This window comes from Tasmannia lanceolata, unplaced genomic scaffold (assembly GCF_043159265.1).
Source record: "Tasmannia lanceolata isolate RefF3 unplaced genomic scaffold, GAP_Taslan_0.1 ptg000008l, whole genome shotgun sequence".
Classification (NCBI taxonomy): domain Eukaryota; kingdom Viridiplantae; phylum Streptophyta; class Magnoliopsida; order Canellales; family Winteraceae; genus Tasmannia; species Tasmannia lanceolata.
Window position 1 is genome coordinate 20,120,415 of NW_027518685.1, and position 117,463 is coordinate 20,237,877.

General features: G+C 39.0%; 4 protein-coding genes and 1 long non-coding RNA gene across 8 annotated transcripts; all 5 read left to right on the forward strand.

Moving 5' to 3' along the window:
* The first annotated feature begins 18,298 nt into the window (after positions 1-18,298).
* On the forward strand, positions 18,299-37,322 carry LOC143884722 (WD repeat-containing protein 26 homolog). 2 transcript variants are annotated; one of them, XM_077388465.1, is made up of 5 exons: positions 18,299-18,454; positions 19,701-20,614; positions 30,411-30,512; positions 35,061-35,690; positions 36,873-37,322. In XM_077388465.1, the coding sequence occupies exons 2-5, from the start codon at positions 19,820-19,822 to the stop codon at positions 37,092-37,094; spliced, it is 1,749 nt and encodes a 582-aa protein (XP_077244580.1). In that variant the 5' UTR covers positions 18,299-18,454; positions 19,701-19,819; the 3' UTR covers positions 37,095-37,322. The 2 variants fall into 2 exon arrangements, with proteins under 2 accessions (XP_077244580.1, XP_077244579.1); XM_077388464.1 differs by having other exon boundaries at positions 18,303-18,690.
* Positions 37,323-50,367: 13,045 nt separating this feature from the next.
* Positions 50,368-58,399, forward strand: LOC143884723 (putative F-box/LRR-repeat protein At5g54820). Of its 3 annotated transcripts, none has more exons than XM_077388466.1 (5): positions 50,368-50,804; positions 55,543-55,710; positions 55,887-56,840; positions 56,920-57,069; positions 57,826-58,399. In XM_077388466.1, exons 2-5 carry the CDS (start codon positions 55,573-55,575, stop codon positions 58,150-58,152), a joined length of 1,569 nt encoding a protein of 522 aa, XP_077244581.1. In that variant the 5' UTR covers positions 50,368-50,804; positions 55,543-55,572; the 3' UTR covers positions 58,153-58,399. The 3 variants fall into 3 exon arrangements, with proteins under 3 accessions (XP_077244581.1, XP_077244582.1, XP_077244583.1); XM_077388467.1 differs by having other exon boundaries at positions 55,896-56,840; XM_077388468.1 differs by having other exon boundaries at positions 55,905-56,840.
* Positions 58,400-60,291: 1,892 nt separating this feature from the next.
* LOC143883396 (uncharacterized) lies at positions 60,292-79,097 on the forward strand. Its single transcript, XR_013252374.1, has 3 exons — positions 60,292-60,678; positions 60,808-60,961; positions 78,743-79,097. It is a non-coding gene; the product is annotated as an uncharacterized LOC143883396 (long non-coding RNA).
* Positions 79,098-81,757: 2,660 nt separating this feature from the next.
* On the forward strand, positions 81,758-101,353 carry LOC143884726 (3-isopropylmalate dehydrogenase, chloroplastic-like). Its single transcript, XM_077388469.1, has 11 exons — positions 81,758-81,993; positions 82,117-82,246; positions 85,305-85,416; positions 91,473-91,548; positions 91,664-91,752; positions 92,987-93,073; positions 94,682-94,798; positions 95,055-95,162; positions 95,298-95,351; positions 95,439-95,591; positions 100,828-101,353. Exons 1-11 carry the CDS (start codon positions 81,786-81,788, stop codon positions 100,906-100,908), a joined length of 1,215 nt encoding a protein of 404 aa, XP_077244584.1. The 5' UTR covers positions 81,758-81,785; the 3' UTR covers positions 100,909-101,353.
* Positions 101,354-106,034: 4,681 nt separating this feature from the next.
* LOC143884727 (FACT complex subunit SPT16-like) lies at positions 106,035-112,775 on the forward strand. Its single transcript, XM_077388470.1, has 2 exons — positions 106,035-106,319; positions 109,316-112,775. The coding sequence occupies exon 2, from the start codon at positions 109,340-109,342 to the stop codon at positions 112,550-112,552; it is 3,213 nt and encodes a 1,070-aa protein (XP_077244585.1). The 5' UTR covers positions 106,035-106,319; positions 109,316-109,339; the 3' UTR covers positions 112,553-112,775.
* Positions 112,776-117,463: the final 4,688 nt, after the last annotated feature.

A 117,463-nucleotide genomic window follows, 5' to 3' on the forward strand; every position in this document is an offset into this window, starting at 1 on the left:
TTTTTATAAGATGCGTGAAAGCATCTTATCGTTTAGTATTTAGAGGGCTTGTAAAAGTTTTTTGAGAAAGGTTATATTCTACTGGCAGCCTTTAAATACTACACGACAAGATGCATCACTCGTCTCATAAAAACATAGCGGTGTTGATATCATTTCCCATTATATTATTTCCCTCTTAAATGTGGAAAGAACTCTTTTCTGAAAATTCTATTAAAAATGTTTTTAATGCAATCCAAACATGGCCTTATCAGGCTACATTTCTTTGTTTTGTGAATTCTGGCTTGGATGTTACAGGGACTGGACAAGAATGGCACATGTAGGGCGTGTTCTTTAACCCGTCTCCCGAGCATGCTTTTGTGCCTTTTTCTTTGGGACACCCATCTGCATTGTATGTGGCAATCAGGTCACTTCATTCCTTCAAATGTGAACTACATCAGCACCTTTGCAGTCATATATACACTGTAGCTGGTTGTCCCAAGTAATGAAAAGGGGCGCATTTATCATTTCCCCACGAATATATAACTATTAGAAGCACATGAGACGATGGGATCCCTCTAGTTGACCCACATAATGATGTCAGCATGATCTATGTCCTTTATCTGTAGAAACTCATCAGGGAGTTGATCAAACCCAAGAATCACTATAATAGCATTCTTACCCGTCCGATTAGAGAAATCAATGCGATTGATTGCTTATTTTTCTTAATAGTTCATTTCTCAGATTCTACGATTGAATGGTTAGAAATGTTCAATCAAGGTGATTAAAGACTCAATTTGCTTTCATGGTGGGGCATCTGGATGAATCACCATCAGGGTCCAATTCTAGCGCCCAACCGTGGGTCCTACATGATGCCTTTGTGCTTGATATGGACTGCTGATTTGGTTTCCCACAATGAGAATGACAAACCATTGGTAAGACTCATGGTCATTCACCAAATCAAGGATTTAACTGTGAAAACAATGGTTAAAAACTTGGACTCATATGAGAACTCTATTAAAATAAAAAGAGTTGACTCGGGGAAGAGTCAATGAATGACTCGGGCGCACCACTCTAATGCATAGGTTTGGGTAGAAATGGTGGGCCCCACGTCGTAAAAAACATTAGGGGTAAATGATGGGCACCGCCGTATTCACAGGTGCACAAATAGTTGAACACAGCCCATCAAAGTTTTGATGTGTAAATTGGTACACCGATCCCATAAAAACAGAGGTGGAGAAAGGATTCTTCTCAGCAAGGCATTAACAATAAAAACATATACTAATTCCCAACAAATAATAACAATCAGAAAAAGAAGAAGAAGGAAATATGTATTGAATGAATGTTTCAACATATACTGATTCTCAACAAACTTACACAAGATAGAGTAATTCTTACATGAATGAATGTTTCAACAGATAGAAGATATAGTAATTCTTACATGAATGAATGTTTCAACACATACTAATTCTCAACAAAATCTAATTCTCAACATATACTACTAATCTGTTACGTGAATGAACCGGTAGAGTGAGAAATGAATGACAAGGGCATAGGAAGCGAATGAAGGAATGATGGTTTCTCAACACATACTACTAATGGCTACATCAATCAAGAGTAAGGTGACAAATCAATGACTAGGGCCAAATGAATGAATGAGTGGCTAGGAGAAGGAGAAGTGAGGAATCAAAGAGTAATGAAAGAATTTTCCAAATAAGGGAAAGGTACCAATGTCATCAAATCAAGGCTGATCTCTTTGCCTTGTCCTCATTGCAATGGGCTGATCTCTTTCTTTATGATCATGACCCATTTGAACCATTTTCTGTGCAGTGGGCCGTTGGATTGGAGACCTCGTATTCTGGCCATGCCTTGTCCTCATTACAATGGGCTGACCTCTTTCTTGATGATCATCACCAGAAATCTTTAGGCTTCCTCCTCTGTTTCTTTTTGAAATTGGTTTATCATCATCATCAGAACCTTGGTCACCTGAGCCGGAAGGAGGAAGTTTATAAGAAGGGTCAGAGTTATGGTCAGAAGAAGCAGAGTCAGGAAGTTCATCTGAAGGGTCAGACTCAGGATCAGAAGCAAGAACTTTATCTTGTTTATTTTCTTTAGAAATCCTGCTTTTCTTCTTCACTGGACCTGAAATTACAGCCTTGCCTTTCCCTTTCTCTTTGATATTATCCCTACCAACTTCATTTCTTTCCCCCTCACCACCCTCACTGATGTGAATTCCAGCCCGAGATGGGCTTTTCTCTTTCTTCTTGGAAGAAGACCGTTCCGTCATCACCCTCAATTTCATGATTACAAAGAAAAACAGGACGATGCTGTGTAATTTCCCACACAAAGTTCCTCTTTTGAATTATATTTATGTGTAATCTTTAAATATATCAATCCCTCGTATTTTTTAACTTGACCACAATGCCCTCCCAAGCTTGTGGGCAACACCTATAAATGAACGGTTTGGATCAGCTTAAAAAGTGGGCCCCATCCTTTCTGAAAAAAGAAGAAGAAGGATTCACATGGATGCACCCATTATATAATAATTAATGCATTTTTATTACGTGAATCCAATGGGGTGCCTTGGGTCTAATTTTTGCAAGGGTGCCTTAAGTTTAGCACTCCCTTAAGTTTTTGGAAGGCGAAATATCGCGATAAAACGCTAGAAAACAAGGTTTTAAATTTCAGTTTCGGGGTAATTTCGGACCCAGCCGAAACCGAAATCTCTCATGCAACTGCCGGCCTGTTAAATGTCTTCTGCAATAAACCCTAGCAAATCCCATATAGAAGGGTTGCATATACTGATAAGACATATGAGTAACAAGTTGCTCATTCTCTAGATGACTCAAGTCAACCCACTTTGTAAATTAGATTAGTGTTTTCAAGTTTTCAAACTATGCCACCACCATCACCAACCACAAACCTTAGTCTCTGGGCCAGCTTCTTCTTCCCTCGCTACCCTAACCCTAATTATCGTCCCTTACCCTAACCCTAGCAAATCCCTGATTATAATTAGGGTACATTTGGATTATCGGAATCAGGAATCGGAATTTGCATCTTATTCCGATCCTTCCGTCCAAATGGAACGAACACTAGTTCCAATAAATATTTGACCCCGACCAAGGCCGAATTAGAATACCATCTCTTCGGAAGGAAATAAATTTCAGCATTCCCCTTATCAATTCCGCTCTGATTTTAATTGGACAACCCTTATTCTGTTCATTTATTTGAATAAAAGATCGCAATTAGAACAGGATGCCGATTCTAGTGCCTAATTTCTGCAATCCAAACACACCTCCCTAGAACTAGGCGCTGAATTGGCATCCTATTCCGATTCTAGTGTTTAATAAAAATAAAAACATGAACAAATGAGGAGAACAAAAGTGTCCCGAGGCGGAATACAATTGCTAAAATTTATTCCCCCAACCCCACACCCACACCCACACCTAATCTTAGCCTATCATGTGGCTGCTCTCTCAGGCAACAGCCATCCTGCGAAATGCCTTCTGTGATGGTCCCTAGCAAATCTCATCTTTATTTGGTCCCTATTGTAGATAGGTCGCCCCCATTTTAGTATAACAAGGCAAAGGAAAACTCCACAAATTGGAGGGTTAGGATCTAGCTTCCTATGATCACCCATTTTGGGGCATGACTTATCTACAGCTGGGACCAAAAAAATGAATTGTCTAGATCATTCATTCATTGGGCCCACCCCTTAAATCATCTCCATAAGATTACCTGTACCTGTACTCTCCGATCTTTATGGGTAAGATGATCCTAACCCTCCGATCTATAGAGCAGAGGGTTGGATCATCCTGGATCATGAGAAGAATTACGGGGTGCAGTATATTTACGTTGGTTTGGATCATCCTATGAAGTGGGCCACCATACTTTTTTTTAAAATATTGGACTTCCCCACCCTTACTTTACGAAAATAACGGCAATGAAACCAATCCAATAAAAAATTCCTAATTTTCCGAGGGGGATGATGATAGAGGGATTTTAAGAGCATGAGACCTGCAATGAGAACATGCCATGATGTGAGAAGTTGGTTAAGGAAGAAACAGACTCGGGTTTGGGAGAAGGAGTGTGATTGGTAAAGAAGATATTGAGACTTGAGTGTTTCTCCTTTATCATTGAATTTTCTAGTCAGACAAACATCATACTCTCCATCTTTTGGCTTGTTAGAGGTTATAGTTCCGCGGTATACCTAGGGTTTGGGAGACTTAGAGGAGGGGGTGTGATTGGGAGAATTAGAGGAGGAGGAAGAGGATATTGCCATGATGTTGTGATGGAGAGAATTAGAGGGCCAAGAAGAAGAGTAAGGATAGTTTAGTTGGAATTCCAAAGGCCACTTCCTAAAAATCTGCAAGTCTTATCCTAATAAATATATGTTTCCTTTCTCATGCCAGATAATTGCTCATGTTCCTTCTATTTTCTGTACACCCACATCTATTGATTCTAGACCTTTGATCGAGCATGATCTTTAAGCTATTGATTTTTGCTTGTCTCGATCTTGCAAATAAGATCGACGTCTCCCATTAGACTGGACCCATTTATTTTCCTTTGTGATAGCCTATCTCCATCACAAAGCACATATGCCATGGCATCCACTAGATCATGGTCCTTATCTTGCTGTTGTGGCCATTTCATCAATATATGGCTGATAATGAAAAATATCAGCTTAACCGACACTAACAAGTAATGCTAGGGAAACCGAGAGTAGGACCTAAAAGAGGGCCGAACAAATTGTTTCATGCCACAACATCACTAATGACGTGAGCAATCCCTTAAGCTTAGGGAAATCACCAAAAATTAAATTTGTCTTTAACACGTGGCATATTCTCATTGCAGGTCCTGATTTAGATCGTACTCTAGGTCTCCAACCATATCATTTTCCAATCTATTATAATGATATTAGTTTAATAAAACGAGTAAAAATCACAAAATAAATCAGCAATGCTTTTTGAAACGGTATCTCTCTATTATTACCTATTAGGATACAACACTAACCCAATATTTGGTGATATTGGCCAAAATTCACTCCCTAAAATAATGTAAAATCTTAGTTTTTCTCCCTAAAATCACTCCCTCTATTCCAATCTCTACCCAAAACACTCCCTCTCTCTCCCTAAAATCTCTCCCATCTCTCACCCCCTAAAATCTCTCCCATATCTTCCTAAACCGCATCTCCTAAGTCCTACCTACCCCATTAGTTCCAGTTTTGATCACCAGGGACACCCATTGACAGTGTACGTTGCAGTCAAAGCCCCTGGATTTTTCTGACATCAAGTACATTATTCCCCTTTTTGTCATTGATACATTGTCAATGGGCATCCCTGGTGATCAAAAGGGGCGTAAATATCACTTCCCATGTCACAGGATACTCGTGGTGATACCTTCATCAATCAAAAATTGAGAAGAAGTTAGCGTCGATTGAGCAAGTAGGCCCTCATCAATCCCAATCCAGCTTCCTTATTTTTCTCCCTAAAAAGGAAAGGATTTCGTTTCCTATTCCCACAAGCAGAAAGTATTTCAAATGCCATTTGCAGATGTTAGTGGATATTAATCACGAAATGATTATTTTCCAAAAAACATTCGCTACAAACCAACTTGGAACGTTTCACGTTAAATTGTTAAATTTTGAACGCCTCCAATAATTCCAAAACGCCCCCATTAAATCCTCCTCCTCTTTTGCTTCATTATTTAGGGATTTAACATGGCCTAAGAGATGCCAAAGGTAATGCTATCTTCTCCGCTGGCTTATTCGAATAAGCTAGCTAATTCTTCTCCTATTCGATCTTGCCCCACCTATCATATCCTCTACTCTAGCGGCTCTGCTTCCTACGCCTCCATCCACCAAGAAGACCTTCGGGGCTGATTGACCACCGGCTCAATGAGTCTCCAAATTCCAGATTTCTTTAGCTGTTGCTGGAAATTTTGAATTTCTTTTTCTTTATTTTGGTTTTTTCCTTTTACATTTTTTCCAAATTACTGTTACATTATTCATGACCCTGTCAACATCCAATCAGAAAAGCGTAGCACAAACATAGTGGTGCCATTATGGTATACGAGCATGGGCGATGCTTTCTTAGTTGGTTGTTGGTTTTTGGAGAAGATCAATGTCGTAATTTTATCAGTGGTACTGACCCTTTGAATTGTAGGACCTTCCTATATGGTGCTGTCCAAAAATTGTGCCCACAAATCAAAGTGTTAGGATCATCCTATGGCCCTCATTTTTGTGCACTGCCATCTACATTGGGACCCAAAATGAATGGTTTATATTAGGGGTGCAAGTTTGGCCCTGTCAGCGCTGACCCGCCCTGAGCCCGAACAGGGTCAGGGCTGGATTTTCCAACTTGAGGTCGGGTCAGGGTTCATTTTTTTAGACCCTGACTCAGGTCGGGTTAGGTTCTGGGTTAATGGCTTGGGTACCCCGACCCGGCCCGACTCTAAGTTTTCTATTATAGAATTGAACCATCTGTGCATGTTTCTTTTGCTAATGTTTTCTATTATCTTGGATTGATGTTTCTTTTGATTATTATTATTAATTGTCTCTGTTGCCCGTCATGTTGTTGAATTCATATTGTCTTATATTGTTCCCTTTCTCTGTTTATTGATCATTTTGTTCTATATGATACGTGGTTGCTTTATTTTTGGCACTCTTAACAGGTATTTGCACTAGGGTCAATTAGGGCCGGTCCGGCCCAATCAGGGCTAATCAGGGCGGGCCAGGGCCAACACTGAGCCCTGTAGGGCGGGCAATGGGTTGAGGTTTTTTCGGCCCTGACTCAAGGTCAGGGCGGGTCAGGGCCGAGATAATGGGTTTCAGGGTTGGGCTAGGGTTTTGAAAAACCCGACCCAACCCGACCCTGTTGCAGCCCTCGTTTATATCATCCATTCCTATAGGCTGGTCCCAAAATGAATGGTTTATATCATCCATTCCTATAGGCTGTTATGTACATTTTATCTTGGACATACGACACCATATAAAAACTCTCATTTATTTGCCATATATTAGGAGATTTCAGTCATCCAATAGATGCAGATTTTGGTGCACAACATATGACTGGTTATATCAAAAGCCTCTATGTTGATACATTATCCACCATAAATACTGATCAAAACAACTTAGTATTCCAAAGCCATTCAAAAAAAAGAAAAAGAATTAGTATTCCAAGAATGATTGGAGATTAATTTTCAGAGCTTCTCCACACAATAATTATTTAGGGCAAAGGGATTTACCCTCTACCCTTTTTTGTTGAATACATGAACATGGAGCGCTTTGAGGGCAGCGAATCAACTGCAAATTCTCAATCGTCGAGATTTTCATCACATTTGTTTGTCTTTTCCTGACTATCCAAACGAATGGGGAGTACACATGCAATTGTTTTTATAAATTTATAAGCAAACAGGGGTGGAAATATCAATTTCCTAATCTTATATACAAATTGTTTTGAAGTTAATAAACAAAAGATTAAATTACAATATTCTTATATGCAAATAAGAATGGTGCCAATAAAGGTCCTAAGGTGTAAGTTATGTTTGCTTGACAAACCCTTAACAAGGTGCCTTCTTGATCACTCTATCAAGGGCACATGGTGCACCACCATACCAAGATTCAAGGGTTTTAATTTTTCAACTAAAAATATTTAAATTGAATAGAATTTGTTCCATAATGTATGGAAGATCTTGGAGGGAATCGTTATTGCCCTTGAATTGTTACATACCATCTCAAGTACATCTTGCATTCTTTAGCTAAATTTCAATTTTTTCAGATAAAAACATTATGAAAACTCACATGGAAGAATGACCTATGTTCTATAAATGTTACCATTGATACCTTAGAAAAGTTTTTTTAAAAATAAAGAGAGAGTGCCATTATCAAAAGAAGGAGATTTTATATGGTGTAAGCCCTTATAGTCCCGTATTTTTTAAAGGTATTGTATGGTCCGATGATCTAAACCGTCCAAGCGGTAGAACACAACGTAAATAGGTTGTGCCCCAAAAATCATTTCCATAGGATGGTCCTAGCCCTCCGATCTATAAGGAACTGCATATTAGTCTTGCACCCAAGTTCAATCTTTGTCTCGCATATGAAATAGGGAATGAATACAATGAGACTTGCTCGTTGTCAAAAGCTCATAAGAAGCTTTATCAGGACCTCCCTAATGATGCAATCAAGATCTGAGCCCTTCATTGGGAGGGCCCACATTATACATAGAGACCTAAACGTAATGCTTAACCATCAATTGGAGTGAAATGGTCCCTTTTTTCTTTAAGTCTTTTATCAGACCTCCGATTGGATGGCTAAGATTTAAGGCCGCAACATCCATTTTGCTGGGCCCTGAAGATTGAAAGGTCCAGATCATTACAAAATTATACAAGTGGGCCCGATGAAGTTTCTCGTACATTTCTCACATGAAAAGCCTCTTACGGTACCATTCTTCTCAAAATACCGCGATAAAACGCTAGAAAACGGTTTATTATCGCGTACTCTGAGAGTGTGAAAGACCAGCTTAGGAAAGCGAGATAAAGAACTAAAATAAGGGAACAAATTAAAAAAAAATCACCCCTGTAGGATAATTTGCACCCCTTGAACGTGAAAATAGCATTAAAGAACCTCCTCCAAAGGGTGCGAGTTATCCTACAAGGGCTGTGAATTTATCATCTCCCCAAAAAAAAGTTATAAATGAAAACGAGCGAAAAGAAATGAGAACCGACGACTTACTCTTCTTCTACTCCTAACAAAATATCTGAAGAAAGTAAATGATATTTACAGTGCCATATTTGGTGATTGCACTACATATTCAATTTAAGCATTCCAGATCTAGTCAGGCTCGGTGGCCTGGGTGAAATATCCGTAAGGACCCACCGGCCTTACGTTTTAAATTTATGATATGTAAATTGTATAAGGAAAGTGAACTTTGAGACGTGCACGAAACACTTTCCTTGAGGCTTTATTCGCTCTCACTTGTTTTCACAAATTTGCTACGAGATTATGCGAATATCCTCTAGGATACAACCAAGTCTCGGTGGAATCTACAAGTAGCAAATCTTGGAGAATTCCCAAATTAATTTCTAAAACGAATAATTCAAATATATGGCAAATGCTTTCATAAGAGAGAATGTTAAAGAGAGAAAGAAAGTCAAATTTTGAGTTCGTTAGTTTTTTTTAATTTTAGGAGACTACACCCTCTATTTATAAGAGTGAAAACATCTATTTGGAAAGGATACATCCTTCAAGAATGGTTACACCCTTTCAAGGATGGACACCATTTCAAATTGATGCCGTTCCAAATTAATGCCTCTTTTGAAAAAGATGCCTTTTCAAACAAACCTTTTCAAAAATTCCACCAATCCCCCACTTTTGTTTGAAAACAATTTATTTAAAAATACTTGTCAAACATTTGCCATAATTCATAGTCTTGTATGCTTAAAGATGGTATCTTACGATTTAAAACCACCTCTTAGTTTAAATATCTCAAAGTTGTATCAAAATGAATGGTGTCCGCAGATTAAACCAACATTTTAAGCAATACAACTGGAAGTACTAAACACATACAATTCCCTTATTCCTAATAAGAAAATCATTTACACTTTGCACTATTATGGCCATGTGCTATATCCTTATTCATGAACCTCTCGAGAATAAACCATAATTCTCTAAAGAAGCGGCACCACTTCCTTGTTCATAAAGGTGAAGTTTTCTTGTGTCTCCGTTACTATAACACATTTAAAACTTCATTAAGAAGTTAATTTAACCTCAAATTCGTAACGGAAAGTATTGTCCCAAGTTAGTTAGGGCTGATAGATGGACAATACCTATCAGTCACTCACAGTAACTTGTTTTTACCCATTAAAACCTGAGAACTAGAAGTTTTCTAGAACTAGGTTGGGTTGCCATTACTGCTGACTATAAATGGTTTTAAGCCCCATATCAATAGTAGTACTCTTTACTAAGTCTCCAGACAAAGCCTTAGTAAATGGATCAGCCAAGTTTTTACTTGTCTTTACATAGACAATTGTAATGACACCATCTTGTATCAATTGTCTCACAAACTCATGTCTAAGACTTATATGTCTAGACTTACCATTATAAGCATTATTATAAGCCCTTGATAAAGTAGCTTGACTATCACAACAAATTCTAACTGGAGGCATAGAATTAGACCACAATTTAATGTCTAGCAATAAATTTCTAATCCATTCGGCTTCCTTTCCAGTTGCCGCTAAGGCAATAAATTCGGATTCCATCGTGGAGTGTGAGATACAAGTTTGTTTCTTGCTTGCCCAATAAATGGCACCCTCACCAAGGGTGAAAATCCATCCACAGTTGGATTTATTATCTCTCACATTTGTAATCCAACTCGCGTCAGTATAGCCTTCTAGTACAGCAGGAAAAATATTATAATAAAGTCCCAGTCCAATAGTCTTCTTTAGATATCCCAAAACCCTACCAATGGCTTGCCAATGTGATGTACTAGGGTTACTAGTGTACCTACTAAGTTTACACACCGAATAAGAAATATCTGGCCTCGTGGAGTGCATAGCATACATTAAACTACCAATAGCACTTGCATATTCAATTTGTGCAACAACCCTGCCAGTATTATTTTCTAACTTAATACTCGCATCAAAAGGAGTATGAAATTCCTTCAACCCAAGGTGTTTAAACTTTGTCAACACTCTCTCTATATAGTGTGATTGGTTTAAAACATAACCCCCATTATGTTTCTTTATTTTAATACCTAAGATAGTATCTACTTCTCCCATGTCTTTCATTTTAAAAGCTGAAGATAAATATTTCTTAGTATCATTTATAGCATGCATATTAGTACCAATAATCAACATGTCATCTACATATAAACAAACTATAACACCATAGTCTTTAGTAAATTTAGAATAAATGCATCTATCACCAGAATTATGAATAAAACCAAACTTTAATATAGCACTATCAAACTTTTCATGCCATTGTTTAGGTGCCTATTTTAATCCATAAAGCGATTTAATCAATTTACAAACTTTATGATATGTAAATTTAAAGCCTTAAAATTGTTTTAAATTTATGATATGTAATTGTATAAGGAAAGTGGACTTTGAGGCGTGCACGAAACACTTTCCTTAAGGCTTTATTCGCTCTCACTTGTTTTCACAAATTTGCTACGAGATAATGCGAATATCCTCTAGGATACAACCAAGTCTCGGTGGAACCTATAAGTAGCAAATCTTGGAGAATTCCCAAATTAATTTATAAATGGAATAATTCAAATACATGGCAAATGCTTTCATAAGAGAGAGAATGTTAAAGAGAGCAAGAAAGTCAAATTCTGAGTTCGTTAGTTTTTTTTTTAATCTTTTTGATTTCTACTTCCGTTTTAAATATTTTAAATATACTACATGCCTCGTCTTTATTTCTAAGTAAATAAACATAAGTATATCTACTAGCATCATCAATAAATGTGATAAAATAACGTTTTCCTTCTCTAGTTAAAATTCCATTCAATTCACATATATCATAATGGATTGAATTTAAGATTTCGGAATCCCTATCCACACCGGGAAATGGTTTTCTTACTATCTTAGATTTAACACATATTTCACATTTTTTTAGATCATCATTATTGATATTAATTATTCCTAGTTTATGCATATTTTTCAAATATTTATGATTAACATGGGCTAAATGGCTATGCCATAAAGAAGAGGACTCAAGAATATAAGCAGAAGATGATGTATTATTATTAATACTTAACTTATACATCCCATTACAAGAATATCTCTTTCCGACAAAATTGCCTTTTCTAGTAATAATGGCATTCCCAGATTCTATAGTAACCCGAAACCCTTTTTTTATCCAAAAGGTCTACAGAAATTAAATTCTTTCGAATTTCGGGTACATAAAAAACATTAAGAAGAGTGAGGCGCTTTCCCGAAGTAAAGTCAATCTCGATTGTTTCTTTTCCAGAAACTTTGGCACGAGCGTTGTTGCCCATTTGCACCTCTTGTCCATCACTATTCACCTTGAATGTTTTAAACATTCCTTTGTGTTTGCAGACATGAACGGTAGCACCCGAATCTAACCACCAACCGGATAGTTCGGTTGTCATGTTGATTTCCGAGATCATTGCCACAAGATTTTCTTCTACCATATTTGCGGTATCATTTGCAGATTTTCAAAATCTGCACTCTTTAGCATAATGCCCAAATTTTCCACAAACATGGCAAGCTCCCTTTTTCTTTGGATATTTCTTGTAATTATTATGCTTCTTAAACTTCTGTCCATCATTCTTTACTTGCAAAGCCTTATTTTTAGAATGTGATCCACTCGCCTCTAAATTAAGTACTTTAGACTCACTTTGAACCGGAAAATGGTCACGTAAACGCGATTCTTCTTCTATACGAAAATGCTTTTGAATTTGTTCTAAAGTAAAGTCCTCGGACTTATGTAACAATTTCTTCCCATAGTCTTTCCAAGATGGCGGAAGTTTAGCGATAATAGCACCAACTTGGAAAGGTTGAGGTAGAATTATTTTCAGTGAGTGAATCTTGTTGACAATAACTTGTAATTCATGAATCTGTTCTAAAACTGGTTTATTGTCAACCATTCTAAAATCAAAGTACTTAGCAATTAAATATTTATTCGTACCTTCTTCTTCCGCTTTGTACTTGAATTCTAGTGCATTCAATATGTCACTTGCAGACTTGATACCGGTGAAAAGACCTTACAAACGATCCGAAAGTGTGTTCAAAATGTGTCCTCCACATAGCAATTCATCATCCTCACGTTTTTTCCTTGCTTGCTTGAGTTGTTCAATTTGATCCTCTTGGGGCAATTCTCCTTCTTCGGTGGGTTGTGGGTCATTGGGAATTCGCTCCAAACTAGGATCAAGAATATATGAGATTTTGAGCGCCGTAAGCAAGAACATCATCTTGTCTTGCCATCGCTTGAAATTGTTTCCATCGAATCTGTCTAGTTTGACAAAGTCTTGGTTCATTACTTTCAATGATTCCGTATCCATCTAGTTTGACAAAGTCTTGGTTCATTACTTTCAATGATTCCGTATCCATCTTGGATAAAGCCTTAAGATTGTTTTAAATTTATGATATGTAAATTGTATAAGGAAAGTGGACTTTGAGGTGTGCACGAAACACTTTCCTTAAGGCTTTATTCGCTCTCACTTGTTTTCACAAATTTGCTACGAGATTATGCGAATATCCTCTAGGATACAACCAAGTCTCGGTGGAATCTACAAGTAGCAAATCTTGGAGAATTCCCAAATTAATTTCTAAAAGGAATAATTCAAATATATGGCAAATGCTTTCATAAGAGAGAGAATGTTAAAGAGAGCAAGAAAGTCAAATTCTGAGTTCGTTAGTTTTTATTTTATTTTAGGAGACTACACCCTCTATTTATAGGAGTGAAAACATCTATTTGGAAAGGACACATCCTTCAAGAATGGTTACACCCTTTCAAGAATTGACACACCCACCCTTTCAAGGATGGACACCATTTCAAACTGATGTCGTTCCAAATTAATGCCTCATTTGAAAAAGATGCCTTTTCAAAAAGATGCCTTTTCAAACAAACCTTTTCAAAATTTCCAACAATTTAGTCATTCAAGATCCAGTTCAAGCTCAAGGCTGTCAGTGGGGTGGACCTTAGTTATTCCAGATCCAGGCACACTGAAGGTAGTCGGTGGCATGGGTAAAATATCCCATAGAGATTGTTACCCTAAGGGTTCAAAAAGTACTCTGTAAATATGTGTTTTGATGATCAACAAGCCAAATTTGATTTACTATATTATTACCAGACTAATAGCTTTTGATATGCAAGTAAATCTATTTGAGTCATGAATCCGACTTCTGCGGCGTTCGTATTTGAGAAACGTCGAAGTCAAGCAGGGAGTAGATCAAGCAAAGATTATCATTTGGGTAATCAAGTCATCATTTTTATCTATCCCTATTGTATTTTATTTTTTATCACAGGCGAAATCTAGTAAGTAGGTATCCTGGATTTCAATCAAGGGAAGAATTTTTTGTTATTTGCATGGGCATTCCGTTGCGTCTTGATCGAACCATATTTAACTAAGAACAACTCCAACAACATGGGGTGCAAGACTCTAATTTAGGCTTGACGGCAACAAAGAGGATGGTAGAGTTCACCAACAGGGAGGTGAGGGAGGAGTCTTCCGATAAAACCGAGGCCCTCAACGAGAAAAGTAGAGAGATAAGAGGTTCAACGATATGGAAGAACCAAGGAAAATGCTAAAAATATAGGAGAGATCTCAAGTCTTATGTGAATACATTGTGTTGCTTTATACACTATGGGAAAGGATTCCCTAAGCAGGCTTTTGATGTGATTAGGTTCAATTGCAAGAAGAGCAAAGCATCTAGTGAGAGTGACAAGGAGGAATGCTAGGTTGTTGCCATGCAACACCTTAATGGAATCAAAGGTTAAGCAACGATCGCTAAAACCTTGAAGAGAAAGTCGATGCATGTGGACTTTCAAATCAATGGCAAGGCCATGAGGGACACTGTGGATACAAGCGCCAGTCAAAAACCTTGGGACAAAGGAGGAGGCAACATGGCTAGACCTTCCACTAGCAAAGGAGACTAAATCAGTAACGATTCTTAACTTGGAGTACAAGCCAATCAACGGAATTAACTAAAGGTCTGAAGCATAGAGGACTAATGGCTACAATAGACCTCAACAAAGGTAGCTCCCATGCCTCATCTTGCAGAATCAAGCATTGTCAATGAGAGGTTCCCACTCATGGTTCTCCTTGTACAAGTGAAAAAGATAATGTTGGTGTTACGTTCTAAACTCAAAACAAGCATTAACAATCAAAAGATGGATTAATGGTCCACTTCGAGGGGGAACCGGCCTCCTAATCTTCTAAGAAAGACGACTGCAAATAATTTTTGTCATTATTCTCTAAAATGTCTAGTTACAAGCTTTTAAAAGAAGAAGAAAATAACATATGATCAGGACTCTTAAGAGACCCATCTAACATAGACTCCTAACAGATAAGACTCACTTCCAACATGGACTCTAACTCAAACCCATCTAACCAACTAACACTTATCCCTAGACTCCTTGACTAACCTGCTAATACTTATCTCCTACGACACCTAACTCACTCAAACTAACCAACATCTCAAATAAGCCATATTGTCAAAAGATAATATAAGTTAAGAAATAAGATACGTATCATTCCACCATCCTTAAAGAGGAACCTTGTCCGCAAGGTAGCCATCTGGAAATTTGGTCGAATAATACCTTGGGGCTTGGTTAGAACTATCTTCTTTACCTTATTCCTTGGAGACTCAGGGTACCAAAAAGGAAGTAGAAATATTGGCTTGTTGTCTTGGCAAAGTGGGATGTGATGATCCTGTGACCGATTGAGCAAGCTCTTCATCCTTGGCTCCATCAAAGGTTCTTCATGGGCTCTCTCAATAACCCCTTCGACACGTATGGTTTGGAGTGCTTCCGCTCCAGCAAAGACGTGCATAGAAATCTCTGACGTTGGGTCACCGCCATCTTTGATCAAGTTAGGCTCGTCAACCCCAAGCTTGCCGTCTGATTCATCTTCGCTTGCTCGAAGATTCCGAGTTTGGTTGAGGGAGCTCTCCCTTTGGTCAAATAGTTGGCTATTGGATATTTGATCAAAGCGAGCATTCATGGTCGAAAACATCTCATTTATCATCTTGAGTATCATTTCCTGACCGTTAGTTAAAGAGCTCACCTTCTTCTCCAAACGAGCCAAACATTGCTCCTCCATGCCCGGCTTTGATACCACTTTGTTACGTTCTAAACTCAAAACAAGCATTAACAATCAAAGGATGGATTAATGGTCCACTTCGAGGGGGAACCGGCCTCCTAATCTTCTAAGAAAGACTACTGCAATTAACTTTTTCTCATTATTCTCTAAAATGTCTAGTTACAAGCTTTTAAAAGAAGAAGAGAATAACATATGATCAGGACTCTTAAGAAACCCATCTAACATGGACTCCTAACAGATAAGACTCACTTCCAACATGGGCTCTAACTAAAACCCATCTAACCAACAAACACTTATCCCTAAACTCCTTGACTAACCTGCTAATACTTATCTCCTACGACACCTAACTCACTCAAACTAACCAACATCGCAAATAAGCCATCTTGTTAAAAGATAATATAAGTTAAAAAATAAGATACGTATCAGTTGGGTGGACCTCAGCCTTATAGTTGGTTCTTGACCCTTTAAAGGAAGGAGTAGGCAGAGCTACTACGTTTGTATGGATTTTAGAATATTCGTGTACCTTCTCTGTAGATAAGTATATGTCTGATTCTAGAAAGCCAAAAAGGTTACATGCAGGATGTCCACAGACCATTAGATGCTTGTCAAAATGTAAGATCTAGACCGTTGGTATAAGTGGCGCCATAAATAGATGAGACCTCCCCATTTCAAGCTTCTAAAAATGAGAACTTCAAGTTTCTAAAGCTCATAAGTGATACAACAATTCTTCCATTCTCTCTTGTCTGCTTCATTACTTGCCTTAGAAACATGGGTAAGCCAGTTGTGGAAGGCTAACTCCGGGCAAATGTTGAGGCATTACACAGGTGCCGCTCCGACATTAAGCTAAGGCTCCGTTTCTTTCAATCGAAGTAAAATGAGCGTAAAACAAATTTGATGCACATTTCTCCGCTTAAAATGACCGTAAAATTACAACCATTTTATGTCCAACGAAACAAAGCCTGAGGGGCTGTTTGGATGCATCGATTTTAGAATCCAGATTTTAGTTTGAAAGCAGTGTAAAATTCTGGATTTTACAATTCATTATCCTGGATTTTAAGAAATCTCTTCCCAATCTTGAGATTCCTAGAACCTGGAAATATGGGACGATCTTCTACTCTCTCGCTCGACGGAAAGAAGGGTGTGAAATCAGAAAACGACGGACGGTATCCTTCTTCTCTCGTCTCTCATCCAGGATTTTGAGGAAATCCAAGATTCTAAAGTCCGCATATCCAAACAGCCATGCCCATGAAAGATCTCCCAAGGTTTGGTTGGTTGAGTTCGGCTTAACCGTCTCTCATTCAGGATTTTCAGGAGATCCAAAATTCTAAAGTCCACATATCCAAACAGCCATGCCCATGAAAGATCTCCTAAGGTTTGGTTGGTTGAGTTCGGCTTAACCAACCAAAGCTCAATTTTTTGAAATTAGTGCAACCCATCAAAGGTGACCCTAGGACCAACTTAAAGCCCAAGAAATTGAGCAAAATTTGTGCACAATAAGTACAAAAGAAAATTAACACAAAATCTAACGTAAGTAATCGCATATATTCCAATTAAAGTTGTACTTGTTTATTCTTTCAAAATGTTCAAAAGACCCTTATTCATGGCAATCTGAATTATGAAATAAAAGTCCCCAAGTCTCAAGGCTTCCCAGACAATTTGTGGTGGATCACATCATTTACAAAGAGGGCATTGAGCAATATCAATAATTCAACGGGCTAGTAATGCTTTATATCTTTACCTAATTAGTACATCGGGATTATTTGCTAGGTTAAAAAAAGACCACTGACATTGACTACCATGTTTTTATAATTGCACTAAATCACCTTGTTTTTTATTGTTTAATCAGATGTAAAAGTTTATTACAATTCCCAGAAAGCTGTCGGCGTCCAATTTAGAAAGAAAAGACAAGGTGAGTCAGTGCAATTATCAAAATATTGTAGTGCCGATATCAGTTGCCTAAAAATTCAAAATTTCTGACACAACCCCAATTAGAAAGAACAACACCTACACGAAGATGTGAACTTATAGCAATAATTTCGGGCTAGTTATTCTTTGCATCTTTACATAATTAATACAATGGAATTATTTGCTAAGTTAAGAAACCATTGATATTGGCACTACCGTGTTTTATAAGAGGAATGGCACCCTTGCAAAAAAGGGGCGAAATTCACCCCTATTTGTCAAATTCCATCAATGACGGTCATGATCTTAATTTCCTGTGCTTCTTAAATGGAATTTGACCAATGGGGGCACCCTTTGCCCCTCCTTTTTCCAAGGGTGCCTGTGAGTCTAGCATTCCTCGTTTTACAATTACACTAAATCTCCTTGTCTTTTATTGATGTCAGACGCCAATTAAAAAGAAAAGACAAGGTGAGTTAGTGCAGTTTATCAAAACATTGTAGTGCCAATATCAATTTCGTAAACAATATTCAAAATTTCTCACATTACCCCACTTAAAAAGAACAACACCTACATGAAGACATGAATTTGCACATAAATATACTTAGCTACCTCCACTCCTTTATTTTGTGAGTTGGTTTCCTACACGCCAAGACATCTCATTCTCGAAAACACCCTTCCCTGTACCTGCAAAAAACAATCCAATTTAAAAGCCTAACACCTGCTCATGGGCTTTTTACTTTCAATGCAAAAGAACCCAATGAGAAAATATTAATGTAAAGACAAAGAAGGTGAGGAGAGACCTTTTGAGGGTTTTTGGTCTATTCGTCTACCTGTATGCATTATCTTTGAGATTTTCCCACGGATTTCTCTATTGGGTTTGGCCCATTTTGACCCTAAAAAGACTCCTATAGAAAAACCACCATCTGGGTTTCTTGCAATCGTCCTTGTTTTTCATTTTTTTTTGGGGTGAGGGTTTTTTATTGTGTTAGATCGGAGGGATCTCCATAGTCGGATATCCTTTCAGGTTAGAAATCTGCTCTTGGGGTCATATTATTTATTTTGTCATATTATTTATTTTGTTGGTCTGATGGCTGATTATTGTGTGTTCTCTTAAAGTATTGATTGTTTCTGACGTGGGTTCTTATTGATATGTGGCCTTTTTTTGTAGTCAGAAAGATTTTATAATTTGAAGTTAAAATGGGTTTATCTTTGGGTGTGTTTGTGTTGTTCATATGTTGGGGAATTTGCATATGTTTATGTGGGCAATGTCTTTTTCAGTCTTTCTATTATGCACAAATAATTTATTGAATTAAACTTCTGGTTTTGTAATGGATGCTGTTTGTGAGATGGGGTATTTCAGTATTTGCATTTCCTACTTTTTATATTAAATTTTGTAGCAAAAATTTGCCGCGACTACTTAAACATATAGAAACTGTATGTTACAGTGTTTTTTGTCAGAAGATGAACAGAATTCTGATGTATTTTTATCCATTTTTTCGCACGTTCTTATCTTTAATGTGTCGCATATGGGTACATTTGTTTCTGCTATTCAGATGGTGATAAGTTTGTTTGGTAGATGATGAAGTGCAACCAAAACTTTGCCTCAACTGCTTATACATTACCATAGTTTCTGATAACATATAGAGACTGCATGTTACACTGTTATTTTATCGGAAGATGAACATAACTCTGGTGGATTTTTATCCATTTGTGGGCACATTCTTATCTTTATTGTGTCATATCTGTTCATTTGGGTTCATTCGTTTCTGCTATTCAGATGGTGATGAGTTTGTTTGCTATATTAGTTGTGATAAGTTTGTTTGGTATATTAGTCGTGATGAAGTGCTTTGCTTGTTTCGTTCTAGTTTTTTTATATTTCAAATTATGGTTAGAATTGATTAGTGGTAGGAAAAATCCTCTCTAGAGATGTATCCACTATGAGATATTGTAATTTAGGCTAATAAAGTGCGGTCTTGTTGCTAATCAAGTACTCATAAATTTTTGGGGATCATAACGTTTGATTTCCTTATGCAGGGAAGTTGGTTAACTTCTGATCCACCGGGAAGCATCCGAAATAAATTGCTTTGCCCATTAGCTAGAGTTCCCCTTTGCTGGAGCTGATACTGATATATATGGGCTGATTTGGGCATTTCATGGGAGGTGTAGAGGACGATGAACCACCCTCGAAACGCGTGAAATTGCCCTCAGGAAAATTGAGGAGCCTCTCGTGCAACTTGTCTCTTACAGAGCCCATCGTCTGTCTGGGAGACACAATGGCCAGACCTCTACCTTCCCAAGGAGATGAAGAGATGCTTGGTTCTAAAGGAGTTATCAAACGGGTGGAATTCGTTAGGATCATAACAAAAGCCCTTTATTCTCTCGGGTTCGAGAAAAGCGGTGCACTTCTTGAAGAAGAGTCCGGGATACCCTTACATTCGTCCGTGGTTAACTTATTTAGGAAACAAGTGCTAGATGGGAATTGGGATGAAAGTGTGGCTACATTGCAAAAAATTGGTCTCCGAGATGAAAAAATTCTTAAGTCTGCATCTTTTTTGATATTAGAGCAGAAATTCGTTGAACTTTTAGAAAAGGAAAGAGTCATGGAGGCTTTGAAGACGCTAAGATCTGAGATTGCTCCTCTTGGAATAAACACAAAGCAAGTGCATGAGCTATCTGGATGTATTGTATCTCCTTTGCAGCGTGTATTAATTGGGTCTACCAGTCAGGATATTGCGATTTCAAACTTACGATTAAAGCTTATGGAGAAATTGCAAAAATTGCTTCCTCCCACAGTTATGATACCCGAAAAGAGGTTAGAGCATCTGGTTGAACAGGCTCTCAATGTGCAAAGAGAGGCTTGTTTCTTTCACAACTCTTTGGATAGTGCACTCTCATTATACTCGGATCATCAATGTGGACGAGACCAGATTCCTTCTCGAACTCTACAGGTTATAACTTTGCCTTTGTACTTTGTTTCTTGCTTTCCATGTGTTTACTGTCTTTATATTTGTCTTCTTCATTTGTTTCGACTCAGTTGGTCTCTGCACTACACTCCACAATCTAGTCATTGTTTCCTTATTTGGATAGTAATTACCATAAATATTGGCTCATACTTACTCAACTCCACAACTCAGCAAAGCCTTTGTCCCAAACTAGTTGGGGTCGGCTAAATGAATCCTTTAGAAAAAATTCATGAAGAAGGTAAAAGGAATCTACCCGGCTCTAATCCTGGTTCTAGTTGGATTCTTCTACGTGGCTCATACTTAATTGATGCAAAATAAAATATTCTAATTAGAAAAATGAGTCCACATGGAAATACATACTTGTATGGGTTGACAGTGGCATTTAAAATTTTTAAGTGCTACTGTTTGTTGAAATGATGGGTATCCAGCATGCTTTTCCTGGCTCAATAAAAGTTGAAGTTGAACTGTTATCTTACATACTTTAATATTCTTTTTGGAACTGAGTGCCATCAGTTCAATTGAGAAACAATCATGGGCATTTTTTTGATTGATTGATTATTGGCATTTCCAAGCTACCAGATTTATTTGTTCAATTATCGCATAGTTTAGCTTCTCCTGTTATCAATATATCAAACACAAGTGGAATCTTGATTTATCAGTTGTACTTACAAAGCTGAGTGTTTGATTCCTCCAATCCCCCTCTCCTTATCTGTCATTTCATTTTGATATCTATAAAGGTGATTGCTTTTTGGAGTATGAGGAAAACTGGATGCAGTCTGGAGTTATTTTACTAAACTATGATAATTGGTCATTGTGGGTCGGCATGGGCTCATTGGTCTTCCAAAGTGGGGTGCTTCTTGTTTGTGGATGAATAATGAGGATAATTCGACCATGATATCTTGATCATTTCTCATTTTTTGGGAATATGTGGTTCACTTCTTCGAGGTGCTGCAAAGGGCTTATCACGCCTATTCATATCATTTTCTCTTTTGTATTGGACTCTGAGCTGAGATCTTGGGGACCTTGTTCCTATGTATCTGTTTTCTTCTGAGGTAAAAGGATTTGGTGGGGCATAGGTTTGTATAGGAACTCTTGAAGATGACCAGGACTTGGGTTAGGATTATTTTTTAGTCAATTTGCGGGAACGAGAGGTTTGTCTCCTCTGGGCAATATTTGATTTTAGACAGTAAGAAAAAAGATTTTAGATGGTAAGAAAGATCAAAATACGTTGCCGATTGAGGAAAAGGAAAGAGAATTGTTGTAAGAAAATATGCTTAAGAAGATAAGAGAGGAAGAAATCTGTTAGAGACAAAAGAATAAATTTAGTGGTTGAAGGGAATCATATACTGAGTTCTCCACAATGCCATAAATGCCAAAAGTGTGCATTTAAGTGCCATTCAATATTGATGCATTCACCCAATGTGTATTGGTTTTTAGAGAGATGACATGACAATAAAAATATATGCATGTTGGATGCATATATCAATCATACAAAAGTTAGAACATATCATATTTTGAGTTGTGAACTGTGATGCATCATATTTTACAAATCTTAAATGCTTGGATAGTGGGGGTAATATTATCCAAAGTCTACTAGTTGATGGCATGAAAGTAGACTCCCTGGTAGAACATCAGGTGATTATTGACTGCTTTTGGCACCTTTACGTATGAGTGAAGATAACCTTTTTTTTTTAAATGTTAACTGAAAGTGCATTAAAAAAGAAATGAAAAAACTACAAATGAGGTAGAGGTTACCCCCATATAAAGATGGTCTCTATGTACCCTAGATTTAGCCAGCGAATCAACAAGATCATTCGCTGATCTGGGGATATAATAAAAAGTAACATTTAATGGCCTACAAGCGCCTACAAGCTTCTTTGATTTTGTCTGTAAAGAAGCCAATCTCCAAGGTCCCAAATCTTTCTGCCTTTTCATTATGAAACAACGAACTTTGAGAGCTGCTTTCAGAAGAGGAGGTATGAAGGTGGTTTTTGTTATTGACTTGAATCATACCCTTGGGCCAAATGGTTTAATTGGGAATTTTAGTTCTTTTTTAGATAGTTAAAGAGACTTGATGGAAGTTACTTGCAAATTCCTTTGGCGAGCCTATATAAGTGCATATCTAAATTCTAACTTTTTCATTATAGAAAAATGGTACTAGGAGCTTCACGATTGCAACCTCATAAATATGCCAGCTGTGATAAAATTTTACTCTCAGTTCGTTTCTGTTTTCCTTCACAAGCTTATCAAATGCCTCAAATCCCCTTCGGCCTTTGCTTTCTCGAGTGTAAGAAATATTTCAGATGATGTCATGGTTGTGTCAAAGTTCATGTATGCGAGGCAGAAGGAAGATGTTTCAGGTGTTGCATCATATGTAAGGTGGACTTGAAGAAAGCATTTCACAATGTGGCTTCCTAGACTATATTCTTGGGAGGATAGGGTTTGAAGATTAGTGAAGTGACTGTTGCTGGTGTATCGAAATGGTTTTTATTTTGGTGATTGATTCCGCTGTAGATTCATCTTCTATATCAAAAGGTTTGGGGCAGGAGAGAACACCTTGTGTTCTTTCGTGTTCACAATTATTTTTTAGGATGCTAAGTACAACAATTAGTGGGCTTCAAACTTGGGGATTGTAGAAGGCTATGAGACTTGGAATCCTTCCGAGCAAACACTAGAATATACGAGTATCTAATTAGGATCAGTGTTTAAAAACGCGGATTTGACGCGGAACGCGGCCAAGAAAAATCCTTGTTGACTCGGCGCGGACGCGGCCAAGAACGCGGTTAACACGGTTGACAAGGTCATAACTCGGGAGAGTCAAAGGAGTTTATTGACTCTGTAAGGCAAAACGCGGAACGCGGATGTGGTGAAACGCGGAATGCGGCCGAGGTAAAAAGGAGTCGACTCGGGCGAGTTCCTTGCCGAGTCAAGGAGTTTTTAAACACTGATTAGGATAGTTGGTTGAGGATACTTTGATTGGATTTTTCAAAATAATGTATGGCACGATTAAAATTAGATTATCCCCGTTCCCGATGCTTGCCATATTAGATACCCTTGCCCACATTCAAGTGCCATGTGTCACGAGAAAACCGGTTCGCTTCTCATGATAGGTGCAAGAGGGTGTCGTTGTATCATGGAGAATCATGCTAGGCCCTAGGATGGGAGCGTTGCATGAGCTAACCGGCTATTGATGGGGTGTCAAAGGCACTTGGTCAGGGGCATTTGGGACTTGAGTGACTGCTTCATCCCCTTAGGCCCAGCAGATTGTGGGTCAGAACTCAGAACCTTGTTGGTGGCTGAAGTGCCATGCTGGACCTGGCATGTGCATGAGGCACAACGGAAAACCACGATGCAGCTTGTAGGTATCCTAAGGGAGCTTTGGGTGCGAGCTGTGAGTTATCTTGAGAGATGTTCTACTTTCTTTGGTCGAGGATGTGGGCAAAAGACAGTGTAGGTGGGTTGTGTTCCTACCTGCACTGGGCATACAGACCTGTGCTGAGGCTAATATTGTGAAAGCCTCAACACCGTGGTACGTCTTGTGGGTAGTACTAATCGAGTTGGCTTGCCATGAGTCCATGTCAGGGTGGTTTCGGTCACCCCCACGAGATGAAGATCTTGTGGAATGGTCCATGGTAGATGCCTGTGCCTTGGATGATCGAGCCTTCGGGTTTGGTGGATTGGGATGTAGCACACGGCATGCTTCGTAAGCTTGGTGGTTTTCACCTATCCGAGTGGGACGTGTGGACTTGTGTTGCAATTTTCTGAATTGTCTCTTGGTGCGGCCATTTACCTTGAGCACCCAAGTCAAAGGACTTGGTAGAGCTGAGTGTGGCTAGACATGGCCTTGTCTTCAGTTAGCTTTATCTGCTAAGTGGTACTTTCTATCTCGCAGATTGATACATGGCATGGGTCATGCCTTGGACAGCCAGGTTGACGACATTTAGCAGACTCGTGTGACATGAACATGCCTCTCACTTTGACATTTTTGCAGCGGGCTAGTGGGCCTTGTGTTCGGTTACTCATGGTACAGGCGGATCACAAGAAGTGGACTTGAAGTGGTGCACAACGAGGGCAAGCTAGTATCATGGGTGGGCTTGAGTGGCTTGTAGTTCGTGAGTATGTATGGAAACACAAGAGGTGCCAGACATGTAGGACCTTCAAGGCCTTGCACTAGAGCAGACTGGCCTTACCATACATATGTTAGGGAACCTGATGGGTTTGTTTCCAAGGAAAAAGTTGAAGACACTTGACACATGGATACAAGCTTGCTGTCGCATGGATAGGTAAGGCTTAAGATTTCATCGTTTTCTTATTTTATGGTGCTTGCCCCTCTCAGGTACAACATCTAGGAACAATTCTTATTTGGTGTGAGGTGGTGTCGGGCAACACATGAATATTGAAACAGGATGGATGTGGGGGGAGCATGTGGGTGGGTGTGTGGGACTTGGCGCGTGGGGGGTGTTCGGAGGGAGATTTCCTTTGTCAAGGTGGGTAGATGTCTCTAAGAATGGATCTGCAGGAATCAAGCACCATAGGGTGGTTAATAGGGTTCGATTGTGCAAATGGTTTTATAGGTTCAGGGAGGAGGATGTCGTGGGGTTGTAGCATAGTCACAAATGTCTCCAACTTTTTCAAAATATCGCAATTTTATTGCGCCATTTTGATCAAATGACAAAAAACCTGAAATAATTCCTATATTTGATGAACTAGATAATGATATTTCAAAACCATGCATGTACTTCTATTTATTTAGCCACAGAAAAACACATTCGGGTATCAATGTTTAGAGGAGCGGTCACTTTCCCATTACAATATAAGCGAGAATTCATTCGACTTATCGCATGCTTATGAATGGAGGACATTTCTTTTCATAACTATGCCATATCTATTCTGCTGCATTATGAGCCTCAAATGTTCCATGATTCTATTTGCATGAACATTTTAGACTTGAGCTGTTTGAATGATTGGTATCTTTCAGGTCCATTCACATCTGACTACGTAGGTTCCTCCTGTTAAAAGAACACACCCTTGTTTTATAAGAAAGGCTTCACATGATGAGGAGATATATGAGAAATAGGCATGTCATTGAAATAGATTCATAATAAACAAACCCTTGAAAGGGATACTATTAATTCCATGTAGTCCACATTAGGAGTGCAACTCTGGTTGGGTTCAACCTGGAAAAAGTTGGGTTGGGTTGGGTTTTCCTAAGCCGGGTTGAGGGCTTGGGCAACTCGTCCCGAGTGAAACCTGACATTTTCTATTTTATTTTTAGTAAGCTTAAAAACTCGGGTTGGGTCAGGTTGGAACTCGGGTCAGGTCGGATTTAAAAAAAAAGGTTCCTCGAGTTGGGTCGGGTTGAACCAAAACGGGTTGGAACTCAGGTCGGATCGGGTTCAGGTTGAGTAAATGGTTCCTCGGGTTGGCCTCAACCCGGCGCAACCTGACCCGTGTTGCACCCCTAGTCCACATGTACGGTCTGAATCCAAGAATGAAATAAATTGATCTTCCAAAACTGGAAGATTCTTATTAATTTGGCACCAGTTGAGGTCAAAGAATGTTTATAGAACTGTCTATCTGAATGTGATGAAAAGCACGGTGAGAATCTTTTCTAAACATTGAGTAGCAATTGCAGTCACTTAGACATCTCTTAAATTTGTGTAGACTTTTTGATCTGAGGTGGTGTCGAGCAACAAATGAATATTGGAACGGGGTCAATTATGGATTTGGGGGGGTGGGGTGGCGGGGAGCAGGCGTGTGTGCATGCGTGCGCGTGTGCACACACAAATGTCTAGAGCAATGGCCATCTTTGGCTGGGTAGACTTTATGGATGGTTCATGTAGTGATATACGTCCGGTGCAAGCCGTGATGGTCAAACCTTTTGAGTTACGTATCACCATTTCAGAATTTAATGATCCTGAGGCATTGCGTTAGCCACCCCTGCCCTTTTCAGTGACTTTTGAAATAGAACAGGCTTTTGGGGCTTCTGGCTACGGAGCTCTGGTGGGAGGTGATAGGAGTCTCGATGCACGCCTGAACAAAAAGCACATTTTAGGTAGTTGTAAATTGATTAGGAGTGATTCTCTCCATGGATTGTTCCTGCCATAGGTACTTCGGTCGTGAGATTGCTAGATTCTATTGTCATGTCTCCGAGTTCTATCAAAGAAAACATAAGATCTAGATTTCAATTGCTGGAACCACCCCTTATTGGTTCTCGTTGGTGGATGAGAAGCAAATTAATCAGAGGATACTTCCATACTTTTAGATTTCCACCTAAACCAACACGAAATGACCGAAATGATTCTGTTTTCATCCTAATCGAAATCGAAATGCGTAAGCCAAAATCTTAAGTGTAATAGTGGCATATTATATCAGTATGTTTTACATAATTATATTTATATAAATTGTTTTAGGTAGTTGTAAATTGATTAGGAGTGATTCTCTCCATGTATTGTTCCTGCCATAGGGAGATTCGAATTAGCTCCCCCCGATCGTATTTCTCCCGAGATGAAAGAAAAGATAGGCAATCTGTCTTTTCAGAGTTATCGCCCCACTAAAAAAAATATTCTTGTGATAGGTCCTGTTCCTGGTTATGATATTTGCGACTTTAGAACATATATTAACTCACATATCTTTTTCGATCATTTCAATTGTTATTACGATTCATTTGATGGATTTATTAGTCCATCAAATCGTAGGAATATGTGATTCATCAGAAAAAGGCATTATAGCTACGATTTTTGTTGAAGAATGAAATCTTATTGGAGCTGTCCATATCCGGTTCATCCTTCGGAACCATAGCACATCCCGGATCACGAGATTGCTAGATTCTATTGTCATGTCTCCGAGTTCTATCAAAGCAAACATAAGATGTAGATTTCAATTGCTGGAACCACGCCTTATTGGTTCTCGTTGGTGGATGAGAAGCAAATTAATTAGAGGATACTTCCATACTTCTAGATTTCTACCTAAACCAACACGAAACGACCGAAATGATTCCGTTTTCATCCTAATCGAAACCTAAATGCCTAAGCCAAAATCTTAAGTGTAATAGTGGTATATTATATCAGTATGTGTTGTATAATTATATTTATATAAATTGCATGCCAAATGTGGTACATGTATTATTATAAATTTTTATATGAATTACATGTGAAATTTGGTACGTACTAAATCACTAATTTGTCAGATATGTGTGACAGTGTATGCCACTGGTGTTCGATATGTTTTAAACCATTATGGATAGTTTTCTTGCTTATGTGATGGTTTCCAAGTATGTATTTGTGCTTATTTTAGCAGAGTTTTTATATGGTGCCCGACCGTCAAGTACAGTGAAAGTGATACCACCCTTGATATTTGATCCAACAGCAGCGCACTTTTTAAGAGGCTGCTGTTGGATTTGTGCTTATTTTAGCAGAGTTTTTATATGGTGCCCGACCGTCAAGTACAGTGAAAGTGATACCACCCTTGATATTTGATCCAACAGCAGCGCACTTTTTAAGAGGCTGCTGTTGGATCAAATATCAAGGGTGGTACGTCTGACGTACCGCCTTCACGGGACTTGACGGCCACCATATAATTTCTCTATTTTAGCATCTGAGGTTTCATATTTACATTCTATCATTTGCATATGTTTATGTGACTTACATGATTTCTGCCGAAATTACCAGTCGAAACAACGTTTCTGATTCTATGGCGACTGACACAGAAATCCGAATTTAAAACCTTGGATACTTCTAATAGGTAGTGGCCCTGGTTATGGGACTACCAGTTTGGCCCCCACTTCAAGACATTAGTAGGGTTTTGCTGGTGATTTCATAGTCCCTATTTCTAGGAGTAGTTCAGGCTAGTGTAGCTTACGGGAATGATGATGACATGGGTTTACGAGGGAACGGGTGTTGCTTATCTCTCTAATAGAGCAGGGACACATGTCTCCTTCAAGTAGGGGTGCAACTCGGGTCGGGTTCAACCTGAACCCGAAAAAAGGTTGGGTTGAGTTCGGTTCGGGTTGAGGGTTTGGCAACCCGACCCGAGTGAAACCCGACATTTTTTATAATTTTTATTTTTTTAAGCTTAAAAACTCGGGTTGGGTCGGGTTGAAGTCGGGTCGGTTCGGGTTTTGGTTGGAAAAGTGGGTTCCTCGGGTCAGGTCGGGGGTCGGGTTGGAAAAATGGGTTCCTCGGGTCGGGCTGGGTTGACCGCAACCCGACCCGAGTTGCACCCCTACCTTCAAGAGGTGAGCTGGCATTTATTGAATCAGATCTGGGTGGCAATCGGGAACTTCATATTCTTCAAACGCGACAATCTAGACCAGTAGGCCCTAGAGCAGTTGGCAGGTAGAGGTTTGACTGTTCAAGTGAGCAGGGTGGAGTTGCAGCCTGCAATAGCTAGCGGTGAACAGACTAATGCATTTCAAATTCTTTATCCTTGACCATAGGACCTGGTGGGCCCCAAATGTTGCTACCGGGCAGTGTTTGAATCAAAGGAGGGAGGAGCATGTGTACTCAACAGATGGGAGCAATGGGTCCGTTTCAGCTGATCTTGAGAACTCTAGTGGTGCGACTCCCGAGTTGAGGTAGTCATGTCATGGATGTCTTTTGACTGACCCTAGAAATACATGCGGTTCGACAGTTGATGCAGGCCTTTGGTACATAAGGAGTCTTTCAGTTTGCAGAATGTCTCTCTGCTTGGCTAGTGGGGTCGAGGTATCTCTGGCTCCTAAAACTGCTATCTCCGCTTGGACCAGCCAATAAGCCCATGAAATATACGTCTTTTTAAAGGAGTCATAGCATGAGAACTCTAGGAGGTCCACCAGTGACTCGTTGCATGTGCTCCATCATGACGTGTGGGATGGTGGGCCATCATCTGGAGTCTGGATTGATGTCACTCCCTTTGGATCTAACAGGTACATAATGTTTCTATATTTTTTTGTTGCGAGTGCCATCTCTCTGGTTTTATGATCCTTTGGTAATCCTAAATGGATTCCTTTCTGTAATCAACTGCATTCCAAGGAATTCTTGATATTTCTTTTCCCTTTTGTCCCTTAGCAATAAAAATGTGGGACCTGAAGATAGACATGAAAGATATCGGCCAATTAGTTTGCAAGGCCTGTATATCCCGGTTTGCACAGAAAATAAAGAATAGAGACCAGCCACACGAGTGCACGTGGACAACTGGGGTAATCAATGTCTTTAGTTCATTGTTAGAAAAGAAAAGTGAATATCCTGAATTGTGGATTAAGAGGTAGAAAAATGTTCAGCACATGCCAGAAGGCCCAGAACCTTTTTGAATAGTTTATGGGAGCATAAGAATCTGAATACTCTTCTAATTGCAATGACACACATGGGCATACACATGGGTAATCTTAAGTAGGATATAATTGTCTAACTTCCATCAATCACGGTTCCTCAAAGATTGCTACAATTGACCTCAGGTTACTGGAAATCTATCACTTTATTAAATTCTCTTGTTGAAAATATTTTAAAATACTAGATTCCATTAATTTGTATCTCGAGACATCATTAACTTTAGTCCTCACTAATTGTGCATTATTTTTGTATCATGTTATACTTCGAATAAAATTTTGTCAGTGTCACAAATCCCAGTTCATCTATCTTATAGGATTGTAGAAAAATTGCGTTGTCCACCACCCCACCCACCCCCCCCACAAAAAAACTGTCCATGAATGTATATAAACTCTTCAACATTATTACATTTAGCATTTGTAATCTGGAAAGTCTAGTTGCATCTATCTTCTAATCTTGTTTCGCTTATGGTGCAGGTATTTCAGGCACACCTTGACGAAGTATGGTTTTTGCAATTCTCGAACAATGGGAAATACTTAGCCTCATCATCCAATGATCGCTCTGCAATTATTTGGGATGTAATATTTTTACTTTGTTATATTGCTTAATTTTCTTTCTACAAGCTTAGGATCAACCATATTACTTTTCCTTTGCAATTGAAACACATTGTTGCATGGCAGATAAGTACTTTTTTTTTCATTTGTTGTTTTATTGTGCTTGGTGTTGAGTGGTACTTGTTTATTTTTATTTGATTTTAATGGTTGAATTTATTAAGAAGCATGAAGCTAGGCCCTCGACCGAGCTGGTCTAGAACAACAAACAAAGAATAGATGAAAATACAAGATCCCAGGGGAAATGGTTGAACAGCTTGAAATCAGCTCTCCCAACCCCACTTAAGGCTAGAGTGTCTTCCTCACTCTTGGCAGAGTGATAAACATGCTGGAAGGAAGTCGTGTGACCCTTGATCAAAACCAAGATTTCCTCTTATGTCATCTGCAAAATGCCGCAAAAGCTTATTTGGAGTATTTAAATGCCACGTTTTATGGTCCTGGCCTTCATTAAGGATGGTTTAGTCATTTGTTCCATGAATATGTCACATAAGACAATGAAAGGGTTTCTCTCCCCCAAGAATTCTGTTCTTTCTCTTCCTTTCACTATTTGATTCAAGCAGTTCCACTAAAAGAGGTACTTTTTTTCCTTTGTCCTTGCTTTCTAAATTCTTCATCCCTTCCAACTTTTTAAGTATTTATCTCTCTTCTGCATCTCTTCCTATTTCAAATGCATGCATCTTCTCCTTCCTTTTTGTCTTTCACATCATCTTTGAAAGGATATTGCTTTTCCTTCTCATCTTTCTCTTTCTCTTTCTCTTTCTCCATCTCACTTTCGATAATTACTTCTCCTTTTCCCATCCTCCTCAGTTTATGCTTTAGGTGTTTCTTCACCCCTTTAATATATCCATCTTATTATTCAAAAAATTATACATTTTCCCTCTCTAATTATTTTCATAAATCTCACCTCTATTCCTTTTCTCTTTATTTCTTCCATTCTCACTTCATATAGCTTCCTCTTCTCTTTACATCCTCATATTTTCCTCTTCTCACCCGACTAGTAACAATCAAGCTATCGCATGACAATTTCCTCCTCTTGAAGGGTCAAATTCTATCCATTGCCTGTGATCAAAGAATGCTTAGACATTTCATTTGCCTGGACTTCCTCCCACTGAGTATATTAAAAATGAAGGTGGTGATTGCATCATTGGAGAAGAGAAAGCTCCGTTTGGGGAAAAGAACTTAGAATATGATACTTGGATGGAAAATGATCAACTTATCATCGCACTGTTCAATTCCACTCTCATGTCTGAGGCTTAGTTTTAAAACTCCCCCACATCATCGTGGACTCCCCTGAGTTGACTCCCTTTTACCTTAGCAGTGTTCCGTGTTTTGCCGCCGTGTTTCGCGTTTTGACCTACTGAGTCAATAAATTAAAAATTCATTTAACTCTCCCAAATTATGACCACGTCAACTGAGTACTCAGCTGCGTCAACCGAATACTCGACCGCGTCGTACCGAGTTAACTATGATTTTCTTTGGCCACGTTCTGCGCCGCATATGCGTTTTTAAACACTGGTTTCAGGTTCTTGCTCCAATTACGGACATCTCTCGTGATCTCTGGAAAGCCTTATATTATTTTTATTCCTAGCAGCCCGTGCCTCTCATACTTACGAATGAATCTTCAATGCTTTCATAAAGTAAATCTCTACCTTGGAGTTTCCCTAAAAACTTAGTTAGTTTTTAGACCAGTTTGTTGTGATACAACAGCCTTTGGACGAGAAGTTCAAGGCTCATTCAGTTGGGACACCCAGCTCTAGTGTATCTATGACTGCAAAGGGCCTGATGTACTTCACATTTGAAGGAATGAAGTGACCTGATTGCCACATACAATGTAGCTGGGTGTCCCAAGTGATGAAAAGGGCGCATTTATCATTTTCCCATTCATGACCCTCATAAATGTAATAGGTGCATTGGACAGTCTAAGAAGCATGACCATCCACTCATACAATCCTTCTCTCTTCTTGAAAGTTGTTTTCCATTCATCTTCAGCCGAATACGAATTTGGTGATATCCACTCATGAGATCAATCTTAGAGAACGGTGGGGCTCTGCTAAGTTCCAACCTGAGAATAATAAAGCTATATTTGATCGTAATCCTATGGATAGTTTCGTTGTCGATAACACTAAGGCTCAACGAAGTTCCAACCTGATAATAAGAAAACTATATTTGATCATAATCTTATTGATAGTTTTGTTGTCAATACACATATGTCGTGACCATAGTAGCCGGAAACTACTTAGGCAGGTGGGAAACTTGTTTCCTCTAAAACGCATTTTGGAAATGTGGGAAACTCGTTTCTGAAATGCATGGGAAACATAATCTCATATGAAACATGTGAGAAACGTATGGAAAGCCTGTGGAAAACATATTTGAAACTTGTGAGAAATATGTGTGACACGTGTGGGAAATGTGTGTGAAACTTACTAAAATCATTTTAAAAACACAAACACACACAAAATTGTGGAATTTATATTAAAAAGGAAAACAACAGCGTATACCATAATAAAAACTAAAAGTAAGAAATATCCAATAGAAATTTGAACTTAACAAAATTCAAACGAATGCAAAAACCACTCGGTCGTCCTTCAACTCATTCTCGAATTTGTTACTAGAAAGGTAAGAATTCCTCTCCCATGAATCTCTTCATCTCCTCCCAAGTAGTAACTACTAGTTGGAGTAACTGAGCCCATTGAATTTTACCGCTGCACGACCTCTGAGCCTCAAAGCAGCGAACGATATTATTTTCGCATTGGTACCTCATTGTAATAGAGAACTTTCATCGTGGTTCCCCAGTCAAGATACTTTTCAGCTTCCAATCCATCGCAAAACTCGAGAATTTCGATCGTTATCCCTTGCGCCCATTGATTATTCTCTTGTGGAATACAGTTCATTGGCTGAAATTGTTTTCAAGGGGTATATTGATTTGGTGGGGGTTGATATGTAGAGTTTACCTCCTTCTTCAATTCCACCCATAATGATCTCCACATGTGAGGGCGCCCCCAGATTTTGTTGCATCTCTTGATTACGCATTAGTTGAGTTAGAGAAGAACCAAATTGTGCAAAATGCTCTCTCATCTCCTTTATCTCCCCCTTCAGGCTTCTCTCATTGTTGTCATTTTTTTCGACAATTCCTTACTTTTGCGGAATTAGTTCCCTAACCTCCTTGTTTTCTTGAATCTCTTCACTAGAATAAAAACCGAATGGCTTTCTAGAAGCCATCTTTGCTCTGATATCAATTTATGATGAGACTTCCAAAACAATATGACCAAAAGTCAGTGATTAGCTTTTGGTTACCCGTATCTAGATTCAATACGTGTATAAATCTCATGCTCTCAGTATAAAATAGATCACATCACTCACCTTTTGTTGTAAGCACTTCCAAACGATGGAGAACTGTTGTAAACAGATCAGGGATTAGCTTGACTACAACCATAATCAGATCTGGAAAAAAAAAAATCCTGCAAAAACACCAAGAATCTTCGAGTGAAATTTCTTTCCTTCAAGAAAAACCACGAACAAATAGAACAGCAACAAAACTGGCCTCAAACGTCTACTTTTCTCCTCTTTACTCAATACATAAAGAAAACTGTTTTAAGCCAGACCCAATACACGCAGGCTCGCGTGCACACACACACACATACACATATCCTCCCTAGCTGCTTCCCTAATAGGTTATAATAGAATTAGAATTTCATACTGTTCACATTATTGTTCACGAATTTTATAACTCATAGACCCCACGAAGCTAAAACCTTAACATGAAATGCTGACTTTAACTAATGATAGTCCCACTAACATAAAGTAAAAATCATTCAAAATAAAATTAACAACAGAAATAAACAATATAAAATAGTAACAGGAAATAAAACAACTGCAGCCCATCAGAGTGGGCCCCTGTCGCTCCAAACACCTTACTCATGCATAGCAGCCTTGAAGTGGGCCCCATCACCATGAAGACCTTCTTCAAAAACAATACTTTTCCTGCCTTCCTTTGTCTCATGTAATGGCGTCTCATGGTATGGCTCCAACCTTGAATCACAAACAGTGCGAATTCTCTCCCTTCTTGCATGGGTTTTTATAACCTTCGTGTCCTCCAATCATTGTACATTTGTACTTGCTTATTCATTATATCCTCAACCTCAATGTGTGGTTGTACTTCATCATTTAGTCATCTATATAACACATTATGTAATTTGTAGTTATTAGAGAAAACAATGATGTAGCAATATTTCCCCCATATTTTTGTGAGAAATTTCATGGACATGTATTTAATTTTTGGATTGATGGGCATTTATGTTTCATTATCAATCAAGTCGTGGGAATTTTACTCTAGCCCCAAATACTGGCCTTCTTACCAACCACTAGATATCTATCCTTATTTGCTTCTCCATCAGACTCTTATAAAATTTGCTATGTTGAATGCATACGCTCATATAAAAAGAACAAGTACAAAGCTTTCTCAATATAATGCTTATCCTTCTGCCAAGAACTGAAATTACTCATTTAATATTTTAGGTTGACAAGGATGGCGGAGTGTCGTACAGACACACACTAACCGGTCATCAGAAACCGGTCTTGACCGTTGCTTGGAGTCCCGATGATCGTCAACTTCTCACATGTGGAATGGAGGAGTCTGTTCGACGCTGGGATGTAAGCTCGGGTTCATGCCTCCATGTTTATGATAAACCTGGTTTTGGTCTGATTTCTTGCGGATGGTTTCCCGATGGAAAACGGGTATTTTCTGGTGCAACGGACAAGAGCATATGCATGTGGGATTTGGATGGAAAAGAGCTAGAATGTTGGAAAGGGCAACGGACACTTAAGATTTCAGACATGGCCGTTACAAGTGACGGAAAACAGATAATTAGCATGTGTAGGGAAACTGCAATTTTGTTGCTTGATAGGGAAGCAAAAATTGAGAGGCTGATAGAAGAGGACCAAACAATTACTTCTTTTACTTTGTCAAGAGATGATAAGTTCTTGTTGGTGAATCTTGTAAACCAAGAGATCCATTTGTGGAGCATTGTGGGTGATTTGAAGCTCGTGGCCAACTACAAAGGTCACAAACGCACACGGTTTGTAATAAGGTCTTGTTTCGGAGGTTTTGAACAAGCTTTTATTGCCAGTGGAAGTGAGGATTCACAGGTATGGAAATGTTGTTTTTCTTCTTTGATCTGAGGAGACATATTATATTAGTTGTGAAGTCATCAGCCATGACGTGCAGATATTTCTCTAATATTGATTAAACTAACATTCAGTTTCTCATAATCTCTAGTACTTATAGTTAATGCTTGTCAATGTTTAGTATAACTCAAATTCCAATTGATAGAGCAATTACTGAAATCTCATAAATTCGGGGGGGGGGATGTTCTCTCTGGATTTTTTCAAAACTTCACATCTGAAAGTTGTGTTTTTTCCTTCAAATTATAAGCAACCAAAAACTAACTTTTATATTTTCCATACATCTGACAAATTATGTACGGAGATAGTTGTTGGGTCTCTTTCTTTTTCCTTGGCTTCTGATTTGCAGTTATTGTTTGCCTTGACAAATTACCATTATAAACTAAAGTACTTGGAGGTATATTATCATTTTCAATTGTTCAGAAACTTGCATCATGTTTGGAGCTATTAATGGGGAGTTATGCGAGCCTTTTTCTGATTAGTGATAACAACTACTATAATGAATAACATCTCTTTCTTTCTTGACCTGATCATTGTGTTTTGATTGTCTTCTCTGTCAAGAAAATGTTAGCGTTCTTTGAGAAGAAATAATTTTGTCAAAAAAAAAAACAAAAAACTGAAACTCGATCTGTATTCCAGGCCGTTGTGTCTGCGTTCTAACCGAGGCTTTGGGTTTTCCCTTAACTTTCCTACAATTTAGTCATACCCATCAATTAGAAAGTTTCTTTTCATCTAAGTGGTTAAAAGTCATTCAGGAAATGAACCACATGATGTCCAGTGACCTAAGATTCAACCCCAGTATACTGCCTTCAACTTGCCAAACAAAATATTTTGTTATGGAGGTCAGATAGGATCTACACGCAAAATTGAAATATCACTGTAGTTAATTTTGGAGACAAGTTTGTATACTAATTTTAGCAGTATATTGGTGTGGCCAAGGACGGGTAGTTATATCCCGTCATTTCTGATAATGAAAAACTTGTCTAGATATATATTCCAAAATATAGAACCAAGTACATGATCTTCTAGTGGAGTGCATCTGTCATTTCTAAAATGGCTAGGATACAGTAGTGACTTGAACAAAGTTATTATTCTTCATTTTTGTTTCTGATCTTTTTCTCTGTCATGCAAACTTGTATTTTTCAGGTTTATATATGGCATAGAGGCACAGGAGAGCTCTTAGAGGTATTGCCTGGACATTCTGGTGCTGTTAACTGTGTCAGCTGGAATCCGGCAAACCCACACATGTTGGCGTCAGCTAGCGATGATCGTACAATTCGTATTTGGGGATTAAATAGGCCAATTCAGAAGCGCAAGGATACTTTTAGCAATGGTATCATCCACCATTGCAATGGAGGCACCAAATGATAAAATACATGAGGCAGTCAGGTATTTATTTTCTTTCAGTCCATTGACATTGTAAATTCTCTTCTTTTTCTGTTCGGGGCACACATAGCAAACAAATGTGTAAATTTAGCGGTTGCTATCTGCCAATAAACTGTCTGTTGTCACCATGTTGTAGTTTTTTTTTTTTCAATTTATTTTCTTAATTGAAGTTGGGAAGCTTTGGCTATTCATTTCCTTTAGTTAGAGACACTATACTCATTACCATACATATGTACCATACATATGTTTATATGTCTTGTGTTCTCAAGAGATTGCATTTTTTTCTTCTGAGACATATTTGCAGTCCTACTTTTAGAAAGAAATGGTGACCCTGCCCTTTAGAAGCAGAATTTGATACCCTGCCTCTTCTGCTTTAAAATTCTGTTCCTGGTCCTACTGCTTCCAAGCCTCCTCTTTTCTCCAACCTAAAGCCAATTACCATTATTTCTGTTAGAATCAACTTTTACTTGGGGCATGTTTGGCAACCATGAAAAAATATTCCATGGAATATTTGTGGTGGAATATTTGTGGAGCCTGTTGTGATAGATGGGTTGGTGAGGGAGAGAAGTGATAGGATGGGTGTGAGGGGAGGGCATGAAAAGCCCTTAAAAACAGGAAAAAACACAATTTAATCAGTGTTTTTTTTTTCCCACTCTTTTTTGGGATAACCACCCATGCTCTCTCCACTCTTACCCTTTCTCAAGTCTTCGTCTCCCACCCTTCCAGTTTCCACTTTCCACCCATCTATTACAACTGGCCCCGCAAATATTCCCTGGAATATTTTTTCATGATTGCCAAACATGACCTTATATCTTCTTGGCAGCCATGAAAGTGGTGGGAGAGGGGCAAGGAGGCTGGTAGAGGGTGGAAATTGAGAGGGCATGAGTGAGGAGAGCGTGAGAAGTGGCTGAGAAACAGGGAAAAGAAAAACTCTACTCAAAATAGAGTTTCTGTTTTCCCTTTTTTCAGTCACTCCACACCATCTCCTTGCTTTTGAATCAAGTTTTTCTTTTCCCTGTTTTGCAGTCACTTCTTACCATCTTCTCACTCGTGCCCTCTCAATTTCCTGCCTCCCTACCCCTCTCTCAACACTTGAACTAATATTCCATGAAAAAACTTTCATGGTTGCCAAACATGGCCTTAGAATCAGTTTGATTCATATTCCTCAAGAGATCCAAAGTGATGAAATTTTCAGCAAAAGAAAATAAATAAATAAAGGCTTGAATAAACTCTAAACAGTTGGATTTGGGTCCAAACATTTAGCTCCTTATATACCACTAAAATTGGTCCCTTTTTTTTGCCAATAAGACATTGAGGCCTATTTGAAAACCATTAGCTATGTCATATCTAAAACTATTAGACCCATTTTTTTTTGTTTAAATGGGTCTAATAGGGCATTTAGGCCTCTTTTGAAGCTATATACTATATCATTTCTAACTATTATTTGCAAGTAACCATAATTAATTTCAAATCAATATGCATATAGTTAATATGTAAATAATTTTCAGAGGCATCCCAAAGAGTCCCTTCAAGTTATATGAATGATGCTAGGGGTGCAAGTTTAGCCCAGCCCTGACCTACCCTGAGCCCGAACAGGGTCAGGGCTGGATTTTCCAACCCTGAGGGCGGGTCAGGGTTCATTTTTTTAGACCCTGACTCATGTCGGGTTGGGTTCTGGGTTAATGCCTCGGGTACTGTGACCCGACCCGACCCTAAGTTTTCCATTATAGAATTGAACCATCTATGCATGTTTCTTTTGTGACACCCCGTTCATAAGATTTATGCATTCACAAATCAATGATTTAGATTATCTTGGTGAGGATTCACAGATATCAAGAGATTAGGATCATCGGATCATGGTGGCACCAACAGTAATTATCTGGAGTTGTGTTCAATGGTCAGATCAGCTGACCTAAATTAATCACATCTGCATCCCAGGTATAAGGCCCAAAAAATAGTGATTGTTAGGAAAGAACCCAACATTCACCCTTCTTTTTAGCATTTTCCCTTTTCTTTTCCATGGTTTTCTAAATTTATACTAATTTTCAAAATGTAACTGAAAATGACGTGGATCAAAGGGCTCTTTATGCAAGGGCTCCCTTGTATCTATCATTGCTCTTAAAAAAAAGAAGTATTTTTCAAGTTTTTATTGAGTTTCCAAATTTCCATCCTTACACATTAAACATAAATTGGCTTATTTTTTTAGTTGATTTTGAACTTCAGTTTCAGCACAAATTAAGGGCGGCCCAGTGCACGAAATAGAGAAAGGATATTGATATTCCCACTACCATTTCTTGATAATGGGTAGTCTAACTTGACTTGTCTTTTATTATTTAACCAGCTGACAAAAGCTATTACAAATCACAAAAAGCTCTCAGCAGCTAATTAAAAAAGAATGACGAGGTGAGTTGGCCCAGTTATCAAATCATGGTAGTGCAAATATCAGTAGCCTAGACAAATTATATGACAGAAAAAAGTACAGTGGACCACTTCTTTGGAAGATCTAAACTGTTCATTTTTTTTCGGAATTTATCTAAGATTCCAGGCCAGCACAATCTAAGCCATTCATCTGCTTGCCTCAAAACTTGGCCTTATATAATGTCCCATCTACAAATAAGATTAATTAAAATAATTTCGTACAAATAAGGAAAGGGTTCTGGTGGCATCCAAAGAGGTCCTAAATTTATGAATATAGTAGGCACTCTTATATTTTATATTCTCGGTGGCCTCTTTTTATATGAAGTATTAGAGAATATTAAGGGGCCATTTGGGATACGCGAATTTTAGAATCCAGGTTTTTAGTTTGAAAATAGTGTAAAAGAGGGTTCATGATCGAGCTGCTGCCGCTGTCCTGGAAGCATTTCTTGGATTTTAAGTAACAAAACCAGGTTTTAGAAATCTCTCCTGCATCCTGAAATTTCTAAAACTTGGAAAAATGGGAAGATCTGCTACTCTCTTGCTATCGGAAAGAAGGGCAAGAAGTAAAAAACGAGTCAAAAGCGGCGGCTGGTCCTCTTGTCTCTTAGCTACAATTTTGAAGAACTTCCGGATTCTAAAATCCGCGTATCCAAACGGCCCCTAAGCATTAGAAAATAAGTCTATCACCACCGCCCTTTTTTCATCCGGAAAACACTTAATTTCCCTTTTGGTTACGTATGAAAGAAAATTTCCTTTTGATTGTTTCTAGCAAAGGCATTTCATCTGTGTTTCGAGTAATCTAAGCCAAGAGATGAATGAATTCAACCAAAGTTTTATCGACTATAAAAGTCATATATGAAAATTTCCATCATCTGAAATTTTGTACAAACAAGGAAGCAGGAAGTTACAAATAATTCGCCTCAATGCTTGTGCCTGTGAAAATGGTGACGGCTTGACTAGGAAAGAAGATCACCTGTACTCAACCATGCTTGGAAATATAATAATAAGACTGATGTATCACCTTCAACATGGTGAATGCCTACTTTTTGTAAATGAGATGCTTAGTTCCAAAGATGGAAAGTAATTGCTACAGGCCATGATGAAAGATCAATTCACAAATTATGTTGTGCAGAGGGCTCTAGAGATTTGCGATGATTTAAGTAGTCTTAGTGTGGTATGAAATGCTATTCATGTAGAAGGACAATCTCGAGAATTTTGGTTAGAAACATACTGTATATACACACCCTTTCATCTTGTCATAATATTAGTGGTATAGAATGTGATATGGATCTTTGAATTTTGACAGATTTTGTCTTATTCAATTCATTATAGGTGTTAGATTTGCTATGCAATTTCTCAGGAAGCCAATATGGTGGCTCACTTTTCCGGGAGAGAATAGCCACACAGTTGATTCACTTTTTAATTAGCAGACTGTCTTATTGTTTTACTTCATAAGAGGTGGATGATTAGCGAGGCAATTTCGCGGCTAGCCATTTTGGCAGCTCAAAAACAGCCACAGATGCTCACATTTTAGCAGATTTTGTCCTATTAATTTAATTCATATGAGGTGGATGTTCTCTCATGCAAAAGTAAGCTTTGAAATGGCTTTTAGCGAAACAGCCTAGCAAATCCCATGAAATTAATATCAATCATATTATTCACTAATATCTAATATCGTTATTTTTTTTGAAGTCTAAGATTGTAATGAATTTAACAAACATGAACGATGTCAACCATCAGTTTACCTTTCGAGTGACCAAATTGTTTGATTTTCTTTTCAAGGCTATGATAGAAGCTTGATGGATCAGGAGTTACGATCATCTAATCGAGGATAGGATAGAAGTTTGATGGATCAAGAGTCGGGATCATCTAATCAAGGTGGGGTACTCCTGCTTGCCAGTCAAATCAACGGACACGATCACATCCACGTGGCACATGTGGCGCCCATTCAGTGGCTGTTACCAAAGAGACTAACAACCACCTTTTTTAGCAATTTTCCTTCGTACGACATGTTGATGTTGAGAGCCTAGTAAATACTTTTTAAGCAATTTTCTTTTGTATAACATGTTGATGTTGGATACTACCATCTCTCTCTCTCTCTCTCTCTCTCTCACACACACACACTATTAAGCACAAAACAAATGAAAATGATTAAATTATTAATAAGACGAAGCTCTCATACAAGCAATATGGAAATACAATCGACCCACAAACACGGCCAAATCTCACACAAGCAAAAACAACAAAAATAGGAACAAAAGCACAAAAAAACAAGCACCATAAGAAGAACCACAAGCCCCGTACGTAGGGAGCGAGATAACAGCTCAATTATTCCTCACAAGAAGGACTTCTCCTAAATATTGTGCCAATGCCAATGACACTCTACTACCCATCATGGCCTAGAGCGTGGAGGAGGTGGAGGGATTGAAGGAATAGTTGGGATGGTTGGGATGGTAGGAATAAAAGGTATTGGTGGAAAAATGAGCAATGTAGGCATAGCGGGCAACGACGGAACGGCCGGCAAAGGTGGTGAAGTAGGCTTCGGCAATGCTGCCGGGATGGTCGGTAGAGTTGGCACGGTGGGTTGAACCACCGGCACGGTGGCTAACAATTGGCGAGCCGCTAGGGTTACATCGGTGGTTGTGACCAAGAGAACAAGGAACATGGATAAGAGGGAGTGGGTGTTAGAAGCCATTATGGGAATCAAGAGTTTTAGATAAGTGAAGTAGAAGAAATGTTGATGAGGGTGATGAGGAGGAAGGTTGTGTTTTTATAGGGGAGTGATTAAAGAAGTAAAGTTGGTGGGTGAAAGTTCCAAGTTTGCATGTTTTATGTCCTCGTTTGTCCACCTTCTTACTCATCTTCATTGAAAATGTCCATCAGAACAAGTGTGTTGGGAAATTAAGTGAAGAAATAATTCGCACACGTAATCCTATCTTTCTCATGGAGTTGAACGTTTTATGTATTTTCACAAGGACTCTCTCCCCCTTTGGCCATTTTTTATTTAGATTTTAAGGATCGATTGAGTCTAGAATCAATTCTTGGGCTGATTAGAAGGCTAATTAATAATGGAGATTTGCTAACGTCCATAGCTGAAAGCATTTCGCGGAATTAGAGAGCCCTGGACTTTTATTTAAAAATATTGGAGAAACAAAAGGAAAGGCTATACTTATTGTAGAAGGAATAGTACCCAAACACGTTACGTACCAAAGGGCTGCACCATGAGATGCACACCTGCAGGAGGGCCAGCAACTTGGGTTATTTGCAATTTCTTCCCACACGAGAGCCTCGTGGGCTATATAGGCCGAAGAGTGTGCCATTAGCAATGACTAATTATTATTAAAACATGGGTGTCGTGAGGGGATTTTACATGGTGTAAGCCCTTAGAGTCCCGTATTTTTCAAAAAGTACTGTACGGACCATATCATAGGATGATCCAAACCGTCCATGTGATGGAACACAATGTAAATAGGTTGTGCCCTAAAAAATCATTTCCATATGATGATCCTAGCCCTCTGATCCATAGAGGTTTCTATACTATGCAGTTTCTCTATAGATTGGAGGGTTGGGATCATCCTATAGAAATGATTTCTTGGACACAACCTATTTACGTTGTGGCCCATCATATGGACGGTTTGGATCATCCTATAGTGTGGTCCGTACTGTAATTTTTGAAAAATAAGGGACTATAAGGGCTCGCAACATATAAAATCTAGCCGAATCATAAGCAAACCTTAGACCCTATTTGCTTATCGTGAGTTGAGAACTGATTGTGCCTCTAAAACTGATTATTGATGTTAGGTACATAATTAATACACCAAAGCTACCAAACTCGGTCCCACCTAGCTTCATACCAAGGCAAGCCTCCCACTTAGGACAATAACATTTCCCCACGCTTCCATTTCTGCCGTCCTAGGCAGCTCACTTTGTGGTAGCTTTCAGTCTGGCCTTTTTTTCGAGGTAGCCATTTTCACAAGTCGTCCCTTCCTCGATGGCTGACTCTATTGGATTCAAAATTATGGCCTTGATTATTTTCGTGATCCCAAGTACAACCTGCGCGGGGGGGGGGGGGGGGGGGGGTTGGGGGGTTGAGTGAATTGGGGTTTTAAAAAAAAAATCGATTAATCTTTGAAAACCAAAGTAATTTAAACTATTAATAACTAAGAGCAATAGGCGGAACAAAATAAATTTTACCAAGCCACAGAGTGAAAGGTATGAGAAGAGTTGGAGAGATTTGAAATTCAGCGTTTATAGCGGTTCGGCCAAGCTGGCCTACATCCGCTCTCCCAAGTATTCCCCTCCTTGAATCTTCACTAACCTCCCAATCTCTTTCCGGGTAGAGATCAAACTGTTATACACCGTTCTCCTCGCCTCCTTTACACCAACAGTTGATCCGATGCCCCTCACACCAATACAATAAAGAAAAGAAAATAATGCTTTGCCTTTTGCTAGGCAGATGTACAATCAAAGAGCTTTCTAACACTTTCAAGAATATACAAATGAAAAAGCTTATACCAACCACTCAAAGTAATTGCAAGATCAATGGCACATGAGCGTAAGATTGAGCTATAAGAGAGATTCTCAGTTGAGTACAATAGCTTGGAAGTATTAGATGAGCATCAGAAGTTGTTTTGAATGATCTCCAATCTAATATTTATCAAGAAACTAGATATATGCCAATTTTAGAAGGTATAACAAGCAGAACAGAAGACCTTTGGTCGACCAAGCATATGACCGTTTGGAACTAGCCATTGGGCTATATCCACCCTCTCTCTCTCTCTCTCTCTAATAGTTCGACTGCCCAATCAATCCTAATGATCAACTTTTGGGTCCGCATGGGGATATGCATGTGTAACTGATACTGTTGTAGATGATCATTTTCTGACCCACACGGTCCTAGTCCATGCCGAACGTGCATCTCATTTATAAGATAAAGGCTTACAAAAATAAGAAGGAATAGCTTTTCTTAGCATAACCATAAGCAAATAATAGGCCCTATTTGTTTTGGATTTGAGAACCGATTGTGAATCTAAAACTGACTATTGGTGTTAGGTACCAAATTAATACATCAGAAGCTCCACAGTTGACGGAACACATTAGGCTAGGCCATTTAAACCTGTCCCATACCAGGCTGGGTCCCACCTAGTCACATACCAAGGGAAGCCCCTGACAGTTTTCAATCACTCTTCTGCAATATACACCGTCTTTGGCGGCCCACTCTGTGACAATTTTCAATCTATCATTTTTTTTCCAAGTAAACCTTTCCACAAGTCACCCCTTCTTAGTGGCCCACTCTGTTGGACTCAAAATTAAGGCCTTGGTTGTTTTGGATTTTGATAAGCGATTGTAAGACAAAAACTGGTTTTTGGACTTAAAAAATAAACATAATTTTGAGTCTAATAATCAGTTTTGAACTCACAATCAGTTCTCAAAATCGAAAAACAAGCAGGACCTAAATGTAAATTTGAGTCCAAAATCGCAACTCCATCATGTAAGAGTACTGTACATTGAAGGAGATATAAGCATGGTTTAAAATTTCGACTGAAATCCGAAATTTTTGTTTTCGGTGGGGACCGAAACCGGTATTTTTAATTTCGCCATTTATTTTGAGAAAATGCATTTTTTATTTTAAAAAAAAAAACGTTACAAAATTTTGGCTGAAATTTCTGAATTTCGGTCCGAAATTTCGAAATTTCTATCTGGAATTCTGAACGGGAGTACCAAATTTCAACCGAAATTTCGGTTTTCCGAATGTCCGAAACGGTTACCGAAACCGAAATTTTAAACCATGGATATAAGTCAGGACGGACACTCGTATCATTCCCGGTCCCATTGGGTTAATACGCATGGAGGCAAGTAGTTTAAAGTTTAAACTTCTTATTTGCCTCTAGTGCAAAATTACTAATAATATATGGGCACTAATAAGAAACCTTAAAACCCTATTCTGGATCGCTTTCCTCCTCTCAAACCCTTCCCCTGCTGTTCCTTTTCTTCAGTGGGGTGAAGAAGATTGAAGGTACGGACTGCAAAATTCCCCGGTATTTTTTGTTTTATTTTCAGATTTACAGCACATTAGTCTTGCTTTTGTTATTTTTTATCCCAAGAAAAAAACGTTTTAAAACATATGGATGGTGGGTGGGGTTTTGTTTCGGTGGTGAAAACAAAAAGAAATTGAAAATCGAGGAGTATTGAGAAGATAAAGATGCCTTCAAAATCGCGGTGAAAACAAGATACCTTGTAGATTAGTGGTATAAGTAGTCAATAGAGAGGAGACGAAATTTTAGTGTTTGATCTACCTAGGATTTAGGTGGTAGAATAGTGTAGGGACCCGGGTAGAACTCACCCCTAAAAGCTAGTCGTTATAGGGAGGGTGCTCATTCCCTTATAACCCATCCTCATCTATTTGCTTTTTCCGATGTGGGATCTTGCTTTTGTGTGGAACCCCAACAATCTCCCTCACCACGCGGAAGCAATGTGAACAATCTCGCCCCTCCAAGGGGCGGCAACATGGGAGCCTCGAGATACTACACCGGGGTTTCCGAGATCTTCCAGAGGGACAATTTCCGCCCTCCGAGGCAACCGGGGTTATCACGCCATGAGCTCTGATACCATTTGTAGGGAATTTAACCCCGTAGAACTCACCCCTAAAAGCTAGCTGTTAGAGGGAGGGTGCCCATGCCCTTATAACCCATCCACATCTATTTGCTTTTTTCCGATGTGGGAACTTGCTTTTGCGTGGAACCCCAACAAATAGTAATAATTAATAAGTAGTCTTTGGCTGCCAATCTAGCATAGTGATAAGTAGAGTAATGGCAGGGGTGTCATTACGAATATATATATATATATATATATATATATATATATATATATATATATATATATATATATATATATATATATATAGAGAGAGAGAGAGAGAGAGAGAGAGAGAGAGAGAGAGAGAGAGAAGCAAAATTCTACTTGCCAATTTCTTCCTATTTTTGAGGAGGATGGCATGGAATGTATAAGTAGGGAACATGGGTGTCACGTCACCAGACAAGCAATGATTACCCTGAATCTTGTCTAGTGGTCTCCGGGGATTATGATGCTAAATTGGCAACTAAATATCATAAGGCCACGTTTGGATGCCATAAGATTTAGATTTGGATCTTGAACCAGATCAGATCCTTAAATTTCCAAATCAGCTACAACAGTGCAAAAAATTCCGATTTTCAAATCTGTTCTGCGAGACATTATTTGGAAATCAATATTTGTCCCAACTTCCTTCACCGTCGCTGCTCTTCGACAGCAGCGAGACATCCCTCCCCCCTCTCTCTCTCTCTCTCTCTCTCTCTCTCTTAAAACATGATCATGAAGATGATTGATGTATTTTGTATCCAAAACTCAAATCAAATCAAAATACAAATGCATGAGGTATCCAAACGTGCCCTAAAGTTACCAAAAAAGCACTTTTTTTGGCTTGAGACATCCTGGAGGATGCTAGGCATGTGGCAACCAAATAGAGGTGGCTGAAATTTTAGAAGGGTTGTGCGAAAGTTTTGGGCTTTAGATGGTTGGAGTGCCATCAAATGGCATATGCATCTACAACTGTAGGCCGACGGAGAACATGCTGTTTGAATAGGGATCTTTTTTTTTTTTTTTTTGGTTGGTAGAATGGGAAATCTCCACAATAGGTGTAGCGAAAAGGATTCGAGAAACCGAGAAGACCCAACTAAGTCTAGGGAAATGAACTCTGGAAGATAGAGGACTCAACACATGTTGCAAAATTAATCGAGAAAGGTAGAGATAGTGGTTCGATAGCGAGGAGGAACTCATTAATTTTGAAACATGCCCCCGTTGTTTCAATTAATGCCGTTCTCAATCATGAGCAAAACTCATTTTTTTCCCATTTTCTTACCTCATCTTGAAGCATCCAAAAAAAAAAAAAAACCTCTTCAATTCATCATTTTCATGAAATCCATCATCAATCACAAAAGCTCGACAAATTTTCTTTTTCTTTTTTTATTTTCATCTAAAGAATGCATGCGGAAAACCTTCACTAGTTCATATCACTACAATCTAGAGCCATTGACATGAAAGGTTCATTTTTTTCCTATTTCCTGACACGACAATTTTTTTTTTTCTGAAGAAAACCAACTTCATATTTTTCTCATTTTTCTTCCATGAAAATTAAATTCAATCAGAAAATCAAGTGCAGGTCTTGAGCTAAATTCTTACATTTATGAAACTCCATTGTTTACGTTTCGGTTTCTTTGTGAAGAATCCTCCATCCCCAACTTTATCTTTCACAACCCAAGCTGGTTGTTTGAGTTGTAATCCATACCCAACTCAAAAACCTCTGAAATGGGCCCTTCTGTTACCCTCCTGCAGCTAACACCTATATGCGATGTTAGTTGCACTCCTCCTTAATGCTCTATGAGGCCAGGTGGACACTACCCTATCATCTCCCACTTGGCCACATTGGTTGAGTGTAATTCAATTTCACACAAAAGTTTTTGTATTTAGTATTTACCCGGAAGACTATTTTCCATGACTCAGATATTTTTAAGTCTCATCACCGTCACATGCTTGATGAAAGTTTCTGAACATATCTTTGTCAAAGGATCGACAATCATGTCACCAGTAGGTGTTGGGGTCGAAATCAAGTGCCAATCACACAACTCCACATGGCTCCTGAACCTATAAGAACTTTGAGGCCATGTGGCGGGACACGTCACCCTAGCCATGATGATCCCTTCAAACCAGCGCATCAATCTTCTGTAACATGACACCGCCAAAGGCCACACGCCTCTCCACTGGCTAATCGAGTTCCACCGATAAGCCTAGGGAAGAAGTGGTAACAATGTCAATCATGGCAACTCCTTGAAACATCCCATCCATGGTCAGAGCCACCCGAAAAGGCTGAGCAGACCGACGGTTCCGGCAAAGGCACCAATGCCAGCCCTCGCCGAGATGACACGGCATCCCCACATCCCAAGGGAACTCCATCTATAAAAAGGAACTCCCACTCAGTCTAGAGAGAGGAGGAAGAGGCCTAGGTACTCTTAAGCCTTTGATTTTAGCTTAGTTCCATCTGTTACCTCCACAGATGACTTGAGTCTCTAAGGATTCCCCCGGAGTTTGATTCCCCCAGAGTTCTCAAACTCCGGGTGGCCGTAACCATGTGTTTTTGGTGCAGGTCCCACTATCAAGACCACATTGCAGACCTTCTGAACCTCGGAGCACTTGGAGGAAGGACCCACTCAATCACTCGAACGGATTAGAACCCACAACATATTGGTGCCCACCGTGGGGCCAGTTGAAGTCCTCACCTGAAAGGAGCTAAGCCAAAGACAACAGTCTAGGCGCCCATGGACACGAGAAGAAGTACCCGAAGTGCAAGTGTGCAACAGCTACACGAAGAAATTCCAGAAAAATAAACTTGGAAAAATATTTCTCAGAAAATATCATTTTTCATAATTTTCTTTTCCCTAGTTCCAAACATGGCATTAGGTACTGAATTTAAGTAAATTTCCTAGCTTAAGCGCAGTATTTTGTGCTTCCTATCTTTAGTGATTTTAATCTCGAGAACATTCGATGCTTCTCCCATGTCTTTCTTCTCAGACCTTAGCTAAACTGCGACTTAGTTCCTTCGGTCATTTTGAAGTCATTTTCTGCTGTCAGTATATCGTTTACGTACAGAGAACACAGCTAGATCTCGATGGCTCGTGAGAACACTGTTTTACTGTGACACCGCTGGTTACGGCAAAACCCAACTTAAGTGGATCTTCGCTTACCTCACGACGACTAAAAATGCATGTTTTGTTCTTGGTGAGTCATTCAACGCCACTTCTCATCAGAAAGTGTTGGATTGGAGTTGGTAGCCCGGGAGGAGATCATCGGATGTGGAGGACTGGCTTTGACAAATTGGAGGAGAATGATGATAAAAATAGAGGTAAAACTGGTTTAGAACCAAGTCTTTGCGGCTATTTTTTTTTCCAATGGCAAGTGAAGAATCTTACTCAGAGATGCATCAGATGGGTTCATACGGCTAGTATGATAACTGAACAGTCATTTTTCTTGTGACAAAAATGTCTGAGAATTGGTGACAGAAGTGTCAAATCTTCGTGGGACGGTGAATAGTCCGACGACAACTCTTTTTTTTCGATTTCAAGCCGCAAACTATGGGTTGATTGAAACTCGTCGTCAGTTCAGATGCCGAGATAATCGTTTCTTGACAATGATCTAAAAACACATTCGTCGCTTCAAAACGGATCGGATGCTATGCTCTGATACTAATGATACATTTGGATGATAAAAGCGGAAGCTAGGCTTCGCTAAGCCGTGGCGAGTTGATGCTATATTTTAGATGCGTGAGATGTCATCTCTTTTTGCTTTTATACATTTTGTTTGAGTTGGAATCCATACCCAACTCAGACTCCTCCAAAATCCCCCCTTTTGCTGCACCCCTCCCACAACTAACACCTATATGAGATGTTTGTTGTAATATCCCTTAATATTCGGTGAAGCCATGTGTCCACCACCCTAACAATATATTGTTTATCATGCTCTTAATGAGGATGATTTTATTTGCCAGGCCATGTAAATTTAGCTATTGCTTTGCATAGTGGGAGGATTATGCTTTGAAACTTCGTTTTTATTAAGGTAATGTAGCACGTTAAATGTTGCTAGATCTGCATAATGTGTGCGCTCGCGTGTTCTGTTTGCTTATGTTATAATACATGCACTTATGCTTAGGCTTGCTCTCACTGTGTGGGATTTTTTTTATTTACATCACTTACTAGAAGACTGATTCTTACTTTCTTTTAATGCTGTCTTACTTGCTTGTTGCAGCTTTTGTTTTGAATTCCAATCGATATTAAATGGGCAAACGAAAGGGATCAGTCTCCAGAAATGCAGTTAATGAGATTAGCGGCAAAACAAGGGATTCTCCCTCCCAAATTGCACTAGGAGTAAAGCACAAGATTGCAAATGTTAAGGGAAGCAAGTTTTAGATGTAGTGGCTTTAGAATTTTGAGTTCATAAAAGTTAATTAGTTTTTTGTGTTGGGTTTCTACAGATATGTTGGTTCTTTTGCATTTTGTAGGATAAAAAGAAGCAAAAATGGTTGTATCTTTTCTAATGCTATTTGTGAGCTTTGCTTGAAATTTAATAGATTGACAAGTTTGTGGAGGATCGGCTTAGTGAACTGCCAGATGAAATTCTTTCTTCAATTATATCGGCAATGCCATTGAGAGAAGCAGCAAGGACTAGAATCTTGTTGAGCAGATGGAGGTACCTCCGGCGATCCTTCGATCCCAATCTTTACTTAGACACTTATAGCATGCACGGGCACAACTATGGGAGTGATGAAAAGTATCTTGATAGGCTGATTGGAAGAGGGGAGAGGGCAGAAAGGAGGTGTAGATTTGTAAGATCAGTCAATCAGTTCTTGCAATTTCACGCAGCTCATACCATAAAAACATTCGGAGTTTGCTTTTATTTGAGCAAGAAGTATTCCAATGATCTCGACTAATGGATCAACTATGCAATTATGGCTGGGGCTGAAAAGCTTCAACTTGACTTCACCTACATTGATGATCGATACGCAGATGATAAATGCTATACATTTCCTATTCAGTTTCTTCATTGCAATAAAGAATCCTCCTTAAAACATTTGGAGTTGGTATTTTCCATATTAAGATGTCATGATTTTGAAGGGTTTATAATGCGGGTGCTTAAGATGGAAGAGGAAGAAAAATAGAAATCAAGAACACAACAAGAGAAGAAGAAGAAAATGGGAGCAATGCTCAACTCAATTGATATTCCATCAATTACATAAGTTTATCAACATCCAAAATCCCCTCTCAAGATAGTTTCTAACTCTTTAAATAAAAGAAAACCAAAGCAAATTCGTTCAAGCTCCTCCACTAGCTAGCTTAGGGACTACATAATAATTGCATAGGAACTCACTAACTTTGACTGTTTTGGGAATCCACAGACACAGTCCACAAAAACTGCTATAACTTTCTACCCTATTGTCTAATTTTCAAGCACAAATACTTGTTGGAAAGATCTCAAAGAGACCTACAACTTTGTAGTCTACCACTTTCCATAATTCTAGCATTTAGAGGTCCAAAAAAGAGATTAAAAAACGGGCCAGCAACATTACTGCAGGATTGCACCTTGGAACTCCACCAAAAATACCTAGGCTTGACATGGCTGCCATGTTGGCACTACATCATCATCTTCGGGTGAGAAAGAACTCGCCCACGAGTTCTCATCAAGCTCTCCATGATAAGTTGTCAAGTCTTTGACATTGAAAGTTGGATGAGTATTGATATTTGGAGGGAGCTCAATCTTGTATGCGTTGTCGTTGATTTTCTTGAGAATTTGACATGGACCAATCTTCTTCTCCTTGAGCTTGTTATAGGATCCGGCTGGAAATCGTTCCTTCTTCAAATAAACCCACACAAGATCACCTTCATTGAAGGTTTTGATTCGGCGATGAGTATTGGCCGCTTGCTTGTACTTCTCGGTATTTTCTTCAAGATTCTTCTTCACTTCTTCATGAATCTTTGTCATGGTAGTAGCAAAATCTTCCGCCTTCTTGTTGGACAACGATGGATCGGGAATGGGTGCAAGATCAAGATAGTGTTTTGGAGTTTTTCCATAAATCACTTTAAATGGGCTCTTACCGGTAGAACGATTCACAACATAATTATAAGAACTCTGCTTGAGGGAGCACCATATCCCATTGCTTGGGCCTCTTTGCCGCCAAACTCCTAAGCAAGTTTTCCAAAGTTCGATACTCCACCTCGGTTTGTCTATTGGTTTGAGGGTGATAGGCGCTACTATAGAGCAAAAGATTACCAATTCTTTTCCATAAGCATCTCCAAAAATGACTAAGGAATTTAGTATCCCTATCCGAAACAATGGACTTCGGAACACCATGATGCTTAACTCTTTGAGTTATCAGCAAGCCAACCACAAAATCCATACTTCATCTTCCCATGGAGCATTAGGAAGTGGAAGTGGAGTGTAGGTACCGGTGTTTTGAGTTTTTCAATATAATGATATAATTGTTTTAATTGAGGTGATCATGTTTGTGATGCGGAACTATAGTATCCTTCTTAAATTTATACACTTAGATTACATAAATTTAGAGATTTTTGGTGTGAAGATTTGTTTTTTTTTTTCTACAATGCGTTAACGTGAAAAAACCCTGCCTGACCCGAAACAACCCGAGAATTATCATGGGTAGGGCCGGGTTTGAGAATTGTGGGTTTTCCAGAAAAAAACCCTACCCGACCCGACCTGAGATATTTCTCGGGTAGGGTAGGGTTCTTCAAAACCCGACACGCCGGAGCCGAGTTGCACCCCTACTTACAACCATGGTTTTAAATTTCGATTTCGACTAAAATTTCGGCCTTATCCGAAACCAAAATCCCGAAATTTTGGTCGAAATTTGTTACACGTACTCGAAATACCGTTTTTTTGGGTCGAAATTTCGACTGAAATTTCAGCGTTTCGATCGAAACTTTGTAAAAGAATAAAAAATTAAGATTTGTTTAACAAATTTCGCCGAAATTAACGAAATTTCAACCGAAATTAACGAAATTTCAACCGAAATTTTGTAAGTTTCAGCTATTTCGGTTTCAGAATGTTTCAGTTTTTAAAACTATGCTTACAACGAGGGACTGGCATCGGGATAAGAATTGCGCTCTTCAACAATGGCTTCTCGCCGACAGCAAACCACAACCGTTCCAATGCCCCAACTCCAACCTGCACTCATTCTACCATCGTAAAGGTCCTCACCTCACTATCCTAAGAGTTCTAAACACTTGGTGCTATGCGGTTTGGCAAACAGAGCAAGCAAGGAAACATTAGCGGAAGGAAAAAGATACATAATACAGAAACATATGATATAGGAAAAGAAAATTTTATTTTGCTCCAAAAGTTTACAAGCAAGGCTTTTCGCCGGCTCATACAAAAGAAAAATAAAAGGACAACAACCATGGTCGAGACTCGAGGACTGTGTGCTGGTACAAGGCAGCAATATAGGATCGGCCTAGGTTGGATCATGCTTTACAAAGTTCCTCTTCTTCTTCGCTGCTCCAGGCCCCCAACTGTTTGCATTTACAAGCTGACAACAATGCGCCTGAATTAATAGCTTCTCCTCTGCCCTTACTCGCTGGGCTACCCCTTTTTGAAGGATATCCTATGCCAGGCATGGGCCCCAGAGGGCGGAGACATCGGAGACCCTCGAGGAGTTGCCTAATACAGGGGACCCGAGCAGGTCAGACGCCCAAGGATAGACACCGCCTGCCTGCACGGTCGCCACCCCATTAGCATCCCCTGAAGCGAGCTTCCGCTTCTCTAGGAGGTACAGTAGCAACCGTGCATCTGAGCTTTGTTCGGAGCAAGCTCGAAGGTCGCCACCCCATTAGCATCCCCTGAAGCGAGCTCCCGCTTCTCTAGGAGGTACAGTGCAACCGTGCATCCGAGCTTTGTTCGGAGCAAGCTCGAAGGACGCCATAGGTCAACCCTTGTTTCGATGCCACGGTCAAAACTCGGGGCAACTCTTACCATGGTTGAAACACGAGACGAATCTCCCTCACAATCCAAGGACCAAACCCCTTTGCAAACGGGTGCCGCCCCTAGGCTGGATAAAAGTGTCGTCCTCCATAGACGCACCCTTCCCACGGTGCATCTCCATCTCATCCGTTGTGGCCACCAAATGCTCGGTAAAAGAAAGAAAAAGGAAAAAGTGGAGAGAAGAATGCTCGGCGTCGAAACTGAAAGAGTCCCTTTATAGACCTCTCCACTGTTTGGGGAATGCCAGCTCGTATTCATAGTGAGGGTCGTGTCCCTTCATGTTCATGGCACATGATATCTCCGATCAATTGATTGATATCAGAGATTCAAAGCACGGTTTCCCGAGCATTTAATTCCTTGACCGTTCTTCACCTTGCCTTGAAAAAGGGCGTAGTTATTGCACCTCTTCGATTCAAGGGTCCTCCCTTAGTCTCATTAAGAGCCAAAATACCCGGTAAACCATCCACTCTAGATAATCGCCTTTGGCCCAACCATTTACCAATCTCCACCACAGATTCAATGGGTGAGTAATCGAGGGGCTAAAACTACTTCTTTGACTTTGACTCGTACCGCTGTATGAAGTGGGGAGGCTTTTATGAGGGGATAAATCACAACACTTCATTGGCTGGTGACACGTGGCATAGAGCCAGGGAACACTTGGTGCTGCTATTGCTCTTCAAGAAAGCTTTAGCACGACCCCTAAACTCGGGTGGATGATAGCATCACGGAAGGACCATACCTTATCTACTGCTACCACCTATCACCGCCTGCAACAAATATCGTCAGTCACCAACTCCAGCACTGTAACTATCAATGTCGATACGAGCACCATTTCTATCACTCCGTCATTAACTCTCTGTACTCCACTTAGTCTATATATCTCCCCTAGCGATAATCACGGCGCCATGACGCTGTCACATCACGCTCGGAGCACGGAACCTCCTCCTACAAGAGGGAACGCTCCCCTCCGCGCCAAAGGATCGGCTCCACACAGGACCGAATCCCTGCTCTTGAGGTAACACACTATCTTCTTGTGCCAAGCTCTCATTCTGTTGATCTCAACATTGACTTGAGTGTTGGATGGTTCCCTGGAGTTCCAACTCCGGGTGGTCCTTAGCCGTTTTCTGTGAGCACAGGTCACAGGTTGGCAGGCGGGACCGACAACACCACATCCATTCGATTGCTCTGTCGGATTTGAGCGTGAACAATATATATATATATATATATATATATATATATCTGTGTGTGTGTGTGTGTGTGTACTAGTTTGGGACAAAGGCTTAGTTGGGGTCAGCAGAAGATATATATATATATATATATATATATATATATATATATATATCTTATGTTTGCTTTATGTTGTCGTGCATGCACTTATGCTTAGGCTTTCTGTCACTGTGCGAATTTTCTTTTAATAGTGTCTTGCTTGTTGCAGCTTTTGGTCTTTTATTCCAGTTGATATTAAATGGGCAAACAAAAGGGATCAGTCTCCATAAATGAAGTTATTGAGGTTAACGGAGAAAAAAGGGATTCTCCCTCCCAAACTGCACTTGGAGTAAAGCACAAGAGACGGAGAGCTGTCCCCAAAATTGCAAATGTTGAGGTAAGCAAGTTTTAGATGTAGTGGCTGTAGAATTTTGAGTTCATAAAATTTAATTAATTTTCTTGTGTTGGGTTTCTACAGATATGTTGGTTCGTTTGCATTTTGTAGTATAAAAAGAAGCAAAAAGGTTGTATCTTTTCTAATGCCATTGTTGAGCTTTGCCTAAAATTGAATAGATTGACAAGTTTGTGCAGGATCGGCTTAGTGAACTCCCAGATGAAATTCTTTCTTCAATTATATCGGCAATGCCATTGAGAGAAGCAGCAAGGACTAGAATCTTGTCGAGCAGATGGAGGTACCTCCGGCGATCCTTTAATCCCAATCTCTACTTAGACTCTTACAGCATGCACGGGCACAACTATGGGTGTGATGAAAAGTATACTGATAAGCTGATTGAAAGAGGGGAGAGGGAAAAAAGGAGGTGTAGTTTTGTGAAATCAGTTAATCAATTCTTGCAATTTCACGCTGCTGATACCATAAAAACATTCGGGGTTTGCTTTTATTTGAACAAGGAGGATTCCAATGATCTCGACCAATGGATCAAGTATGCAATTACGGCTGGTGCTGAAAAGCTTCAACTTGACTTCACCTACATTGATGATCGACACGCAGATGATAAATGCTATACTTTTCCTTTTCAGTTTCTTCATTGCAGTAAAGAATCCTCCTTGAAGCATTTGAAGTTGGTATTTTGCATATTAAGATGTCATGATTTTGAAGGGTTTAGCTCTCTTACAACCCTTAATCTAAAATGTGTCAAGATAGGTGATGTAGATATAGTGAACCTCTTATCTAAATGTCCACACCTTGAATGGTTAAGTGTAGAATCTTGTAAGCATCTGGTTAATTTAAAGATTGTTGGTCCATCCCTTCAACTGAAATATCTGAAGGTAGATTCATCTTGCCGCTGCAAGTTGATGAAGATTGAGATTCATGCAGAGCATCTCCGTACATTTGAATACTGGGGACGAGAGATTACCTTCTCTCTTAGGAGGATCCCGCGGCTGGTAAATGTGTTGATTAGTTTTAAAGGAATAGCAATGACAGATGGCATGATCTCTCCCTTCTCCAGACTTCCATCCTGTCTATCTCCTCAAATAGAATCTTTGGCCTTGACCACATACATGGAGGTAAAAGTAAAGTTGCTATGTGCTGTTATTTGTTGCTAAAGAGTTCATATATCTCGTAATTCTGCCTTTGTTGTTTCAGGCGTTTAATCCGGAGATTGTACCACAGACTCTTTCTAGACTCACTAATCTGAAACATTTACTGTTGGAAGTGGATACTGAAAATGAAGATCTGCTTCAGTTGACTTCCATTCTAAAGGGTTGCCCTCACTTGCAGAAATTCCAAGTGCATGTAAGTTCCAACGGAAACAAATGTAATTTATTGTAGTAGGGTATGAATATTGCAAATGCGCCTTGTTTTTTCAAAAATCTATTTGATATGAGCATCTTAGCTAACTAACAGTTTAAAAGCCCGGACATACTAGTATTGTTATCCATCTTTTTTTTGAAAGAAAATAATTTATTAATGCTCTGAGATCGCATTACATCATGGGGACAAGACGTCCCGCAGTTTTTACGGCTATTAAATTCTTCCTAGAGTATCTCTTCTACCCTTACCATTATCCCAACCCACTGTTCTAATGCCATTTTACAATATCAAAAAAGTATGAGGTCTGCACAACCCATTTGACGACTGGAGATGATTTTTCCTTAGCCCAGATGGGGTCTATCACTAAGCTCTTACCCTTCACCTGCTTCTTCGAACCCACTCCTCTGTTACCCGATCTGCGTTGAATCTTCTCCTTCTGCTCCTTTTGCATGCTTATCAGCCTCTTCATTAGTGGAACGACTTGGTGACCATAACAATACTAGTATTGTTATCCATCTTGGTGTCAGATGGAGTCCATTAGTCCATATATGGTGTACTCTAGTGAAGGCTTTGTTTTGTGGCTTTGATGGGATAATTTTTTCTTTGTAACTTGTGAGTCTGTTACCCTAAAGAATATTCTATAGTATCATTAGCTTAGTTGCGTGAGGTTTTCGGGTGATGTCTTACAAATGATGGTCCATAGAAGAATTAAAAGTGACTCTCACTCTCTTATTGCAGATGATTTATCTAGGCTTCGAAGAGTATAAAGCACCAGCCAAAATACGGAGGCGTCCAATCTGCCCTCATAATTACCTTAAAGAAGTTGAGCTAAGTAATTTTTACGGTAAAAAGGGTGAAGTTGAGCTTGCTGCGTGTATTCTAAACAATGCCATGGCACTTGAATCAATGATTATTGATCCGCGTGAAAAAAATTATCTTGGAGATGGCAGATGGGAGATTATGGAAGAGTCTGCTAGCAAGATATGGTTTCCAAAAATACGGGCAAGAGTTGTTCGACTTCTTAATCAGGAAGTCCCTCCGAGTGTCAAGCTAGTGATCCTATGATCCTACTTAATTTCTGCTCTATAAGCTTCATGCGAGGTTCCTTTATATCCCTACCAGTATATTGTTTAGCAGTAATCTTATGATATATAGTGTATGGTTTCCATCTGGTTTGGTTTGGTTTGGGCATCTGTATTGTATTATTTCCTAACTTATGAGAGTTTTTTTTTTCTCTTTATATCTTTCAACATTAAATGATTTTTTTTTTTTTCGAATTTATTATAGTTATGCTGTTACTTTGGTCTGGCTACTCTCTTATGGTCAATTGAAAAGCTTGTTGCATTCTCTTGTATTCATCACTTATGCAACCAATCCGTGTTTATATGACACTAGAACTTCTACTACATATACTTTGGCACTGTTTGTTTTGTAACTGATTGTCAGTCCAAAACTAATTATTAGACTCAATTAAATGCTAATTCTGAGTCCACTAATCAGTTTTGGATTCTACAATTGGTTCTCAAAATCCAAAACAAACAGAGCCTGAGTGATGAGTTCACTTAGGCTCTGATTCTTTTGTCAAAGGATAGGCAATCATGTCATTGGTAGGTATATAATTTTTATTTTCAGGAGGGGATGAGTTCACCCTATTTACTATTTACGACCTCTCTCTCTCTCTCTCTCTCTCTCTCTCTCACCCTATTTGCCGTAGATGATCCAAGTTTAATGCAATCAAAGCAGTGCTTAGGCCATTTAAAATCCAGGGTGGGGCCCACCAAGAGATTGTCCGGACTGGTCAAGTTGAAGACCATGTGGACTGTAATGCACAGGAGCTGCGTTGGGTAAATTTCTCGTACTTATGAAGATTTCAAGAAATTAGAGAAGTAAAGGGTATAGATATTGGGAAATGATTTCAGCGCCACAATGTTTTGATAAACATGCGCTCCACTTGTTTTCCGTGTAGTATTTAAAGGATATTACGGTTCTCAAAATGCTCTTAAAGCCCTTTAAATACTACATGACAATGTTTATCAAAACATTATGGCGCTGAAATCATTTCTTAGTGATCTTGATATATCCTGATTTGATGTAATTTATATTCAAACTTATTTACACCCCTCTGTCGGACCCATTTAGGTACGCAACATTCCACCCGCCTTGAAATCAACATTCATTCAAATTAATTGTTTCGGGATGATCACTAAAAATAAGAGTGGGGAGTAGAACTAAATTGGTTTTTTTAATTATTTATACCAGACCCTAAGGAAGACATGATTCTAGAGGGCATTTTCGTAAATCTAAAACGAGATTTTATACGGTGTAAGCCCTTAAAGTCTGTTATTTTTCAAAAAGTAGTGTACGAACCACACTATAGGATGATCCAAACGGTCCATATGATGGGCGGTAACATAAATAGGTTGTGCCCAAAAAAATCATTTGTATAGGACGATCCCATCCCTCTAATCTATAGATGAACTGGATATGGAAATGATTTTTTGGGCACAACCTATTGACATATATATACATATAAGTAAGTTTTTGAAAAATAATGGACTTACACCGGATAAAAGGGCAATGCCTTTTAAAAATGAGGGTATGGGGCAGATTTTAACGTTATAGAGGTGCGAATTATCCTACAGCGGTGCGAATTTATTATTGGCCGTATAAAATCTCCTAAATCCCTACAGGTAAAGGGTGCCAAACTTATAATGGCCCATCACATCACATGGACGGTTTGGATCCTCCAATAACACAGTCTCTTTTTTTTTTTGGAGGATCCTCTGTTTTTCCTCCCTTATTATGCAAAAAAAATAGGAGGTCGACTTCAGCTGCGGTCAGAGGCCGATGGAGGAAGTGACTGCCAGACGGATGGTTTAAGGACGAAATGGCATGATTCCGACCATGAGCTCTCCCGCCCCGACCACCATCACGGCGACGGCGACGGCGACCTCCGCCATCACCTTCACGGTGACCTCCGCGAACATCAGCAGAGCACAGCCCCGACATCTTGAATTCTAGGGTTTTGTTTTTCCTCTCGGGATTTAGGAGATTCTTTACTGTGTAAGTCCATGATTAAAGGATCCTCCAAAAACAAATAAGGGAGGAAAAACAAAACCCTAGAATTCAAGATGTCTGGCCGTGCTTCTGATGTTCGCGGAGGTCGCCGTGAAGGTGATGGCGGAGGCCTCTGTCGCCGTCTCCGTGATGGTGGTCGGGGCGGGAGAGCTCATGGTCGTGGAATCATGCCATTTCGTCCTTTAACCATCCGTGGCTGTGGCCTTGGCCTTGTTGGTGTGCGCCGCCGCCCTGGCAGTCAGTTCCTCCATCGGCCTCTCACCGCAGCTGAACTCGACGCGAAGATTGAAGCCATAACTCTGGCAGAACGACAGGAAGACTCCGATATCCATGTTACGGATTTCAACACTGTGCGCGGCTACCGGCGCTATATGATCCGCCACGATCGCTACGCACCAATTTACTTTGAATTGGTTCTCCATATACTTTTTATTCTAACTCGTGAGGTTGATAGGGAGATGCGTAGGCGCATTTGACATGAATGCAACCGCGGATCCTTTAAACTTTTCCTAGGTGTGGTAATTGGATTTGCTGTTTTAATTTAATTTTGATTATTTAACATTCTTCTTTACACTTCTGCTAGGTGTGGTAATTGGATTTGCTTTAATTTTGTTTAGAATTTTATTTTGATTTTATCTGCAGCGCCGGCAGCCCTTGGCGACTCTCCCGATTCGGGCAGTACACATGACTCGCAGCACTCCTCGGCCGATTCAGACTCCGCTGTAGTCGACATGGATGGAGTTGATCCGCTGCCCGGCTCCCCCTGATTCTGCTCCAGGGGACATTCATTCATCAGGTAACTTAATCTCAACCTCTGTATTGAATTGGAACCTAGTCTCCAACTTAGCTCTATCAACTCTCTTTTCTAAGTTTTAGATAACTAATTAAATCTCTTAACCCCAATCTTGCCCTAATCAAGTCGACTTGGCAAGGAAACTAGCATTTAAGAATGGGCTGTCCTTGAAGCTATATATTATAGTGCACTCCTTCTAAACTTGGACATCATAAAACATGATGAACTACACCCTTAAGAATTACATGCTTTGAAGCACAGATCAAAGAAAGGCATTAATGAGGTCCAATTCACCAAGCTAGACCAGTCACAATCATCATCTTAACCAAGTTTGGCACATAATCCTGTGTCAAATTCCTACTGGCCCATGTTTGCTACATCAAAGTCAAAATCCTCAACTTGAAGAGTGCCAGCTGATTTGGTTTGATAGATGAGTTTTAGGGGAAATAGGAATTTGTGTATGCAAATGCACCACTCCATGGGGGGGGGGGGGGGGGGGGGGCGGGCGCTCAAAGAAATCCTACCTCAGTTGCCTGGTTGCTAATTGCAAGAACACAAACAATCTCTGTACACAGATAAGTTAAGCGTCTGAACTTTGTGGATTGGAAACATTTTCTTATGAAATGCTGGTATGCTGTATGTTCTTTGTGGAATTGAAGACGGACAGCAGGTTCTGAAACTAAAAAACTTAAATGTTATCTCTGTATGTTTTCTGCTCGCGCTTATTATTGTTTTTGACACAGAAAGTTTCTTCTGAAATTTAAGACTGAAACTATTACCTCTAAGAATCTAGACCATGTGGATTTGATTTAGTTGAAAGGGTGTCACTACTAGCAAGGGAGTTTGATGTCTAGAATTTCAGTTTGGAATTGACATTGTCAAAGAAAAATCCTATATGCATGCTGCATGCCTCAAAGACAACTATCTTTTGCAAATATTCTTTTCCGGTTTGTGTTTGATCGATTGTTGGCCTAAATACCTATGGACAAATTGGAATTGTGTAGTCGGATTGATTTCTGAACTTTTGGGCCTTTAACATTTATGTGTGCCTCTTGACACAATTTATACAGTATCATAGGCTTACTCAGTCGCCGGCTTGGTGGACAAATTATTTCTGACACTGATGGCAAGGCCTGTCATCCATCCAAAATTAAAGAAACTTTAGAGCAACAGAACCAGATACTATTTCAAACAACAAACCTCTATGATCAATATGAGCATCATGGGATAATACTTCTATATTACCACCTATATTTCATCGAGCTGGATGAATAAAGCAATTTCAGAAGCAAGAGTTTCACTCAGAGAGTTTGTTGCTCGCCTCTTCCATTTTGGACGTTGGAAAGGTAGCCTTGCACTTGTTTGATGATACATAGATCAGTGACGCCTTTACAAGATATTGATTTAGCCTAGCTCCTTTGATCCTCAGTGTACAGTAGTTGGATCAGAACATTCTTTCAGTGAACATCTCTGTTGGACATATGTAACTCTTAAGGGTATTTTCGCCATTTGTGATGTATACATCATATAAATAGGAAAATCGTGTGGGAGAGAACAGTAACTCTCTCTCACGCTCTTCTCCATCCTTTTCTCTTCTCCCATCTTTCTTCTCTTCTCTCTTCTATCTCATCATCAACATACATGAATCTGAAATGGTATCAGAGCTAAAGGTTGAAGTGATCGTCCCTCCTTAAGGTACCATATCTTGTAGTGTTTCTCTTTTCGATCTCTCAACCCTAATCCTGGGTTTTCCAATAAATCCTAATACTACCCTTATCTCCCTAATCTTCCTCCACCACACAACCCTAACCATTACCCTAATCCTTTGTGCCCCCTACCTCAACCCTAAACCTAGACAAAACCTTTCTCTTTCGAGTTTTTCTTCATTTTACCCTAGCCGCCCCCTTCATCCCTCCTCCAACCCTAGCCGCCCCCTTAATAGACCTCCTAATAATTTTTGCCCAATCCCTTTCCCTTTTTCCCATCGCAAAAGTCCTTTTTGAATTATAACCCTAACCCTAAAAGTTCCTAAATGTAATTTTTTGAATGGTCAAAATTTTATTGATATAAGAGACCGAGATGGTCAAAGTAGTACATGACAAAAGAAAATTACAAAGAGAGAAGGAAATAGAGAAAGATAGGAGCCGAGCACTCAAAACTCAACGCGGGATAAAATCATATTGCTCAATAACCAACAAACGAACACCCTCCCTGGCTAGTCTATCCGCCTCCCAATTAGTCGTCCTCCTAATGTGGCGGAAGGAAATACTCGAGCTACCCACTATATCCCTAATCTCCACAAATATATCTGCAAATCTCCACGGGAAAATATGGGATCCGCGTAACCAGCGTATAACATTAAGGGAATCCCCTTCTATGACCACTCTCTTTAGATCTTCTCCCACTAAAAACTTGATGCCTTGATATACCGCTCGCGTCTCTGCCTCACTCGAGTCTGCCACACCAATGTGGAGCCTGCATAAGACCATTTCACGTCCCCCATCATCTCCTAGTACTCCTCCTATGCTAGCGGGGCCTGGGTTTCCAATACTTGAACCATCGAAATTGAGCTTTAGGAATCCGGGAGCCGGCGGTTCACAAACCTGTACAATAGGAGCCCTCATTTCTACATCATAACACACGTCCCTCCATCCATGCCACAAATCGACTTGTCTACCAATAGCATCAGATTCGTTTACCAAAGAGCTTGTTTCTCCTCGCTCCTGGATTTGGGGAAACCTCTCTACGCCTCTTTTTTCAAGATGGAGGTCATATCTTTCCTTTGCAATGACATCTAACCTCCCTCTAATATCACTGATCTTATGTGCATTGTCCCTTTGATATAAAACAGGGTTCTTGGAACTGAAACAAGAGCAGAAGAATTTCCGCACCTCATTTCTTTTGCTTGTTTCAACGTGGTCCATCAACGTAGATAGTATAGCTTCCGTAGCAACATCGTCTAATATGTCATCGGCCTCGTAAGCGATATGCTTGAGTTCACGAAGCCAATCTTGCACAGACTTAGAGTGGATTTGCTTTTGCTTTTCCTCAGCATCTTCAAGCACGTATTGAGTTTTTTTTACTGTCCTCTCTAACTTTTCCACCTCCTCCTCAATACCCCATATTGATTTCATTTCTTGAATTGCCGATGCCGTAAGATTGCCAAACAGGGCATCAAGAAGAGGGGATACAAACATTTGTGCCATACCTTCTTCTCCTCTCCTCTCTTTTGGAAAAGAAGAAAATCCCAAGAACGAAGCAGGTGTCTGTGTACAGTGCAGAGCAAGAGCTCGGAGAGAGAAGAAGCATCAACTTTAATAGTAATGAAGCCCACGCGAGTTGGTCAGATTTTTGGGTGGAAAGTTAAGTCTGGCCAAATCAATTGGATAATCTCAGCCCTTGATCTATGATGCCTCATTTATTAGTTCCTACAACAAAGTAATGAAGCCCACGCGGGTTGGTAAGATTTGTGGGTGGAGAGTTAAGTCCGGCCAAATCAATCGGATAATCTCAGCCCTTGATATATGACACGTCATTTATTGTTCCACCTAGAATAGAAAAGAGATAGGAAATTCCATTCCAGATCTTGAATCAAAAAATGTGTAAAGAATTCTGCAATAATTGGCAGGGTTATATACAATTTCGATGGGGGTGTTACCAATACTGACAGCTCGTGACCTTTGTAACTTAGGCCACGTGTAGGATTTAGAGGAGACGTGACATTCAGAAATTTAAGGGACATGGGATTTAGAGGTTGGAAGGGGAGGAGGTGCCATGTAGGATTTATTGCCATGGTGGAAGTGGGGACTGTCCACTTAGGTGTGCAACAGTTACAAAGTCATCATCTTTAATATAATAGATGAGGTGGCTGCTCTCTCATGCAACAACCCAGACGCAAAATGCCTTCTACGATGTCCCTAGCAAATCCCTTTTAAAAATTAACTTTAGCTCACAGGAATCTAATAGATATTGCCAACACTAATGGATTCAAATGACATACTTTTATTCATATACACCTTGAAGTCAATGAAGTGCTACTTGTCGAAGAAATCCATGGTAACACTCAATCTCCCAAATGTTTTGAGTCCAACAATAATTGGCTTCAGGTGGTGGAACTAGTGGTTGAATCCCGGTAAAGTTTTTTTCTTTATCAGGTCTCTCATGGGAAGGACAATTTCATCACTCGTGCATTAAGAGTGTGGAAGAATCCCATTCCCCTTGAAATATAGCTATGATTTGGCCTACACTTAGAATTTATTGCCGACTCACGTGTCCTGCCGTGTCCGACACATGTCCACATGTGTCCGGCACGACACACGTGTCCACACGTGTTTGGACACTTTTACTTGTATTGCTGGAAGTGTTAGACTTAATGTGGGTATGTAGACATGTTTTTGTACCGTGTCAAGTGTGGCATTCTGTTTTTTTATTGAATATTGTGTTTACCTTATTTAGACAACTCGTTTTCATGTTGAAACTGGACACACAAATCCATATCCACAAATCATAATCACATATACTTTCTATTTTAGCCGTGTCCCCATTTCTAAAGTTTGGGGTTTGCCGTGTCCGATACTCCTTGTCTGTGTCGACACACGACACAGATGTCCGTGTCCACAAATCATAGGAATATAGGCTTTTGGTTTGGTAGCAAAGTTAGGATAAAATAGTTCCTTAACAAAGTAATTTATATATATATATATATATATATATATATATATATAGAGAGAGAGAGAGAGAGAGAGAGAGAGAATAGTGTTTCTGAGCTCAAGCTTAGATAGCTTATCTGAGCTCGAGCGTCAAAAACTCATGTGGGCCCATGTTTTTGGGGGGATCCAAAGCATTCATTTAAAAGGCCCTATCTTGGATAGGGTGTGTACCAAAAATTAGGTCCATAGGGTCATCCTAACCCTTCCATTTGTGGAGAGAAAAGTTGACAGACATTGTTTCTCCACAAATCTGCCCATTTTCCCCTCCACAAATGGAAGGGTTAGGATGATCCTATGGACCTAATTTTTTGTGGACACCCTATCGATGATATCGGCTTCCAAATGAATGCTTTGGATGACCTAAAAAATATGGGGCCACATGTGTTTTTGAGCTAAAGCTCAGATAAGCTTATCTGAGCTCTAGCTCAGGAACACTTTCCTCATATGTGTGTGTGTGTGTGTGTGTGTGTGTGTGTGTGTGTGTGTGAGGGCGAGGTTTCTAAGCTCTAGCTCAGGCTGAGCTAGAGCTCATAATACACCATCTCATAGTTGTTTCACTCATCCAACCCATTCATTCTATAGGACATCACATAGATAGGGTGCTCCTAACAAACCATCTCCATACCATAATCCTAACCATTCGATCTATAGGAGCCTAATTTCTAGCCATCCATTTTAAACCTCAACAAATCATAACCCATAATCCTAACCATAACCATAATACTAACTATAACCTATAGAATGAATCGGTTGGATAACTCAAACAACTATAGGAGATTTGGTTTCTGAGCTCTAGCTCAGGCTGCGCTCGAGCTCAAAAACCTTTTCCTATATATATATATAGGAAAAGGAAAGTGTTCCTGAGCTAGAGGTCAGATAAGCTTATCTGAGCTCTAGCTCAAAAACACATGTGGTCCCACATTTTTTTGGGCATCCAAAGCATTCATTTGGAAGGCCCTTCCATGGATAGGGTGTGTATTAAAAATCAGATCGATAGGATCATCCTAACCCAATCAAATGTGGAGGGGAAAATGGATAGACACTGTGTCCATGTTTCTGCCCATTTTCCCCTCCACAAATGGCAGGGTTAGGATGATCCTATAGGGCTGATTTTTGGTACACACCCTATCCATGGAAGGGCCTTCGAAATGAATGCTTTGGATCACCCAAAAAATGTGGGGCCATGTGTTTTTGAGCTCTAGCTTATTTGAGCTAGAGCTCAGGAACACTTCTCTCATATATAACTTATCTACACGATCGTGTAGGGACACTTCTCTCTCATATATATATAGAAAACTGTTCTTGCGCTCGACAGCAAGTGATCCTAAGCATTCATTTGAAAGGCCCCATCATGGATGGGGGGTGTGTACCAAAAATCAACTCCATTGGATCATCCTAACCCTTCCATTTGTGGGGTGAAACAATGGGCAGATTTGTGGAAAAACAGTATCTTTCCATTCCCCCCCACAAATGTACACCCTAAGATGATCCAATGGAGCTGATTTTTGGTACACTCCCCATCCATGATTGGGCATTTCAAGTGAATGCTTAGGATCACCCAAAAAATGTGGGCTCACCCTTGTTTTCTGCACTCGAGCGCAGATAAGCTATTGCGTTCAAGCGTAGGAACTGTTTTCTCATATATATATATAGCGTCCATCGCAGAAGGCATTTCGTGGATGGTCTGTTGCATCTGACAGCAGCCGCACAGGCTCACTTTTCAGCAGATTTTGTCTTCAATAACGTGGTGGCTGCTGTCATATGCAGCAGACCATCCGCGAAATGCCTTCTGCGGTGGACGCTAGCAAATCCCATATATATAAATATATGTATGAGAAAACGGTTTCTACACACAAGTGTAAATAAGTTATCTACATAGTAGCTTAAAATACAGTGGGGGCCCACATTGTTTGGGTGATCCAAAGCATTCATTTGTGTGTAGAAACCGTTTTCTCATATATATAAAACACCACCTGAGGTATCGCTCACCGTGAGCAAACCACCCTCTATAAAACACCACTCCATACCATAATCCTAACCATTCGATTTATAGGAGTTTAATTTGCAGCCATCCATTTGAAAACCTCCACTAATCATAACCATAACCTATAGGACCTCACATAGATAGGGTGTCCCTAAGAAACCACCTCCATACCATAATCCTAACCATTCGATTTATAGGAGTTTAATTTGCAGCCATCCATTTGAAAACCTCCACTAATCATAACCATAACCATAACCCATAACCCTAACCCTAATCCTACCTATAACCTACATAACCAATGGGTTGGATGACTCAACCAACTATGGGAAATGGGGTATCTAGAGGGCTGCTCACGTTGAGCGATACCTCAGAAACCTTTTTCCCTATATATATATATATATATATATATATATATATATATATATATATATATATATATATACAGAGAGAGAGAGAGAGAGAGAGAGAGAGAGAGAACATTTCCTAGACACTTGTGTAGGTAAGTTACCTACAAACTAGCTTAAAATACAGTGGGGGCCCACATTGTTTGGGTGATCCAAACAATTCATTTGAATGGTCCTCACATAGATAGGGTGTCCACAAAAAATCAGATCCATAGGATCATCCCAACCCTACGATTTGTGAAGGTAAAATGGACGTGTATAAACCTTCACAAATTAGTCCATTTTTTGCCTCCATAGTTTGAATGGTTAGGATGATCCTATGGATCTGATTTTTTGTGGACACCCTATCTATGTGAGGACCATTCAATTGAATTGTTTGGATCACCCAAACAATGTGGGCCCCCACTGTATTTTAAGCTAGTGTGTAGGTAACTTACCTACACAAGTGTGTAGGAAATGTTCTCTCATATATATATATATATATATATATATATATATATATATATATATATATATATATATATATATATATATATGGGGAAACGTTTTCTGCGCGATACCTCAAATAAGATATCTGAGCAAGAGCTCAAAAAATCATGTGGGCCCACATTGTTTGGATGATCCAAAGCATTCATTTGATAGGCCTTACATAAATAGGGTGTGCCCAAAAAATCAGCTCCATAGGATCATCCTAACCCTTCGATTTTTGGAGGTTAAAAATGGACAGATTTGTGGAGGTTTATACCCATCCATTTTAACCTCCACAAATCGAAGGGTTAGGATAATCCTGTGGAGCAGATTTTTTGTGCACACTCTATCTATCTTTGGACTATCCAAATGAATGCTTTGGACCATCCAAACAATGTGGGCCCATATGTTTTTTTGAGCTCTTGCTTAGATAACTTATCTGAGGTATCGCGCAGAAAACGTTATATATATATATATATATATATATATATATATATATATATATATATATATATATATATATATAGAGGAATATGATTGTGAGCTTGAAGCTCATATAACTTATATGAGCTTGAGGCCCAAACACATGTGGCCCCACATTGTTAGGATGATCCAAAGCATTCATTTGAAAGGCCCTTACATAGATAGGATGTGTACAAAAAATCAGCTCCATAGGATCATCCTAACCCATCCAAAAGTGGAGGGCAAAATGGACAGACATTGTTTGCCATAAATCTGCCCATTTTTTCCCTCCGTTTTTGGAGGGGTTAGGATGATCCAATGGAACTGATTTTTTGTACACACCCTATCTATGATGGGGTCTTGTAAATGAATGGTTTGGATCACCACAAAAAATGTGGGACCCATGTGTTTGGGCCCTCAAGCTCATATAAGCTATATGAGCTTCAAGCTCACAATCATTTTCCTCATATATATATATATATATATATATATATATATATATAAGAAAGGGTTCTTGCAAACGTGTGCAGGTAAGTTACATGCACACGTTTGCAAAAACAAGGGTGGGCCCACACTGTTGGGGGGATCCAAAGCATTCATTTGATGGGCCCTTTCATGGAGAGGGTGTCCACAAAAAATCAGCTCCATTGGATCATCTTAGGGTGTCCATTTGTCGGGTGAAAAAATGGGCAGATTAGTGGACAAACAGTATCTGTCCATTTTCACCCCCACAAATGGACACCCTATGATGATCCAATGAAGATGATTTTTGGTACACACCTCATCCATGATGACGCCTTTCAAATGAATGCTTAGGATCACCCCAACAATGTGGCCCCACCCTTGTTTCCTGCACTTGAGCGAATGAACCCTTTACTCATACACACACACACATACGTGTAGCTAACTTAGCTACACCGATGCCTTAAAATACAGTGGGCCCACATTGTTTGGGTGATCGAAGCCATTCATTTGATAGGCCCTCACATAGATACGGTGTGCCCAAAAAATCAGCTCCATTGGATGTTCCCAACCCTTCAAACTGTGGAGGCAAAAATGGACAGATTTGTGAAGGTTTTTACACGTCCATTTTTGCCTCCACAAATCGTAGGTTGGGATGATCCTATGGAGCTGATTTTTTGGACACACCCTATCTATGTGAGGGCCCATCAAATGAATGGTTTGCATCACCGAAACAATGTGGGGCCCACTGTATTTTTAGGCGACGCTGTAGCGAAGTTAGCTACACGTGTGTGTAGCTACACTTTTCTCATATGTATATAAACTAGTGGACAACCCGTGTGATGCACAGGGTGAAGTGAAAATTAATTTAGATACAAAAAAATGGGAAGGAATTTAACTTAGAACTAAAACAAACACAGTAAAACTGGTGGCTTAAAAAATTGTCGGACATCTGCATTATAAAACCACTATCAAGGGGTGGTTAATGAAAGAAAATATGAAACACATAGGAAAAAATGTTGCAAAAGATCATTAACTATATAGAAAAAGTATCTGGAACACCAAAGAAAATAGAGCAAATAATAAAAACAAATTCAAGCCCCCTATAAATGATTGGTTCCATAAAAGGGTGTTGATATCAAATAAATACTAATGGTGAAGGAAATTCATTCTTTTTATTAGTAAACTAGGCCCAAACCTGCGACCCTCCACAATTGAGCCAGAGACCGAGCCCCGTGAAGGAAACACATGCGAATACTCTGACCTAGAATATAAAGAGTCATAGGTTAATGAAATATGAGCCTGTGTTGTTTGATAATACAATCCCAATGAAAGAAGGGGAGAAGTAAAGAAATCTAACCTATTAAAGAGATGCAAACCCATTCATCATGGAACTCAAAGAAATGACATTTCAAACAATTCAAACTGCAAAATAGATCCAACGGTTTGAAGAAAAGGCCAAAAAAAATACGGCCACCTACAATATTTCACAACAATTTTAAGAAAAAAATCCAGAGGAGAGAGAGAGAGAGAGAGAGAGAGAGAGAGAGAGAGAGAGAGAGGATTGTGTTATCTTATTCTTGCCTGGAAATCTCATGATTCTAAAAGCCACCATATCTCTCGCCGGTTCCAGGATCATCCACTAATCCCTATGTTTGACCCATTTCAGACGAAAATCAGGCCATCAATTGATTCTTACATCCGTGCGGGAAGGTGCCGAGTACGGAAGTCTGACATCGAGATTTGACGCGGGCCGTAGATCCCCAGAGAATGAGAAGAGAGGGATAATGTCATAGGTCGAACTACCATGGTGGCCGGAGAATGAGAATGCCTGTGCTTTACCTGGATTGGGCAATAGAACGGGAAGAAATAGAGGTGAGGAAGAGGAACAGACGGGCAGAAATCAATTCCCATCCGGAAGAGGCAATGAATATGCGTTAGGGTTTTGGAAGGTTTATGGGTAGAAAATCTTGTTAGATAATTCGGTTTTCTTGGGAAGGGGAAAAGACCCGTGCGATTTTAGAAGGACGTTACAGGAGGATTTATAGGGTCCGATCCATTTTCTGCGCAAACTTGAAATAGGGTTTAAGGGGGGAGTCGTGACCTTTGAAATTCTTGGTGACCCTCTCGATTTTGTGATGCCACGTAGGATTGGTCGATGAGATGGCGGTACGGGAGATTGTCCACCTCAGCAGTAAATGGTTACAAAGTCATCATCTTGAACATAATAGATACTAGTTGCAGTCCGGTGCGATGCACGGGGCGGCCCAAAAAAGAAAGCTTTATAACTTATTTGTTTAAAAAAAAAAAAAGAACAAACACTCATAAGAAGTTCAAAAAGAAAAAAAAAGGCCCGCGTAAATTAAATTTAGAGAGAAGCGGTGGTAATACAAAATACCATAAATTAATAGTTAAATGATCCAACAACAAAGTCATCAATTTCCAAAAAGAGCAAGAAATAAAATAGAAATTTCACTAAAAACAGTAGCACTCGTTTTCCAAAGAAGGGTTATTGAAGAAATATAATTCAATTTGGGAACCTAGAATGCTCAAATGCTTTATAATGTATTTTTCTCACAGTTGAAGATATCTTAAATTACGAATTTTCATCATGCTTGGTCAAAGGTCTAGAATCATATTTGATCCTGATCATCCAACTGGGGTCTCACCTTTCCTTAAAAAACCCACTAAACATTCATCAACCCTTGTATTGAAACATGTATCTCTCTGTGGAATCTTTAGTTGTTCCTTCCAATTCAGTAAACTAAACCCAGCTAAACGATTGAAAGCAAGCTCTCAGAAAATGCCAGCATGTAATCCCTTGATGAAGACATATGGATGAACACATAATAAGAATTGTGGTTTAGATGAAGAAATTTAAGAAAGCAAGTTAATTGCCAGAATGTAATCCCTTGATTTATAGGATTTGTTTTCACCAATATAATTAAATTAACTCAGATTACAAAGAAGAGAAACATCAATTGGGCTAGAAACTTTACCCTAATCATACTCTTCTCTGAAGTCCTCCCCACAATCATCTCTATAACGTATTATTCCTTATCATCCCCTTTATTGATCCTGAAAAAACCTGCCACCAGCAATTGAAGAAAATCTGTGAAGACAATTCAATACGGATTTTAATCTAAGTTTAAACCAAACTTTATTGAAACCATCAAATAATCTAATAGTCATGGTCACCAAACATGGACTAAGGGTTTATAAAAGGCATAAATCAATAAACATGACAAAATAAACAACCATTATGCTTAGTACATAAAATTCAATGCCAAGTAAAAAATTATATTGGATCAATTAAGTAGATAAAAGACTTAAGATAATAGGCTCTTAAGCAAGCAATTAAAACTCTATTTAGGGTTAAACGAAGAATCAATTAAGTAGATAAAAGACTTAAGATAATAGGCTCTTAATCAAGCAATTAATACTGAGATGGGATTAATTTAAATAATCCAACAAATAAAAAACATTAGAATCAAAGGAGATCAAATCCTAAAAAAAAAACTATACCTCTGGAGTACTTCTGAGAACTCTTCTCACTCCATTGATTATTATGGCTCTTGCATCAAAAGATCTAAAGCATGAAGAAGAAATATAGTTTATAATACCTTTTATGTCAGGAGAAATAGGTGGAAAAAAAGAGAAAGATCGAAATCTTTTTTTTTTTTAGAATTTGTGGAGCCATTGCCGTTTTCTCTTTTCTTTTGATACAAAGAAAGTTGCCGAATTTCTTGAGAGAAAAAGCAATTTTCCCAAATACAGTTCTTTCCAATATAGTTCTTGAGAACATAGTATGAGAATATATATCCTAGCATGAACAGTAATATGAAAAATGAATTAGAACATGAGAATTATGAGAACATCATGAACAGTAACATGACAAAAATGAAAGCACATGAGAAATTAAGTATAACCGAATTAAGCAAGAGAAAGGAGGAGGCTTGAGGGGAGAGAGGGATGAATATTTTTTTTATGATAAACATGGGAGATTTTGTTGCTATTTATAGAATTTGGAAATATTCCCATTTCACTTAGAATTCTTGGAGATATGGACGTCCAGCATATATATGAGAGCAAGGATTTTGTAATACTAATCATCCACACAACCAAAATGTTATTGCCTTATTTGAGATTAATATCACTTGCCTCTTAAATAAGAGCAAATGATCTAACGGCTTTAAACAATTCCATATGATTTATTCTAAAATAGAGATAAGGCCAAAGGGAAAGCCATTCCCTAATTTTTCTCTAAAATTTTTTCTTTTTGAAACCAAATTCGTTTCCTCCATATGGAGGAGAAATTTTTGGCTTTTGTGGATGTCCACCAGATTTTTTGCCTAAATACTCTAGGGGATAAATAGTAATGTTTTGATTTTGTATTTACTAAATAAAACAAACGGATGCCACGTGGCGCAGCCATCTATATTGCATCATATAGATTATTTATCATATATATTATCATCATATCATAAGGTTTACATCATATATCATCATATATTACCATGGCTATCTATATTATCATCATATCATAAGGTTTACATCATGGTAGTTCAACATTCCAAAAGCAAAAGCAGAGAGGAAGAACTAAAGAACAATTTTGATACCAATGCACATAGATACCGTGTCCTGATGCAACAATGGTGAGATACAATGGCTCCGGTGGGAGAAAAAACAAAAAGCAAGACTCACCGCATGTGAATAGTAGAAAGGATCATTCACCTTTTTCTCGTAAAACCTTTACATAATCGTTGACATCTCCTATGAATCAAATTAGACAGAACAAAAAACAAACAGATATTAAATTAAGGCAAAGTAAAAAACAAACAGATATTAAAGAGACTTTTGGAGTTTGCCCAACTTAATACCTTTTGGAATCTTTTGCTTTGTAAATTGCTCACATCTCATTAGATTTGAGATAAAATGCCCTTATTATCTTTACCTCTCTATAATTTGGGTCTTCAGTGATAAGAGACATCAAATATCTGGAGACGTATTTTAAGTAGAAGGAATTATGAGAAAGAGGAAAACTGCTGATTTTAAGGAAAACTCATGATTATTTAGCTATTTTTTAGCACTAGTAAGAGTCTAAAATAAAGAGGAAAGCGTGTGGGAAGCTTTGTGTACGTAACCTTTGGAATGCTTTTTTTTTTTTTTAGAATCCAATGAGAGGAGGAAACGTAACCTTTGGAATGTTTTTTTTTTAAGAATCCTATGAGAGGAGGAAACGGGTATAGAAGAGGTGGGGCATAATTTTTCTAATTCCATGTTTTCAGTGATATATATGTAGAACTGTCTTTTACCATTCCGCATTTCCACTGAATCCTTAAATTTTTGGCAACCAGGAAAAATAAGTAAATCTGGCGGAATTGTCCTTAGAAATTTAAGATTTGTAGCCCCTTCATTTCATGGCTATCTATAACTGATTTTTTTTTGTTATTCAAAATATTCCATGATTTTTGGAAACCAAGTAAAATAAGCAAATCTGGCTGATTCCTCCTTCCAATTATAGGATTTAAATAAATAAAAGAAATGGGTTGTCAAATCTCATCATGAAATGTTTCATTTGTAGCCGCTTTGTATTTCAAATATTCCACGATTTTTTTTTAAAATACTATTAGAGTCACACTGGTTTAAAATAAACATAACCATGTGAAACAAAAAAATCTCAACACCAAATCGGTATGCAAACCTTGCCCTATGTTAATGTAACCATCATAATCTGAAATGAAAAGAAAATTCCTAACTACACTATAAAAACCCATGTAAGCTTGCCTACAAACATGAATAGAGATGTTCAAGAATAACAGATACACACACACAAAAAAATAGATTTACCTTGCGAAGATGCACTCGAGATTTTCGGAAAGAGTTATGTCGCTTGCTTATTAGAATAAAATTCTTTGCTAAAAAGAGAAGATATCTAAGAGGGGGTTTTAGAAAGAGTTTATAAGAGAAACATTGGATAATGAAGAGTCACAACGTTTGGGGGTTTTCGATGTTTGGAATTTTAGAGGGTTTTAGAAAGAGTTTATAAGAGAAACGTTGGATAATAAAGAGTCATAACGTTTAGGAGGTTTTGTTGCGATTTTAAAAAACTGGGTGGAGATGGGCTGACACGTGGCACCACCATGGCGTAGAGGAATCCTTGATATTCTTGGAAAGAGAAAATGAATGGGAAGGGGGGGCTGATGCTGCAGACCTGTTAATAATAAATGGTATTTAAAAACTTTCTACAAATAGGTGCTTTATTAGGTAAAAAAAATCCTTGATAGAGATGTATGCATGCGGTTTATCAGAAAATAAAAGGAAAGAAATAAAAAAAATGAATGGTGATTGGAATGCGTGTAGATTTATTAAGAAGATCTCTTGTTTTGATTTCTCTCCTCAATCACTTACTTTTCCTTGGTTCCTGCCGCCTTTTGAAGATATGCTTTTCCACCGCCATTGAACGGATGACCGAGAGTAAAAGTCGTCAAACACAATAAATGCGTCTCATCAGTCATCAAACACAATAAATTCGTGATTGTTCAAGGGGATCAAAAAACGGTTGAAAATAACTTTTCATAGGGGGTGCCACGTGGCAGCACCACAAACGGTTGAAAATAATAACTTTTTATAGGGGTGCCATTTGGCATCACCACAAACGGTTGAAAATAACTTTTGATAGGGGTGACACGTGGCACAACCACAGCGTACCACATTCCTCTTTATTATATTAGATATGTGAAAAGTGTTCCTACTCCATAGAGTAGATAACTTATCTACTCCGTCGGCTTAAAATACAGGCGGGGCCCACATTGTTTGGGTGATTTAAATCATTCATTTGATGGGCCCTCACATAGATAGGGTGTACCCAAAAAATCAGCTCCATGGGATCATCCCAACCCTTCGATTTGTGGAGGTTAAAATGGATGGGTATAAACCTTCACAAATCTGTCCATTTTTAACATCCACAGTTCGAAGGGTTGGGATGATATGGAGCTGATGTTTGGATGATGCTATGGAGCTGATTTTTTGGGCACACCCTATCTATGTGAGGGCCCATCAAATGAATGCTTTGGATCATCCAAACAATGTGTGCCCCGCCTGTATTTTAAGCCGACAGAGTAGATAAGTTATCTACTCTATGGCGTATGAATTCCTCTCTCTCTCTCTCTCTCTCTCTCTCTCTCTCTCTCTCTCTCTCTCTATATATATATATATATATATATATATATATATATATATATATATATAAGCTAAAATTTGCACGTTGCTACTCATTCATTGCATGGTGGATGAAAGGCATGCATCGAGACTATCTAGGGATATGGTATTCATTGGGTCTTCCAAGAAGCAGTGGTAATGCTTCTCAAAATTTGGAGCGTAAATCAACTTGAAAATAATGGACCCATCTGTTTGGCTATGTTTGGTTGCGCAGGGGTCGCTAAAAGAGTAGTGGAATAAGAAGTCAAAAGGGAGAAGACAAGCATTTGATTTGTCTAGCATTACCACTCGAAGAATAGTGGTAAGTAGTGTTTGGTTGCGCGGCAGTCCTCTCGGAGGGTAGTGGAAAAAGTAGTGGTAAGTAATGTTTCCTGTCATTGTTGAATGGACGATTCAATGATCTGTGCAAGACAGAAAAAGTCCTTGCTCAGCATCATATTCTAAGCGTCTGAACTTTGTGGATTGGAAGCATTTTCTTGTGAAATGCTTGTATGCTGTATGTTCTTTGTGGAATTGAAGATGGACAGCAGGTTCTGAAACTAAAAGACTGAAATGTTATCTCTGATGTTTTCTGCTCACGCTTATTATTGTTGCTGACATAGAAAGTTTCCTCTGAAATGTAAGAGCACAGAAACATTTCCCTCTAAGAATCTAGACCATGTGGATTTGATTTAGTTGAAAGGGTGTCACTACTAGCAAGGGAGTTTAATGTCTAAAATTTCAGTTTGGGATTGACATTAAAAAGAAAAATCATATATGCATGCTGGATGCCTCAAAGACAACTGTCTTTTGCAAATATTCTTATCTGGCTTGTGTTTGATCAATTGTTGTCCGAAATACCTTTAGACAAATTGGAATTGTATAGTCGGATTAATTTCTGAACTTTTGAGCCTTTAACATTTATGTCTGCCTCTTGCCAATTTGTACAGTATCATAGGCTTACTGAGTCGCCTGTTTGGTGGACAAATTATTTCTCTAACACAGCTAGAATTGATGGCAAGGTACCTGTCATCCATCCAAAATTAGAATCCTTAGGCATTTCACTTTTTTTCTTTTTCGTGTGGAGGTATGGTTATTTTTTTTCCTCTATACCTCTAGATCCAATCCTTCTTTCTCCTTCTAGATCTAGTTTTTTTACTTCTTTTGTTCTAATAGCAAAGTGAAATGGGGATTTGAAAAAAATAGGGTTTTCCTAGATGGGGATTTGAGAAATTAGCGTTAGAAAATTGCGCGTGTTTCTGAAAATTGTTTTCATATTGCCCGTGCAGTATATTGATACTGTTTTCCATCTCTTTGTTCTTAATGACGAATCGAGAGTGGTTTATTAATTCTTGAGTCGTATGTGTATCATCAGTTTGTACTTTATAGCAGAGGTCAGAAATTGCCATAAAAAGCTTTCCTCTATTGTTTTATGGAAGAAAATCTAGAATCTAAATCAGATGGCTGTTGCCTAGCTCTGGTACTGTAGAAAAAATATCAATAATTATTTTGATGGAACAACTTGGGCAGTTCAAGTAATGAAAGTAAAAAAGAAGAAGGAATGGATGTAATGTTACCTTTCTCGACAAAATGAACTATGACTCAGCTTATTACGAAGAAAACACTCACCATAGATTAATAAAAAATCAATTGAAATATCTTTTTGTCCTTCTTGAACTCTTGGGCCTGAATGAATCCCATCCAATTGTTGCCAAGGGGGGAGATATGGATGTAATGATTTGTTTAGAAAGGCTGGCATCAATCATCTCTGCTCTATGGCTAAGATTCTGGGTCTGACACAGCTTGGCGGGATTGCTTTATAGGGTTTTGATAATTTGAAACTCCCACCAGCAAAATTCTTGAAGGAAATGAATTTACCTTGAATGACTAGCACGGTGTTGGGTTCTTCTCCCAATTTTCGACTTTTGCTGTATCTATTCTGTTGTGTTGAATGATGAGTTTGTGTGTCTTGATGTTTTTCGATCCACTAAATTCAATGTTAGGTGAATATACTATCATGTCATCCCAACTCTCTCGGCATTATCATTAACACGATTTAGCCAATGAACCTAACAGTTTTCTTTTTTATGTGCAGGATATGTGAAGAAGTGAGAAGTGGTTGAAGCTCAGCTGTTTTGCAGGGTCTTGGAGCCCATCAAGCTGGGCTATAGTGCTTGATCGTAGTGGACTTGCTAGTTTTCTGTTGATTGAATTCTGAGTTTTTCAGCTATTTTGCAAGGTCTTGGAGCCCATCAAGCTGGGGCTATAGTGCTTTATGGTACTAGACTTGCTAGTTTTCTGTTGATTGAATTCTGAGTTTTTTTTTTGGAGGTTTTGGACTTTGGTTCTATTTCAGATCTCTAACGTCATCCAGAATTTACAGAATTAACTTGAATTTGGTATTACTTACTGAAATAGGGGCTGTTACTTGCCTACAAGTGGTGCTAAAAGTTTTTCCACTTTGGTTAATAGATCTGGATTAGATATATAACTCTCCACAAGGCCTTACTGTTTGCTTGTAATTTTGTTTGAAACAGGCTAGGCCGCCTACTATTGGAATTACTGCCCAGCCGAGCTAAAAACATCCTGAATTCAAGTCCTGTTGGATAACAGAACTTGAATTACAGATCTGGATGCCCTCTTTGACTATCCTTCTGTTTGTATTAGGCCTGTTTGGATTGCAGGAATTTTCAGGAAAAATTTGGAAACGAAAATATTTTTATAAATGGGTGTACCTTCTTTTCCACACGAAAATGGATGACTTCAACCAATTCTATTCAGTTTTTTGGATTAATCAATGAAAAGGGATAAGTTTGGATTGCAGAAAACTGCCTAAAAGGATGGCAATTCATGTGTGCTGGTATGTGGGTTATGTAGGAAGATGACAGATGCACCACTCTTAAACCCTTCATATGATATCTGAGTGAAGTTGGAACTTGGAAGTATGAAAAACTTCACTTATGTTTAGTGGTGCTCATGAAGTATGAAAAACTTCCTTGAATCTTTTCTCATGCTCATTTAACTTCATAAAGGTTACTTCATTTTTTTCATAAAGAGTTGTTTTCATCTTTCTTCATAAAATGGTTACTTCATTACCCAGACAGGTCATATCAATCTTAGTTCATTCTCCAGATAGATCTACCCCCAGTAAATCTGTTTCCTTCTCTCTTTACTCGCAATCTAAACTAATCTTCAGTCTCCTTCCTTATAGCTCTCAATTCGGTGATCTTAATGTGAATCTTCTTTTTAATTTAGGCCCTCAATTCTGTAGGTATTCTATAGAGCGATCAACTTGGAATAGAGAAAATGTTGGGGTACTCGATTTTAGTGCTTTTCGTTTTGTTAGATGCCACGTGGGATCTAAAGCTGGAAGGGGAACTGTCCACGTTAGCGTGAGCAGTGATACCCCCATCATGCTATGAAAGTTTATTAGAATATTATTAGGTATTAGATTAGAGAGAAAAGTACAGAATGTGGGCTGATGTTTAGTGAAATTACGGATTGAAGGCACCTTTTAAAACAAGAATAAAAAACGGTTTAATCTTCAAAATCGGGGTAGAAAAGGACCATGGTACCCTTCTGACATCAACAAAAACGTCATTCAACCTCCTTTTTCATTACTGGCGTGTTTCACGAGGTTCTTTTGGTTCGTCTGGTATTTTAACCGACAGAAGTCACAGAACCTTGGGTTCGTTTCTATCTTGGCCATCGGAAATACCTAGAGACGGATGAATGCCTGACATGTGTTGAAAAACTTTTTTGAATGCTAGTGGCTCTATACATAGTCGGTTTTGTTTGGATTGAAATCTTTCTGTGAACCCAGAGTCTTGGGTTCCTTTAAATCTTGACATGTGGACATCAATATGAAACGGCGACGTCTTCTAATAATACCCCTCTCTGTAACCATTATTTCCTTCTCTGTAACCATTATTTCCATCGGCGTACCTATTATTTCTCCGGCGTACCCATTATTTCTATCTTGGCCGTCGGAAATACCTATAGACGGATGGATGCCTGACACGTATTGAAAAGATAAGTGAGAAAAGATAACGTCAGTGTTCCAAAAAGTACAACAATGTCGGGGTTCCAAAAAGTTTTCCAACACGTGTCAAGATCCATTCGTCTCTAGTTATTTCCGACGGCCAAGATAGAAACGAACCCAAGGTTCTCTCGGTTCAAATACACATTTAAATGAACTAAAAGAAGTCTCATGAATCTGGCCAATTTAAGTGGCAATAATGAAAAAGGAGGATTCCATTTTAGGGTATCAGGGTCTTTTGACCATTCGATTTTGAGTTGAGCTCGTTTTTTGTTCTTGTTTTAAAAGTTGCTGCAATCCATAATTTCTCTAAACATCGGCCTTCATTCCGTACTTTTCTCTAGATTAGATGGGCTTGTGAGAGCTTTTGTGAACTGGAATTAAGCTTTACGGCTGTGTGAATAATAAAAGACAAAAATGAGTTAGTGCAATTATCAAAACATGGAATGCTAACTTCAGTAGCCCTAAATTAAAGAAACAATATCGCGAAGGAGTACTGGTGGGGTCCATATTTGGATGATCCAAACCATTCTTCTGCTGGGGCTTTGCACGGGTGGATAGAATCTCTGCTACTGGACAATCTAACCCTTAGAGGTATGGGAATATTCAGATAGTAAAATAATAGAATGGGAAAGGGCGTGGGAAATCTCTATAAAATGGGGTTGAACCCATCTGGTCGGGTTGAGCCCGACCCATCTAGTCCGGCTTCAGTCGTATGTTACCACAGGAGATTTTATACGGTGTAAGCCCTTATAGTATCTTATTTTTCAATAAGTACTGTACGGACCACACCATGGGTTGATCCAAACCGTCCATATGATGGACCATAACGTAAATAGGCTGTGCCCAAAAAATCATTTCCATAGGATGATCCTAGCCCTCCGATCTATAGAGGTTTCCATAATATGCAGTTCATCTGTAGATCGGAGGGCTAGGATCATTCTATGGAAATGATTTTTTGGGCACAGCCTATTTACTTTATGGCCCATCATATGGACGGTTTGGATCAAACTATGGTGTGGTCCGTACAGTTATTATTGAAAAATAAATGACATATAAAATCTCCAACACTTATTCGTGCGTCTCGCTCTGCATCTCAATGGCGGCTTGTTTTCAGATGAATTTCACGCCCTTGAAAAACCCATTCTCCCCCAAATCTAAACTTTCCCCAAAATGGCCGAAATTTCGTTGCTCCGCCATTTCCACCCCGAAACGTTACAACATCACTCTATTGCCGGGCGACGGTATCGGTCCGGAGGTCATCTCTGTGGCCAAGGACGTTCTCACTCTAATTGGTTCTCAAGAAGGTATAATACATCTTACACAAAAAAACCCTTCTCTTTCTAGGGTTTAGGGTTTAGGATTTTAGCTTCTTGAACACTTGGAAGGTTAGGGCTTTTTCATTCATTCCTATTTTTTTTGGGTTGAAGGGATCAAATTTGAGTATGATGAAATGCCTGTTGGAGGGGCGGCGTTAGATTTGGCGGGCGTTCCATTGCCGGATCAAACCCTAGCCGTTGCCAAACGGTCGGATGCGGTCCTACTAGGCGCCATTGGAGGGTGATTTCTTTGTTTATCATTACTAGTACTCTTGTTTTGCTTTGATTACTCTTGTAATTATTAGGAGAAAGATTGTTTTTTTTTGTCTCTCTCCTTTGAATGGTATGTTTGGAGAAAGCTTGTTTAGAGTATGTTGCGTGCTTACATGGGAGGGTAGAATAAATTAATTTATATATATACTAGTAAAAAACCCCGTGCATCGGCCAACAAAGAACTGTACGGACCACATCATAGGTTGATCCAAACCGTCCATGTGATGGAACACAACATAAATAGGTTGTGCCCCAAAAATCACTTCCATAGGCTGATCCTAGCCCTCCAATCTATAGAGGTTTCCATAATATGTTGTTCCTCTTAAATCGGATGGTTAAGATCACTCTATAGATTTTTTATTTAAAAGAATAAAGGAGTGAGGTAGGATTGAAATTATGTGGCTTTAATGGGTGCCTTTGTTAAAAAGCATGAAGGAGGGGGTAGAATTGAAAATATGGGGGTTGAATGGGTGCCTTTGTTAAAAAAAGTAAAAAAAAGTAATGTGTAATTCTATTAGAATTTTGGGAGAAATTCAAATAATTCTCTTATTTTCTCTTCTGCTATATATATATACTAGTAAAAAACCATGCACGGGCCGACAAAGAACTGTACGGAGCATATCATAGGTTGATCTAAACCGTCCATGTGATGGAACACAACATAAATAGGTTTTGCCCCAAAAATCATTTCCTTAGGCTGATCCTAGCCCTCCAATCTATATAGGTTTCCATAATATGTTGTTCCTCTTAAATCGGATGGTTAAGATCATCCTATAGATTTTTTATTAAAAAAGCATAAAGGAGGCGGGTAATATTGAAACTATGTGGCTTTATAGGTTGATCCAAACTGTTCATGTGATGGAACACAACATCAATCGGTTGTGCCCGTAAAATCATTTCCATAGGTTGATTGTAGCCCTCCAATCGATATAGGATGATCCTAGCCCTCCTATCGATAGCGGTTTCCATAATTGTTGTTCCTCTTTAGGTGCCCGGAATCCGTCAATATTTTGCAAGTGTCCTGCATGAGTAATAGAAGTAGTTCTTCCGTCATTGTCATATGTCTTTACCTCTTCTTAGTAGTTTTTCCCCGTAATTGTCATAGACAGGTACCTTGTGTTGGTACATTTTGTATGTAGATTACGATTTTACCCCCAAATAATTTCTCATAGAGTTAGGTATTAGATATCAGCAAAGGGGTTAATGGTAAAAGAGTAATGATGACTGCTATATTTCGGGTGAATTAAATGTCTATTTTACCCAACGTTTTCTGCGCGATACCTCAGATAAGATATCTGAGCAAGAGCTCAAAAAATCATGTGGGCCCACATTGTTTGGATGATCCAAAGCATTCATTTGATAGACCCTTACATAGATAGGGTGTGCCCAAAAAATCAGCTCCATAGGATCATCCTAACCCTTCGATTTTTGGAGGTTAAAAATGGACAGATTTGTGGAGGTTTATACCCATCCATTTTAACCTCCACAAATCGAAGGGTTAGGATAATCCTGTGGAGCAGATTTTTTGTGCACACTCTATCTATCTTTGGACTATCTAAATGAATGCTTTGGATCATCCAGTCAATGTGGGCCCATATGTTTTTTTGAGCTCTTGCTCAGATAACTTATCTGAGGTATCGCGCAGAAAACGTTTTCCCATATGTGTGTGTATATATATATATATATATATATATATATATATATATATATATATATATATAGCTCATAGGGTTTACTCTCTATTTGTTTGGTATGGAACTATGGATAGGAGTATAGTTTTAAAGTTCCCCACGTCGTCGTTGGAGTGAACTTCCTTTTCCTTTGGCCGTGTTCCACATTTTGCCCTATAGAGTCAATAAAAACTCCTTTAACTCTCTCAAGTTATTTCTGTGTCAACTGGGTACTCGACTACGTTGCACCGAGTTGACTAGGATTTTCTTCGGCCGCGTTTTGACCTGCATCCGCGTTTTGAAACACTGGATAGGAGTCTTAGGCCATGTCTGGCCGCCATGAATCTGTTTTCATGATAAATCGGGAGTATCCAAGTGGAGATGAGGGTGAAGTTGCTAAAAATCAGGAAACAAATTCTAGGAATGGGGTTTCTCCCGTGATGAGATGAGGCTTAAATCCGGGAAAAGGTCAATCGGATTTTGAGCATAGTTTTTTGTTTTCTGATTTTTTGAGGCTTAAATCCGGGAAAAGGTCAATCAGATTTTGAGCAGAGTTTTTTGTTTTCTGATTTTTAGCCGCATAGACACCCAAGTCCGGAATTTTGTTTCCTGATTTTTAGCAACTTCACCCTCATCTCCACTTGGATACTACCGATTTATCATGAAAACAAATTCCTGGCAGCCAAACGTGCCCTTAGAGATAAAGGGTTATCTAGATTAGCTTGGGTAGGAGTTTTAGAGCAAGTTGTCAAGTGGGTTTTCTGTAAATAATTTGTAAGTAGTCTTTTTCAAATTAATGAAGAAATTTATCCTTAGAAATTGTGTTTTTGCACACAGAGGACTGACCATTCCCTCGAAGTTGGTCAAGAGGCTGATCTTCCCCCAAAGAAAATCAACCATGTTGCAAACCGATTTGGATTCGTAACAGAGTAATGTAATGATTCTCTGTGGAAGATATTACTATGAATCTTGGTGTATGCACCTATTTTTTGCCGTCCAATTGGTTTTTGTACCTGTAAATCCAAACTTTCCAATTGGTCAACTCTTGAATGGGTCATAGCCTGAAATACGCACTGATTGGATGTTCATAACGTATCCATGTCCTTAGTTTGGTATGGTCAGAAGAGATTATGGGCAACGGCTCTCAGCAAAAGTTCTTTGATTGGATAATTAAGATAATGTGGCATGTGCAAAAGATGGTGCAGATGTTGATTGATGGACGTGCATATCGATTATACTGTATAGATGGGTTGTAAGCTGATAATTTGTGCATGGTTTCCACATGTATAAATATTTACTTGCATTGTTTCTGTTGTTGTTTTTTTCTAATTTCATACAAAAAATTGGAATTTTCAGGTATAAATGGGATAAGAATGAGAAACATTTGAAGCCGGAAACTGGGTTGCTTCAGCTTCGTGCAGGTCTCAGAGTCTTTGCAAATTTGAGGCCAGCTACTGTTTTACCTCAAGTACTGTATGATACACTCCCTAAATGGAAAATTCTCTTTAGGTTATTATAATTGAATTTGAATTAATTGCCACTGTGTTAAGTCATAGTTTGGATCCATGTACCCATATTTTTTCTATATTAATTGGAATTAAGACTGAGTTGTGATACTGAATTGAGGTTCGTTGTATCAAAATTCAGAGTTGTCAACAATACTGATCTAGCCTTATGGTCCACACCCACACTAATTCACAGAGTTGTCAACCATACAATGCTCAACATATCACCAAAAAAGAGTTTAAATCTCCACTTGGATGAGAATCCTGCCCAAGCCGCATTATTGTATTGAGAGGAGAACTCTCAATCCAAAGTTAAGAAGGGCTTAAGCAAGCGGCAAGGTTGATTCCCTCCACACCGCCTTGATCCAATGGTTCAGCTTGCTGCTACTGTCAAGTTGTAGCTTAATCTATCCATTGGGAGGGGCCCTTCAAGCATCCATAGGTCACATCAAGGGGAGTAGTCAATTGAAACAACGATCCATTATTTGATAATGTTATGTAATGAAGTGTTAGCAAAAGCAAGGCATTTAGATGCCCTCTCAGAGACTTCCACATAAGGGTTCTTCCCATAAGCCTGTAACAAATTGTTTGCAACAGAGAGCCTCGGCAGCAGCTCTTACCCCACACCCTTGTTGAAAATACACCAAATAAGCCAATGCGTCATCTCCGGCATGAAACCGGAAAAAGTGAGGAAAAGAGGATCTTCCATAGATGTGATTGTTGAACCTAACAACAACAACAACAACAACAAAAAAACATTGCGATTGCTGTATTCTTTCTGAATTTATCCAAAGGATAGTGGGAAAGAGGATCTTCCATAGATGCGACTTCCTCTTATTACTTATAGGTTTGCACCACAAGGATCATTGTGATATAATGGTAGACCAATCCAACGCACTAGGAAGGACTTTAGATGTTCTGAAGAAATAACTCTAAACTTGGCCCACCCACTACGAGTGAATAAAACTATGATCGGGAATTTTTCACCAGGGCTGCCACTGGAGCAGCAATCCATCTAGTCACGAATATCCCATTTAGTTATCTAGTTCCTTGTAAGAATCTTACGATGCATCACAAACCAAAGGAAAGTGATGGTGCCTGGATACACTGTAGACTTTCAAATATTTGGGAAACTCGGGGAAGAGGGGCACTTAGCCTCTTAAGGCATAATATGACTTTACACAAAAAAATAAAAAATAAAAAAATCCATCATCTTATGGGGTCCGTACCAGCCTAAGTCACCAATTCCGTTCTCGAGAATTTCTCGGCAAAAGAAAATCGTGGGATAATTTTATTTTATTTTTTTTTTTGGATTTTTATCTGGGAAAACATTAATATAAATTGATATAAAAAATATAAAAATATGTTATTGAAGAAAAAATATAAAATAAAAAATATCAGAAAAATATTGTAATGCTATCGTGACATTATGCGGTAAATGATTGAAAAATGAAAATATCACTATATTTTTTAAAATCTCAGGATTATTTTGAAATTTTGTTGTTTTATCAAATGTCGCGATAAATTTGCGATTATTTTGAAAACGTCAGAGATATTTGTGACATAGGAATAGTCTGTACCTGAGAGAGGTTGATGAATTCATTAGAGGTACGAAGCGACGCACCATTACAGAGCCCAAGAATATTTTTTCTAGAACAGTAACTTGTATCAAAACCAATAAGAGTACAAAATGGGAGGATGAGATGCTCAAAAACAAAAAGCAACTTAAAAGAGAGAGAACCAGTTGGAAAAATAGAGCTTACAGAGCACAACTCACAACTGGACTAGGACTAGAAACATCCAAATAGTTAGCCACAGATGCTCCAAGATTTACATCTATATCGAACATATTGGGATAGTTGTGGGCAAGACGGCCGTCCTTGGACTACTTGTCTAGCCAGCCAAAAGATAATGTTTGATTGATGCAGAACAATTTCCCATGGTAGAAAGGAAAGATATTTATAGGGGTTTAAGCGAGAATTTGGTGGAAGCTCTTAGAAGGCATCAGTGAAAGATGAAAGGAGCCCTATTTTGGATTTTTGAGGGGTTGATAATATCAATTTTGGGGCTGTTACCAAATTCAAATTAAGCTTTCTGCGTCAGACTGGGCTGAAATTTTGAGGTTCTATTCCCAAGATAAAGAACAGGACCCTAAGTTTCAGATCAATATGTCCATTGGATTTGAAGGTATGGTGGATCGATTGACACTGACTATAGTTTAAAACAACCTACAATTTTCAATGCATGGTGAGATCGAAGTTAAAGAGAAGAATAAGAAAATGAAAAAACAACTAGGGAAAGCAAAGGTAGAACTTCTGAAGGTAAAAGAAAAAGATAAATGCTGGGGCATCTCACCAGTAATATTCATAGGGCATCATACCATGGGTTGGTTTAAGCATCACACCAAACCCTTGAAGAGCAAAACAAAGAGCTTTCATCATTTCATTCAATATTTTTATGGCCCAAAGGCCTACAATTTATAGACTTTCAAGACTCTAGAAACTTCCATGCTTGCAAAAGAAGCTTGATTGCCAAATTAGGCAACAAAAATCCTACGCCAGCTTGAGTTGCCTTCGTTGCCATCATTTCTAATTTGGGTTTGAGAACTGATACAGAAATACAATTAGAACTCATTGACTTGCATTAAAAACAAAATAACAAAAATAGAAGCTATCCTAAGATTCGTTAAGATCTTTACATCAAACCCCCTAAATAAAAGAAACCCAAACTTGCGCAATCAATGAAGTGTCGTCAAATTGAAGGAGTTTGTCAAGTTTGGCCAAGGTCAAGCTTGTAAAAAATGTGTGGGTTTTCTAGTTGGGGTTGAGGGGTCTTGCGAGCCCTGCTTGACCATTATCATTTTGGGAATTATCTTGTTTTCATGGCTTCATGGATGATCCTCCATCATTGATCCACCTCCCACTCGAAAACAATATTATCCATGAAAGTTTCAAATTCTTTTTTCCATGACTTCACATTGGAGATTTGTTCACCCTCCATTCCTCATGCTTAAGGCAACCCTCCACTAATTGGTATTTTTGGAGTGACTGGCTTTAGTCTGTAGCTTATCTTTCTGGATTACCGACCACCAATCCTTTTTGCTTGACGCACTTTCTTCCAATTTATCATATGAACCTCTCGGATGATGGGGACATCATTTCAAAGGAAGTTACAATGAGTTTTTCGATCTTATCTACCATAGTGAGGGGAATTCTAAACATAGATAGGAAGTAGGTGGGGACTTTAGACAAGGAGGCTTTGAGTAGGGTTATTCTTCCACAGAAAGAATTCTCCCTTTCCATCTGTCAAGTTTTGTCTGAACACTATCCTACAATTAGACTCAATCTTGGAAATTCAAGCTACAATCCTGAACCCTTATTTTCGTTGGTGCCACTAGAAAATGGCATATGTATCAGCTGATGTCAAGAACGCGTTCCTTCTTTCATGGTGATCTTGAAGAGTGGGGAGAGGTGACCACGCAACTGAGATGGGGCAGGATGTCCTCTATTAGATACTCATCTACGTTGATGCCCATTGGTGCGCAAGACCATTGGTTTTTGTCTATTAATTTCTTTCACGTGGTCTCTTGAATTTATCCCATAAAATGGTGATAATAGTGTTAATCAAAGATGCCTAGGAAAGCAAAGCCTTAGAAAGGATGATGATTTCATATACATATGAAGATGAGTAATAATAGATAATAGGACCACCAGGGCATGATTCTGAACCATCAATAAACCTAGTTTCCATAGCATTGTATAGGATGAAGCCAATATTCATGAAGAAGAGGAGAGGGTCACCCTGTCTAAGACCTCTGGTGGCACCAAAACGACCCACTTGACTCCCATTGATAAGGGTGAAGAAGTATGCAGCTAACCATTTAATCCCGAAGCCCATTTTTTCAGAGAAGCAATGACACCTTTGATTTTATTAGAGATTTGGGGCAGATACTTTATAAGGTGAAGACTGCCTTGCAGGCCTCATCACTAGAAAAGAGAACCTCTAGTATTTGAAGGTTGGCATCAAAGATTTGAGGCAGATCACAATAAACTCATGGTCACTTTGAATTTGGCAGTGCAGTGAAAGAAACTCGGATTATACTCACCAGCTGCTAGCCATAAAACTCTTGACGTATGCTTCTAGAATATCTCTTCCTATTGATACTCACCCATTCGTTCTTCAGCCACACATATCATATACTAATGGACAAAAACCAATGGACCTCATGTGCAGATGCTGCCCAACATTAAAGAAAATCCACACATGGGGTTTTAAGATTGAAAACTTTGGGACAAAAATCAGTGTGTTTCTTTTTAGACGGAAGTGTCTTTCTGCCCAAATGCCTTTACTTGGACAACAAAACAAAGGAAAGTAATGAGAAGTTGGAAAGTGTTTTCCTTTTCACTACTTTCTCACCATCTAAACAAGCCCTTAAACAAGAGAAAGAGGAAGGATTTAAACCTTTTTTATTTTATAAATCTTGATTTAAATGCTGACAAACATTCCAAATTGGGCCACCTGGTAACCAGGGATTATTTGGTTCTCACTGAGTTAAAAAAAAAATTTGTTTGATATTTTCTCCTTTTCTTTTTGAAATAATTATTTACAATGGTTGGTACTGTATTCAAGAGATTAAAGGGGCTGATTTTGATCTAAGCATCCTGGTGTGGAAGTGATCAATAGTAATGAATTGCAAGTAACCATATTAATTCACTATATTTCTAAGCAACACTAGATGAAAGTTTTTGTGTCAAACCTTTCTTCGGCTCGTGTCTGTATATACTATCAAGGTTCTTTGTTACTTTTTTTTCATAAACTTGTATAGATTAAGGTGTCTAAAGTTTAAGAATATATATTTTTTGAAACCTAGAAAATGGGTTTAGAGGTCTATGGTACACATCCTGATTTTGTTTTCAATAACAAAATTTGAACCCTTGTCGATTGAGATTTTTCAGGAAATATTTACTACAACCCAAGTTGAGTTTCCTAGTAATTATGAGTTAAGAAAAGGAAAAAAAATAATGATCCAAATCATGTGATATTAGTGCAATTTGCACCCCTTGTGGTACACTCTATCCTGGAGCTACAGTGAGGGAGTGACAAATGGTACCCACATTGGGACTGAGAGGGTATTGGGCCAGAATCTGAGCTAGAATGAGTGGAAATTGGTTACTCATGCAGCAAGGTTGTAGTAGATAGGAAGTTGAATTGATCTCTGTTCAGAGAAATGAGGAGGGAAGAGATGAGTTTGGGGTCATCAAATGAACCCTGGGAAATCAATATTCAAGTGTCCCATCTTGAATTTCACGTTGCTCATAGCCAACAACTAAAGATGAAAGAGCTACATACTTGTGTTGGGAGAATTGTGTGCAGGGCTGGGTTTTAGTCAAGAGGTTGGAGGTAATGACGTGGCAAAGGGAAGTCAATCGACATGGGGCCATACTTCTTAATTGATGGCGTAGTGGGGTGGTTAATGTAACTGGAATTGGATGAAGATAGGGTTGTGGAGAGGCGAAAAGGTTAACTGAACTGGAATTTTAGGTGGACATATTAATGGGAAGGGAGTGAGGTGCCTAAGGGGCAACCCCTGGAAGATTTTGCAAGGGATAACTGTAAGGGAAAGACGCATGTCTGGAAGTTACGGAAGCTAAGCCGACGATGGGTGAAATGTAATTTCTTGAAATGGACAGGGTATATATAATAAACCTTTATCAATGATGCATAGTAACCCAAATTTAAGTTCAAGTGCAGTTTCGGAATACAAAATTGGGCCAGTTGTTAAAAGGAGTTCTTGCTAGCTAAATCCCAAAGCCTGTCTAGTTGGTTGCAGGCTTTACTCCATGATGTTTTTCTTTTTGTCTGTATCCTACAAAACCAGGCTTTATTCTTTTTAGGATCTTCAAATGTTGAAGTAATGGTTACGAGGGCCTCGATTGTTCCTCTTTTTTTTTGTAATTATCTATCTTACATAATGTTGATTTCATTATCTAATGCTTATCTTTCTACTAACCTTTCTCAGTTAGTTGACTCTTCGACTTTAAAGAAAGAGGTTGCAGAAGGGGTTGATATTATGGTTGTAAGAGAGCTTACTGGAGGTAAAAGTTGCTAGGGATCTTGACTTTCTTATAGATAACTATCATTTCTGGTGTTAGGCATTGATAATTGATGCAGGTTGTGAGATAGTTCATTCTTATTTTCTGTTGATTACAGGAATTTATTTTGGAAAACCAAGGGGTTTTGGAACAGATGAGAAGGGTGAGGATATTGGTTTCAACACTGAGGTCTATTCTACGTCAGAGGTAATGCAACTTCTCCAATAAAAAATTTTCAATACATAAATTTACATGTTACTTTGGTTGTTTGCTGCTTATATATGCTCTGTGGTCCATTCTTTGTGTCAACAAAAGGAACAACTATATGGTAAGCACACATAATTCCTTGAAAATACATTAGCATACAAAATACCAGTTGGCGTAATGTAATGCAAACAGGAATTATCATAAGGCGTTATATTACACATGCCTCATGTAACTGAGAGACACACAATTTCTAAGCATTAATGCTATGTACCTCCGTTTAGCTTTTCAACTACAGGCACTTCAATTGGGTGCATGCTAAAGAAAACTAAACTGATTCAAGTTTTGGGGGAAGAGTTGGGAAAGGCACCCCTGAACAAGGAAGACAATGATTCACACTGTTCAACACATTTGCGGTTCTTTTACTAATTTCATAAGTTGCGAGTAAATGACACGAACCTCTGCACTCACTTAGCAGGTAGAAATCTTTCTCCCTAGAAAATGAACTCAGAGAATAGAGTTGGATTGACTTGCGATAAATGAGTGGTACTTGTAATAGTCCCACATCGGAAGCGGAGAGAGAAAGTTCCTAGGCTATATGTGTAGACCCCCACCTTCCCTGTGTAGACTCGTTTTCTGCGGAAAAACAAAATTGGGGAGGGCTGTGGCCTAGAACCGGACAATATCTACACGGTGGCTGGGGCGTTACAAATTTTGCATCAGAACCGTATCTCCTCTAGTACGGTGTGCCAGCGAGGATGCTGGGTGGATTGTAATAGTCCCACATTGGAAGCGGAAAGAAAAAGTTCCAGGGCTACATTTGGAGACCCCCACGTTCCCTGTGTAGACGCGTTTTCTGCAGAAAAATAAAACCGGGGAGGGCTGCGGCCTAGAACTGGACAATATCTACACGGTGGCCGGGGCGTTACAGTACTTGTGAAATTGGTATTCCCCTTATCAAAATAACCTAATTTTCCAACATCCCTCCTTTAATTCAAAAAATGTAAATGTGGCTTGCATTCTACTGCTTAATAACTGAACATCTTATGCATTTTTAAAATTTGCACGTGTAAGGAGCATTTTTTGAACATTGGAACCTTGCTTAATTACGCGCTTGGTATATTCTCTGTATTTTTCCCTTTGAAAGCTATCTGTTATCGTTTTCATGGATTTTATTTTTTGGACTTCTAAAGTAATGCCTTATAGCAAATTAATTCATTCAAGAGATGCTATTCAGATTGATCGCATTGCTCGCATTGCTTTTGAGACTGCTCGAAAGCGACGTGGAAAACTATGCTCTGTTGACAAAGCAAATGTATTAGAGGTACCTTTCTGTTATTGGAAATTTTCTTTTACTCATGCTTTTCTATAATAGTAATCGGACATTGTGCGATACATGGGAACTCAAGTGTCTTTCATACTTTAGTTTTTCTTTCTAATTCATTTAGTATTGCAATTATATGTTTAATTGATTGCTCACTTAGAAGTTCCGTTTTTTCAGTGCCAGAAGCTTCTCAGACCTACAAATCAAAGTTCCTCCCTAATTAAAAGTAAAACAAATAGGCATGTTGCTACCAGTTCTTATTTTTGTTTGCCAACACCGAGAATAAAAAGAAGATTGTAAATGTCTCGCAGTTTCTTTTGTCCATATGAGGCAGTAGCCATGATTTTCATCAGAGACGGGATGAAACACCGTATTTTTCTGGCAAGCATGACAACTAATCATACTTGGAAAAAAGTAATATTTCTCATTGCAATATAAAGATAGGGAAATGTTGTCAGCACTACTGTATTTTGATGAGGGCACTCCTCACTTTATTAAAAATAAAGTATGGCTTCACTAACAGGATGATCCAAACCGTCCATTAGATGGGCCACAACCTGAATAGGTTGTGCCCCAAAAATCATTTCCATAGGTTGACCCTAACCCTCCGATCTATAGAAGGTTAGGATCAACCCTCTAACATTCAGATCGGAGGGTTAGGATCAACCTATGGAAATGATTTTTGAGGCACAACCTTTTTAGGCTGTGGCCCATCAAAATGACGGTTTGGATCATCCTATGGTGAAGGCCATACCGTACTTTTAATAAAGTGAGGAGTGCCCTCATCAAAATACAATAGTGCTGATAAAAATCCCTAAAGATAACTACATTGTTATATATTAAAATGCTACAAGGATCAGTTAACCGCAATATTGCTCAAAAGGAAGTAAACTATCGTTCACTGATGGGTTTTGGTTGATTTAGGCTAAACTTGAACGTCACATTGTCGAACTCCATTGTGAGAACAATTTGACTTTCCACCATAGGTTCTGGTTTTGCTCTTTACTTTTAATGAATTTTTGTTTGTTTGTTTTAAGATATATCTATGTTTCAATAATTTTAGCAAGGTCGATAATGTTCCTAGTGTATCACCATACTTTCCTAGTGTGTCGCCAAGCCTACCTGGCCTGTCTTGTCTACTTGTTTGTTGATCTATTCATCTAGGGTCCGTTCCAATCGCCGTAAAAGGCTGGTTAAAACAACGTTTTACCGTCGATCGGATTTTAAGGAAAACTATTTCAAAAAGCGTAACTTTTACAGGGAAGGGCCATAAAGTTATTTCTTTATTTTGGTCATAATTTAATTCCAAAGCAGTTACAACTCATCTTGCATCTCGCCAGGTCTTCTATTCCTCCCCCTTTTCCTATCTCTCCATCTCACCGTCTCAATTTCCAGTCATTCTCTTCCTCCCCTAACAACCCAGCAGCATCGGCAGCTTCTTGGAAGAATACAACAACATGATTATATCCTTCAATGGAGAAACAGTAACCCTAACTGACCCAAACCCAAACAAAAGCCTCCGCAAATCTGGCCTCCTCACCTCGTATAAAAATCCTTAAGTTTTGGAACATATTACTAATCTAAACATTCTTTTCTTACAATGACCAGGCATCCATGCTATGGAGGAAAAGAGTGACAAAAATGGCTACAGAATTCCCTGATGTCGAGCTCTCACACATGTATGTTGACAACGCAGCTATGCAACTCATTCGTAATCCAAAGCAGGTTTCTTCTTTCTCCATGAATTCTGTACCTTTTTAAAGGTTTTGGAACTTCAGATTACGGTTAGTTTCAACCTTGATGCAGCGTGGCTGGAAATTAGTTGCCATCCTTCCCCAGACCCTGCAATGGCGGGAGCCTCGTGCAATGGGCTGCCCTTTTATGCCCATGAGCCATATTGCCCATTAAATTCAACTTTCGTTTTGTATCCAAAACTTGAAATAAGGTGGTCTTCCAGCTGGCTGACTTTTGCTTTTTGCAGTTTGATACAATTGTGACAAACAACATCTTCGGTGACATTTTGTCTGACGAAGCATCTATGCTGACTGGAAGCATTGGAATGCTTCCATCTGCTAGTCTTGGTGAATCGGTATTGGCCAGTCACAGTCTTATATAATTTTAAAGGTTTTTGAGTATTTTTAAGGTTCCTTTTAATGTCCTCCATCCACTAAAATAGGTTCCTATCCTTCGTATATGATTGAGTTTGGTAAGTTCTTATTTGTAGGGACCTGGGCTGTTTGAACCCATTCATGGTTCTGCTCCTGATATTGCTGGGGAGGTCAGATTCTCAACACATATGTTTTTTATCATCACTTTGTAAATCGTGGTCACCTACTTTTACTTATATTTCTTTTTTTAATTTCAGGACAAGGCAAATCCATTAGCAACCGTGCTCAGTGCTGCAATGCTTTTGAAATATGGGCTAGGGGAAGAAAATGCCTCCAAGAGAATTGAGAATGCGGTGCTTGAGACTCTAAACAAAGGATTCCGAACGGGTGACATATTTTCGACTGGACTGGTATGTACAATTTCGTTTAATTGGCCATATGTTCTCATTTTTGTGAAATGATTATCATGAAATTGCTTAGATATTGTCAATTCATTTGATGGTTATGGTTAAAAAGGGTAAAGCCCCATTTAACGACACTTAGTTTTACGCAAATGTTGATTTAGGACACGCATACAAGCTGCTTGCCAAGATGGCTATTGTGACAATTTCTTAATTTCAATTTTTTGATATTATTATGGTTATATTCTCATCCTTGATATAATGGTACTCTGGAGCAGCCTATAACTTCCCACCATAGACATTGGAACATGTGTGGGCAATCCATACCCATCGAAGGTTCGTATAACGAATGGATATGTGTCATTGCCCAAAATTGGATGATTCTAATTGTTCATTTGATAGCCAGCAACATGGACAGTTATAACCTACAATCTCTTGGGTTTCAACACTTTGGTTCTTCTAGTTGATTGCAATTTGCAATATATGTTTTATCTACAACAACATCTAGAAGTTGGAGTACCGATTAGTTTGCACACGCACCACATGTAAACTTTTTTTGTTTATATACTAATTGCATAGTTTTGATATATCTCTATGTGGAATGCTATTATGAGAAATTCCTTAGGTAAGAAATCGTATAGGGTAATATGCGACATAGATGACAACAATTTGATCTGCACCGTTCATTTGGCAATTTCTATCCTTTTTTAATTTTTTTTTTTCAGTGGCGCGGGGTGTGAACTGTTGGAATGCCATGTACCTAAAACCACTCATAAAAAAACTTTTGACAATCCAATCAGAAAACATAAAATGTGGACTCTTGCTCATGTTTTGTGTAACTTGAAATTTGTAGAACATTAGCCAAATGGTTAAAATTGGCCAATCTGAGTAATTTTCGGCTAAGGCACCTCCATAGAGGGTGAATGATGCTTTCTTATGGTGCACAATGAATCTCTGCTCCTTTGGTTCCACTTCTTTTTTGGAATTGCAAGCCTGCAATTTGCTTCCCTTAGTATGTATGACAACCTTCATCCTTGTCGGTACTCTCTTGTATTCATTGTACCATGAAACATGGTTTGAAATTTTCACTGAACCGATACGAAACGAGTCAAACGACTGAAATGTTTCCGTTTCCATCCCCGCCGAAACCGAGGAAATCGAGACCGAAATGACCAAAATGCATAAACCAAAATCAGAAGTATAGTAGTGGTATGCTATATCGGTATGTGTTACATAATTATATTTATAGGATTTGCATGCAAAATGTGGTGCTTGTATTATGTATACATATTTATGTGAATTACGTGAAATTCTCAATTATCAGACATGCGCGACAGTGCCTCTCACTAGGTGCTCAATGCTTTTAAACCATTATGGATGGTTGTCTTGCTTATGTGATGGTGTCTTAGTGTGTATTTGTGTTTATTCTAGCATTTCCTGAAGTTTCATTCTTAAATTCTATCATTTTCATATATTTTCACATGATCCTATTGATCTGATTTTTGGTACACACCCTATGCATGGAAGGGCCTTCCAAATGAATGCTTTGGATCCCCCAAAAATTGTGGGGCCACATGTGTTTGTTACTCCTGCTCAGATAAGCTTATCTGAGCAGCTGCTCACAAACCATTTCCTATATATATATATATATATATAGAGAGAGAGAGAGAGAGAGAGACAGAGAGAGAGAGAGAGTAAATAGTTCTTGCGCTCGAGCTCAGATAGCTTATCTGCGCTCGAGTGCAAGAAACAAGGGTGGGCCCACATTTTTTGGGTGATCCTAAGCTTTCATTTGAAAGGCCCCATCATGGATGGGGTGTGTTCCAAAACTCAGCTCCATTGGATCATCTTAGGGTGTCCATTTGTGGGTGAGAAAATGGACAGATACTGTTTGTCCACAAATCTGCCCATTTTTACACCCCACAAATGTGAGAGTTAGGTTGATCCAATGGAGCTGATTTTTGGTACACACCCCATACATGATGGGGCCTTTCAAATGAATGCTTAGGATCACCCAAAAAATGTGGGCCCACCATGTTTCCTGCTTTCGAGCGCAGATAAGCTGCTCGAGCGCAGGAACTGTTTCCTCACACACACACACACACACACACACACACACATATATATATATATATATGACGAAAGTGTTGGTGAGCTTAAGCGCCCAATCACATTGGGGCCTACTTTGTTAGGATGATCCAAAGCATTCATTTGAAAGGCCCTTACATAGATGGGGTGTGTACCAAAAATCAGCTCCATAGGATCATCCTAACCCATCCATTTGTGGAGGTCAAAATGGACAGACATAATTTGTCCACAAATCTGCCCATTTTTGTTCTCCACAAATTGAGGGGTTAGGATGATCCTATGGAGCTGATTTTTGGTACACACCCTATCTATGATAGGGCCTTGCAAATGAATGGTTTGCATCACCACAGAAAATGTGGGACCCATGTGATTGGGGCGCTTAAGCTCACCATAAGTTTGGGGAACTTAAGCTCACTAACACTTTCCTCTCTCTCTCTCTCTCTCTCTCTCTCTCTCTCTCTCTCTATATATATATATATATATATATATATATATATATATATATATATATATATATATATATATATATATATAGGGGCTTGGTTTCTGAGCTAGAGCTTAGAATACACCATCTCCCATAGTAGTTTGACTCATCCAACCCATTCATTCTATACTACCTCACATAGGTAGGGTGCCCCTAACAAACTAGCTTCATACCATAATCCTAACCATTCAATCTATAGAACCCCATTTTCTAGCCATCCATTTTAAACCTCCACAAATAATAACCCTAACCATAACCTATAAACTGACTGCATTGAATAAGTCAAACAACTATGGGATATATGGTTTCTGTCTTTCTGAGCTCTAGCTCAGAAACCATTTCTTTATATATATATATATATATATATATATATATATATATATATATATATATATATATATATGAGGAAAAGGATTGTGAGCTTGAAGCTCATATAGCTTATATGAGCTTGAGGGCCTAAACACATGTGGGCCCACATTGTTAGGATGATCCAAAGCATTCATTTGAAAGGTCCTTACAAAGATAGGGTGTGTACAAAAAATCAGCTCCATAGGATCCTCCTAACCCATCCAAAAGTAGAGGGCAAAATGGACAGACACCGTTTGCCACAAATCTGCCCATTTTTGCCCTCCGCTTTTGGAGGGGTTAGGATGATCCAATGGAGCTGATTTTTGGTACACACCCTATCTATGATGGGGCCTTGCAAATGAATGGTTTGGATCACCACAAAAAATGTGGGACCCATGTGTTTGGGCCCTCAAGCTCATATAAGCTATATGAGCTTCAAGCTCACAATCCTTTTCCTCTATATATATATATATAGAGAGAGAAAACATTTCCTACACACTTGTGTAGGTAAGTTACCTACACACTAGCTTAAAATACAGTGGGGGCCCACATTGTTTGGGTGATCCAAACCATTCATTTGAATGGTCCTCACAGAGATAGGGTGTCCACAAAAAATCAGATCCATAGGATCATCCCAACCCTACGATTTGTGGAGGTAAAATGGACGTGTATAAACCTTCACAAATTAGTCCATTTTTTGCCTCCATAGTTTGAATGGTTGGGATGATCCTATGGATCTGATTTTTTGTGGACACCCTGTCTATGTGAGGACCATTCAAATGAATGGTTTGGATCACCCAAACAATGTGGGCCCCCACTGTATTTTAAGCTAGTGTGTAGGTAACTTACCTACACAAGTGTGTAGGAAATGTTTTCTCATATATATATATATATATATATATATATATATAGAGAGAGAGAGAGAGAGAGAGAAAACGGTTCCTACACATATGTGTAGATAAGTTATCTACACACTAGCTTAAAATACAGTGGGGGCCACATTATTTGGGTGATCCAAACCATTCATTTTTAAGGCCCTCACATAGATAGGGTGTCCATAAAAAATCAGATCCATAGGATCATCCTAACCATTCGAACTGTGGAGACAAAAAATGGACTAATTTCTGAAGGTTTAAAGACATCCATTTTACCTCCACAAATCGTAGGGTTGGGATGATCCTATGGATCTGATTTTTTGTAGACACCCTATCTGTGTGAGGGCCTTTAAAATGGATGCCTTGGATCACCCAAACAATGTGGGCCCCCACTGTATTTTAAGCTACTGTGTAGAGAGTTCTCTACACATGTGTAGGAACCGTTTTCTCATATATATATATATATATATAGGGCGAGGTTTCTGAGCTTTAGCTCAGCCTGAGCTAGAGCTCATAATACACCATCTCCCTCCCATAGTTGTTTGACTCATCCAACCCATTCATCCTATAGCAGCTCACATAGATAGGGTGTTCCTAACAAACCACCTCCATACCATAATCATTCGATCTATAGGAGCCTAATTTCTAGCCATCCATTTTAAACCTCCACAAATCATAACCCTAACCTATATTCCTAACCATAACCATAATCCTAACCATAACCTATAGAATGAATGGATTGGATGAGTAAAGCAACTATGGGAGATGGGGTTTCTCAGCTCTAGCTCAAGCTGAGCTCGAGCTCAGAAACCTTTTCCATATATATATATATATAGAGAGAGAGAGAGAAAAGGGTTCCTGAGGTTAACCTCATATAGCTTATATGAGGTGGCGCTCTCAAAACATAAGAATAGAGAGAGAGGGAGATCTGGGAGCTTATATTTTGTCTCCGAGAAGCTTTCAACATCTGATCAGAGAAGTATAAAATAAAGAGATAATTGTCATTATTGAAGCCAAGGGATTCGGATACACAGATTATAACATGACCATATAGCGCATTGTCACACCTGCTTTTCTGCTGTCTCTGTGTTACACCTTGTATCTGAAAATGGTGCCCGAGCACAGGTGCTTTGTGTTCAACATTGAAGTATAAATTTTTTATATGCCGTCTCTTAACAGCTGGACTGTGACGAGTAGAGCGTCATGGTTAAGTCTGAGAGAGTCTAGGTTGCAGAATTGAGGCCATTAGTTTAATCTCTCATGTCCACGTGAAACAAGAAAAATGTTACAACACCCATATTATTTAAAGTTTGTGTGATGCATCTCTCTATATTGGCCAGAAAAAGAAAATCCTTCACTTAAATTTTATGTTTACTACTAGTAGGGAATATTTTTTTTCTGGCTATTGGAGCTTTTCTTTGACAGGTTAAAACTGATTTTTTTTCTTTAGATTTTGGTGGGATGCAAAGCGATGGGCGAAGAAGTGCTGAAGTCGATTGATTCTCATCAGCCCACTTTTGTTGTGAGTTGAAATTCAACAAGGCAAAGTTGCTTAGAACTTGTCACTCAGCTGATCATGCTGGCATTTTAAGCTTTAGAGCTTGACCCAGAGAGGATTATAAGGAGGTTGGAAGGCAAGAAACTGGGTAAAAAGCATTCCAGTGAACTGTCGGTATTCTCTAGCAGCCAAGAGATGTTTTTTCGTTTATGGGTTCTTTATCCTGCAGGAATCACATCCTCGGAATTTCACAAAGTTGGTGTCGAAAATTATTTATTATAATTTTAATAATTAATAATTAATAATTAATAATATCGAAAATCAACAAGGTTGGATTCTTTGATCCTGCTGGAATCACATCTTCAGAATTTCACAAGATTGGTGTAGAATATTATTAACTATTTTTTTCAGAATCACATCAGAACTGAGTTATTATATTATCATGAAATTATTGATGGTTTACTGTTGAATTTCACAAGGTTGGTGTTGAATATTACTGTTGGTTTACTGTTTCTCTTTCACCCTGAGGTCTGGTGTTCGATACCAGCTCACCCACCAAAAAAAATGGTTGGTGTAGAATATTATTATTATAATTTTCAATAATCACATCAGAATTGAGTTATTATATTATCATGAAATTATTGATGGTTTACTGTTGATAGCATAAAATTGCACTATGAACCTTACAGAACTAAAGAGCTATAGCTTCAACTGGTGGCATGACTTCAGGTGGAATACAGTGATTTGGCAATCCAAACCATTCATCTGCTTAGGCTTGCAATGGTTGCCACATATCAAAAACCTCATTTGTCATGCAATCCTAACCCTCCAATTTGTGGATATATTTACACCCTTAGCCTCTTACTTTCTGAACTGTTCATCTTACAAATGCATGTGAGAATTGAAAATGGCCATGATGGGTTTTGCTGAAACCTCTGTAAATTGGACGAGTGTTGAGTCTCCAATCATGGTTTGAACACTGCCGAGCAGAAGAATGTTTCACTGGGTGAGGATATCAATGGTAACACTGAGGTGTGCCCGCCTCACGGGTCCCACGTTTGATTGATCTGAACCGTCAACTTGATACGTCCTGCTTGGAATATGGTGTGATTCTCATTGCATGCACCAATCTACAGGCGTGTTAGACTAGCACATAATCTTACATATCATGAAACTGTGCATTAAGATGCCCAGTTAACTATATTGTCTTTCAACAGAAATTTATGATATATTCCGAGGAATGCTATACTGACCTGCGACTTTGTAAAAACCCAACTGCAAGGGTGCCACATTGGATTCGCGTCATCGAATCATATCTACAATGGCACTAAAAATGCAAACTTATAGGAACATAAATGAGGTAGTATAATCCTAAATGTCTAACAAATAATCTGATCCCAAATAATGGTATAAAAGAATACACTAAACATCAGTGATGAGGAGACCAACTGAGCTAGATGAGATGGAAGATGAGAGACTGTAGCTCGCAAGAATTTGTGTCCCTTTTTGCTTTTCTTCAATAGGTTTTCATTTCTCCATTAGTAAGCATGAAAACTCAGGCAATTTTTTCCAGGTTAAATATCTCTATTCTAGTTAAGAAATTATTCTCCCATTCTTTCTTATCCATCTATTAGGATTCCCATCAGTTTGCAGGACTTTTTTGGAAAGTTTGGAAAAGAGAAACTTTTCCAAATTTTCATGCTTTTTCAATGTTTGATTACATATGAAAAGAAGTGACTTGAACAGCTGCAGCTCAGAGTTTTATTTACAGGGACCTTATATCGGGACTACCTAGTTTTGATAATTGCACAAACTCATCTTATGAGAGCCTTTTGGGAATTGTAACAACTTTTGGCAGTTGTTTAAATAATAAAGGACAAGATGAGTTAGTGCAATTATTAAAATATGGTAATGCCAATATCAGCAGCCTTTTTTTGTAATGATATCCCTAAAATTTATCATTTTCCTCTACATTGTTGGAACAAAAAAATTTGCCTCAAGAAATGTTTTTCCTGCACTCCAAACATGGCCTTATATAATCATCGCATCCCTCCAGTTAATTATTAATGGATAAATTCTAACAAATAGGCAATTGAAAAAAGAAAATGTTGTCAAATGACTACATTTCGCAACAACGATTTCGAAATTCCATTACAATTTTTCTGCACTGCCTTGTGATCATCCTGGGAATGGAACTTGTGATTTAATTTTTTTTTAAATTGGCTTAGGTGAGGAATGGAATTCATATTTTGCGCATGTTTGTGTGTGATATTATTGAAATCATAAATGCTATGTTTTTTTATGTTTGGAAAAAGATTACATTGAACAAATAAAAGAGGATTCCAAGTATTCATGGGGTAGAGACTGCCCCATATACAAGTAATCGTTAGTTAAACTCCTGATTTCCCTTTGGCCCACAACACAATGTCAGATGAATCACTTTCCACTTCCAAGATCCCCTTTGAGAATGTTATGTTTCAAATTTTTGTACCAGTGTCTTATGGAAATGATTCCAGCACTCCATTGTTTTGATAAGATGCGCCGCGCATCTTATCGTCTAGCATTTAAAGGATTGTCTGGAAGATTTTACGGTTCTCAAAAAGCTCTTATATAAGCCCCCTTTTAATGCTAAACGACAAGATGCTACGCGCATCTTTTCTAAACAATAGAGTGTTGAAATCATTTCCCATTTCTTATTACATTGTCTGTGTAGTAGCTTGAAAAAAAATGATGTTGGGGCACCCGAACCACCACGAATCTGATGTTCCAAACTATCTGCTTAAGAGGTACCTGCTTTCAAAAATGCAAGAATTCCTCTCTTTCTAAATAATACACATGACAACAAAAATGTGTAAGAAGCCATAATGTTAGACCAAACGAGCCAGAAGCCTTTGTTTTACAATTCCACAACAACTTTTGGATCTAATTAGAGAAGACCCAATTAACTCCATATCATATGATAACTTGACCCCAGATGTATGAAGCTGCTCTTTTGGATGGAAGGATGTGAAGTAACTTAAGGATTAGTAAGGTTTCCAAATTTATCTCAACGTGTTAATGCATTAATGGTTAGGGATTGGAGAGGATTCAAGAATATTGCAAGAAAATTAACATTAACGGATAGGGATTGTAGAGGATTCAATAAAGAACATAGTAAACGTCCTCCTCGCTTGTTGAAGTTGAACATTAATAGTAGTAGCAAGAACTCTGAAGAAGATCATGGTCATGAGTTTAGAAGAGTTGGTATTGGGTGTGCTAGGTCCTATTGGTGACACACTCATCATTGAAGGATTAGCTGCTTGCACAGCAATGAAATTTCTAAGAAAGTTTGGTGGTAAAAACAAGATTGGTGGAGCAAAACTCCATGCTATCTATTAATTAGTTGAAGCATGAATCTCATCCTCCAAGGTGTTTCTTTAGATTCTTGAGAGAGATAAAGGATCCATCTAAGGAGTTTGAATTGTAAGTAAATTCAGTGCTGAACCATTTAGGAAATTTTGTTGTAACTAATATTGACTTGGAGTATTTAAAAAAAAATAATCCTTCCAAGTTCAATTCCCACTCCTGCAAATGGAAAATCTGTATCATATTATAATATAATGGTATTGCACAAGTTGGGCCCCACCTTGGATTGACGATGGCCAAAACAGCTTCTAATTGGACGATCCTAACCATACGACCCAGTAGCATTTCCCACTGAATCTGAATTGTTTCTCACTTTACAGGCCTCAATTTGGAAGATCTTGATCAAAGAGAATGATCATCCAATTTTAATGGATTTTGTGTGGTGGCAATCCAAGGTAGGGCCCACCAGGTAGCTTTAGGGTCCAGATTGAACACGGGTGGGGCCATATCTCCCTGACTATATGACCGCATGGATCAGTACTTGGTTTTGTTTTGTTTGTGTACTTTAACAATTAGTGCAAAGTTCACAAAATTATAGACAACAATTAATGGGAAATGATAAATGAGCCCCTTTTTATCACTAGGGAGTAGGGACATCCAGTAGCAGCAGTGTATCAATGACTACAGAGACGTTGGTGTACTTTACATTAGAAGAACTAACGGATTTGATTGCCACATACACTGCAGATGGGTGTCCCATGTGATGAAAAGGGGCGCATTTATCATTTCCCTAATTAGTTCTCCATAAATTTAGGGAAATGTTATCAGCACTACTGTATTTTAATGAGGGCACTCCTCACTTTATTAAAAGTACGGTATGTCCCGCACCATAGGATGATCCAAACCGTCCATTAGATGGGTCACATCCTAAATAGGTTGTGCCCCAAAAATTATTTCCATAGGTCGACTCTAACCCTCCGATCTATAGAGGGTTAGGATCAACCCTCTACCATTCATATCGAAGGGTTAGGATAAAACTATGGAAATGATTTTTGGGGCACAACCTATTTAGGCTGTGGCCCATCTAATGGATGGTTTGGATCATCCTATAGTGCGGGCCATATTGTACTTTTAATAAAGTGAAGAGTGCCCTCATCAAAATATAGTAGTGCTGATAACATTTCCCTAAATTTATAGTCTCTATTGCTTAATACAAAAATCTCACGATTTAAGATATAACTGAGTACTTTCTTAGGAAATATTGTTCAAAGTACACATATGAGCAATAATTTTGTTCAAAGTACAAATTGTATTTAAATACACATCATATGTTCTACAATATCTAATGAAATTTGTTGGGGTTTTCGCATTAGCCATAGACTCTAGCTTACCAGTTGCAATGACCCAAATGGCAAATGAAGACTAGGAGACACCCACTTGACAGTTGTTATGGGAAGTTGCGCAAAAAGCTTACTCAAGGACAAAAGATTCAAAATAAGTGCAACAAAAAAAAAAATGTAAGAGACCGGGGTGATGGACAACACATATCTGATAATTAATTAATATCGTCTGATAATAAATTATATAAACTGAGGACTTTGATCCATTGCTTTTGGCCCCACCTCGATCTATGATCATAGACTGATGACTCATCAAGCCAATCAACTTTGAATCACAATCACACACGTACTTCCCGTATATCCATCACTAAAATTGGGGGGAAATCTCACAAAAGTTGCCTAGAATAAAGAGAGGAGTGTCTTTATCAAAACCAAGGGATAACGACCTAAGCTCCTTCATTTATTACCCAAAAGCCGTGGAGAGACAATACATAGAGGAGGCAAATGATTCAAACGAACGAACTCTCTCCCGAGTCACGATTTTTCCCTTCCCAAAACCCTAATCTTTTTCCCATCGCCTCATAAACCCTAACCCTTTTCCCGACCTCAGCAACAAGATCAAACCCTAACTTTGTTACCCATCCTCTCCACAGTGCAATAAACCCTAAATTTTATTAGCCTTTCTCTCCACTGCGTGCGAGAAACCCTAGGTTCCAAACCTCCATCAACAATACCGAAAAAAAAGAAGAATAAGAATAGGTATGGCTCTTTTTTTTCTTTATTTAATTTGCTTTTTGTTTCCTTGCATCAACTTTTTTTTGGATCTCTTTGTTTTTTTTTTTTTTTTTTTGTGCGTGTGTTTTACATTTCTTGAGTCTAGGTTTTAGTTTTCTAGGTTTTCTGAACCCGAGAGGAACTTGTGTTTGGGGTTTTTCCATTATTTTGTTTCAAGGGGCTTCTTTTTCTGAGAAATTATATGGTGTAAGGGCTTACAAGAATAAGGCCTTTGTACGGTGGAAGTACCACCCTTGACATTTGATCCAACAGCAGCTCCTCAAAAAGCTCAGAAAGTGAGAGCTGCTGTTGGATCAAATATCAAGGGCAGTACCCCTACCGTATTGTTCTAAGCCCTTACACCATATAAAATCTCTCTTTTTTCTAAATTTAAGTAGCTTCTTTTTTCTGGATTGAAGTGGTTTTTTTTTTTGTTTTTTTTTTTTTTTTGAAATGTAATATTTAATATTTTTAAATAATTTTATTTTTACTGTTTTTCCGATATAAACCCGAATTTTTTATTAATATATCCCAAGATTTTCCCTTGCCGAGAACTTCCCAAGAACGAGATTTGTGACATAGATCGGGTCTATACAACCACCTGTGATTTCCATGGATCCACCATGAACACTCACAACCCCTGGAGTCAGAGTGCGTACCACTCCATCGAATATTTTGATCTTCATAGACTCAAATTTTGTGGTGTCACAAGTCGATTTATGACCAACAGACACAGCTCCTGCACTTCTCTTGTTTAACATATCAATATATTCCTGTATGAAGCATACGCCAATAGAGCAACCATAATCTAAAATATAGTCATATTGAGAAGTGAGTCTATCTATTAAGATCGTAAGGACATTCCTAACCATCTAGCTCTGCTTATCTATTATCACCACCAACGTATTTCCAGCACCATTGTCTGACTCTTTTTTTTGTCAACTCGTTTCGGGGAATCTTTCCTTTTATGATTGTAACCCTTGCAAGTATAACATTGCATGCCTTTTATAACGATTCTGGGTCTCAATTTTTTATTTTATTTTTCAAAATCAATATCAAGCCGCACAAGATCTGAAGCGAAAGTTACCTCATGACAAAACTCCACCGCCAACTAGAATCTTTACAAGCTTTAAAAACTCCACCGTTCTTGATTGTTCTTCACTGATGATTCCTCCAACCACGGCTCTGATGCCACTTTGAAATAAATATTTGACGGACTTATATACCATCTACGCTTTTGATAATAATATTTGACGGACCTAATACACAATGAAAATAGTAGACAGAACTACAAGTCTCATGATGAAGACACGAGTTAATGTCTTCCTACAAGTTTGCATGCACAATCCTCGAAAGAGGCGTGATCTTCAATTATGTAAGAATGAAAAAAAGATTACAAAGAGACACCGATCTCTTCGACCCAATTCTGACCCCCTAATTCTCACAACCTGAAGATCATACATCGTTTTTTCTCACACCCTAAAAGAAGATCAAATCATCCTCTCTTCTTGCATGGGAAACTGTTTCTTTTCTCTTCTCATCTCACTTTGCATTTGGTTATAACAGTATCTAATATAGCGCAGCTCTCTCTCTCTCTCTCTCTCCAACAATGAAGATAATACCAATCAAACTAGTATAGGCCTCACTCATCTGTCATGGGAAATGAGATGATTCCAACAAATTTTTTTTTTTTTTTCTTTCTCTAGTTCATGATATGTTGTTTCTTATATTTAAATGATATTCGGCACTTGTGATTATGTTGGGTGTTTGACTGTATTTTATTTGTATGTATTTAGGATGTATCTTTAACTTCTCTGTCTTTAGTGGGTCTTGAATGGCATATATATTTGCTACCGTCCATCGCAAAAGGCATTTCACTGACTTGCCCAACACAGGATCACTTTTCAGCAGATTTTGTCTTCATTCACTGTGTGGCTGGTCTGTCATCTGCAAAATGCCTTTGGCGATGGACTCTATAATTTCCCTTATTATTATTATTGGATTAGTTGATACGTTGAATGTGATCAGCTGGAATAGTGGAGTTGTACTGACTTTAAGAGCACTGATATAGCTGATGAGTATGCATAATCAAGCAGAGAATTAAGTGGTGGTGCTTTTGCAGTTCGGGGAAAACCCAGCCCCATGGATGATTTTACTTTCTGTTGCTTCATTTGCATGTGTTTCTTGACTAACGTGGACCGGTTTTATCTTATTTTTTTGCCCATTGTTTTTATGCTATGCCGTTTCTTTCCATTCTACGTATTGGTAGTTATGCTGAGATTCGAACTTTCTATCTCTCTTACCCTAACACCCCCAACCCACCACCACCACCCTCTCACAGCCTCCTCATCCTGCTCTCACCTGACCTATCAACGTGAATGCACTTCTCTTGCCTTCTGTTCTCACTAGATAGGTGCTTTGCCCCACACTTCCACTTTAATCACCAGTAAAAGGTGACCTGGCATGTATATATAAGTTTCTTTGTTTTCACTCTCGACTAATCTCGAACCCTACACCTCTTGGCATAGGTCACTTTTGCCTCGAACCACCAGGGCATGTATATATTATTTTGTAAATTCATCTTCCTCTTCATGCTGATGCATTTCTTCTATCTTGATCTGATTTTGGACCATCCATATCTTTCTCTTTATTACGGGTTGTACTCTAGAAGTTCTGGACAATGCAAGAAAAAAAGCATGGTTTTTTTCCTTCAATTTATTTGAGTTAATTATGTTATTTTTGTTAGTGATAGGGATTCCGGATAGCTCTATCCAATATTCCCATTTAAACGAGGAGCTAATGACAAGGTGTTTTGAGTAATAAAAGTTCCGTTCTTTTTGAAGTTTGAAGAAACTTCAACCTTAATTATGCTAATCAAATTCATTGTGCGCGAAAAATATATGAAAAATGTAGGACGAATTAAATAAAAATAAATTTACCGCAGTTTATGGTCTGAATTTTTCTATCTTTTTTTGTTGCAGATTTCTTCTTTCGATTCATTTGCTATGGCGGAACACAGAAATGGAAATGCAAAACCTTCAGAAGGAAAAGCTGCCGGATCAACCAGCTCTTATACTATCAATCTCGAGAATTTCCAAAAACGGCTGAAAGGGCTTTATTCTCATTGGAAGGATCACAAAACTGATTTCTGGGGTGCTGCCGATGCTCTTGCAATTGCAACACCTCCAGCTTCAGATGATCTGCGGTATCTCAAATCCTCAGCTTTGAACATTTGGTTGCTCGGCTATGAGTTCCCAGAGACAATAATGGTTTTCATGAACAAACAAATCCATTTCCTGTGTAGCCAAAAGAAGGCTTCCCTGCTTGAAACCCTAAAAAAATCTGCCAAGGATGCAGTTGGTGCTGACGTTTTGTTACATGTCAAGGCTAGGAGTGATGATGGGTCTGCCTTGATGGAAGAGATATTCCAGGCTATTCGTGCTCAATCAAAATCCGACAGCGGCGATGCCCCCGTTGTTGGTTACATTGCGAAAGAGGCTCCCGAGGGGAAGCTTTTGGAAACATGGTCGGAGAAGCTGAAGGGTACAAACTTACAGCTTATTGATATAACAAATGGTTTTTCTGAAATTTTTGCAGCCAAGGACGGCACCGAGCTTACGAATGTGAAGAAGGCAGCGTTCTTAACTTCCTCTGTGATGAAGCATTTTGTTGTCCCAAAGCTTGAGAAAATTATTGATGAGGAGAAGAAAGTCTCCCATTCTTCGTTGATGGATGAAACGGAGAAAGCCATACTTGATCCCGCAAAGGTCAAGGTCAAATTGAAAGCAGAGAATATCGATATATGTTACCCTCCAATATTTCAGAGTGGCGGCGAGTTTGATCTCAAGCCAAGTGCATCTAGCAACGACCAAGACCTTTATTATGACTCGACAAGTGTGATTATATGTGCTATTGGCTCTCGTTACAACAGCTACTGCTCGAATCTTGCTAGGACATTTCTGATTGATGCTAATGCCGTGCAGAGTAAAGCCTATGGGGTTCTTCTTAAGGCTCATGAGGCAGCAATCTCTGCATTGAAATCAGGGAATAAGGTTGGTGACGTTTATCAAGCAGCAATTTCCGTGGTCGAAAGGGATGGTCCTGAATTTCTTCCTCATCTGACAAAGTCAGCAGGAACAGGAATTGGCCTCGAGTTCCGTGAGTCGGGATTGAGCTTGAATGCGAGGAATGACCGGGTGTTGAAGGCGGGGATGGTTTTTAATGTGACGCTTGGCTTCCAAAACTTGCAAGCCAAAACCAACAATCCAAAGACGGAAAAATTCTCCCTGTTGCTAGCAGACACAGTTATTGTCAATGACAAAGTTGCGGAAGTCGTGACCTCAATCAGCTCTAAAGCTGTTAAGGATGTTGCATACTCATTCAACGAGGATGAAGAGGAGGAAGAGCGTCCGAAGGTCAAATCCGAGGCTAATGGTATCGAGGGGTTCTTGTCGAAAGCGACTCTGAGGTCAGACAACCATGAGATGTCTAAGGAGGAGCTTCGGAGACAGCACCAAGCCGAGCTTGCACGGCAGAAGAACGAAGAAACTGCACGGAGGCTGGCCGGTGGCGGTTCTGCTGCTGGGGATGGTCGTGGGTCCGGGAAAGCTTCAAGTGATATGATCGCTTACAAGAGCGTTAGTGATATTCCTCAGTCAAGGGAGTTGATGATACAGATTGACCAGAAAAATGAAGCCGTCCTTTTACCGATTTACGGAAGCACGGTGCCTTTCCACATTGCCACTATCAAGAGCGTCTCCAGCCAGCAGGACAGTAATCGAAATTGCTATATCCGTATAATTTTCAACGTACCAGGGACCCCATTCAATCCTCACGACTCCAACTCTCTGAAATTCCAAGGGTCTGTTTATCTGAAGGAGGTCTCCTTTCGCTCCAAGGACTCGAGGCACAGCAGTGAAGTGGTGCAGCTGATCAAAACCCTCAGGAGGCAAGTTACATCAAGAGAGTCCGAGAGAGCGGAGAGAGCCACTTTAGTTACTCAGGAGAAACTCCAACTCGCTGGCTCCAAGTTTAAGCCGATAAGGTTGACCGATTTGTGGATCCGCCCTCCATTTGGAGGGCGAGGAAGAAAGCAAACAGGTACTCTAGAAGCTCACACTAATGGGTTCCGATATTCTACCTCGAGGCAAAATGAGTGCGTCGATATAATGTATGGGAACATCAAGCACGCTTTTTTTCAGCCAGCAGAGAAGGAGATGATTACCCTTGTCCATTTCCACCTTCACAATCATATCATGGTAGGCAACAAGAAGACCAAAGATGTCCAGTTTTACATTGAGGTGATGGACGTTGTGCAGACATTAGGAGGCAGCAAAAGATCGGCTTATGATCCCGATGAGATTGAGGAAGAACAACGGGAGAGAGATCGCAAGAACAAGATAAACAAGAGCTTTGAGAATTTTGTCGAGAGGGTTCTCGATCTCTGGAGCCAACCACAATTCAAAGGGCTTGATTTTGATCAGCCTCTTAGGGACCTGGGCTTCCATGGAGTCCCTTACAAAGCATCTGCTTTCATTGTTCCAACAATTAGCTGCTTAGTTGAATTGGTGGAGACACCATTCTTAGTGATCACCCTGAACGAGATTGAGATTGTTAATTTGGAAAGAGTGGGTCTTGGGCAGAAGAACTTTGACATGACCATTGTCTTCAAAGACTTCAAAAGGGATGTTCTCCGCATAGATTCAATTCCGTCCACATCTCTCGATGGCATCAAAGAGTGGCTCGACACAACTGACCTCAAGTACTACGAGAGCAGGCTAAACTTGAACTGGAGACCCATCTTGAAAACAATCACAGATGATCCTGAAAAGTTCATTGAAGATGGGGGGTGGGAGTTCTTGAACTTGGAGGTAAGCGATTCTGACTCCGAGAATATGGAGGAATCCGACCAAGGGTATGAACCCTCAGACGCTGCATCTGAATCCGTCTCAGAGGAGTCAGCCGATGACAGTGAGTCGTTGGTTGAGTCGGACGATGACGAAGAGGAGGAGGACTTGGGCGAGGATTCGGAGGAGGAGAAAGGAAAGACATGGGAAGAGTTGGAAAGGGAGGCAAGCAATGCAGACAGAGAGCACGGTGCCGAGTCAGATAGTGAAGAGGAGAGGTCGAGGAGGAAGGTGAAAGCTTTCAACAAGTCTCGCGTGCCCGACAGGAGGGATTCTAGACTCCCCCCTACGAAGAGGCCAAAGAGGAGGTAAATCTTTCGTTTCTGGGTTATTTCAGCAAGTAGTCTTTCTTAGTTGAACAGTCTTTTCGTAGAAGCTTCTGCCCTTGTTATCATGATCTGATTTGTAGCGTCTAGTCTGTTTTGGTTATGGGTTGTTTTGGATCGAACGTATGTGGGAGTAGGGGTTTTAATTAGCAACTTTAGCTTGTACATTGGCATGGTTTTGTTGGAATCAGAGATGGTCTCTTTTGTCTCGTCTTTGTTCTACTGATTCAAGTTCTTCTGGATCCCAATGTTGGAGCTTAGCAACAGCTTTTTATATTAGAAGGGAAAATTTGTGGCTCTGTTGTCTAAAGGAAGTTGAACTTTTCAAAAATATTTCTAGCAAGTCCCTAACTACTTATTTTGACAACATTTGATGCCTCATTTGTTTTTCCTTTTTTGGGTCCTGTTTTAGTATTGGTAGAAAATGCAATGGAATTTAATGAGAAATGCCAAGGCTAAATTTTGTTAAGCAGGATAATTGTAATTTTAGAAAAGATTTAAGGGCATTTTTGCGAAAAAAGTTTATTGTCGTTTTAATGTCTAATTGAGAATTCTTTAGTAATGTTAATGGGGCTGTTCATTCTGGGGATATCAATCTGGTTTTTTTTCTTCTTTTTGGATATATTTGCTCTCCTCATTCGCATTCTCAACTCAACTAAGTCTTTGTCCCAAACTAGTTGGGGTCGGCTAATGAGTCCTCTAGAAAATTTTCATGAAGAAGGTGAAAGAGTCCATGTGGCTCAAACTGACTGGGTCTAATCCTGACACTAGTTGGGTTCGTCATCTTCCGTTCTCTCTTATCCATTCTCTCTGTTATGTTCCTAGCCATCAAGTATTTCCTCATTATTTCTATCCAATTTGTATCCGGTCTGCCCCTTCCTCTTTTTACTCAATCAACTTGGCATGTGTCACTTCTTCTCACTGGAGCATCGAACGACCTACGTTGGATATGCCCAAACCATCTTTTTTTTTTAAATGGTATGCCCAATCCATCTTAAGCGGTGCTCTATCATCTTTTCCTCAATTGGTGCCACCTCCACCTTTTTATTGGGCGTGTCATTAGCTATATATATATATATATATATATATATATATATATATATATATATATATATATATATATATATATATATGAGGAAAATGATTGTGAGCTTGAAGCTCATATAGCTTATATGAGCTTGAGGGCCCAAACACATGGGTCCCACATTTTTGTGGTGATCCAAACCATTCATTTGCAAGGCCCCATCATAGATAAGGTGTGTACCAAAAATTAGATCCATTGGATCATCCTAACCCTCCAAAAGCGGAGGGCAAAAATGGGCAGATTTGTGGCAAACGGTGTGTCTATTTTGCCATCCACTTTTGGATGGGTTAGGATGATCTTATGGAGCTGATTTTTTGCACACACCCTATCTTTGTAAAGGCCTTTCAAATGAATGCTTTGGATCATCCTAACAATGTGGGCCCACATGTGTTTGGCCCCTCAAGCTCATATAAGCTATATGAGCTTCAAGCTCACAATCATTTTCCTCATATATATATATATATATATATATATATATATATATATATATATATAGAGAGAGAGAGAGAGAGCATCATTCCCTAGAAATTTCAAGCAAAATTTCTTAATTTTGGAAGAATTTGGTTTAAAAGTCATAAAGAGGGGATATGGAATCCACAAGCAGACATACATTTATTGCATGGGAGACATCCAAAGGAATCAAAAGGGAGTCCAATGCTATTTTGGCAACCAAATGTGGAATGTCATTCCAAATCCAAGCCACATTTTGATGGCTGCCTAGCTTTTATGCATCCAAACACACCTAGGGATGGGGGCACCCTATGCCCTCTATCCATGTGTATGACTGCTCTAAATCAATAAAGCCACCTTTCTTTCTCAAAAAAGAAAAGAAAAAAAGGAGAGAGATAGAGAGATGGATCAAAAAACAGAGAGACAGAGAGGGATTTATAGAGAGAGAGAGGGGGGGGGAGATTTTGAGAGGGATTTACAAAGAGAATGAAAGAGAGAGCAGGGGGGAGAAAGAGAGTGACTGAGAGGGAGATTTGAGAGAGATTGAGAGGGAAAAAGAAAGGGATTTACAAAGAGAATGAAAGAGAGAGCAGGGGGAGAAAGAGAGTGACTGAAGAGGGAGATTTGAGAGAGATTGAGAGGGAAAAAGAGAGGGATTTACAAAGAGATTGAGAGAGAGAGAGAGATAGCTTTGGGTGGATTCAAACTGGGGGAGGGGGGGGGGGGGAAGAGAGTGACTGTGAGAGGGAGATTTGAGAGAGATTGAGAGGGAAAAAGAGAGGGATTTACAGAGACAAAGAGAGGAGGGATTTATAGAGAGGGAGAGATAGAGAGATTTACAAGGAGAGAGAGAGAGACCTTTGGGTGGATTCAAAGTGTGAGAGAGAGAGAGGGATACCTTTGGGTGGATTCAAAGTGAGAGAGAGGGGGGGATACCTTTGCGTGGATTCAAAGAGAGAGAGAGAGAGAGACCTTTGGGTGGAAGGCAAAATCACTGCCGAGAGAGGCAATAATGGAGAGACTGAGGAGGAAGATCCGTTCTAGGAGAAAAAAAAAACAAAGAATGCAATGAATTTTAGCAGAAGAGGCTAAACACCTCATTATAATTGCGAGAAGAGAGAGATTTCCATTTTGGAAATGCCACGTTTTGGAAATACGCATATGTGATGAGCAAAGTGCATTGCCCCCTCTTCAGGATAATTGTAAAATTAAAAAAGGAGAAAGGGTAAATATGGAATTTAAACTACAAGGTAATAACTCTCCCAAACTTTTTAAGAGGGGAGGGGGGGGGCTGCCCCTCCTTGCACATAACACGTACAAAACTGAATTCGTATCGTGAAGTGAGGTCCCTAATCCTGAACGACTCAACTATTGTATGCACTTGCTGTTTTACACATTTTAGTAATGAGTCCTGCTAGGGAGACCTATAGTAGGACCTATACAAGACACCTACAATGATAAAATGCCACGTGTGACTCTGAAAACCGGCTAAACTTAGCGCCGGTTACCATTTTTTTTAGGTTTTCATATTTAACTAAATATATAAAAAAAGAAAAAGATAAACCTTTCCCAAAATTGGTGCCTAATATCTCGCCAGGCACCAATTATCTATTTTAAATATACGTCCTCTCACCTGCACTTTCTATTCTCTCGTCTTTTTCTCCCTCTCTCTCCCTCCCTCGCCCTCCATGAATAAATCCACAGCAGAATTGTTGGGATTTGCATCACTTTCAAAGCTTTATAATAAAGTCCAAAGTCACCAATTAACCAGGTAAACTATAAGAAAGCCGGACATGGAAGAGCCACTACTTCTCCAAGATGCAAAACTGGTTTCATGTCTAGGCAACCAATGGGGTATTGTGGGAAGATAAACCAATTGGTCTGATTGGATCACCCTAGGGTTGCAAATCAGGTCAATTTTTAGGGATTCAGGTTGAGCTTTTACCTTAAAATCGGGTCGGGTACGGGATTTTAGCACAAGCTCAACCTGACCCGAACCAAGTTACACCCTTAATTTGATACTATTTTCTCGTTGCCGGCTTTATCCACCATTTCCCGTATAAACTATAAACACCCCTTCTCTTTACAGGCCTCTCTCTGCAATAAGAGCACCAAAAACAAAAACAAAAAGGGTTTCCCAATCCCTCTAATATCGAAGCAAAAGAACAAGTTTTCATACATCTTTGTCCCTTCCCAAATAATCGATAAATTCTCCTCTTCCTCTCTTCAAAATCTCCTCGTCTCGCCAAATAACCTTCCAAGAGCGGGAACAGGTTCTTCACCCGACCCAAAAACCCTAGGTTCTGGTTCTGCTTACTCTTCATGAAGGACGAGGATTCTCTTCAATGTCGATCCTATACTCCCGTTCTCTGACTCTCTTCAGCCGCTCACGTTTGCCGGATGGCGGCCACGTTCCCGATCTTCCACAGGCCTAAGGGTGTGTTTGGCATACCGTTTGAAATAGCGTTTAAAGCACCGTTTTGCAAAACGGTGTTTTGGTTCAAAACGGCATTTTGCCAAACGGCGTTTTCATGTTTGGTTCGCCAGATCAAAACGGCATTTTAAACTGCAAACGGAGGTATTGTGTGTTTGGTTGCAAATGCCCCAAAACGGACTTTTAGTGGTAAAATGACCAAAAAGGGCATTATTTGGTTGGCTCAATGTAACTCAACTACTCTCTCATTAGGCCCAATATTAAAAGGTCATTAGGATCTCATTCAAACACTATTAAAATTAAACATCATTGCCAAAAAAAAATTGCTATACCTTTGGGGTTCTTCTCCTTCTTCTTCTTAACGGCCGGATTTGACGGATGAGTGGAGGCGCTGAGGCAGTGAGGCAGACGAGTGGGTTTGCAACTTTACAAAATAGATGAAGAAAGTAAGAAACTAGGGTTTCTTTTAATTCTTTTGTCTTTAAAAAATCAAAATTAAGAGATCATATGATGATATCAGCAGCCCCATTGTTTTGAATTAAATATTAACAATTTAACAAATTTGTGTGCTCAAGAATGATATTAATACCCCCACTTTTTTGGTATTTGACGTAACGCATAAAGTCGCACGCATATATGTAAAAATGGGTTTTGGTGAGGGCAAACACGTAAAAACCCACAGCCTAAAAACTCCGTTCAAAACGGCATTTTGGAAATGGACCTCCCTCCCTCCGTTTGCAAAACGCCGTTTTGAGGGCTCAAAATGGTGTTTCAAACGGTGGCTGCGCACCCAAACACTCCCAAACAGCCGTTTGGCCGCAAAACGGTGTTTCAAATGCCAAACGGTGTTTTAAACGGTACGCCAAACACGCACTAAACCCAAATCCTTGGAGGAATTTATAGGGGAACTAGAGGAAATGATGATCTCC

Coding starts and splice junctions, on each gene's coding strand:
- LOC143884722 (XM_077388465.1), top strand. CDS start 19,820: ATGGGAGGTGTAGAGGACGATGAACCACCCTCGAAACGCGTGAAATTG. Junction 30,513..35,060: donor GCTCTGCAATTATTTGGGAT/GTAATATTTTTA, acceptor TTAATATTTTAG/GTTGACAAGGATGGCGGAGT. Junction 35,691..36,872: donor GTGGAAGTGAGGATTCACAG/GTATGGAAATGT, acceptor TGTATTTTTCAG/GTTTATATATGGCATAGAGG.
- LOC143884723 (XM_077388466.1), top strand. CDS start 55,573: ATGGGCAAACAAAAGGGATCAGTCTCCATAAATGAAGTTATTGAGGTT. Junction 56,841..56,919: donor CCTTGACCACATACATGGAG/GTAAAAGTAAAG, acceptor TTGTTGTTTCAG/GCGTTTAATCCGGAGATTGT. Junction 57,070..57,825: donor TGCAGAAATTCCAAGTGCAT/GTAAGTTCCAAC, acceptor CTCTTATTGCAG/ATGATTTATCTAGGCTTCGA.
- LOC143884726 (XM_077388469.1), top strand. CDS start 81,786: ATGGCGGCTTGTTTTCAGATGAATTTCACGCCCTTGAAAAACCCATTC. Junction 82,247..85,304: donor CTACTAGGCGCCATTGGAGG/GTGATTTCTTTG, acceptor TGGAATTTTCAG/GTATAAATGGGATAAGAATG. Junction 91,549..91,663: donor TGTAAGAGAGCTTACTGGAG/GTAAAAGTTGCT, acceptor TGTTGATTACAG/GAATTTATTTTGGAAAACCA.
- LOC143884727 (XM_077388470.1), top strand. CDS start 109,340: ATGGCGGAACACAGAAATGGAAATGCAAAACCTTCAGAAGGAAAAGCT.